The 144179-nt window shown below is 38.1% G+C and overlaps 2 protein-coding genes across 3 annotated transcripts; one reads left to right on the forward strand and one right to left on the reverse strand.

Moving 5' to 3' along the window:
- The first annotated feature begins 67319 nt into the window (after positions 1-67319).
- On the forward strand, positions 67320-94645 carry CLNK (cytokine dependent hematopoietic cell linker). Its single transcript, XM_039728902.1, has 15 exons — positions 67320-67436; positions 69877-70039; positions 71712-71788; positions 72086-72131; positions 74540-74568; positions 74901-74920; positions 76472-76600; positions 79483-79510; positions 82341-82359; positions 83414-83477; positions 84581-84621; positions 87375-87508; positions 87825-87902; positions 88034-88189; positions 93503-94645. Exons 1-15 carry the CDS (start codon positions 67365-67367, stop codon positions 93629-93631), a joined length of 1185 nt encoding a protein of 394 aa, XP_039584836.1. The 5' UTR covers positions 67320-67364; the 3' UTR covers positions 93632-94645.
- A 170-nt stretch (positions 94646-94815) lies between these two features.
- Positions 94816-107964, reverse strand: ZNF518B (zinc finger protein 518B). Of its 2 annotated transcripts, none has more exons than XM_039728901.1 (2): positions 107805-107964; positions 94816-100776 (listed from the first exon to the last, which is right to left on the reverse strand). In XM_039728901.1, the coding sequence occupies exon 2, from the start codon at positions 100572-100574 to the stop codon at positions 97347-97349; it is 3228 nt and encodes a 1075-aa protein (XP_039584835.1). In that variant the 5' UTR covers positions 100575-100776; positions 107805-107964; the 3' UTR covers positions 94816-97346. The 2 variants fall into 2 exon arrangements, with proteins under 2 accessions (XP_039584835.1, XP_039584834.1); XM_039728900.1 differs by having other exon boundaries at positions 107765-107964.
- Between the last annotated feature and the right edge of the window lie 36215 nt (positions 107965-144179).

Below are 144179 nucleotides of genomic sequence, written 5' to 3' on the forward strand. Positions count from 1 at the left end.
AAGGGACATTGCTGGCTACACAGCTCATGTTCCCTTATTCAGATTTACTTTCATCTGAAAAGACAGGATATTGATTACATTGACTATAAAGAGTGACTAGGACAATTAACTCCTGATGTAGACACTAGTTCTCTGATCAGAAGAGCTTAGCATTTAATTTGGAAGTTAGATTCAAGCCTTTGCTGCCAATCCATAGGTTGCCAAAGTAACAGAGTGAGATCCTATAGTGCTGATTCCTGATTCTATAGACATTGTATTTGGAAATTGTGTTTGGAAATATGAAAAAATTACCAGAACAATTTTTTATAAGAACACATTAAGAAATACAGAGCAAGACTAAAGAAGTACCATGAAGAAATAATGTTTTTGCAATGCTGTATTTCCACAATGCCTTTGATTAATGGAAAACTTTAAAGAACAACTAGATTCATCCTTCCATCCACTTCTCTATGAAGAAAAGTGCTCCACGAAGAAAAGCAGTACAGTCAAGGAATAGTAAGAAGTAAAACAGCAGAAGAATAAGCAGCTGAGGGCTCTGCAGCTGATGGCATGTCCTGGCACAATGTTCATCTGCAAAGCACAGTGCCCTATTTGCATTGTTTCTTCCCCTGCCTTCCTTTAACGATAAAATAGAAAGGCAGGACAATTCAAGGCAGTGGGGGGAAAGTACCTGCAAACAGAAATTACACATTTAGAGGAATACAGGGTCTCTATGTAGAATTCAAAATGCTCAGAGTTCAATATATATAGAGATTCAATGTCAAAGAAATGTGCAAAGCAGTCATCATTCACCCTTCCAGAAATGCTATGGAGGATACAGAATGGATACACTGGGAAATATGTGAAACCCTAAAACAATCAGAAGTACAGACAATCATTCATCCATACCATTACTTCATTCACAGCAATATAAAATTACCTGATACAAAAATCAAATATCAGGATATTATTTGAGCATTTGAGAGATTTTTTTATGGAGTCCTATTTCTCTGTTTAAAAAATGTAGTGATAAGCAATATTGAGAAGCAAATTCCTTTAAAGTGGAATATATCTGGACATCAGAGTGTAGTAGCAAATTTGTGCACCTCTCAGAAAGCCAAAAGTGGCAGCCACTGTCCTGTGTACATCTCTGCTTCTGTTTGATGTATCTAGTTCTCAGAAGATACCCATGTAAATTACTGCTACTGTGGTAGCATATCCAAACTCTCTTTACTAAAACAGGTGGACTGAAATAGAGAGGGAAAATTCCCCATCAATACAGCACTGATCCCAAAAAACAAAATTCTGAAGAGTTAACAGAGATAAGTGTACAAGAAGGGAAGGGACCACACATATGATACATTATTTGGTCATTTTAACGTGGAGATGAGAAACCTCTACTGCTAATCGTTTATTTCAGAAAGGACTTGAACAGCCAGCTTAATGCAGGACTCACAAGTAGTTTTGCTAGTACAAATTAATGAGGCCCTTGACTTTGTGGCATTTGTTGTCTACATTTAGAGGATTATAAGGGTTATTAACATCATTTCCCTGAAAAAAAAAGATGTAGATACAAAGATAATATGGAATTGTTCTGGAAAAGTATTCTCATAGAACTCTAAATATGATGTTAAGGAAAGAAGAAAAAAGACTTAGAACATTTCAGGACTACAAGAGAGAAAGATTGCTTGCTAACAAATAATTACAGAATAATGCTGTAATATTAGTTTGATTTTCAAGCAAGTATTACCTAGAAAAAATAGCAAAAAGATCTGCACAAAATCAGATTTGTAGAATAGTTCAGGTTGGAAGGGAACTATTGAGATCATCTAACTCCCCTACTCAAGCAGATCTGGTTACCCAGAACCATACCCACTTGGTCTCCTGGCAATCTGCACCAGTGCTCGGTCACCCTCAGAGTAAAAATTTGCTCTTGTGTTAACATGGAATTTCATATTTTTTCATTGATGCCCTTTGATTCTTGTCCTGTCAGTGAGAACTGATGAAATGATCCTGATTTCCTTCTCTTCATTCACTTCTATGAGAGGGGAATACACACAGATAAGGTCCCTTCTTGAGCCTTCTCTTCTCCAAATTGAGCAGCCACAGCTCTCAGACTCTCTACGTGAAAAAGATGCTTCAATCTCTTAATTGTCATGCAACCCTTTGTCAGACTCACTGTCCTTATCACCATGTATTGGTGATCCCCGTAAATCCAAATAAGCCCAAATATGTTTGTTCTTTGCTTTCTAAAGTGTAGGGGGGAAAAAAGACAAAATCTACTGCAAATAAAAAGAAAATCTACAAGATGATTTTGCAAGTCACAAAAGTTCATTTTTTTTTATACTTGTATTTGATCTCTTTCTGGTCAATGAAAGACTTAGTAGATTCCAAAAGCAGGAGGAAACTTGCTGCAAGATGCAAAAAGAGGGCAAATCAGTGAAGAAAAGAAAACAAAGCAAATCGTATCTTCATGATTTGTTTGTTTCCTATGGATGTAAGGCCACACTGATACCAAAGAATGCAGTAAGGCAGTGCTACAGGAGCAGTAGCTCTCAGCACAGTCAGGGCACTTGTGAAAAAGAGGAAATCGAGCAACTCACAGCAACAACAATCTGTGGACAATCTGTGGGAATATTCATCAAAATATGTTAAATGGATAATCTGGAGTGAGTATGCACAAGGTAAAAATAGGCAACAAAGCTGTTCAAACATTACCTGACTTCTCATTTTACAGTTTTCTCACATAATATTTTCTCATCTTTCTGCTCTGGGTTTCTTCCACGACAGAAATGAGCAGACTTACATATTGAGGCTCACCATATGTGCTCTGGCACTTTTCTGTGTTGGATGACACTCCTCTGAAACAGGGACTTAAGATGCCTGCAAGCCCAGATCTGCTTGCTTTAATTCCTCAGCATAATTCCAGATGTGCCTGCAAGCCATCCTCTGGATCCTCAGAGTACCTATTCTTCATTTTGGCCTTCATACCCCATCACAGTGTGCTGACAGACCCACACAGAGGTTTTACACAAATGTTGTCCTTGGGCCTCCATTCACTGCAGACAACCTACCACTGACCCTGACATTCCACGGATTAGATTTTGTGAGTAGTATTAAAAGAGCATGAGGATCTCAAAATTCATTCTCTTCTGCTGCATACTGCTTGCAGTGTCCATGGAGGTCCAGTAGTCTGGATTGGTTTGTGGATTTCTCAACCCTAAATCTAGGCACAACCCTAATACTAAGCAGAGAAGTAAAAGAAGTCATTTGTCAGCTGAGATTGCCAGCTCCTGTGGTGGTGCCAAGGATAAAGGTGTGAAGAATGTTGTGGCAGTGCCATGCTCTCATTGGCCTTTTGTAATCATAGTGTCCCTGGAGCTGAAGGCTCTCTGGTTTTCTCAACCCTAACCCTGAGTATAACCCTAACACTAAGCAGAGCATTAAAAGCAGACATCTGTGAGGCTGAAGATCCCAGGATGCGAGTGGTGCCAAGGAGAAAGCAGTGGAAGGAATAACAGTGTTGCCATGCTGTGCACCCCTTGGCATGCCTTCTGCAATTGCAGTGTCCCTGGAACTCTGGTCTTTGTGGCTTTTTCAACCCTAACCCTAAGCAGAGCATTAAAGCAGCCATTGTGAGCACGGAACTGTCACAGCATTGCTCCCTCCACACCTTTCTCCTTGGAACCACTGCCTTGCAATGGCTGAGTTACACTTAGGGTTAGGGTTGAGGACACCACAAAGCCTTCAGCTCCAGGGACACTGCAACTACAAAAGGCATGCCAAAGGCAGCATGGCACTGCCACAACATTGCTCCCTCCTCAGCTTTGTCCTTGGCACCACCCATGCCCTGGGAACCTCAGCCTCACAAATGCCTGCTTTTAACTGCTGAGCTCTCAGCACAACGTGTTCTCCACGCTTCTCCTCTACTCCAGGCAAAGTTTAGAAGTTCAAAGGCACTGCCATGGGAAGTCTCACACCTTTTGCAGTGTATGAGGTAAGAGCTATGGAACATATCTTCTCAAGACACATAAAAATCTAAAGTGAACTTCTTTGCTATTTTTAGTTCATTAATTTCTTTTCCTCTCACAATTTATAATTCATATAAGGTCATTCTTTTCATACTGGGGTTGGAGTTTAGGGAGGATAAATACAATGTACTGGTATCAATTAGATAAATCAGTTCACTGATTTTTGAGTTGCTTCATACTTACCGAAGAGCAATGCCAATATTTTGCTTTCTCTCTCCTGTCTACAATAATTTTAAATACTTTCAGTTACAACTTTCAGTTACAAGTTTTCTCATACTTTTCTTTCTTTTCTGTCATACATCCACAACACATTCTTTTACTCCTCTCTGCAAAAATTTGCAAACAGCAAAAATATACTCTCAAGCAGCTCATCCACAAAGCACCTCACTTTGATGTTACTGCAATTTTCCATCTCATATGTTTGTTTATTTTCTCGGTAGCTGGAATTTTGAATTTCTCAACCAGACTCATTGGCACAATTATTTTTACCCTACTTTATGCACCCTGCTGAGTATGTCTACAGGCTCACAGTCAAACGTCTGCTTCCTCAGCAGCTGATAATCTTCTAAGCTCTGTGGGACTTGTTTACTACTCTGTGCCAAAGGGGCACAGTGTTCTTTGAGTGGCTCTCATAGAGAGCTGTTGAATTTTTTACCAAGAGGAAAATCAGCAATGAGCAAAAACAAGGATAAATTTTCTTTCACTTAATTAACTCAGAAAACTACATTTTCAGAAGTGTCCCATTTACTCAAGTCTGCTATAGTAAAGACATAAACTTCATAATTATTTGGGATATTGTTTTAACTAAACTGTAAACATCCAATCAGAATCTAAGAAAATTAAAAGGGTATTTTGGTTCTTTCTTAAAATATCCCAGTTAAAATACTGGCAGATTGTGGCAGATGCACAGCATAGAGGCATAACTAAGTGTGTGCTTAACCATGCCAAGCTTGTAGCCCCTCAATATCTACATTTGAAAAAAAACCTCTCTATATATTTGCTGTTGAATCAGACAATGTTGTCTTTTTTTTTTCTTAAGGAATGATCTACCCTATGGCATAACTAAGATGAAACATATAGGATTTTCCCCTCTGCACTCTTTTGTGCATAGGAGACATCTTGTCCCACAAGGATGTTTTGTTGTTTTTTTTTTTCTTAAGCAATGATCTACCCTATGGCATAATTAAGATTAAACAAATAGGATTTTCCCCTCTGCACTCTTTTGTGCACAGGAGACATCTTGTCCCACAAGATAACCAAGACTAATTTTATTTTATGTATTTACCTGTCCATTTCTGACTCAGCCCCTGAATGCCAGACAAATCACATCACTTCTTCTTTTCCTGGGAAGTAGCAATAATAATGCTGACTTCCACTGCAAATTGCTTTGAGATTTAATGATAGAAACAAAATAGAGAAGACAGGAATAATCACAATAAGATGATAATCTTTCAATTGTTCACCCATCAATAAAACTTAAAAGGTAGTGCAATAACCTTAGAACTGTATGAAAAATTCAGCTTTTTAAGACTGTTCTGCTGTGCATTTGCTAAACAATACACAGTGGTTTCCAACACTCATTTTTCAAGATGAAATTATTACTTGTCACCTGGAGGTATAGCAATTATCAGCAATGTCACTGATAAGCAATAACTTACAATAGATAATTGAAGTCCTTCTTCTGTTAAAATTGAGCATTTGTTTTAATATATTTAATTATTTTCAGCATGCTCAGATTTTTCTTTTCTGACAAGTGTAGTGGAATAGTTTAACTTCTGTTAAACTATCAAGGGATTGAGTATGCTCTATGCAAAATTGGACACAACCAAATTTCAGTGAAAGGTAGAGCTCGAGCAGCATCCCTCTGAGCTGCATTGCCTCATGGGGGCAAATGGAGGAATGACTCATTTCAAATTTATAACCTCGAAGTTCCTGGTGTCACAAGTTTTTTTTAGCCTTGCTGTAAAATTCTTACTAAACATAATCCTTAAAAAATTCTTCTGGTATTGGCATCATCCCTTCAGCAGCTTGCACTAATTGAGACAGAAAGATTAAAAAAATATCTGTGCTAAATCACAGGAGTCAGCATCAGATTTTTCCTAACGCCAAAGCAGTGACACCAGGACACTCATGCCAGATACCAGGGTACCTTTCCCCCACACTCCCCCAAAAATAAACATGCCCCTCCCTGGTATTCACTTATTCAGTCTGGTTCCTTTGGTCAGTACAGTTTCAGGAATAAGGTGTAAATTAGTGGTGAAATGCACTGATTTGGTGGAAATGCATGCATTTTCTGATGAAGAGAAACATTTTCTCTGTAATTTTGAGCGTTGTTAATTGCCTTACTAGTCCAATGCTGAAATATAAAAAGTGGTCTTTGCTCTAACAACCATGTGACATGTAACTGCATGTTTATCTTGACAGTGTCATAACACAGAACAAATTGATACTGGAGTTTGTTTATGTTTATCTGGGGAACAAATAGAAAGGGTTTGTTCTTGTATTTAACCATTATCTTCTATAGTAGCAGGAGTCTGGGAAAATTTTAAAAATATATGTACAAGAGAAATTTTGTGACTGCATTTTTTCCTAGGCCCCTCTCCTGGAGCCCTCACAGTAACAAAGGCAGGGATACCAGGAGGTAAACAGTCAGCCACAATTTGACATGAAAAATACAATACATGCATCAGCTTCAAGAAGGATGAAAGGAATCATGCCTTGAGTACTAGGCCAAATTTGAGGTATCTTGCTGAGTTGATTGTCAAATTTCCTCTGTCAGCTGTTAGAGACTTGCCAGATGAAACAAATTGTTAAATAAGGGTTGAAAAAAACCTTCTCATATTCAATGATTGCTTTTTCTTCTTTACATAATGTACAACTCAAGTATTAGAATGAAGAGTGTAATATAGGAAGCTACAGCAGAAGTGATAGATGCAGTCATTAGATTAGAAATGGGGAAAATTGTCTTCCAGATTGAATACCTAAGAGTTCAAGGAAATAGGCAAAGTAAAACAAGCATCTATAATAGAACAAAGATAAAAGGAGGCAATAAGGATTCGTTAATTAATTTTTTTAAATATTGATGTTGTTCTCCATTTGATATAATCACTGGCTCTTTAAATTATTTTTCCTGTCATTAGATAGTATTAGTAAAAAGCTGCATACTTTGGTTTGATCAGAATATATTGTCATTAAGACTTAGTAGTCTAATGAAATAAGAGTAAATAAATAAAATTTTCAGTGTTAAATTGTATCTCATATGTAGTATTGCTATATCACAATATGTTTGGTAGGCTTTTTATCTACATAAAGTGCTATTCTTATACAGAATGCAGATAGACTCACTTAATAATGAAAATTACTAATTGTTCCATAGATTCATAAGTTGAGTTCAATATGGGAGATATTCAAATGTTTTCCTCTAGGGAACTCATATTTCATAAGGAAAATAGAAATACATTTGGGGGCACATTCTAATCCAGTGTACAGTAGTAGAGATACAGCTATATAATTCAGAAATCCCACATTTTAAGCAGCATATATTAAAAATTTGTTCAGAAAATTTATTTCTATTGGTGATCTTTTAGCATCCCTGGATGACATGAAGATCTATACAGTAAGAAGGAAAATCCTTCACAACAACAACTGAGAGAAATTAATGTTAGAATGATCAGTGGTTTAACATCATTTTTCCTTTCTTTGTTCTTCAAGTCCAGATTAACTTTGGGAAAATAAAATCTCCAATACCAAGATTAAAAATTGCTGGCAAAATACTTCCCTGTGTAGGATTTTCTTTCTCAGTGTGTTTTCTGTAAAATGTTAATATATTTTTCCATTTCTTCTACAAATATCTCAATTACAGTGAGAAAAAAAAATTAAACTAACATTTTGTATCAAGGCAGCACATTCAGGTCTTTAAAAAGCTAAATGAGTTTAAGTAAATTCTTTTCCTCTCCAAAATGGAACCTTTTCCTACTGTGTTTGAATCAAATGCATTAATGCACCAAGGCCCACAGAATCAACTGTGTGTCTGTGTCTGCAAACTTCTGCTACATCCATTTTAATGGATCTTTGAGGGTGGGATGCCAATTACAAGAGCACTTTCTGTGGGGCAAAAGGTGTAACTTAGGAAAAGTTCCCTTCCTGATGTGAGTGGATTTCACATTTGTCTCTGGTGTGCTTGCAAATTAAAAAGATGGGTGAATCTTCTCAACATTGTTAACATTGTCAACAATCTTCTCAGATTTAACTTCTATAGATCCAAACAAAGTTCCACATCCCTTCTTATTTCAGATGCAAGGGTGTGAATTGAAAATAAAGCACATTAGAAATGTTTGTCTCAAGATCAAAAATGTTCAGCACATTATGTTATTAAACCCAAAGATTTCCTTTAACATAAGAAAATAAATGATACAAAATCCCCATATTCTATACTGGATGTTATGACCAACCCCTGATCTTTACAGTATCGGGCATGGAAAAACCTACAGGCAGAATGCCAAGTGTTCCCATTCAAATGAGGATAAGCACAACCCAATCAGCATTTCCTGTCTGATTTTCCAGAGCCGTGGTCTCAAACTCTGACCATGGACCGGGGTCCTTGTTCAGCTTGTAAAACTCTGCAGTGAACTTTCTTTAGATCCTGTAATCAATGCCTATACACCCTGAACCCACATTCACACTTGCATAGTCTTCATCAAAATATCAAGTTGCATTTTCGCAGTTATTGCTTGGCTTTCTAAATTCCTCATTATGTCTTCCTTTAGACAAACAGACTAGAAAACAAGGGAGCACTGACTTAGCCATGCTAAGCCAGGCTTAAGCAAGGAATATACTGCATCCTTGTCTTTTAAAAGCATTGCAGGATTGGGTTGATAATCTGTTCTCCTGTTGAGAAAAGCAGACCTTTCTTTCTTCTGCACAGGCAAGCTGAATGTTTGCAGCAGCTCAAACTACTGCTGAGGAGACAATCCACTGTTGGGAGGCACTGGAGCAGCAGCTCTGAGGCAGTAAAAGATGATGGTCCTTGATTGCTGTGTCATCTTTGCCACTCACAAGCCTTCCAGAGTTTGTCACAAACCTTCTGTGAAATACAGCACAGCAGGTTTGCCTGGTCAAGCTTAGACACACACTGAGAATTTACTACAAATAAAACAAGTGTGCCACAGCCACCTTCCACCATTCCACCTTCAGTTTAGAAGTAAAGCTGAGCTGCTGATCATTAGCAGTCCCTGACATTACCATGATATTTTATCATCTTCAGTATTTTATCACTGGTATCCAAGCCTGATTCTGGACAGGCTACTCCTGTATTTTACTTTCTCATACTCCTTTATATCCTTAAACTGGATTGGATGTTTTCTCTCACATCCCATTCTAAACTGATTATATTTCTAAGCAATTTTCCATCTCCCTCCTTTTAACTAACCAAAGTAATTGCTGCAATTATTTGACCTGCTTGCAATTTTTATACTATAACTGATGAAGTTAATGCTACTGTTATTTCCTATATATTCATTCTGTCTACTAACATCTACAAAAGCTCAAATGAACATATCTCATATTTATCTCTCACACTTGCTATAACTATTTTCTAAAAAATCTGCCCCAAATGAAAATATATTAATTGAGTAATGCAAAGCACATGCATGTGATACCAATTGGATAATGTAATCCTAATCTTACTTATCTCATAACAATCGTGGCATTGATGATTTACAATAGGGGACACAGCATAAGGTATTTTTATAAAACTGTAAAGATTTTAGCTGAATATAAACAAAACAATCCACGAAATTTGAAATAGCTTTAAGACCATCTTATTTTCCATAAATATGTATAAATTTATCAAAGAAAGAAAAGGCTCAGTTATTTTATCTCATTGGCTTCTTATCACTTGTCACAAATGATAACTACTCTACTCTCTCTCAATATATTACCCCTTCGCTCTCAATCTGTGATTTTTCAATGTGAGGAGATTCTGCTTTCAGCAAAACACTCAAACTATGCAGTGGAAGGACGATTCTTTGGGCACTGACTTGGACATTAAAAGCCATCCTCCAAAAATGGAACAGTGACACCTGTCCAAATTCCATAGCCTGCTTTCTCGCCTGATTTTTCCTGAGAAAGGGTTGGTTAGTTCAGAAAATCTGTGGATAAAATAATTCATCTCTATTCCAGACAGATCTGAGACTACTGGATTTTTACCAGAAATAAAGGAATACCAGTGATAGAACTAAAATCATGCCATTTGCATAGCTCTTTATGACCACAGACTTTTATCATAAATAGAAATAAAGCCAACTTTTTTTAATGGCTCCTGGGCCCTCAAGGCTTTGACTCTAAAAATTCTCATTTTCCTTCTACAACTCTGTCTCCTCAAATCCCTGCACTTTCTCCTCAAATCCCTGCACTTTCTCCTTCAAAAGTGTCCATCTTTACAATGTTTTTCTTCTAAGATTACAAGTATTGGGCCTTATATGTCTTTTGATAAGTGGCCACACTCTACAAGGCAACGTCTTTGAGAGATCAAGGAGGATTCACAGTTCCTTTACAACTGTTCTGTTCTGGAGGATTCAGCAAGCTTTAATCCCTTAGTTCATGCTCCAAAAATAAAAATCTGTTGTAAATGTATGACCTACAGAAACTTTCACCAGATCAGCACCCTCCTGATTTAAAACACTGTATCTGGGATTCCTTTCTTAAATTTCATCAAGAGGAAATTAAAATGATGGAGTATCTTTCAGCTACAGCCATATAATCAAAACAAAAATGGTTATCCACTAAATCTATTTGCTGATGTGACTAATGGGAATCATTGATCTAGTAAGTTAATTACATCTTTGATTTAACCATATTTTTGTTCTTTTTGTAATAGATGTAATAGTAAAAACTCAATAATAAATTATACATATAAATAACTTTGATTTCATTAGAAAGTTGAGCAAGCAATGTAAGAAAAAAAATACACAAATGGAAGAGGGAGTGGATCCCCAGTCATCTGCATCATGTCACTGTTAGACAGAATTGCCTTTGCTTCAGTTCACTCCAGCCAGCTCTTTTCAAGACAGCTCCTCAACAGGGGGACAAGTCCTAAGATATTCAGACATGATCCAGTTATTTGCATTTATACTGAGTACTAATGGCCCCTTCTTGGCTCTCCTTTGATGAGTAGCACGAACACAACAGGATGCCCAAAACCTGGCAGCTCCAGAGATTTCAGGAAAGCAGCCTACACACCACAAAAATCTTCTTCCAAATGAAAACCAGCCCATTCATGTAACTGTGTAGGACTGTATCAAATTCTTACAGAATAATATGACAATTAAAAAGCTGTAAATGTAGTCAGCTCAGCATTTTCATAAGTTTTTATAACCAGACTTCTAAATATTTTTGAGAAGAACATGTGCAGTCCTGCAACATTCAAGATTTGACAGCCATGAAAAACCAGTTAGATCTGAGATACTTTCACTTAAAGTGACAATTGAAATTATGAAGAGTAATGATGTAAATTGTATGGAATGTACAGTGCTCAGTAATATAAATAGTGACCTTTTAAAATTGACAGAGTGAATTTGAGAATCCACAGCATTACCATTTCCCTAAATGAAGGAAATGAATTAATATAGTATGCTATCACCTTAACCCAACAGCATTCTTATCATTACCAGTTCCCTAAAAGTGTAAGTTTTACATGAAGGAAATGAATGAATATAATATGCTATCACCTTAACCCAACAGCATTCTTACCCAACAGGTTTCTGACTTCAGTAAACATCAGGTCTCTTCCTGGATTTTACTTTTCTTGTGCTGCAATTAATACTTGTTCAAAGATCCAAGGCTGTCAAGAATAGATAACATTAGTGATAGGAATCAGATTCCTATAATTCAAATACTGATGTCCAGTACTGGAGCTGAAGAGCCATTCAACTCCTATTAGCCTGAGACTTGTAGCAACTGACCAAACTCACTGGTAGATTTATCACAGCTTAAAAAATAAGATTTTCCTTAAAATTTACATTGTTAGTCCTTTTTCTTTTATATTCATATCTCTCTCTCTTATGGATGTCTTTCATGACATCATTTATTCTAATGAGTGAGCCATACCAGCTTTATTTCAGTATATATGGAATCATGTCATTTCTAGTGGCTCAATATCTGTACTGGGTGTGGGAATATGAGACAAATCCCACAAATTCACTGACATTGCACTGACTGTGCAGTGTTATTAGTTACTATTGTGGGTATTAGTTACTGATGTGAGTAACACTGCTGTGAGCTGTGACATGCTTGGTACAGCTACACCAGCTGTATGTCAGCACATACAAGTTCTGAAAATTATCAGGGCTATACACTGTTATTTTACCTAATGAGTGTCCCTGAGAGATAACAGGAGGACTTTAAAAACCATGAGTTCCATTCGTTCATTCTCTTTTTGAGTATCCCAAAACTTTTGTGCTATACTTGTTCAGACAAGGTTGAATAGTTCAGTTTCTATTTCACCTAAAAGTCTTACACATATTGACAATCCTTGCCCTTCTTTCCTCATTTCAAAGTAGTCATTGGTTTCCATTGCTTCTTTTTAATCCATGAGGGGACTGATTATGTACATTCCTCCTATTTCTACTTTTCCTATTGCACAGAACCAAATGTCACTATTATGACTTTTCCCCCTCTGTGCAAGAGAATGCAGCCTTTTAAATACAGATTTTGCTATGTGGGAGGTTTGTTCCAACAGTAGTTTTTCTGACATGGTTCTGAATTTGTAATTTAAATGCTTATATATATTTTACATGTAAACTGTGAATTGCATAGATAGATTAGACAATGTAAAGGCAAACCAAGAAAGGGACATATAAACCAAGAAAATAATACCATAATCAAGTGGTACTGCAACAAACCTGTGATTACTCTGTGCATTTTCCATCTTCATTTTACTGGAGGTCATGAAATGTAAATACTAGAAAATAGGTATTGCACACATTGAAGATTTTTCTGGTTCTGTTTCAGTATTTTATGATAAGGGTTCATTGTCCCCTCCAAGAATATCTGAATAAATTATGCCTTTTGACAAATATTATTTCCCAATTAAAGGCAGAATGTTATGCTGAAAACAGCATAAAACAGATTTGTTTTCACAGTACTCCCTAAAAAATATTTTTTAAATTATTTTAACAGGTGTAATGCAGATCAAAAGCTTTGAAGGAAGAGAAAAAATAAACAACAAATAAAATGGGTAAATGGAATTAACAAAATTGCAAAAATGAACATAAAATAAAACTTATTTATACAATGAGGGGGGAAAAGAAAAAGAAGGAATAAAATGAGCTTTAAAACTAGCTCTTAAAACTCTCAGGTTCTAAGCCGAGAAGAAATTTAAAGCTACTTGAGGTCATACAAATTACCAGTAAAGTAATGAACTTGATTGAAATTCTATTGCAAAAGTGGCTCTTGCAATCCAACCTGGGAACCAACAGCTGCCAAAGAAGCCTGGTTGTCAGGCTAACAAAGACTTTCACTAAAGATTGTAATCTCAAATACAGTGATAAATAAAGAATAGCACCCTGCAGATAAAAAGACAGGGTTTTTATCAGCTGTATAAAATCAGAGTGCCTGGATAATAAACAAAAAAAGAAATTTCATACTTAAAACTTCAAATATTAACTTGAATATCACTAATGAGTCAACATTTCACTGGAAAGGCAGCAAACTTCAGCCTAGAGACACAGTTGCAAAGACCCAGGGGACTGACCTCAATGGAAACTAGCACCTGTTCCTGAACATAAATTTAGTGCAAGGTAAACACCATTTTAAAGCACAGTATCTCTTTATAGTGGTGTCTGCAATACACCACTTTACAAGAATCATTTTCTTACTCTGAATGAGTTAAGTGAATATTATTATATGATTTTCAACCACATAAATACACATATTTTAAGTTTTAATTATTTTATATTATTTCACATTTTAAAAGAAACCTATTGGCATATTTTGAATTAAAATACTTTTCAACGATTGCCTCTGAAAAGCCCTGAATAGTTTTTATTTCTGATTCTCCTTCCTGGCAACAGTTTTCAGTCATCTTATTTCCCATTCATACAACTAAAGTTAAACCAGATCTGTATTATCTGTGACTTCCACTTGTGCTTTGCTAAGCTTTTACTTTTATTTATTAAAGCTTATTTAAGGACTATAAGTGAATTAATGCTTGATGACAGACCTCAGAAATAAGGTCAAGTGACTGGAAATAAGGTCACCTGTGAATGTGTTCAAAACTGCTGCTGTGGAGAAAGAAGAGCTCTTCAGGCTGACAGGAAGCGTAAAGAGCATCCTCAAAGCTGCTTTGTGTATATGTGTTATTTAGCTCAGATTCTCATACAGCAACTCCATAATGAAGGAACCTTCTATCCCAGTCTAGATGAATAAAGAGAAAGCATCACTGGCACAAGATTTCTACACAGCTATCTTTTAAAGACACTTTGTGAATCACAACAACTCAGTACTAATTAGCAGTTAAACTCACTTAGACAAGAAAAATTTCCATTTTAAGCCTGGAAATTTAGCTTTGACAACGAAAATTTTGCTTAATGGTCTCAGACACATTAGTTCTTTGCTTGAGTGCCATATTGAATATATGGTACAGCACAGGTACTAATAGCAGAGGAAGACACAGAGACAATTTCCTGGAAGAATGCAATGCAAAGAAAATCTTTGTTGAAGTCCCAGAGGACAACAGCACGAACTAGCTTTCTTAGTCTGTTGCTATATAATTTTGAAATCATTAAATCTAAATGAGATGCAGGAAATATGAGTCTTGGGCCTGACATCACCTGCTGAGGCAATATTCCTCATGAACATATCAAAATTGTGGAGTTGTAATACTTGTTGAAACCGAACTATAAGTGGGTTTCATAGGAGACGAGAGGGGAAGGGATAATGGAAAGGATGGTTTGTCTCTCATAGATGCATGTGTCTCTGTGAAGAATCATCTAGCATCTTCCTGACAACCCTGTTATGCTTCCTTTTTCATTTGTTACAAAACTGTCACACTCCAAACTCAATTTGTATGTTACTTCTTTTCCTCCTTTCCCCTCTTCCTCCCTACAACATCAATTCTCTCTACTTCAATTTTCAACTTGCACAATCAGCAATCCAAGCAGTCAAAGTAAGAAGTTCCATGCTGGATCAAAAAAAAATATGTGCTGTCTCTGCCAGGCCCCCAGTTGCCAATACTGACAAAACAACTTAAGCCCTGAAGCATAATGTTGGACATCTTTGCAAAATAAGTGCTGTAATACTTTCACAGAGATTGGTATTCCTTCTGCCTACCAATATGTCCCTTCCTTTAAAAAAATTGTTAGTATATTGATGTGTGATACTGAATTTGAGTCTTATGTACATGAAGGAAAAGGATGGGAAGAGGAAGAATTTAATCATTTTACTCAGAAAATCTTTTGATTTGTTTCAGTCTCAGTTTGCTCTTATGTTGCTCTGTTTGCCCTATCAGCACAATATGCCAGATTTAATAAAGTCCATTCGTGCTTCACTGTCATTTTTATTTAAAGACTACTAAAGCACTGATATTTAGAAATTTCAGTTTAACTAAAGGTGAAGGTTTGGGTTTCTTAACTATCATCAGATGCTTAGGCAGAAATGTTAAGGTATTGAAGGGTGGCTAAATCTCAGGTTTTGGATTACTGGTCTTAATCTGAACTTTTGACATCTGGCATTTCACTCAACTCGCTAAAACACATGCTTCAGAAGTGATGTTGCTGTGGAGATCATGACACAAGCTAATTAGCACCAACAGATGAAGTGTTGATTTCTCACCACAAGTGAAACCTGATATAAAAAAAAATAAAATAACTGATAAATGTTAGTGATTAGCATTTTTGTTCTTTGTTTTCATGATACACACAAAAAATATGGAAGGAGGTTTACATCGACAGCCCGTATGAAAATAACTGCACCTGGGAGGGAGGAAACATGAGGTAGCAGATGGAGGAGTCACATGGACTCTTCACTTTATTTGCTTTCCACTAAGTGCTTTCTGTCACCTGTTCCATAGCCCAAATCAGAAGGCATTGCAGGGACAGGCTATACGACAGTCCAGATGAACACATGGATTTGTGATCACAAGGACCCAGTCAGTCTCTGCTGTGGAAGGCATTTGACTGTGTTTTCCTCTGTTGGAACAGAGGCCACAAAGAAGTTACCAGGTAAGCCCAGCTGATGGATGCTGTAGTGATGCTCCAGAGACACCAACCATGAAATCCTCACTGGGTTGCCCCCTAGAGTAAAAAATTTTTAAAAGCCTTGCATTGCTGTAGCCCAATCCTTACTCTAAGCATCTATACTTCAGAGAACAAAGGACTGGAGGAATAAATTGTGTTCTTCGTCTAAATTAACCATCTACACTCCTCTGTGTGCAATGAAGAGAGATGGACAATGAAGAAAAGGTAATTCATCTCATCTATGTTAAGAGAGAATGAATGGCTCTCTGGAGATCACTCTTTCTCTCCACTGACTACTGAGCGAGCCTGGATGACTCCTTTGGATTAGAGCTGTATCTTTTTTGATGGCTGAAATAAAGTAAGATGAATCTAGGCAAAAATTACTAGAACTTCTAGAAGCCCATTTATTTTTCTTTCATCTCAGGTTACCTACAATCACTGTGAACCATAGAGATGAGTACATTTTCTCTGCTCATTAAATTTAATTCAGTAACATTCCTTACAAAGCATAATATAAATTTCTTCCAAAATGCCATATGCTGCTCAACTCTAATAAATTCCTACTAAACCTTCAACTCTGTTTAATTTTTGAAATCGATTATTTTAACCCCACATCATAAATTATGCAGTATTTCAGTTTATTTTAATAGTCTGAACAGTGGTCTGTAGGATCTTAAATTCTGTTCTTTAATTCTCTGTCACTTTTCCATTTTATCTTTTTACTCTTAATAGATATTTAAAGACAATTCTATAGGAGCTATCATATTTTAGTTCTAGTATTAATTAGTTAGTTAAGAAATATTTTTTTAATTCAACAGAAAGACATTAGCAGATTTAGATTTGCTTTTTTGTGTTGGAATAACTTTTAGGTTTAGTTTAGTATATATCATACCTGGGCCTGTTCTTCTTTCTTTTACATAAAATGGTGTAAAAATCTCCAACTTACAGAGGATAATTTGCATTCAAAGACACATGGGTGGCAATCATTCCACATTCTTTCAGCTTAATTATCTTTCTTTCCCTCTCCAGAGCAAATGCAAAGGAGCAGTGTAGAATGAGTTGCACTTTGATTGTGCCTTTTAAAGAGAACTCTGCACTACTGAAATTATGCCAGCCAGGAGATAGCAGACCCTGAAACACATGAAGCTGGACAGAATTTGGGTCAACAGTATTTCAGAACACTTTTGTAGAAGACAACACAGAACAAGTAGTAGTAAGATAAAGAAATTCAGGAATATTCAGGAATATTCTACAGACCTGTTTATTTATGGCAGTATTTGGAAATTCCAAATTCTTAATGATTTTTTTTGCATATCCTTCTCCAGAAAAGAAAAAAAAAAAGAAAAAAATAAGAAAAAATATATTAAAAGGAAAAAAAAATAATGTTCTATTCATCACATCCAGAATTATCAGCAGCATCCTCCTGCTTAGGGGACATACATTGCTACCTAGGTGAGGACACAGTGGAAATAAACAGCATAAAAGCAGAAAAATGGAAATAACTTCTTTCCAGAGAAGGACAACAAAGCCGTGAAGGGCTTCTTCTTATGAGAAGTGGCTGAGGGAGCTGTGGATGTTTAGCCTGAAGAAAAAGAGTTTTAGGAGGGTTTTTTCACTCTCTGTAACTCCCTGAGAGGAATTGGTAGCCTGGTGGAGGTTGATCCTTCTCCCGGGTAACTAGTGACAGAGCAAGAGAAAATGGCCTCAGGTTCTACCAGGGGAGGTTTAGCCTGGATATTAGGAAAAATTTCTATACCAAAAGGGTGTTCAAGCACCAGAGCAGGCTGCCCATGGAAGTGATGGAATCACCATTCCTGGAAGTGTTTGAAAATCATGCAGCTGTGCCACTTGGGGACATGGTTTAGTGGTGAACACTGCAGCTTTGGGCTAAAGGTTGTACTTTATCATATGTACTTTATGATATTAGAGGTTTTTTCTAGCATTAAAAATTCTATGATTCTGTGAACAGTTTGCCACATGCCTTGAAAATAACCTGTTTAAACTTCTCTTTGAGCACAAAGGAAAGGTCAACAAACCACACTTGTGGTTCTCCCAAGCACAGTAAGCAGCAACTGCAGGGCACAGAGGAAGGCTGGGTATTAATTAGTTTGCCTAATTATCTCCATTATCTTCCCACCCCATACTACTTTAGCCAGGAGTAGATTTAGCCAGGACCAGATTTAGTCAGGACTACTTTCATGCCTGCTTTTCCTCATGGATGATGGCTGACCTGCACCCAGAGGGCTGAGGTGGAATCCTCTCTCTGCAGGTGGCCTGAGGTGGGGGGAATTTTTGGCTGTTCCTGAGGGTCATGAAAATAAGGTGACCACAGGCAGGGCAGGGTGTCCAGCTGCTGTTTGTGGTCAGCACACACAGTGTGCAGGACTGACTGGACACGGCTCAGAGCAACCCAGTCACTGCTGGTCCAGCTGAGTGGGGAGCAGGTTAAGATGGCCTTTGGGGGTCCCTTTTCACCCAATTTATGATTCAATGACATTATTGACACTGAATGATGATAAACACTCTGGGACACTGCTCAACAGCAGAGCAGAGAAGGTGGAGCCACAGTGTCAGTGTGGTCCTTGGACACAGCTCAGGCAAAGCTTGTGGCCTGAGCTGATGCAGTGGGACAGTGGGCAATAACTCATACTTGACAGATGTTAGTAGTTAGATGCAAGCCTAAGGAACCTAATTCACATGTTAAGCTGCTTGGAAGATTCTTCTTAGCTGATACCTGAGTGCAGATCACAACAGAGAGCTGAGCAGGCTGGAGTTGCTGCCTTGGCTTGCTGTTCACTGTGCTCATCAGCACTCAGTGACACTACTACATGGGCAGAGAATGGGGCCAAAAAAGTACATGAGAGGCAGTGTGAATGGAAAAGGAAAAGGACCCGTAAAATTAGGTCTTTGATACTTGAAAGCAAAATTCAGTGCTTTATCATTAGTTTTATATTATATTTAAGCAAAAATCTATTATTTATTTGATTATCAGTGGAACTTCTCCAAATATGAATCATTACTTCCAAAGTTAATATTTGAAAGACATTTCATTGAATTGAAATGATTGGGGCTTTTTTTTTTACTGTTGAGAATTTGTCAAAGACATTAGAAAGAAGTGGTGTTTGGCGTAAGGCTCCTGCTGCTTACTGTGTGCAAGGACCTGCCAGGATCTCTCAGAAAGGCATCGTGTGCCTGCTAGGCAGCTCCCACCTTTGGGGAGTTACCCAGGCTGTGCGCAGAAAGCTGCAAGGCCCTTCACATTAAACTTAGTTTTTCTAACTGAGCCCTATAAACAAGGTCAGACCCACCGAGGTGCATACATATAAGGTGCATGAGAGGACAGAGAAGGTTTCTGACTTCCTGTGGGCCACTTCAGCAGTTAAAATGTGTTTATGCTGGTGGTTTGGGTGGTTAACATCTACCCCATTATTCTGGCAAATGCTGAACTAACAGCCTCACTACCTCAAGCCTACTGGTTTCTTTTCCTTTTTGTTCTTCCTGATAGAAACAGAACAATTGCTCATAAGTTTTGTACTATTATGGCTGGTTCTGCAGGAGTCTTTGTCTAGAAATCACCCTATCCAGGGCTCAGCTGACACCAGTGATGAAGCAGGTGCACTACATGAGCAAATATGCTTTGGCAAGATAAAGTGACATTTTGGCTAAAATTGTGATTCTGCAATAAAACCAGTTTCACTGTGGGGGGAGAATCAACAAGGTCTGTAAAGGCAGTGATAATTTCAGCCTTCTTAAAGAGTGTTACACATGAAAAAAATATCTTACTTCTGTCTCTATTCTGGTTTTACTTAACTTGTAGCATGGATTTTAGGACTGAAGAGGCCTTAGCACTCCAGTCTGCATACACTGCTCTACTGTATTACAATTTTATGATTTCTGTGCAATACCTGGCTTCGCCTATTAGTTTGGTAACTTCTCAACAGAAGAAAGAATGAACTTTATAACACCAATTATTTTATGGATAGCTCCTAAGATAATGTATTTTTTCACAAAGAAAATTTGACAATGATAGCTACATAACCTAGTGAATGTATTATTGTTTAATCCTGACTTCAGATTGGACGAGTTTTTTAACTATTCCTTCCATCCTACTTGTCAACAATTGGCACAAATTTCGCAGATTTCCATTTGCACTAACTAGAATTAGTTTGTTTTGTAGAACGTGACAATTTTGTCACTTCTTTAAACTTTTCAGAGTTTTGCAGAGTTGTCAGATTAGAAAACTTGGAAATATGTGACCTCAAAAATTAATAATTATTTTATGCTAGCAAACATCTATTCCAAGTGGCATCTGCTTCCCTTTGATATTAAAAAGGATGTATTTTATTTACATTTCCCATTTCATTTTTGTATATAAGTTTAAAGAAAACCTATTATAACATAGAAGTAAAGCAGATGAAATTTAGATGTAATTTAAATTTACCTGTGCTTTCATAATTACATAAAAATGTCTGAAAATTCCGCATGGTTCCCACTGCTGTATTAACTCAGCTCTATGTCCCTAGAAATGGCTTAAATTAGATCAGATGAATAGGCTTTCCTTTTGATATATTGCAGAGACAAAACACAAAATGATGAGCTTACGGTGATTCCATCAAGGAGGTAGATCCATTCTGATGGATCTGCAATAGCAGATCAGAACTAATTCTGAGTCTCTCAAGGCTCAAACTCCCTACCAGTGGACATAAAGAGTAGAGTGCTTCTGCATGGCTAAAAGGCAATTTTAAATATTTTAAAAATAGATAATATGAATGAACAAATTAACAAAACTTATTCAACAGAAACAACATCCAAAACCCAAATACCATGCTCTGGACATGCATTAATACATGGGTCTTCACATTGGGTCTTCCATTATTTGTTCCCATTAATTTACCTATAAGGAGTTTTAATTAATTTCCAGAGGGATTGCAAATGCTATTACTTTCTCCCTGTAGAAATACCCATCTCTCCTGACTGTTTTGAAATCTAAGAATAAATAGAAATTCCACTAATCCTGCATGAATAGCTGAATCTCAGATACTCTTGTCTGAAGAATGACTCAACACAATAAAATCCTACTAATAATTAAATTTAGGATGCAATTGAAAATAGGAAGAATTTATTATGCATTTTTTTACGTTATGACATGCTCTGCAAGGATCTGTCCATGCAGCTGTTCCAGAAGCTTCTTGTTCACCATTAATAGTACAAAGCACTGCAGATAAGTGAGGCCCCCCTTTGCAAATAAGGAATGGCATGTTGCAATTATTTGGAGCTCCATGACATTTCAGCAATGCAATGGGATGAGTAACGGAGGAAGGAAGAATATGAAATGAGAGATTAAGAGATGCTACATACTAACTAAATCCAGAGCATCAAAGATACCAAGTGGCAAAACTCAAACTTTTTACTGCCCTGCTCTTGACAGAAAACTGCCCTTAGAACTGGACTGTTCATGTGATAGCAACAGATATTTTAATTCAATTTTTCTTATGAAAATGTAGCTTTCAATTTTCCATTTTGTTCCATTGCAACATCTTCAGGAAAAAAAAAATTATTAACACTTCCTTTAGACATTCTAAAACATCTATATGACTATAATATAATCAAAGATTTACTGTTTATTAACACTTCCTTTAGAATGACTATAATATAATCAAAGATTTACTGTGTAACTCCAGAGTACATTGCTTTTTCTTTAGCAAACTATAACAGTTATGAGTGTGTTTCAGTTCATACCATTTCAGAGACCCCCACAAATATATTGCAAGAAGGAAGAAGTGTTCCTTTGTCCCTCACCTCCCACCTCTGGTTGCCTTGACAAGCAGGTTGTTGTAAATTCAGGTCTACTATTGATACACAGACCTTACTAAATATGTTTCTTATTTAACCATTTGGCAGTTTTTTGCCACAAGCTGTGTTGGGAACATGCTGTCACTTACTTGAAGGTCTATAATTCTGTTTTGAAAATGAGCTTGCACTGCTTCATTTTTCAATTCAAATATGACCCACTCTCAGGTCAAGCATTAATAGGATAGAATAATTTAGGAACTACATGGCCAAACATGGCATTGATCACTGGATTGCTACTGACCTTGTTCAAAAAACTGTCAGGGTATTCTTGGAAAAATTCCTTCCTGATGAACCTTTTGAGGTATTTTAGAAGGGGGTATAAGTTAGTGTGTTACATACAAAACTTTCAGTACTTTTAGATGTCTACCAGCCATGAATTTGAGGTATGGATTTTTCAGGGAGAGAGTTAAATCTCTGGCCCCCAAAAAATCAAATGCCATATTATAACCTGACCTTAATCTGTGCATTCCGTTATCCCTCTAACATAGGTCTAGTCTCTACCTGCACCTGGATCCAGACCAGTTTATTTTTATCCATCATTAAAACTGGTATTTCCAGTATTTTTAATAGCTGTTTACTCTGCCAGTGTTTGTTTTCCACTAACACCTGCTCTCTAATGGAAATAATTTAAGCTTTAAGCTTTTTTCCAGTCTGGTTTTTAGCACATGAAAGCACCGTCAGCTGTCAGTTTTCTTAAGATAAGTTGTAAAATAGAAAGTAGCCAATATCAATATTTCTTTTTAAAGAATAAATTTACAGTTTTGTCTGCCTTGCTTCTTCTACAAGTCTAGTACATCTGCTTTGGCAAATATCACTGAAAATGAGGTAACAGGATCAAAGAGTTCTGCACAGGTGGAGTCAGAGATGTGCACTCTAAGAACACAGTCTTCTGCCACTAAAGTCAGTGATTAAGCAGCAGGTAGAGTTTCTGAAAAATTGGAATCAACTTCCACACTAAAAGGTATGTTTTCTGCAAAAAGTGATGGTAGAAAGGAATGTCCTCATGAGAACATTGTGTCACTGGAGTGTAAGAAGCATAAAAGTACTTTTTCTTTCCCAGATATGAAAGCCAAAGTGAAAAAAATGACCTTTAAGAATCTCCTATTTACTCAGATCAAGAGTTTTCCTTCTGGATTTACAATTTCCAGATGTTTCAGGATTATAATGCCAGCCTAAATTCTGATTTGACATCAAAAGGAGAGAAAAAGAATGAATAACGAGTTTCAAAGGGAAGTAAAGGACAAAACATGTTTACTGGAGAGTTATTTATACATTTTTAAAAACAATTATTGCTTTTAAATGTCACACAGATGTCCTTGCATAAGTCACTTCTCCCAAAGCATTGATACTTCACACTCCCAGACTAGATCCTGAGTGAAATCACTCAACTGTTTTATGTCTCCATTTAGGCAGCTACAAGGAAGACAGGAGGTTTTCCAATCTCACATCCCTTCAGTTACAGAATGTGCAATTGTTTAATTGGTTTGCTCACAATTATTGCAAGTTTACATGGTTTAAAAAAGTTATATCAGGACAAGTAGAAAAGTTGCTCCATTATCTTTGGCCCAGCATGAGCACTCTGAGTCTACCTGGAAAAGGGGAAAAGATACTTCTTTCTCAAGGGAAGCTGAGGGGAAACCAGTGGGAAGAAAGAGATACTCAGGGCTTTAGTGTTATCAGATTCCCAAGTGATTTCTTGAAACAAAAACAATTAATCAATATTTACCCAACATATACTAACTTTTAAGGACATATATTAACTTTTAAGACATATATATAGATATATAGATATATGCATAAATTTTAAAATTTGCATAAATAAACAAATTTCTGATAACTTAATTCAGTATTATCTTCTTTTACTTTTATAAGTAGCTTAGATTCTACCTTGGATTTTGACAAAGATAAGAGAATTTGTGGCCTTTAGTACAAACAAGTTTTTTACTAAGCCTATCAGGGACAAAGCAATAATGATGTCTCAGAGCTACCAGGCCCTCTTAGTCAGTACTTTACTACAAATTCTCTCAAGCCTTGTGTTTTTGTAGTCACAGCAAGTTTTGGCATCTTCATTTTTTTCCGTCTGTTCTCTGGCTTGATTTTGCCTCTCTCCAAATAAAAATAAAAAAACATTCCACCTAAATAGTTCCAGCCTTAAGTGATTATACATGTGCCTTTTTTTCTATTTGGAAAATTTTATCTCATAACTTCTGCAATCAGAAGTTCAGGGCAGGGCCACATCCTCACTCAGCTAAGCCTTTTTAAGAGTTATTACCTTTGTAATAATAAGCATTGCATTTATTTCCTGTTTTTTAAAGTAGACTATTCTTTTATTCACTTTTAACTTTCTATAAAGAAACTAGATTTTTAAACACCTTTTCTACCTCAGCACACCAGATGATCTTTAAGGTCCATTCCAAGCCAAACCATCCTGTGATTCTAGGATTCTAAAATAAATAGATAGATGAATAAATAAATAAGTAAATAAATAAATTATACCTGTGTATTTCAAAATTACTTCACATTATGCCAAATATGATCTATAAAATTTTTTAAGTTATTTATCAGAGTTTTTTGTTGGTATGCAGACATATTTATACCAGTGCAAAAAATACCCTCATTTTTCCCTGTGACAAATTCTTTTATTTCTCTGCTTTCAGCAGGTGTCCAGGTAAGCTTAAAAAATAAAAAATGGTAAAGATTGGTGGCCTCCCTCCTATTAAGTCCAATAATGGCTTTGCTTCTTCTGCCTTAGAGGCTGAATTCAGGTCTCCACCATCTGTGTGTCCCCAGCTCCTAAGCACTTCATAGCACTTCTCCCTTTTTTATTCCTCTCAGAAGCAGGTAACTGATTCTTGTGAAATAGGATTTTTTTTTCTGCCAATTTAAAAGACAGCTTCTCCCTCCAGCTGCTTTCTTGTTTGAAACTGTTACACAAATTCTTTTCATTGATTTATATAACCTTCTAACTTTAAACTTTATATAACCTTCTAAATTTAACATTTGACTAAATTTAGTCAAATGTACGTTCTCATACACACTTGTTCCTGTGACAATTTTGTTTAGTTTAAATAATTCTTCTCTCCCTGCTACTTTCACTCCTAGTATGGAGAATCTCCTCCCAGACTTTGTTATACAAGCTGTTCCTGTTTACTTTCATTAAATATACATTTTGTTTACCTTCTCCTTACACTCTGCATTTCAATTTTTTATTTTCAGGTAAGATTCTAGAAAGCATTCTTGCTCCCCACTAACCAGCAACAAAATTTACATAAGGACCTTTGGTGGGAAATTTAATGAAAAAGAAGAAGTTGAGCATTGTAATTATCTTCTTTTGAATTTCTGAAGAAAACCAGACTCGATCATGCAAAAAGCAAGTAGATAATAATGGCAACACAAAAACACCCACATCCACCTTAGGCCATATTTTGGCAAAGAACTGTCAGTGATGGAGAAAAGCTATGAAAAGTTAATCTTGGGAATATTGTGATAAAAAATTCACAGCGAAACTGAGGATTCTCTAGACTGATAAAGTAATAATACTCTGTTTTCCGTAAAAAAGTGCAAACTTTTTTTAAAATTTATAGCCATAATCATGTAATCTGTTGTAAAGAAACCTTCCAGATTTTTCTTCCAAACAATGAAGGCTGTTTTATGCCCAGTTTCCCATCTGCCTTCCTGTTTGAAAAACAACTAGTTATCTGCTTCACATTAGTAGTTAAACAGGTACTTCAGGTACTTGAATTTCCTGCTGAATAAGCAGCTATCAGGAAAAAAAAATGTTATCATATAGCACACAGTTTGGAGGATAATATAACGTGCCTAAAACTTTTCAGTCTTGGTGCAGCATTGCACTCAAAGTCACTGAAACTTCATGCAAAGACAAAGTGTCTGTGTTAAGCGTGATCTGAGACCACGACCACAAACTCCAGGGCTCTGGATCTATTATGAAATAATGTTTTTTAAAAAGTTCATTTTTCCTGTGATATTCAAATAGACTGAAAGTGCAAGTAATTCTTGTTCAGTCTGAGTCCCACTCATGTAAAACTAAGTTTAAAATGATTGTTTCTATATAATATTTCCAGATATTTCTGTCTCGTTCATTTTCCCTGTGATATTCAAATAGACTGAATGTGCAAGTAATTCTTGTTCAGTCTGAGCCCCACTCATGTAAAACTAAGTTTAAAATGATTGTTTCTATATAATATTTCCAGATATTTCTGTCTCTCCTGAGTGGGGAATATAGGTTCCTTCTATCCTTATTATTCATTTCATATAAACTTGAGCCATTTGGCAGCTTTTGGGTGAAGGCATACAATACTATTTAAAGTATTAGCCTTTTTTAATCTACAGCTCTTTGAATTTGTTCTCTATCAAATTTTCAATTAGTTGTCCCCCTTAAGTCAGGTTGCCAACAAGAAATTATTCATTCTAGCACAGAAGCTCCTCAGCCACAGGAATGCATGACTATAAGGCTGGCTCAAAAGATCCTCATTATTTTCTGACAACTCCTTAGGAACAGTTGTTTGAAAACTCTGTGAAATAGGTTGCATTTGAATAATGTAGAGGTGCCTGTAAATGCAGCCTGATTCAAAGCAAAAGCAACAAAATGTCAAGGCTGGCTAATTTTAGTAGGGGTAAAACTGAATAATTTTAAACTCATCTTTTCAAGTTTTCAGTTTCCAGCTCTGCCTAGATCCATCCTTCATCCTTTTTTTCTCTCTCTAAAACTTTATTTCTGCTTATCCCTGCCCTTCCATTTAAAGAACACCAAGAGTAAACCCACTCTAACCCCAGCTCCAGCCCTATGCTCAAGCCCCCAGGCCACCCCTCATTTTCTTGTCCACCACAAAGCCCCAGATGGAAGGATGCAGGAGGGGTCAGTACTTCTGCAGACAGCCTCACTGATCTTCAAATCTGGACATTGAAAGCAACATTGCTAAATAAGGCCGCTCAAGAGCTGAAGCACTTAGAAGTATTTTGGATAGGGTGTAAAAAATACTCTCATTGTTTATCCCAGGAGTGTTTGAATATTTTTTAAAAGTATAGGCTTTATACATTCAAGCTTTTCCTCTGAGGGTTAGAAACATAGTTCCCATGTAAAGGAAAGCTGAATCTCACAAAACCGTGTGATTTGGGGGCTGTGGCCTGTTGGAGACAAATATAATGTATTACAAGACTCACCCATGAGAACTGGCAAGAGTGAGTGAAATGCATTTCAATCATCATAACAGAATGTTTGGAATCAAATCTATAAAATCAGAATAAAATGTGACAAATATTTCTGCCAGTCTCAATTATATAGAAGTTTTTTTATATGCAGTGTACAAGCCAAATCTCAGTTGGCATCGTCCCTGTAAACCAGCATGAGGAAGAAAGCTCTAGACAAATATGAATAACACTTTTTAAAAACAAATGCTTATCTCAATCTCAATAAATCTCTTGAAGACATGATAAACATTATTTCTTATTTTATTTTCCCTATATAATGTATCCTTAGTGATTTTTTAGTGATCTGTTGTAGAAACAGATTTTTAAAGATAGAAGAATTAAGATGTAAAAATGAATTAGAATTGTGAGGTTTTGCTATGCTTCTGTTCATAATAGAAATCATAGTCACACCAGAAATTAATCATCACAAGCAATAACTTCAAAGAAAGTGAGAATCACAGTCTATTTGTCTATAACATGTTGTTTTTCTTGCAGTACTTAACACCATGTCTTATTGTGGCACGCAGCTAAGGAGCTTTCTTTTTTGTGACTATGCTTTGAACTAAGTTCTAGTTGAGAATCACAACAAAATATGTTATGTGAAACAGATGTATCTGTTATTTTAAAAATTCCAGCCACTTGTAAAAATGATGATTTGAGTGCCCAGAACCACTGTTTGGAAAAAAATATACTGAAAAAAATTGGCATTATCCAAATCAGTCCCTTGCATAAACACAGAAGTGGAGCAAAGTATTTACTGGAAGGTAGCTTGTGATCAGCCTTCCTCCAGCCACACTGTTCATTGCTCTAAGTCAGTTCTCACTCTGCAGACTGTTTCAGAGAAATCTTCATGCAAACATCTCTCTTAAAAACCTGCTCTTTTCTAACCCCATTACATTACAGGCACTTTTAGGAATCATTCTATGTGCTACTTGAAGCAGCCATCTGCATTTGAGTTATATATGTACAGGTAAAGTACAGTAATGGTCATTGGTGTGTGCTCCTGACATACATTCATAAACACAATCATTTGACATAATCATTCAATTCAAAGCATCAAAGTCCTAGAAAACATTTTCAATGTATTTGTCTCCTCAGTCACCTTGTAAGGTTCAGAAATTCCTGGTTTTTTGTGGAGGGTTGGCTTTTGGTGGAGGGTACTAATGAGTTACATCCAGCCAGCAGGATGGACCGTGTATACAATGAGAAACATGTGCCGAGATGAAAAAGGATTTAGTAACTGCCCAGAAGTGCCTTGAAGGACTTCATATATAAAAGAAATATGAATAACAAAAGAAAAAGCTGAAACCACACGTGAGACCTCAGCATAAAGAGATACTGACACACTTCCTATTCTGGTTTACTCTGAAGAGCTAGTTCTCATTTGGTTTGCTAAAGGCTTTTGCTCTCATTTAATGTGATGGTAGGTGTTTTTAGCATTTGCACTCCCATGTTAGAAAAATGACCTTTTCTGTACTATACAAGGCACAATTATATACTGGAGATTAAAATATTTTACAGATGCACATTAACAAATCAAATATATAACGCAAATACAGAGAAATAATAAATGTACAAAGTTCACCTGCAGATTTGCTTGCAAAATAATGAGTACATTGCAGGGAACTAGAGCCCTAAAGGAGTATTTCCTCTGCATATTATGGGAATATTATAGAAAAGTTAACATGGAAATGATAGTATGTAGCACTAACAGTTCACAATAGACTCTGCCAACGACAGGCTAATTAGAGGATCTGTCCATGAGCAGCTATGGACCACATCCAGTGTTAGTAAGACCAGTGCAAGCAATGTTGTATCTTCTCTGTTGTCCACAGATGAAAGATGTGAAAATGCAAAGGCAGTTCAAAGGAGGGCCAAAATAATGAATGAAAGTATAGGAAAAATAAACCCTATTATATGAGTCTTAAAGAGCTCAACTTATAAAATAAGTGCTTGATCATGAATACATGAAATAGTGGGAGGCCTTTGAACCTTGCTGACAATGACATAACGAGATCCAATGACTAGAAATGGAAATTAGGCAACTGAACTTCAAAGTAGCTGAAATTTCACAAAAGATGACATTGCAGAGAAATTACATCGATTAAAAAGTTCAACAATTTAGCTTTACTAACACCTTGAACCTGTGAAGTGAGATTAGATACATTTCTCCAGCACAGAATTACTTCATCTTTTGGAAGACATTTTTTGGCTTGTGATCATGGTTTGAAAGGAAGAATAAGACTGGAGAATCTTCCTGGATTTGAACTCCTTGAATTGGATTAATATCAGGCATGTCTTTTATTTCTGAGCCCCAGGGAAACCAGAACCTGCATGCACATCCCCCACAAGTTCTGTAGCTCTGAATTAAGATAAGGATTAAAAATTTCATGCTTTTGGATTTTTCAAAATGACTGTAAAGTATTGAAAATAGGTGTTTTGCCATGACACATTTTTTGGTCCAAAGTGGGGCAAAGGTCCTCACCCTCCAAAAGCAGCAGAGTTTAGCTATGGGGAAGGGAAGACATAGAGAAGTATCACCCTCTGAGAGTCCAAATTAGTATATTTTATAAATTAATTAATTAGTTAATAATGCAAGTTGATGTAGGGAAATAAATTTCCTCTCTAGCGAAGTGAGGATGTCATAAACAGTAATTTTCCACAATTCTATAACTCAGGAAGAGTAATTCTGCTTTCTCCATGTCATTTTCACTGCAGAAAAATCAATTCATTGTTACAGGTAGCAAGCATTTCTTTTCCATGTACTGAAGTCCTTGATCTTGTGTATTATGCCTGATAAGGTGTAATATGAAACAATATCAAATAAGTTCTCATGGACTACTAGAGTTTGACCTGCTTAATTAAATTAAATAAATTTAAAATAATGTAAAAATCTTAAATATTGCATTTAACATTTGGCCAGTCAGTGTAAGCAAAAGGTGATACACAATATCTACCTGCATATATTTGCAAATATGATTAATTGCCTAAATAGAGCAATTTTACTAACAGACTCTTTCTTTTCCTGGTGCTACTAAAATATGATCAGATTTCTGTATGTGCTATTACTCATCTATTTCTCATAATTTTTATATTCCTAATGCACTTAGAAACCCAGAGAAAACCAAGAAAAATATTTTAATTATTTCCTGCCTTGGCCCAAATGACTCAGTTATTTCTAAGGTGGATACTAAGGATTTTTATAATATTTTGCACATGTTCATTTTTAAATACATTTTAACCATGTGAGAATCACTTTCACCATTTCATGTAGAAATCTAGTATTCCAGCACTCAAAGTTTAAAGAAAGTCTGTGACAGAAGAATGGTATTTATATATAGATACTTTTTCTACTGGCAAAAAATAGCTGTATTTCGAAGATTTCTGCAAAGTAAGAAGTCTCACAGATCTGTAGGTGCTTAGATGACTTGAGCTGCAAGATTTTTGAGTGACTTTTAGAAGGATCTAGCCAGCTGTGACTCTAAAAATTCCCCTCCTTGCAGAGTACTCCAGAGTCCTCCAATGTCCTAATTCCCAGCTCTACAGCAAAGGGTCTAGAAACAGGGAGATGTGACTTATACTGAGTGGACTCCAAAAATTAATGGAAGTTTTTACCTGAATCCCTCATCAGTCAAATTTGGATAATAGCATGCCATCACCTCCCAAAGCTGCTATGAGGATTTATTAGTTAATGGTTATCAAGTACTCAGCTACCACAGCAATCATGCCATAGGAAATCTCTCAAGTAAGCACAAGCTCTTCAAAGCAGGTTTCCAACAACATGAAACAAAAAGATGAGGGATAAAGTAAATGGTCAAGAAAGAATGAACTATTTCTGAGCAAATCCCACTCACTAAATGTATCTAGCAAGGCATCTTAATGGTTTTTTTTGTTGTTGTTGTTGTTGATGTACATTTTTTTTAATCTAAACAAGAAATTAAATTGGGGAAAATATAATCTGAATAAATTTTCCCACACAGAAATTACAACATTTCTTAATTATGAGTACAGACAGAGCAACTTCCAGAAAACTCTTCTAAACTTGAATATTTATATAATCTTTCAGAGAAATGCACATTTAGATGTAATTTACCAAATATCTTTAATATCCTTCATGTACCACCATCCAGATGCATTCTACTACTTTTTATGTAAATCTTTTTATGAGAATCTATTTGCTAAGATCTACAGTGAATTTATTTTTATTTTTAATAAGTAGTTTTATTAACCGAAAGCTCAGCTCTAGTAGCCTATTCCAGGAAATATGGCCAACTACAAAAAGATTAAATTTTAAAAAAACACCTTACAAAACAGATAAGTATATGCAGAGGTCTTCAAGTTTTTCAGCCCAGTGTGAGTTTGTTTTAAATTCTCTATTTCTAAAATTGGTCAACTCATATTTGAACTTGTTCAATTCAAAGTAAAATTTTGAAGTACTCAGTCTTGGGTCAGACACAAGTGTGGGATATGTTAATTTTTTTTAAGAAAACATTCTAAAATTAAGGGGTTTTCATCCAAAAGGAAAGCACATGCAACATATCAGACCTGGCACAAGAAGCAAAAAAAACCAAAGAAATCATGACTCTCATCTCTGGAATTTGGGAATTTGGACTCCAGGTTGGGTCCATTTTGTGAAAATTGAAAAGACATAATATGACATGTAAAGTCTGGGGAGTGTGATCATTACTCTGACACTCAGCAGAAAGAAAAGATACAGGAAAGCAACTGCCCCAACAACTCAGCTGCTCCTTCGTGTACCAGCTAGACACAAGACACTAAATCTTATATACTAATGTCACTAAATGTCACCATATCAGCTGAATTAGAAGACACAGAAATAAAGTAGGGTTTGAGTATTTTTGAGGCAGAGGAATCAGGAATGTTTTGCTGATCCTTTTGACAATCCCACATTAACACCAGGCACACCTGTGCTAGGGGCCATTCTGCTCCAAAAGCGTGCTCATGTTGTTGGGGAATTTAGAAATATTTCACAAAGGTATGTTTGGGTTTACTTGAAATGTACCACTGAACTTCTCCCCAACCTCAAACTTTATTAGAAAGATATTGTTGCAATTTACACAAACCAACCTGAAGATTCTTATTCTACAAATGCATTGATGTCAGCAGCTTTTACCCAAACCCCTATTTGATAACTCTGCTATTTAAACCCACAGGCTGAGTACAAAAAGCTACCTAAGTTGAAAGTAGCTAAGCTCATAATGATTTGTGCTGGTTTTAATTAGTATATTCTACAGGAAGCTGAATTGGAATAAAATATTAATAGATATTATTTTCATTGTTCAGCAGGCCTGATAGGTTTTTATTTCTTAAACAGTGCTAAAACTTCCATCTGATTTAAGTCACACTTCTTGACAGCACAGTATGCAGATTTCAAAGCTTGTGTCTCTGGGAAAACAAAACAAAATAAAGCAAAGCCTACACAAATGAGTATAATCAGTAATAAAAACTTGATTTGTTACCAGTCAAAATCTCTATCATTTTTTTCAGTAAATTTTTGTACCTCACAGATAGACATCTTTTTTCAGTATGCAAATATCACATTTCTAATCAACTTGAATAAAAGGGAATGACTGTAATGGAAAGGAAACCAAAAATATTGATAAATTTGATCAAAGTATAATTTCCTGGTGTAAAAATAGCAAAATTTACTTTGGTCAAAAAAAATAATACTGTACTGCAACCTCACCTGATCAGTAATTAAACAAAGGCTCCCATAAGTCTTCCCTGGAATTATAGTCTTTTAATTTACCTCTGAAGAAGAATACATTTGGATTAAAAATATATGTTCTAACCTAATTTACATTGACAGAGTTGATCTATTACTGTAGAGTCTGTGACCTTGATAACACACACATATTTTAGTATGGACATGATCTCCATTCAAAGAATTGCAGAGGCACATTGCACACAGAGCTTCCCCTTCGGATACATCAGCCTTATTTATATGAGCATTTCATACAGGAGGTTCTGGCCTTGTAAGTGACACTGAGGAATGTATAAAAACAAAATTGAGAAGTCAGCAAAATGCCTTGTAAATAGAGGGGCATACTTTGCTTTTCAAAGCAGTATTATGTGCAAGAGTAAGGTGAGAACTGTCTTTAAATGATTGAAAAATAACCTTCCTAGAAAGGTTTAATTACAGTTCTGTAATGCTACAAGCACCTTATTATTGCTTCAAGGAAGAGATGCAGAATAAACATGTTCCACATATACTCAAAATTCCATTATGGATTTACCCATAAAACTATACATAATCAAAACATAACTTGGAAAAAAAAAGGATGGGCAAGGGATGTGGGATTTTTTCACTCACCAAAACACAAGGACAATGTCTGTCAGACAGGATGTCATCTGTAGGGGCAAAGCATAAAAAGTGTATAAATAATAGGTCTTGCCCTGCCATTTACTCATTCCTTTCCTCAGCACAGGGTTTGGATAAACCCAGGTAAGACAGAAGGTTCCTGCTAAGCACTCTTACTTTTAAATATTTTTATAACCTTTCACTGAAATTGGAAAAACAAGTTTTCATTCCATTTATCTCAAAACTGAGTTTATTCATCATCCAAATTTTGTTGTAAAAGCTGTCTTTTTTGTTTACTTTCCCAATATAATTGTATTGTTAGGAAAACAAGTTTGGTGATTCTGGCATCTCATCCTGTGCTGGTGGCTACCTGTAGTATTTAAGAATGTGAGGGATATTTCCATGCTGTCATGACTAACAAGATAATTGACTAAACAGAAAAACAGAAGATGCAGAAATTAATTGAAGTAAATTGGTGATGTGAATGTAGGACATTTAATTCTTCATCCAAGAACAAACAGGGATAAACAGAAAAGAGAATGTCCTACAACACAGAAAAGTCAATGTTCTCCCAACAAGAAAAGGTGAAGTACAACCCATTCTTCTCTCTGCCTCATAGAGAAAAATTATCTTTGCCTTTATAATTCATGAAAGGGCACTTTTATTGGCCCTATCAAGCCTCACCTCTTCAGTATGGGAGGGCTGCAAGAGTGGCTTTACCAGGCACAGGAAGCCTCCTTTCCAGCAGAAGAGAACTCCAGGTCCAAGGCTGCCCAGTGTGCCTGTGTGCACTGAGCCTGTCCCACAGACAGCCTGCAGCTCCAAGGCAGCCATGCAGATGGAAAGCTGGCAGGAGGTGAACCATGCTGTGTTTACATCTGTCCTGGGATGCTGCACTTTCAGAGACACAAAGACACAGCCATTGAGTCCCCCCACTGTAAATGAGACATTTTCCCACAGGGAACAGCTTGGGTATTAAAGCAGTAATGTACCGTTTACTGGGCAAAGTACTACTGATGGTAATCATAAAGCTAAAACAACATTTTCTGAAGAAAAGAGACTTTGAGGGAATTTAAAAGCTAACCATTTCAAGATGCTGAGAAAGTTTTTAGGGAAGTAAGATTTTTCAAATTCCTCTAATTGAAACAGAAGGTCAGTTCTTGCACGTTTTAGCTTTTGTCAATGTCTGTTGCTGGAGTGATGGCTACACAAAGAAGTTGTGAGACGGGGCACTCCACAACAGTAGCATTACCTTATTGTTCAGCCATAAAAAAGGCACATATTTGTCACAAACATTTTGCAAGAAAAGTCATTCAGGAAAGTTTCCTTGTAATCAAATAGTACTTTTATAAATGGTCCATTTATGAACTTTCTGAACTTAGTCTAACAAATGTTTAATTTCAAAAATCTCAAAACAAACTGTTTCAAAATGGCTGGGTTTTTTTCCCCCACTTTTTCTTCAGTTGAACTATTACTAGGTTCCAGTGTTAACAGAGTCTGCAAGTAGATGCAGATAAACTGAAATTATTTTTATCAACAATTAAAGCAAATAAGTCTCAGCAAAAGAATGCCACAGTCATAGAGTCATAAGCACAGCACAAAAACACTGTCCCTCAGAAACTGCCTCACAGCTCCAGAACTTTCTGTTCTGCAAAACATGAGCAAGAACAGACTTCTGGAACAAAACCAAAAGTCACGTTATTACTGCTTCAGTCAAAAAACAGACAAAAACCCCAACCTGAACACAAACCAAGCAGATGTGGAGGCATTTCTGCAATATACACCACAAAGATCCATCCTGCAACAGACAGTACTGCTGTCATCACTCCATCAAAAGTCTTCCTAAGAATTCCTGTAGTTACTCCTCCTCAGCAGGATGATAAAGACTTCCCATAGCACAGCAATAAAAAAAAGAAACTGAATTTGCAGTGGTGTAATTTTACAAAGGAAGCCATAGTGTGCATCTTCATTCTCTAAAGCAACAATTAATGAGAAGAATAGGACTCATGTTGACTCCAGTTTATGCTAAACTGGCACTCTGCAGTTTTACAGAAAATAATTATAAATGTGTTCATTTATCATGATGGTGATTCCATGTAATATTTTAATTATATTTTATTTATGCACAGAGCACTCTCAATGTTACGGCTTCAAATGTTTGCAATAAAAATCCCAAATAAAAATATTGTATGCTTTCCAAACACAGAAAAAGTATCAATTGGTTTGTAGGCTGATTTGATTGAGAATTGGAAATAGCTATTTTTGACTGATTTCTTGAATGAAAAGCATCTTTTCGGATAAAATACACTTCTTTTTCCTGAGAAACATGATAAGCCAGCATAAAAGCTATTGAAAGGGGAATAAGCTTATAACAGAGGTATTTGTTTCATAAATTCTATCAACAAGATTTTTTGGGGCTATACTGTTAGTGCCCCATGCATTCTGGTTTCTGGGCTCTCTCAAATGCTGTCAATGTTCTTGTGCTGGGACACCATTCCTGTGTACTGTGGACTGTTGTTTTCAGGATGTACATTTTTTTTCCCACAGCAACACTGACATTTTTTTACAAAATGTTATTTTTGGTAGGGAAATGTATTTAATGAAGTATATCTTTAGAAACCTCATACATATTTTCTATTTACATATAGGTCTTATGTTTTAAAATACAAGGAAAAAACATTCTTCATGTTCTTCACAGTAGTCCTATACATAGGCATACTTAAATCCCTTGAAACTACAATGTAAGAATAAGGACATTGTTCCCAAAATATTAATTTAGTTTTAAGGAATAGATAATGAAAATAGTTAAACATATCCTGAAATAATATGCAAGCTCTTTGAAAACCTTTGGAAGTTGAGAAAATTTAAAATCAGGAGATATATATTTCCTCATTGAAATGAAGCAGCAACCTATTGAAACAAAATTTTTGTGTGTGTGTTGTCATTTGAAATAGCTATTGCCACACAGACAGAGCTGCTGAATATGGGTTAAGGCAGATGAGAATGAGCGAGCATGTTGTCTGTCAGTTCACTTTGAGGTGGATTCTTAGACAGGAAAGGATGAATATCTAGCACGCTCACAGAACTGATTGGCGCCAGGGCTGTTGTGGCCTTCCACAGGAAACTCACCAAAACCCCACAGAATATCTGCCCACTTGCATGATTTCAACCTACCAGTGCCTCTGATCTTCAGACAGCTTTGTGGAGCATTTAGCAAAGCTGCAAAAATTTGTTTTACAGGGGAAACCACCTGGGCATTGTGCTAGCTCCGAACCCACGCTCCGTGAAGGAAGAGCTCTGTGAGTTGCCTTTGATTCTTCCTCTACTGTTCTGCTTTTAAAAGGTTTCTGCTGAAGAGTTTTATCTGAGGGATTATCTTGTGTTCCATAGTCTGTTTTTGCTCCAGCAGATGCCTACTATATCTTGAAACCTGTGAATTTCATGGGATGAGGGTCCTAGAAACACCCTGACACCATGAGTGGTGGCTTTTGCCTTGAGCTTGCCTTGTTTAACAGTTTTCTTCTCAATTAAAAAAATCTGTAGAGTCCCTATAAAGCAACTGATTTTGTTTGTTTGTTGTTTCGGGGGTTTTTTTTCCTAATTCCACTGCATTTTTTTTCTGCATTACTGATTTATGTTTCTGGGTGAAAGTTAGGTATTAGAACTGCATTACAAAGTTACACTTAGTAAACCAATGCAAATAGTTTCCTTAATAACTGTCTTAACAGAGAGCTTTGGCATCTTCTATTAGAGATATATTTTGTTACTGTGAAGCGTCTGGTTGCATTTCTGGCAAGATCAGGAATCAAATTAATGTGCTATTAAAATAAATTGAGCAGCATGCTAATTATTGCCAGAAACGAAGCCAGATTGTGTTCAATTAAATCAGATAAATAAGTACTTCCTCCTACATGTAACTGTTTGTTGTTGCTGTAAAGACTACCTTTGAAAAAATTTTTGACAATGCCTATTGACAACTGCTTTTCACTTGCTGGTGAAATGACTATTTCAGTTTCTAACAGTGTTTCCTATTGTACCAAACACAATTGGCCTGGTGCTATAAAGGGCTTCAAAATGAGAATGAGCAGCATAAAAATTAAGTTTCATAAGAATTTCCACACCTTAACTGTAGTCTTAAAACTGATTTTCTGAACCAGGAATATGGTAGTGTCTGTGGCAACTTCTACCCATTTCCGTTAATCTTTAATGTAAGAATACAGATGGCCAAATGAGCAAGAATACAGTGAAAAGTTTACACAATTCCTCCATAGTGTCAGTCTCAGCATGAAGATCTGGGCCCTGGCAGACATTTTTACCTATTTATAGGCTGAGTTAATGATATATAGAAGTGAAAACCAAATTCTTTAGTTCTTCCTTCAGAAGTACTAGACAAGGAGTCTGGCTATGCTGTCAGTAGGATTTTCAAATCCAGTTTTCAAATGTATCTAAATGATTTTAGAAGGCTATATCCCATTTTCAGTTTCAGAAGCAAGTTTCTTGTTTGTTAACTCACACTTGATTGTAAGAAAATGTCATTATTTTTCTGCATCAGCTCCATGTAGGTTTGGTTTTGGTTATTTCCTGTTGGGTTTGGGTTTGTTTGGAGTTTTTAAAGAAAATGTAAATGTCCCAAAGAGCCTGTATATTTTTTCTTAGTCAAATAACAATGACAAAAAACCTTAAAGCACTAACAAGGATGTACTGTCTAGCAAGATATTATATTAATAGAACAAACTTGCACTAACTATCCAAATGAACAGAGACCTTCTCAGTTATGAAATGCAACATTTTAAAATGCTCAGCATTTTAATATACTGAGTCACCCCAAGGATAATGCAGGTTCCCGTGATTTGCTCCACTCTGATGTTTGGACAAACAACTCATGAAATTTCCTGCAGGGCCCTGAAATTTGTTTGCACTGCACATCCTTCTTCTGAAAGTAAAAGCCCCAGGAAATCTGCTGCCTTTTGTGCAACAGAGCTAAACCAAAAGCAAAGCTACACATCTTCACTTTTGCCTGACTTTCATTTTGAAATTTCATTTAAGCAAGTATAATTGAAAGGTTTTGATTATTTTTTATTTTTCTTGGCAAATAGTACTTGGCTGAATTTTTAACTGTGCTTCATATGTTGACTAGTCAATTTTTAAGACAGCACATAAAAGCTAATTCTCATTTTCTCATTACTGTCAGTTACGCTTTTTACAAACTCTTGGTGGCTTGGGGCCTTTTATTTTTCTTGCTTCTTTTTAAGTTGCATAAAAGCATCCCTTCTTATGGGAGACTGGATATTTTTTTGTTGTTATTTTGACTAAGATGGTCCTTTAAGGACAGGGGCATGACTGGCATGTGCCCTGCTTCAGTTTGCTTGGCAAGGGGCCTCTGTACCACAGGGTTTTAGCCAAAAGAAAGAGCCAATCTCCTTGAGTCCTGCACAATGTGCTGCATGTCCTTGTGTCCCTGTGTTTGATGGGCAGGGGGAGAGCAGCAGTGCAAAGCTCATCATGAAGTCCCAGCATTTTTCTTGTCTGTAAAAGGCTTTGTGTTGCTGATGAAAAACAGACACACAATTATGATTTGTTGTCACTTCTTTCATCCATGGACGATCTGCATTTATAGCTGGGCCAATCTTGCTAGTCTAAATGGTTGCAAAACCTTTTCTTAATCAATAACAGGCATGGTTGGTAATTTTACTAGTCGTATTTATTCCAAGGATTTTATTTCCAAAGGGCCCCACACCCACAGTAAAGGCAGACACCCAAATTCAGGAGGGGTAAATTGCCAGAAAAGTCACTTATCACAACACCTGTGGAGAGAAACTTAGTATAGTGTTACTTCTGCACTCTGACTGATTTCCAGCTCCATTAAGTTATAAGAAATAAGGAGATATTTCTGTGATTTAACTAAATAGGGTTCTCAGTTGAATCTGTTAATGTATTCGAAGTTTTCTCTTTACTACATTTTTCATCCCCCTTAATGACAACTTCACTCTTAATACTCTCAAAGCAAGCTTTAGAAAAATAAAGGTTTTTTTCATGTGAGTTTTCTCTTTTGTTCCCCCTCTAACTTAGACTTTGTATTTTAAGATCCAGTCTGCATCAAAATGCCTATAAATTTTCCAAAAAAGGGATTATTGAATAACTATGTAATTATTAAATTCATAAAAACACACTCATTTGCAATACTGTTAGTTATTAGAAGTTTACAGTTTGGCTCATGCCGTCTTTGAATACTTTGAAATAGGTTCAACAAGTGCAAAGACACAAAGAAAATGATGGCCAAACTGCTTCAAAAGCGATCACACATTTGATAGCAAATTTTCAGGTAGGTTTTTTCAGAATATAAAGGACTTTTCAGATGTTTGAAGCACAATGTTAATATTTAAGACAGGAAAAGTAGCTTTCATTCTTGTAGTATGTGTCAACAGAGGTCAGCACACTTTGGTGAACTTTTTTAAAAGAAGCTTTTTAGGGAAAAGTGTTGTTTCTTGCACATCTTCCAAAATTTTAATCCTTTCTTAATTTTAAAATGTAATTAAGGACTTCTTTTTATCAGATATCCATCTGCTTTACCAACACTGCCTATCAACACTGTAATTCACATGCCATCATTGGCAATTTCCACTATCACAAACTCATTATTATGATTTCAGAGAAAGAACCACCCCCTCTAGAAATCTACCAAGAATACCAAAACCACAGAATAAATACAATCCATTCAGAACAGCAGGAGAAAATTAACTCTAGAAAAATAAAACAGTTTGGTTCACTGCCAATATGATTCAGCCACAGCTAAAACTGGGTTAAAACATTTTAAAATAAACTGAATGTCCACACTCATGGATAAATAGAAAGCTTAAGAATTTTTGTCTGTAAATGTACGGCCAATTTAAAAAGAAAATGTAAAATAGGGTGAGGATAATAGAAAGCTCAGAAACAGTTGATACACATACAGTTGCAAGTCCCTGCCATTTGATAAGTTGCTACATATTAGGAGAGCAGACAATAACACTATTTTTTATTCTCACTGCAGTTATTAAGCTGAGAGAAAGTAATGGCAGCGGACAGTGATAGAGACAGAGTAAATGGAAAAGTTATAAATTCCATTTTTATGTCTAAATTATGTGACTACTGAGGCTTCCATTAGGAAATATCAGGCAGAGACAAGCAGACAATTGGAAAATTGATTGAGTCATCAGCTTAAACATCTTGGCAATACAAGAGCTGACAATTCTGAAACAGCTTTTAGAATTCTAGATTCCTTCAACAAAATGGTAAAATTAAACTTTTGAAAACTGTATGTGTGTGTATTTGTTTTTGTGTATACATAAGTATTTTAATTCCCTCTTCTGTGACCAAGGAGTATCACAGACCCATAGTGTTTAGATTTGGTTTTCAGAGATACTACATAAAGTTTATGCTTGGTTTTTAAAATTTAAATTTCACTTCATAAATTCCAAAAATAAATGCAGATCTGTATGTACAAATGCCATTGCTCACTGCACAGGCAGTAATGGTAGAACAATTTATGCAATAAATGAAAATTTGTCCATGTACAAAAAGAGATACCATTAAGGCTACTTGTAAAAACATCATCACAGTCATCATCATATCTTCAAACACCTGCAGATTAGCACCTGCCAAAACTGAAGCATTTTCTCCTTAGAATAGCAGATAATTCAAGCTAAGTTCTTTTCTAGTTAAGCAAAATTTTTTCTGAAAAAAAAGATGTAAAAGTACTGCAAATTAATACATACAGACAATTCAAGCTAAGTTCTTTCCTAGTTAAGCAAATTTTTTTCTGAAAAAAAGATGTAAAAGTACTGCAAATTAATACATCTAGATTTTTAAGTCTCTAAATAAATAGTGTGTTTATTTTTTCATCACAGACTATTTTGGATATGTGCATTTCCCTGACTCAAGAATCATGAACACGAAGTAAGTACTGCACCTGAATATTTGCCAGCTTCTCTTTGCCACTCAATACTTAGTTGTTATTGCATTCAACTATTGATTATTGATGTTAATTTTATGCTTCACTCATGCTAAGGGTTACATGGCATCAGTCACAGTCTTTCCATATCTTCTAATCTGTTACTGCCTTCTACTTTTGTCCTTTCTGAAACTGCCATGTCCTACTTTATCTCCTGCTTCTCAAATCACCCCTCCAGAATGATTTCTGAAGGGTGACTTTAATTCCACTACACTTGCCTCGACATAAACTGAGTGTAAACCTCTAAATATTGACTATATAAACCTCATCTGTCTTTTTAGGAGGCCATTTCATGGTTTTTAAAGAAGGCTAAATAGCCATCAGCTCCATGCAAGTCATGCATTGAGGGGGTGCGTGGGAGGAAGTGAAATCACAAACAAATTTCACACATGCAACTGAGGATCTTCCACTACCTGGGAAAAACAGATGTAGGACTCTAGACTCAGCTTGTAGGAACCTCTAGTAGGGCAAAACAGTGAGGCTTGATTTTGAAGCCAGTTAAAATACACTGAATGCATGACCAGACCCAAGCTCACATAGAGACTCAGCAGCACTGAGTCAGTCACTCAGTCCTAGCAAGGACTGCAAGATTTCCAAATCCCACTTGGATGTCCTTCACTGTGAAACACTGCCTCCTGTGTTTCTTTTCAAGTGGAGCCTTTGAACACAAAGTTTTTCAAAGCAGTTCCAGAGTCACATATTAGTGAATAGTTTAAGAATATCTTTTCAATAATCTGGAGCCAATGGATTTTTTCCATGGGTAATAAGTGGACTTTAAAATTATTATTGTGTCAGTTTATCTCTAAAAATAATTCTCATGTGTAAGCATCCAAAATTAGCAACTCATCTGGGAGATGGACTCAATAACTTTTCACTTTCTTCATGTGTTTTTATTTTTTCTCTTGCATACTTCTCCAAATTTATGTCTGCTTCTTGCAAAAATATTAAGACAGAAATGAGAGGCAAAGACTGAAAACGACTTCTGTGTTTTCTGTTGAGATATTTTCCCCGAAGGAAACCTAATTTTCTAACAAGGTGACCCATCTTTCTTCTACTATGAGGCATCTTGTCTTTTACCCATAATGAGTGCCTGAACTTCTGCTCAGGTTACCTTACTTTCACCACTTGCACTGCTGTTGCAACATTGTACCATGGATGCAATTCCTTTATCTTCATTTTAGGGTGGCTTTGCTTCTGGGTAGCATCACAAAATTACTGTCCATTTGCTGCACTTAGCCATCCCCACCCTCTTCTCCTCTGTAGCAAACATCTAAAGCACACTGACTCATACCAGCTGCCTGGGAGTGTATGTGTTGCATCAGGATTCAACAGCACACACAGAAAGGAAATATTCAGCACTGAAATATATTCCCTTTGCTGCAAATCAATTCAGTTATAAGGAACAGAGCAATTCATATGCTGCCGGGAATGTGTGTTTTATTTCAAAACATGTCTCAGGTAATTGAGGGCAATTACTGTAATTGACAAAGGGAAATAACTCCCTAAATCAGTCTTTTGTTTTAGATCCTTGTGTCTCAGACTTTAAAGCTTTACCTTCTTTCTCCTTTATATTTCTCATGCTTTACCCTTTGACTGTCTTTCCACATTGCCTCTTCTCCATGGGTTTTTCCATGTTTCCTTGAGTACTCCCAAATGATGGGAGCCCACCCCCACAGAGCCTTCCTGTAAACACGACCTAATTCCTTTAACAGATCCTCTGATTATTAACACAAAAATGTATTTTTGACAGCTTTTGGGAAGCTTTAGTTTGATGCAATATGTAAGTGAACAAATCATAGCACGGTTGAGGTTGGAAAGTACCTCTGAAGACCACCTCATCCAGCCTCCCTACTCAGCCAGGATCAGCTAGAACAGCTTGTCCAGGGTTGTGTCCAGTTCAATTCTGAATATCTGCATGGATAGAGACTATGAGAAAACTGTGCCAGTGTTTGAGCACGCTCAGAGCAAGGACATTTTTTTCCTTGCATTTAAACAGAATTTCCTGTATTTTAGTCTGTCCATTGCCTCTTGTTCTGCCACTGCACGCTACAGAGAAAAGCTTGGCTTCCTCTTTACTCCTTCCTCTCAGGTATTTATGAACACTGATAAGATCCCCCCCAGGCCTTCTCTTGTCCAGAGGGAACAGTACAAGCTCTATCAGGCTGTCTTTGCATGAAAGATACTCTGGTCCTTTGATCATTGTCATGGTCCTTTACTGGACTGACTCCAGCACGTCCATCTTATTCTTTTACTGGATAGCCCCAAATTCCATACTCAGGGTGGGGCTGCACTGGTGTAGAGTCACCATCCCCAGCCTTGCTGGTGACACTGAGGATGTATCTTGCCTTCTTTACTGCCTCATGCTCAACCTGGTGTCCACCAGGACCCCTGGGTCCTTCTCTTCCAAGGTGTTTTCCAGCCTCAGCATGGATTGGTGAATGGAGTTGGTTCTTACCATGCACAGAAGTTTGCATTTCCTTTCTTGAGCTTTGTGAGTTTCCTCTCTGGCCATTTCTCCATTCTGTCGAGGTCCCTCTGAATGACAGTACAAGTGACTGCTGTATCAACAACTCTTCCCAGTTTTCCATCTCCTGAGAGCTTGCTGAGGCTGCAGTCTGTCACATGGGTCAGAAATTAAGATATTAAACAGTATTGGCCCCATTGTCAACCCCTGGGTACACCACTAGCAACTGGCCTCCAGCTGGAATTTGTGGCACTGATCACAATCCTTCAAGCTTGGATATTCAGACAGTTTTCAATAGAATCATATCTGTATATGCACATTCTATTACACTGTAACAATTTTTTCCTATTCTTTTCCCATTATTCTAACATCATGTTAAACGGGATGTTATCACATCCTGTACTTACTTTAATGTCCCTGACATTCCCAGAGTGAGGCTTGATAGAGCAATGCACCCTGTGATTGGTGTAGGGACTGTGCACTTTGGGAAACAGTAATTTTGCTTTAAGTATTGAATTTTGTTAATTTGTAGTTTTCTTCCAGGGGCACAACTACATTTGACTTTTTTCATCTGCTGGCTTCAGGGAAGAACTCAAATTCACAGGGAACATAAAGGAGGCCATGTAATTTCCTGCTTAAAGGTTTGCAAAGCCCTCAGGTTTTGCATGTCACAGAGGCTACAACAGAAGCTATACTTTAGAAGTTGTTATTTTTGGCAGCAGCAAGAGGTCATAGTTTGGGGAGAGAGTGGGGTTACTGAAATCTTTTAAGGTATGGCACTCTTTCCTTCTGACTTGGATCCATCAGAATCACCTCACATTTCCACAGAGAGAAGGGAACCTGCAGCTTCTGCCTACCCACCCTAACAGGAATTGAAAGGATCTGTGGAAAACTCTTATTTTCTGTAAAAAGCTCAGCCTCTGCTTCATTTTCTCTTATGGTTATTTTTAGGCACCCCTGACACCAAGAAAATGTCACTGCAGAAACATCCTACAGCAACCATGACTTGTAAAGAAACAGCTAATTCAGCTTAAATGAGACAGCTCACTATGGAGAGCAACACACCAACAGCAGCTCACTGCTTGATGAAAGCAATCTTGGAAGATTTACCTCCGTGAGCACAAAAGGCTCTCAGTTCAAAACTAGCTCTAGAAGATTCACCTTGACTGAAGTTCCTCTAGTAACTAAATTAAAGATATGGAGGCAGGTTTTACGCATGAAGTTGAATTTGTCTGTGTGTAGGAGCACTGAAATAAAACCAAGTATAAATTTGTGTTCTGGCAGGTAACAGGGTTACCAGCTGATCAGAGCTGATCAGCTGGTCATCTCCTTACAAAACAAAAGTTTGTGTACAATACCCAACATCAGGTAATTCTGTCTGAAAAATTATACCTATGCTGCACTTGCAGATATTTTTCTTCTTCAGATGGGGAAAGGAACTGCTCAGGGTTTAGCTAAAATGAGGCTTCATTAATACTCATTTTTGAGCTATGACAAATAAAACCACTTAATTTTTAAGGAAGTTAGATTTTCATAGGGCACTGGACTTACAAACAAGAAGAGGCAAACACAGATTAGAAAATTAAGAGGTACTGAGGTACTGACAGGTTTATATATATTTTGTTATAGATTTTATAGATGTAAAATATGTAGCTAGACAGCTCTCTATCCTAGCTTACCCTTGTTTTTTAAACTGTGATCCTTGTGTGTCCCTTCCAACATAGGATATTCTATGATTCCATGACTGATCAGTGGCAAGACTCACCCAGTGAGGGTCTGTAATTTTGTATGCTTAACAAAATCCAAAAGAATGGTCATGTGTTAATTTACACCATGACACACATTCTGTAAATGCAGAAATGTATTAATCACTGAATGAACTACTGTAGCTCCTTCAGCTGGCAGCAAAACACATGGCTGTGGACCTGCCCAGTATAACTTTGGTGGAAAAATCCCTTATGTACAAAGTCACTTAGCATTTATCATATCAGAGTTACTGTCAGTAAAATAATACAAAATAAGTGATGCAAATGTTTTCTCTCCTATCATAAGAAAAATAAAAAGACATTACCAAAACCTCTCAAAACCTTGCTACAGTCAGTCCTCTGGTACAAAAAGTAGACATAACCCATTATTCCTGGTATTTTTAATTAAGACCATGATATTTTTAATTATCTCAAACGGAACTCTCTTTGTACATCATAAAACAACATCAAAGAGCACAAACAACCTTTGTGGTTCACCCTTCCACATACTCTTGCTCTTGCAGTGCAGTACAGAAATGGGGTTAACAAAGAGTTTCTGGAACAGTGCACTCATCCTCATCTCTGTTTTTTCACTTCATTTTCTCACAAAGCTGACCAGAGGGAAGGAACACACAGCTGCGATTACTCTCTTCAAGGTCTAATAACAGCCATGCAATATATCACTTTAAAATACATTTTTTAAATGAACAAGTTGCCCTCGAGCCTGAAGACTGGTGAAATCTCCCATGTGAGATCAAACCACCACTTCTGGTGTCAGCTGCAGCCCCTGCTGCGGCTGCTCCTTTGAAGTGCTCACAGGTAGGGGCAGCTCAGCAGAGAATGCCCTGCTGTGCTAAACCAAGGAGCTTGAACCCAGAGATCTTATTTTCTGCTTGTTCTGGAAAAAAATCCTGCTGAGCTGCAGGCATACAAATTCAAATAGGAGGGCTATAGGTACATTAGAAATATTGCAATTGATTAAATGACATTTTGCATGGGAAAGGAGCTCAGATTTAAGCCAGGGTCTTTGTGTCTAAGTGTTACATAGCTATAAACGGAATTTCAACCTGTGTTTTAAAGCTGGTGGCTTACTTTTGCTGTGGCAGTGGGTTTTAACTACATCTGAGACTGAAGATGTGGCATCACCTGCCTCTAAAGTAGATACAGAGATGTCTCTCTGCATTGAGAAACAACTCTTCAAGTCAAGTTCCAGCTAAGCTACAGCAAATTTAAAGCCAGTCTTTTAAGACAGTGTTTTTCTTTGTCTGCAGAGAGAAGCTTCAACCCCAGCTGTGAGTGCTTCAAAGGCATAGATTCCACAGCTGGTACTAGAGCTAGAATTAAGATGCCAGCTTCAACATATGCTAGATTTTATGATCCAAAGTTTTTCATCATCAGTTTTATCAATGTATACATTTTAATAAATTAGAAGACATCTATAACACTAATTTGCAATTTTAAATACAGCTATGCTCTAAAATATTATTTAAATGAAGGAGACATTTTAGAATTTGTGAATTATTTACATTTTTCAGAGGTTATCTTTTTCAAAGGATCAGACTACCTCCTGTAGTTTGGTAAGGTGCTGAAAGTAAGACTTGCCTTTATTAGCACATCTAGGCAGAACTTTCCTATGATCAGTCAAGGCTTCTGAAATATTTATGCTGTATACTGAGGAATGATTCCATATCTTAGCCAAGTACAATGTTCCAGCTGCAGAAAGGCCAGTGCTACTACATGCAAAGGTGGCATTATTTCCCAGACTTTGTTCTGAAATAACTAAAACACTTCAGGCACACAGCTTGGCACGTGCAGGGAGAGCCAAGAGTGAGAGTGCAGCTTTTGCCACCCTGTAAGTGTGGCAAAGCAGGTGAGAACAGGCTCCTCATCACAGAGACACTGCACACAGGGGAAGCTTGGCTCATGCTGGGTTACAGCACAGACTTCATAATATTGCTTAAAAGAAATCACACTGATACATGTTTCAATAGTATTTCCTAGATTAATCCACAGACACACCCTCACTCCCTTTATCCCTGACCCACAGATAATGTGGTTCTGTCATTCTCCATCTCCTGAGTCTGGACCCTAAAGAAAGGATCTAGAGGTGGGCAAGGGGCACAATAGGAAAATTCCTGCTGTTCCCTTGCCTTCAGGGTGTATTGAGCCAATAGGACTGGAAAAGTCTGTTAAGAACTGGCTTTTGGGAGGCTATCAATTCCATTTTAGTCATGGGGTTTATTTAATCTGAATTGAAGCCTACTTTGAAGGGTTTGCCCTTTTATTTTTAATGAAAAATCTAAGTCAATAATTTACATCCTTGCTGGCAAAAACATCTCTTAAAAAATCCTTAAGATTTTCTTGGTGAAATAGCTTTATTTTGCTTTGTCTGAATTATTTCATAAACAAAGCATTCTTGTGCATTTGGCTTTGTTTATGTGTTTTCTTTCCTTCAAAATGAAATGAAAAGGGACAAAAATTTAGAGAATGAGATGAAATCAGGAACAAAAGTGAAATTAAACTAGAGTCAGCTCGACGCTTCCTGAGAATCCTTTCTGCATAATCATTACACCTCCCATTTCCTCCCTCCCATCTCTAGGCAAGAGGCAACATTCCATTTTATTAGCCCACAATGAGAAGAAACACAATGTTTGCTATCTGGCCAGGCTGGAATTACTGTCAATTCAGCTGCTCTGTGCAAGAGACATTAAAGAGCATCTCTTGTTCCATACTGGGGTTTACATTTTGTCTGCAGCTATGAAGCTTTTTCAGTCTTTTTAACAAGGGCAGCACAATGTCTTTGGAGGGATTATATGGTTGCCCTTTCTTACTGCAACTTAAAGTATAATGGAGAACCATGGAGTAACTATAATGCTGTAATTAACTGGAGTGGCTCTGCTGATGTTATTAACCATGAGCATATAATTCAAGTGACTTCTGAATGGCCATAAAGCCCCAGGAGTGACATACAGCTCCATATCCACTTCATAACCATCTGTTATTATCAAAATATGTTGGTTTTTGGTGAAAGTTTTAAAGTAGTGCCTCTCTGTGAGATGTTGGAAAATGCTTTTCTAGATGGTCTGTGACTGGGGAATTAGGCAAAAATTATAATACATTTGTACTAAATATTAGTTTTTATTTTACTCTATCAGAGCAAATACATGCTTGTAAGTCTTATCATCCTTTTTTTTTCCTCCCAAATGCAATATTTTTTTTCATTCTAATTCTTCATTCTGAGCAATTTATGTTCATCTGACATAACTGTAGCCTGCATTAGGGAGAAGTGGAAAACATACAGTTCAAAGCCATTATGACTCTCCCTGCCCTGTGGTGCAGAGCTCAGCTTGTGAGAGTTGTCGTAGCTCTATTAAGGTCAACATTCCAGCAACTGGTAGAGCATCTGATCCTCCTATGGTTTTGATCTGACCATACTCATTATTTCCTTCCCATCTGCTTTCCTTTACATGCTAAACATTTATATTTCAAAAATTTTGTACCTTTTAATTTACGCAAGCACTTAAAAGTGGGACACAATCAGATGTAGGGCTGAAGTTTGAGCCTAAAGTAACCGGACCTGGTTTATTACAGGTCTCTGAAAGGCATTTGTGGTTAAGTGAATGCTGCTGCTGCTATGGATAAAGAACCTCTGTTGGTTTGAGGCTGTATTATAATCATTACTAGAATCAGAGTTTGTGTAAAATTCTCAGAGAGTAAGCAGTGAGAAGATGGTTGTGTTGATGAATGACAGTGAGACCCATAGGGACACCAAATGCACATTACCAACGGTGACTTTACAAATGGACATGGTTTGTTGAGACACAGTAGTGTCTGGGGCAGAGGTGAGGGAATTAAATGAGCGTGAAGTGCATTAAATATCATGTTAAATTTTATTGGACTGGTAGAAGCTCTGATAAAAACTGTCCCAAGGGCTGCAGAACCAGCAGTCAAGGGAATTGATAGAACTGTCAGAGCAAGGGCTTTGCCAGGCAGTGACAGCCAGCTTCCTCCCAGGGTCCAGACCAGACAAACTCACGGCAGTGAGACAGGAGCAAGGCTAATGTGGCAAGTCAGTTTGCTGGTTAGGATTTTGACCTTATCTTATGGGGTTAGTAAGGGTAAGACATAGCACTGTGGTTGCTGGGCAGGATTGAAATCATGCTGGAAAGTCCTTTGTGGATTGGGGTATCAATCAACAGGGTTCATGGACAGACACTGGCATGGCCTTGGCTGAGCTGGAGCCTGGAATTTCTGTGAATTCATTGTGTAGGGTCTGACAGCCTCCTTGGACTGAAATGGGGATCCTGGGCCAGGGTGATGGGCCAATGGCCCCAGGGCTGGCTGGTCTGGTCAGAGACTTTAAGGACTGTTAGTGTGCTCAGGGTCCTGGCAGCAAATGATGCGAATGGGGATCCTGGGCCAGGGTGATGGGCTGGGCCAATGGCCCCAGGGCTGGCTGGTCAGAGACTTTAAGGACTGTTAGTGTGCTCAGGGTCCTGGCAGCAAATGATGCGCCATGACAGGAGCCTCTGAACTACCTTTTGGGTTCAGAATTGGGGTTGAGGCTAAAAGCATAGATTTATGAGACAGCTTCAAACTGTGTCAGATAAACCCCAAGAATTAGGATGTGGGCTGACAACAGCAGCATAGTGGTTAGGTCTATGAAAGGTTTCACTCAAGTACAGTTAAGGCTAAGTTCCACTCAGGGAATAAATAAATATTGTAAAAAGCACAGTTTATTTCTAGATCAGTATAGACTAGGATAAGAGCTGTGAATTAATTTAGCTGCCTGATGGGTTGCACAGCAATGGCAAAAAAAGAAAAATGAAGACAGATTTCTTGAGTTTCTTACTTCTGGGCATGAACAGGAATAAGCTGCAGATTGATCTAAAGCAAAGACAAAGGGCTTACCTAATCTTCTTCCTTCAGAAAAATAGATGGGGTTTTGTGTATGTGCCCATGGTCAATTTAGCAAGGGCAAATACTGACTGTGGATCCCCCTTCCAAAGAGGTTTTGGTTGTAATTGACATTATTGAGTTTAGATATTACTAATACTCTGTTTCAAGCTGAGACCAAAGTGTTGGCTTTAGAAAATATGTTGCACTAGATGGAAAATTATCCAGTCTTTCACAGGACTTTTCTGAAGCCACCCCTTTGGGCACATGATCATGTAAGGCCAGCTGGGTACAGGACCACAGATCTTGGCCTCAAGAGTAAATCAGCTGGTATCATTTGGAACACCCTCAGGGACAAGCAGCAGAGTCTGCACTTATACTGTGCCAGTGGGTGAGCTGAAAGTAGGACACAGTATGACATTATACAGACAGTGAAGAATCTCTGAGTCTGGCGTAGCAATAGCCAAGGCAGAAGAGGATAAATGGTGCCTTCCTTTTGATTCTCCTGGATGTCTTTCCATAGGTTCAGTCCCATATTGTAGTGGGAGAAAGAATACCAACAATGGTAATTTTGGATGTATATTGAATGAAACTTTCATTTGTTGTAAAAGGATTGACTTAAAAACACAGCATAACTCTTTTCAGCTTTCACCAAAGACACTGGTGAAGTATCTTTTTTCCTGCAGAGGAGCCTATCAGTTCTCATTTTACTGACTTTCCTACCCTAAGTTTCTATTTGCAGATATTTTTCACACACTTTCTTGACATTTAACCTTGGGACTGGAGGTCAGAGCTGGGTATTGCCAGGCACATAACCTGAACAATGGACACTATGGATAGCTTTATTTTAAGAATCTTCTGTTTGCATTGTCAATCTTTAGTTCATTTTGCTGAATTCCTTAATTTGTTTGGAATGTACATCTACACATTAACATGTCCATACTAAAGTATTTTCCAGCATGCTAGAATAAGGGCATGCAGTAATGATACCACCATTGAAAAAGGAAAGATGGAAAAGCAGTTTGTTCACAGTCCTGCTTTTTGACAGTCTTCTATTGCAAAGAAAATAATTATAGGAGTCTGAGCAAACCTTTTGAAAGTCAGTGGGAATTTTCCCATAAACTTATTTGGCATTTATTAGATTATTAATTAAATTGATGGTGGAATGATGTAATATTAATTTTCTGCTGTGAATTGCAGGAGCAGTAGAGATGAAACAGATTTTTTTTGAGAAAGTTATGACAAAAAGTTAACACTATTGGTTTTTACCAAATAGCCTAATCACTGTACTCTCCCCAGATACAAAAGAAGCATGTTTGTCCTCTGCTCCTGTAAGCAATATCTGACAGCAACTAATGATATAAAAATAAATACAAAAAAAAATTAAATTATTACAGTTAACTGGAAGATACTAATTAACCCAGTGTGGAGTCAAGCCCCATTCCCAGTCTAATTTCAAGACTACTTCATGATAAAGGATGGACAGTTTGAGGACTGTTCAAGTTTTATCATCTTCAGATCCTCAGGCAGCACAGACAAACTATTTGTCTTTAACAACTTTGTGCTGATCCTTTATGAAAATCCAGTTATTTACAAAATAGTTTTGTTTCTCTGTTGAATGGCCTTCAAGAAGAGAAGAACTGAGACAAAGGTTAAACATCAGGCTGCAGCTGAAAGATTATTTATAAAATCTTTCCTAAAAGTAACGTCGTGCTGCTTGTGAAACGTGTCTGGTTTTACCTTTGCCTGCTACCAGAGTCAGACACTTATTCACAAAGGCTACTGAAACAGCAAAGCCTATTTCCTGCAGCCCCCTCCTTGAGCAAGTGTTTCGTGCAGACACCCAGCCATTCCCTTAGGCACGCTCCTGCTGCTGCTGTTGTTGGGCAGCCTGGGCTGAAGTCCCAGCAAGGCTGAAGTCCCAGGAAAACACGAGCTGGGGTAGCAGCATGAGCAGGTGTCCAGCCGTGACTGCTGTAGCATTCACACCTCCAGAGTGGGCCACAAACGTGGCCAAAAGTGAGAAGAGGGTTAGTCTGGGATTAGTCAGGAACAGACACCAGCTGCAACGCAGGACAGGTCAAGAACACAAGCTTTTATGCCAAGATGGATAACTGAGAGCGAGGAAGGGAGAATTCTTCTCAAGTGGAGGACTTTTGGTAGGATTTTTATTTTCAGAGGCGCTTAGCTACAGACAGAGAAAAGCTTCTTCTCAAACATGAGTGCTGACACTGAGTCAACAGCAGGTTAATTCAGCCAGGTAATTTATATTTTAAGACCCCAATCTGAGTGATATGAATGTTCAAATAAGTAAATATAGTCTATTCATCAAAGTCTCTTCACTTTCTCTGAAATTAAGCATTTCTTACATTCGATTTTTCAGTGTGAGTTCTACAGATTGCTAAATCAAGACATCAAAACATTATGAAATTTACATATAATTAATAAATACAGTTTTCCAGTCAGAAATCCCCTGCAGAAACCACTGGTTTATGATTTGTTGTTTTCCCCAAAGAAATTTGTGTTTAGGAAATGCCAGTGGATGTTTTCCAAAAAAAATTACAATGAGGTAATTTTAAAAATGAAAAATAATAAAATTAATTCTTTTTGTTTGTGTTTTGCTGATGATTCAAAAAGTCTATCAACATGCTTATAAAAAAAAGAAACCGCTTTGAAGGCACTTTCTTGCTTTCATTTTTACTTGGAAGAATTACCACTATACTTACCTCTAATACATCATGGAAGCCATTCCTGTGATAACACTTGGAGCAATAATTTTTATCCTCCCTTAAACTGGATTTCATTGGCAACCTGTAAACACAGTATGACACTGTTGGATTCACAGAAACTAAGCATGTGGATATAGGTTTAGAGGACAGTAGCTGTGGAGTGCTTCAGTGTACCCTGCTCTTTTCACTAGTTACATATTTCTCTCCAACCTTGGGCAGGGTAATTTTATTCTCCTTGGATACTAAGAGTCATATTTTAGGCTGTGTTCTGTGTCTATGAGGGGGGATCAAGGACTTACATTATTACATTTATATGCAGATTAGTCCACCTTGACTCAGATGGAGTGAAATTAAATTAAAGGCTGCTTACCTGCTAGCTCATTCCTGACAGCGGGTAGCAAGGAACAGCAGAAATGGCATTTTCTTCAAGTTCTGCCTTGTTACCTCTCTGTCATATGCAGTAGGTAGGCTCAGGCTGTTTTATGATTTGCTGTGGTAGAGAAGCAGCAAATCATAAACATAATGGGAATAAGGAGGGAGTTTTGATCCAGGCACTTAACTCTAAGTCAAAAGTCTGCTGAAACAGTAGGTTTACCTGGGGCTGTAGGGCAGATTACCAGACTCTGGCCTCTGGCACGTGCTAGAAAGATCTGTACATGTAATGACAGCACCCCGGGCAGTGCAGAGTCCCACAGCACCCTGAGGTTCTCCGGCACCCATTCCCTGAGACACGGTATCATCTGTTTGCTCCCAGGATGTTGCTCATCCATGGAAAAGGGAGATAATAAACTCCTTTGACTATTGAGGCTGGAATTCCTGAGTATTCCCTAGGTGAGTGGAAACAGTGGAAAACTAGAAGGCTTTAGCTTCCATTTTCACATGAAGCAATCCCCAAAATGTCTTGCAGGTGGTGACTCCAAGATTTCAAGGACTAGTGAGAGATTTAAGTTAAATATTTTTCCTCTGACTTCCCCAGGTCATTTGGGGATTTGCACCCTTCATTACAAGATGCAGGGACCGAGATCAGTGATATATTCTGCTGTACAAACTTAAAGAGTAAAAATAACTTGGTAGGTACAAACACAGAAAAAGTCTAAAAACTGTACTGCTTATGACAAGAACAAAACAGAAAATAATTTTAAATATATATATGAACATTCAGAAAGACACACACTGTAGGTATACTTATCTTTAGATGGGATGTTTTCAAATTTTGTGTCTTCTGAGACTGCTTTTGTTACAAGGATCTTCATGAAAATTAAAACACATTTGTTGCCCATTCACACCTTTGCTCTGCATTCCAGAAGAAATCCTCTAGGATTTAGATGTGAAATATCTCAATGGTTTGCACAGAAGCCACAGAATGCAAAAATGCGTGTAGTCATAGTGATGCAACCCTAAACACCTACAAAGTGTTAATATCATCCGAGAAACAAATTCAGATGAAGCATTTTAGTTCAGTGACTTCCATTTCTATGATCACAAACCACCAGTTCTTTAAAAGCACCTTTTCTTTACTATTATTATGTTACTATAAACCACTTTATATGCATAAAGAATTCCCTCAGTCATGTCCACTCAGTTTAGTATTTACCTGCTTGGACTGGAAAATGTGAAAACACTGTCCACATGATAGATTTGGTTCCTTTGTAGTCTTACTCATCTTATCATAAAATACATGATTTCCAGTGAGTTTAGCAAAACTTACTGAGACAATTTTTATCCATTCTTAATAAGCATTTCTATTTCAATCCACTGTTTGCCTAATCTCTCTGCTCTATACTGTGCCATGGCAGAGCTGTTATTTTAGATAAGAAAGTGCTTGGCATAAGCAAGCAGAGTAGTATGAACAGTAATTACAGGTACCCAGGCGTCCCAGCAACATTCAGCCAAGTGCCAAATATCTGTGGTTACCTTTCAGGTACCCACAGCTCCTGTCTTCCCTGACAACATCACTTCAGCCTGCCAGTCACTGCCTGACAATTTACCAGTAGTTCATACTGGTGCAATTATGCAGATGAAACTCAGTTTCTTCTTGCAGAAAAATCCCCTTTATTCACAAAGCTCCTTTTAATAGGAAATATCAGAAGGCACTGTGTTAGACCTAACTGGCTAACAATACACTGACACTCAGTTCATTGTTTGGTAAATGGCCAGGGTTTATGTCTGTCAAATCTCTCTATATTTGGTTAGTTTACATACTTTGTTCACTGATTCCCATGGGACAGATTTCTTGTTTATTAGAAGTGCAAACAGTTTTCTTAGTTTGTTGTTGTGTTAACTGCTTTCATTCTTATGATTTTTCACATGGGAAGTTAGCTAGCTGCACTTAGAAGTAACAGGCCAGCTGGTAATTTAGCAGAGCAAGGCCTGATTTTATAAGACCTTTCTTTTATAATATCTCTATTTGTATGCAACATCAGACTATAGGAACCTGACTAAATTTGGGTTGTCCTGTGGTCCAGGAGTTTAACTGATTCATTCTTGAAGTCCCTTCCAAAATGCTGTGGAATCTTTAAAAGTAGGTTAGTCTCAAATGTATGGACTTGAGGTGAGAGATGCTATGGTTAAGCAAGTACATATTATTAATTAAGCAATGATACTGCCTTGTGCAATGCATATCACTAAGGAAACATGTAGGAAGGGTAATGCAAGGAGGGGCAGGCTCATTGTTCTTGCCACTTTATTCAGAGGCAAAGTTTTGCCTTGGGAGGACACACCTCCCCAAGAAATCTTTGCCATATGGTTCAGATTATATTGCAGCATTTGACCCATCTACTCCATTGCTGTGTGAATATGTTTTATCTGATTCAGTACAAAAGTTGTGGGAAGAAAATCATGCCAAATACTGAATCTTTTCCTGGCATTTCTTTGCAAGGCGTGGTGTCATGTGCAACAAGAAAGACCAAATATCAGTATCAGAACAGCAATGGCTTAAAAGGAGAAGCCTCTGTCAGTATCTGAAATTTTTCTCCTCCTGGAAGATTACAAGCTTTTTGCTTGAAACATACCTTAGTAGAGTGTCAATCTTTACTTCAGCCACAGTGGCTTAGCATTTGTTCTCTTTTTCTCTCATCCAGTGCAAAGTCGCCTGGCTAGAGTTCATTACAACATTTCCACATGAGTAATGCTATATTACAAAAAAAAGTGTATCCTAGTTGTCAGCCTGAATACCTGTACAAACCAGTATTAGAGAAGTGGCATTCATAACATTCACCAGGGACTTGATTCCCTGATAAAACCAGTTTCAATGTCTTGTACAATTTTGTATGTGGAACTAGAGTACTGCACCCAGTTCTGGAGTCCCCAGCACAGGAGGGACACGGACCTGCTGGAGTGAGCCCAGGGGAGGCCACCGAGATGATCAGAGGGGTGGAGAAGCTCTCCCATATGGAAAGGCTGAGAGGATTGGGATTGCTCAGCCTGGAGAAGAGAAGGCTTTGGGGTGGTCTAATTGCAGCCAGTACCTGATGGGAGCCTACAAGGAAAATGGAGAGAGACTCTACAGGGGCGTGTAGGAACAGGATGAGGGGAAATGGCTTCAAACTGAAGACAGCAGATTTAGATTTGATATTTTAGGAAGAAATTTTTTAGTGTGAGTGTAGTGAGGCACTGAACCACATCAGGTATTTGTGGATGCCCAATCCTGAAAGTGTTCAAGGTCAGGTTGGATGGGGTCCTGGGCATCCTGGTCTAGGGAAGCTGTCCCTGCCCACAGCAGGTTGGCTGGAACTAGATAATCTTTAAGGTCCCATCCAGTCCAAGTGATTCTATGTTTATATGATTCTTGCAAGGAGTTGCCACTTTGCAGCTTGTTACTGCAGTTTGGTACTACCGTGTCTTGTTTCTATTTGACATTTCTAAAATCTGAATTTAAGCAGTACAATAATTAATTGCTGTTCAAAATGCTTGTGTTTCTGTGGGGTTATCTGAACTGATGACATGAGGAATGGTTTCTGTATTTACACATAGCATTTTAAAGGTTGCCAGGGAAACCTAGAGCGCTCTTTTAGGAAGAAGAGAATCGAAATTAATTGTGCCAATCATAAATTCTAATTAGTTTTGCAAGCGGTCAGTTACATAATTTTGCTAACATAATAGAACTTTTAATATTTATTATTATGTTCCTAGCATTTACTTTAGGTAAAAAGAACAGAACAAGTGTCCTCCAACATGGCACACTTGGAGGACTATAGTAGTTTAAGTGTGGTAATCAGAAGAGCACCTGTTTTATGGAGTATTTATTGTAAGTCACAATAGTAAGTACAATGTTGCCATGGATGATCTTATTACTGATTCATAAAACTGACCTTTAAAAATTAAAAGAACAAAAAGGCTCCATTTTAGGGCAGTAGTTGGGATTATATAAAAGTGGATAAAAGTGGTCAGGCCTTTGCCTTGGACCTGGATGATATTTATATGCCAGTGTCAAAACTGTGATCCTGAACCCCCTGTGATCAGCTGAAATGTCAAATGGCTCTTCCCTCCTGCTGCTGTGCCTGCAGCAGTCTGCCCCTGGCTGGGGAAAGATGGAAAGCAAATATGGAAACTTGTGGGTTGAGACAGACATGGTTTAGTAAGTGAAGAAAAAAAAAAGAAAAAAATAAAAATAAAAATAAAAAGCCTGAAACAAAACAAGTGGGGTAAAGACAATCACTGAGCAGTGGCTGTCTTCCAAAGAGAAAAAAAAAAAACCAAACTTTTTTTTTTGCTGAGTACATGCTGTGCAGTGTGGGCTATCCCTGGGTTTAGCTGGGGTCAGCTGTTTCAGCTTTGTCCACTTCCAGCCTCTGACCACCCCCAGCCTACTCACAGATCCTGGTCACAGATCCACAGCACCCAACAGACTGCTCTCAGCACAATTAACTCCATCCCAGCCAGAGGCTGTACAGCAAAAACATCAGACATACCTAGGGAGGGAACTGTGCCTCTCCAAAACTCTAATATTGTCCTTTGGCATGTAGTTACAGTGTTCAGGAACAGGCATATTTGGACGCAACTTTTGGGAGATCCAAGCCCTCCTTGTGGATAGCATCCACAGGATGAGGACTGCAGGGTATTCTGGTGAGAAGCCTTCATCACCTGCCCAGGCACCATGCGGAAAACCTCCCCTCCTTCATCAGCACATAAGCAAACTGTGAGGGAAGAACCAAGGGGTGCAGGTGCCTAGCTGGGGCACAGGAGCCCACACTGTGTTCCTGCACCTCTTTTCTTTTCAGTGGAGACCACTTATCTCAGCAAGACACAGTAACAGTCACAGTACAAAGCTAAATACCTTCTCTGACTACTAGATGATTTAATGCAAAAGGTGGTGGATAGCTACTCCTCATTCTTCCTCAGAGGACAGTGTCTTCCCAATGCTCCCAGCTGTGTACTGCAAGCACTGGCTGCACCTCCTCTGCAGCCTGAGCAGCCACCAAGACTCATTTCAGGCAGCTGCTCTCTGCTAGCCTGAGTCAGCTCCCTGTTTATAGGAGACGAGCAACCCCAAGCCGGGAAATAAGGTGCTCTGACCCCAGTGATTCCAGAAGGCTGAACAGTTGCTTTATTATATTACACTAATGCTATACTATATTAAAGAGTCCACAGAAAAACCTGTGACTGTCTCCAGACAGTCACGACACAGCTTTGACCCAACTGGTCAATCAATCCAAACCATCACCAGTGTCCAATTAACAAATCACTCTCGGTAAACAGTCTCCATAACACACTCCACATGTGCCAAACAACAGGAGCAGCAAGTAGAGAAAAGAATTGTTTTCTCTTCTCTTTCTGTTCTTCTCAGTGCCTTCCCCAGGAAAAATCCTGAGAGAGAGAATTATGTCTCTCTCTGTTCAGAGAATGTGAATACCACAGCTGTTCAGCAAGCTTGAGAACTCAGACCCTGCTTTGAGGTGTCTAAACTGACAGGCACCAGCCAAAGAAGTTAAATCCAAGATCTGAAAGAGACCTACAGCCCTCTTGAGCAGCATCTCAGGCTAGGCAGGATATACCAGGCACCAAAAACAGAAAGGCACACCTGTGTTCAGCCAACTTTGAAATCCAAGTTTATCTTCAAGAGTGACCTAGCCCAATCAAGCTAGGTTCATAATCTCTCTTACCAGCAGGTATCATTTTTAAAAATGAACTCTCTTCTATGTACTTCCTTAGAAGTTCTTGATTATGTTAACTGTTGTTAGATTTAAACTATTTCAAAGTTACTTCCTTCCTCCTGACTGCAGTTTTGCTTAATCTGGTCCACAGCAGAGATGGCTAAACCTAAAACTTGATAGCAACCCCAAACCCTGCTATTAAGTAGATGCAACCAGAAGGCAAAATGAACAGTACAATGCACTTTCAAACCACCACTTTTAAACTGAAGGACCTTGTGATTGCCAAGTGCCCCAAAGTCCAATCACACTGACATGTGTGGGGCACATACCACCTTCAGCAGCTGCTTCAGGAAACAGGATGGTTTCTGGATGAGAGCATCCCTTAATAGCCTCCCTGACAACAATTTATTTAGAAAACAGCTTTTAAGCCATAGATTGATATAATGAGAGTGCTAAATAGTATGATCCTTTTGTTGTATTAAGTAGCCCATAAAATACAGTATTGACCTCTTTCAATAGTAGTAATTAAAATGCAAATATGAAATACAAATGTGGTTTCCTCTCCACAGACCTGAGAGGTGCCTGTTTTTAAAACTGGGGACTGACCCTCTTTAGATGTCTACAGTCAGCATAGATATGCATGCTCCTTGTTTTATTCCTTTCTTTCTAGAAAAACTCCTTTCACCTTCAGATTGTTGTTTTGTCTCCATTTTTCAGTTGCATCCACCTATTTTCTCTTGGGTTTTGCATCTTTTGGACAGGGACTAATTTTACAATTGTGACTCATCTGTCACAGGAGGACTGTTCTATATAAAAGCTCTCAAATATATCTGCAAAACCAAATAAATATGCAAATAACTGTAAAAATAAGTAACAATAAAACCAAATAACCAAAATGATGTTTAAGCAATTCTGGATATTTTGGGCCAGATTAGGCAATTTACAGTCTGTCATGAAGAAGGATTTGACATGAATACAGCAGAACCTTTGCAATGTAGCAACTGACTGAACAAAACATCAGGCAATATTTCAGTGTTACATGCAAAGTTTTGCAGTCAGAGGAGAGCTAGTAAATATGATCACTATTTTTCTTCTTGTTGCTTCACTGTTGAAACAAGAAAAGAGAGACAAACAAAATAAGAGGAAATGGACTTTTGGCTCTTTTAATCACCTGTACTTAGCCAACTTTTATTCCTAGCAAGTAAAATTTACTCTGGTAACAATCCCCTTAAATGCTGTGAAATAAATAAACTTTCAAATGGTGTGTCTTAAAATTTACATAATGATTTCATGGTTCTTGGAAATTATAAGATCTTTGAAACAGACACTTTTATACAATCAATTAATCATAAATTAATCATAACATTGCAACAGAACAATCAAGGTGAATTCAGTTGACTTTAATTTAAATGTAATTTCTATTTCTATAGGTGCTCCATTACAATTGGTCTGCATTTAAATATGAGTGAATCATAAAATGAAGTCTATCCTTACTTTTTCACCCTAAAATATCTTCTGGCCATACATAATATAACTTGATTCTTGAGAGGAATGGGTGTTGCTGTTCTGTCTGTGCCACTAGTCTGCACTATCATAAAGACGCAATTTAGGATTTTGTGTCTGGTCAGTCTGCTATGAGTACCATAAATGGAAAAACTTATAGAACATATCCAGCTAAATGAAATTCTACATTTTGTTTAAGTAAAAAGAGGTGGAATTGTTCTAAATTGCATTAAAGAAAGGAGGAGGAAACATTGTTGTTGTAGTGTTGACCAGAGAATGAGGAAAATTCTGTGAAGGAAAGATGCTTTGGCCCTATAGTTAAACATGGGGATTTAAAAAGTAGCATACCAATATTTTAAAGAAAAAATGGTGAAAATACTTCTTATTAAGCAAGGTCGGGGTTTTATTGACATAGAACATTCAGAAGGTCCTAAATGTCCTCAAGGCCTCAACCATGACAAGTTTCTGATAAATCCTGAGCTATTTATGCTACTAGCCACCAGTAACGTGTATGTAGTTCTGATGGACTTAGAGATACCAGTAAAGCCTCAGTGCTGCCTCTCACACAAAGACAAAAACCACCAAACAGACTAAAGTAGTTGCCTGCTGCAGGCAAAGGAGAACCTGCAGAAGGTCACTCTGCAGGTGCATGTTGGGAAATTTGCCACAGGAAGAGGCAGGGAGGAATGAAGAAAATTCAAACACACAAAAATTATGTTCACTGTATGTATAATACTCATGCAACAGCCTTTTGCATTTGTAATACAGACTGCCTTGGGGGAGCTGGAGGAAGAGTTTTGCAAGAAATTAAACTATTCTTTTAAAAGACAAAAAATTATACATGAATGATAAAGAGCATTGAGATGACAGAAATCAGTTACCTGTTCATATTCCACATGCTCCAGAGACATATCACTGCAGTACAGATTTAACCACTTATCCAAAATTCTCTATAGCTATAGCAACTGCTCAAGCATACTTCTCCCGCTAAATCCACACCTGCAAATAAACATATCTTGTCTTTCTTCTAAAATTTGTCTTTGCATTTATGCCCTTTAGTATTTCCATAATAAACTGTCTAACATGACAGTTAGAAAAATTCATTAGCAATGTCTGCATTTAAATATTGATTAAAATGTGCGTGTGTGGGTGGTTTTTGCTTGGTTGGTTGTTGGATTGTTTGTTTCAAATAGGTTTTGGAGCATGTTTGTAAAGAAAAACTGAAACCTGATTTGACAACACTGATTATAGGATCTATGAATTTAAAAGAGCTTGGGTAGGTCCAAAAGGACACGACTGACTTTTCATTTGTAGGAGTTATTTGTGAGGTAATCCTAACTCATTCTGCTGAAAACACTGAAATGTCCAGTAGTCAAAAGGTAAAAACAGAAGTCATCTCAGTTTTTGTTTCAAGGATTTATAATTCAGTATTATTTCACCTGAGTAAAATAAGGAGTTCTGTTTCTAAGAGAGGCTCAAGGGCAATCAGAAGCAGAGAGGCCAAGAGAACTGAGCTCTGTTGTTTTGGTATCTACACCACTGGTGTTTAGCAACTATTTCACCAGCAACAGAGATCTTGGATAGGTGCCCCTGGGTTTTAATTCCTATTCAGCTGAATTCAATAAGTACCCTATTCTAATGTAACCAAAACAGTGGACGCAGGAATTCAGTTTCCAGCTTTTCATTCCCTCGGCAGGAAATCATTGCTCTTTTTTCCAAATAGCTGAAAACAAAACAAAAAAAATATCAGGAAAATATTCAGAGAATGAAAATGCTTGAGATAGAGAAGGTAATAATTTACATTTGTGCATTGAAAAGTTTTGAAAATTAGTTTTGGAGCTCTGCTTGCACTTGCACTTCTCGCCCACTTACTATTGCTCTCTAACAGTAAACTTTGTTCAATTCTGTCAGAGCCAACAGCAAAACAGCAGAATATCACCCAGCAGATTCAAACAGCAGGAAAACAGCTTTGCCAAAAAATAAGTGAGTAAATAAATTATTTTTTAAATCACTGATAAGTAATATAAATAAAGGTTTTGTTATTGATGTGTCCATGCTATTATCACACACTCTAGTACACTCTTGTGTGGTTTACAGCTTGCTCACTGAACAGGAAATCATTCAGCTTCACCCTGTGCTCAAAAGCTGCAGCCAATCTAAGTTATTTTGTAATTGTAAGAGTGGGCTAGTTGAAACTCTGAGATTTGTGGTGGTATTTCCCAAACTTTAGGCAATTCCAAGGGTGGATGTGTAGATATAGATGAAATGAGTGTACATTAATGCAGCCTTAATGTGATCCAAATCTTCATTGCAAAATAGCTTTTGATGTTGCTTCTGAATAATAAGTACTGCTACTGCAATGATCCACAAATGTTGCTGGGCAGGCTGATACAGAGCTGCAGTCTGGGTGAAGCCTAGGGACAGTCTAGCTACAGTCCAGGGGGTAAAGAGAGTCATGGTGGGAGAGCCAACACCAGAGTAAGGCTTATGTGGTTCTTGCACACCCAGTGTATCTCATATATTCTTCATAGCAGAGGAATAGCAGGGTGGAAGGATTCCACAGCAGGTCTAGAGAAAGTGTTTACTTATTTGGCAGAATGGGAAGGGAGCCATGTGGAGTGGCACAGCTGCATGTGGAAAGAGAGTTTTGGCTCCTATCTCCCTAAGGAAATTCATCCCTCCAATAATACACTGAATATGTAAAGCATCAATAAGGCTGTTGCAATATTTATGTCTAAAATTAATGTTTGCAAAATTAGTAGAGCTCTCTGCACACAATCTTGGAGCTGTAAGTGAACAAAAATGTAAGGTTGACCCAAGATTGTTGAATTTCCAAATCTGCAAAGTCATTTCTCAAATGCACTTATTATCCTTGCAACTTTCACTCATTAATTTAAACTGGATTCGATGAGAAGTTTCATAGAACAATGGAAATTTCTACTATTTAATTAAGTGGGTTTTTTTTTTCTTTTTTTTCTGTATTTAGATCTTGCCCAAACATACATGAAGTAATGAATCTGAATATACATCCAAAAGGTAAAATTCCCTCACTGCTGAAAAAGAAAGTACTGTAGCATGTCTGTGTAGCCTACTTCTTACTCAGAGCCAGCAAAAGTCTGTGATAGATCTATATATTTTAATATAATGAAAATTAAAATGAATTAGTAGAAAAAATTGAAAATAATGGATATCCACTAAGGAGATACCCAGTAATGCAGACAACAAAAAGGTGTTTCCTTCCACTGTGCACCAAAAAATGTTTGGCTTCGTGATGGTATACACTGCAAAAAGCCAGGAATAAGTTACTCTCTTGATGCAGACTGAAAATGTTAGCTTGGCTGATGGCTTCTAGAAAGAAACTGAGGGAACCTTCATTTTCCCTCTGCTGCCACCTTTGAAGGTCTCTCCTACTCTTGCTGTTTGCTGTTCCAAAACAACAAGACAATGACATAGGATCTCTAAATGTGTTTCCATGACAGATTATGGTCAGTAGCAAGCATGTGTTTGAAGTACACTAATTTCAAAAGTAAATCACTGCATTTACTTAAATTCCTTGTAAATGACACTGCAGTTCACAACTGTAGCTGAGCTGAGCCATTTAATGCAAAGCATATAAAATTATCTAACTAAAAAGTGGCACAACTAGCCAGATGAATTTATTTGATGTACCATATGTTTATAGTGTTATGTGAAATTTGTTTAAATGCATTCAATATCCATATAATATAGAAGACTAGATTAGATTAGATTAGATTAGATTAGATTAGATTAGATTTAGGGCTGGAAAGAGCAGTCCTGGGAAAAATAAAACCCAGCAATCTATCATCTAATTGCAAATCTTTTTTTTGTTGTGGAAGCTGGTCTTAGCCCAAATGCCCACCATAACTTGTATTTATTCACATGCCTTTTTCATGTCTCTGAAGTGAAACCTGCCTAACCTTTTACTTGGTATTCTAATTAAACCTGTATTATTCAGGAAGCTTTTTTGTCTAGCCCCTCTATATGCTTAAGGAAGATACCTGTATACCTGAACAGGATAAGGTTTTGCATCATCATTTTGGGCAAAACAGTAAAAGGTGACTCTGAAAATGTCTACACAGTTCTTCCTTGCAGCATTTCCAGATTCAGGGTTTTTCCTACTCAAGTGGTTAGGACACACCCTGTCAGGATCACAGGGTTTATTAAATCACAACCCACAATTCTTTATCACTTTCTGTCACTGGCTGAAATACCACAGTGACTAAAAAAACCACTGTGCATTCATAGATTCAGAGAAGCCCAGTGGGAACAGATTTACCTTCTGCTTTCCCACTTAAAGGGTTATGTTTTTGATGTACAAATTCCTAACCTGTCACCCTTTTAAACAAAACTTTTTTAGGTCACCATGAAAAGTCAAGGTTGCACAAAATGTATGCAATGTTTTATTCCATTGCAAATTAAAGAGAAGATAACTTTTTCCATTTTGTCCTTTGACATCAGCATTCTCTGTCAGCTGGCAGAAACACACCCACATGTATCCCGCAGAAATATAACATCTTACTATTATTATAAGTGATAGTCTCTATTTATCAGTTTCACAGATTTCACAGCAAAGCAACGAAAACTTTCCAGACTGAATAAAACATGATGAGTCCCTATAGCTTGAGGAGACTCTAGCCTATGCCAGCTTTAAATCTTTAGCTTGCAATGAAAAAAATTATGCCAGAAGTTCCAGCTGATTGCAACTACCATCTTCATTATGAAAATGATATTCTGAAATAACAGGAAGAGTGGTTTCTCACTGGTTTGCACTCCTCAGCTAGCACAGAGCAAATATTTGGGCAGTTACCTTATGCAGTGCAGACCCATGGAAAAGCAGCACCCGTGCTGCTCCCTTCACTGGCCCACTGCAAAGGAGGCCTAAGAACAAAGAAGGCAGATGGAGTTCATCCCAACTCCAGAGATGATAAAATGACCTGGACATCAAATTGTAAACTGATATTGGATAGCAATACATCACCCCAAAGGCTTGTGTCACACAGTCCCTTTTTACCATTAAGACATTAAATGCATGGGCAATAGCATTGATGTTCACCCCTGCTACTCATTTTTTATTGTTGAGGATAAATCAACCACACTTTTTTTATGAACAGAAATACAAAGGCTACAAATTAAGACACAGCCTTTTTTATTATTATCCTGGTGCCACCTTTATCTGGGCTTACTTCTGATTAGCACCAGTATAACTAAACAGAAAATCAGACAAGTAGCTTGCATGAATAAGTCTCCTTCCCTGTCACCCAGGAGTGATCCTCCGAGCAGAGATCAAAGTACCACATACATTGAATAAATGAACATTCAATGCCATCTGCTGGGGTATACGAAAATATGCAATACCAGGCTCACAGGACCAGAGCAATAAATACAAAGAGGGTGTTTAGGCAGAAACTTGATTCTTCCAAAACACAGATGTAAGGGAGGGTTGTGGGATGCTGGCTGTCCTTAAGACCCTTCAGCCATGGGGTACAACCCCTGGACAAGAAGTAGTTCTGGTTTTAACTCTCTCCTTGGCATAAAATCAGTTCAGTGCACAATCATCCCTTTTTTTCTAAGCATTACAACATGCAGGTATTATTTGTTATTGGTTGGTCTTGATAGAAAGACTTTCATGCTCTACGTCTGAAGTCAGGCCATTATGTAGACAGAGATTCAAGATTTTTGGGGTTACAGGCAGCCTAAGAAAGACTGAAACAGTCCAGAATGAGAGCATATACTGGGCAAGGTCATACCATGGCTGTTTTGTATTAAAGAGTCACTGGGTCAAATGTGTAAATCAGGTTAAGGGCAGAAGTTGGGAGTCTCTGTTCACCAGCTCTTTGGTCCTGTAGCTCACGCTCTCCTGGCTCTACCACGAGACAGCTTCACCAGCAAACACCACTGAGAACAGTTTATAGCCTGATAGCTGGAGTGCTCTCAGATTTGGGATTTTCTTCTGCTATGAAGGGAACAAAACACATTTCTATTCACAGAGGGATTTCCAGACCAGGAGTCCCACAGATCTCAAAGTTCTGTACCAAGAAGCAAAACTCAGGAGAGACAGAGGAGCGGAAGCACATCCTTTTTTGGGTGTTTTTGGTGGGCGAGGTCATGATTGTGAATCCCATTTCCACACAGCTACTTCCTCAATGCATTCTATAGGTTCACAGACTCCTGGGTGGACCTGCTTAATGTCTTTTTTTCTGTATCTCTAAAATACTGTAAATAAATACTCTAAAATCTGCAGTTGGCAGACTTTTATTCCTTTATATAAGTTGCTAGCTATTGTATAATTTACTGCAGAATGGGACCTGCTGACAGCTTTTCTCCATTTCATACAGAAAAGAGAACTATTCCTGCTAACACCTTTCATTCTGTAAGTACCACATGTTCTTCCTAAAATTTTACCTTTTTTTCACTTTCTGGTGTATGTTAATATCGTCTTGGCTATAATACTAACAAAAAATGCAATCATCACTGGGTTTTAATGCAAAATAAGGCATAAGAATTGTGAATTATAGATGAGAACTTTTACTTTTTTTTAGTGGGATCTAGACTGGAGAAGTGACTCACTTGCCAATTCTCCATTAATGGGCTGAACCTAAAATATACCTCTGTCATAAGATCAGGTAAAAATAACAGGAGTCAAGCTGAACAAGGATGTAAGTCATAAATCTCAATATTAAATATGTAAGTAATACAAATGAAAGCTGAAACGCAAACAGAGAACATTTCAATGTCTTTCCATTTTTATTTGAAATCTCAGTTTGTGTTTCAGTTCAGGTGTATAAGAAAAGATCACAAATACCTTTTAAATCACAAAAAGATGAAAGTAAAGCACAAGTCTATGTTTTAATAAGCAAGTTGGACAAACAAAGGATGACTAAAGAAGTTTGATGCAATCAATACTTTGACTGCTTCAGATTTCACAGAATGATTAATAACAATCAGATGCTATATGGGATTAATACCAAGTAAAAGGCAAAAACAGCACAGAGCAGAATGGGGAAAGAATGGTCAGGAAATTATTTACTTATGTAAGACACTTAAATAATTATTTAAGACATTTCTTAGATACCAATTTATTCTTTTTGGGAATTCTCCAGAGTCCTGAGTTTCTAAAATTATGGAAAAGAACAGTGGTAATCGCAATTTCATCCAAGAAAGAAATCAGATCCTGAGGACTTATTTGGTACCTGGAGAGATTATTAAACAAAGTCAATCTGAAAGCATCTTTTGAAAATAAAAAGTCTGATTATGTAAAGAATTGTTAATGTGACATGAAGAACATCTCATCAGTTCCTGAAACTAAAAGTAATTTCCTTTTCAGCAGAAATAAGACTACAATGATGAGAAAGAAAACAGTAAATGTGATATATATTGCTTTTTATGAGGCCTCTGGTATTTCCCAGAAGACAGTCTCACAAGTACACGCCTGGTCTAGATGAAAATTATTTCATCTAGATGAAAGTGCTTGCACAGCTGATTGAAAAAATAGCCACTCAGCCTAGCTGACAGTATTGCTATTGAACTGGAAAAAGTGGTGCAGAGAAGAGCCTGAAAACCCAGGTACCCTGCAGGGCCTGTCTAAGGTGTGGTGACATTTTTATGTACTGCCATAAAGACAAACCTCACCCTGCAATGCACAGTAAAGAACACTTCTTGGAGGTCTGCCTCATGTTGTAACAAAGATGCGTGCAACCTGGAGTGTGGTCACGGAAAGTAACACTGGGGATTTGAGATTCAAAGTATTTTGAGTTAGTTGACAATCCAGGAAAGATTTAAAGAAGTATATTTGCTTAGTGAGAAGAATAAAAGAATACATAATTATAAGCATTAACATAATAAAGTTTGAAATAAAGTGGATAGTAATCAATTTATTTAGTGTTCTTGGAGAGTAAAACAAATTGGCTTCAATTCTAGCACTCAAGAAAAAGCATGAAATGAAGGGCAGTTAACTGGTAGAGGATATGTCAGGAAGCTATTGATGCCCCATTAGTAATGAGAACAAAACAAACATCAGGGAATAAATTTGAGAGTAAAATAAATTTGCGAATAGAAGAAACATCAAAGAGGACCAAGTGCATGGATGCACCTACACTGTTGGTGACAAAATATGAGTTCTAGAGGCATGGGGTACCCTCAGCTGAGTTTCCTCAGCAGCAATATTGGCTCTGTACTGAAGGAAGCCAGAGGTTATGTTTCAGTGAGCAGACAGTGAAGATGAAGGGTGGATCAGCACTCCAGAACACAACCTTGAACAAATCTCTACAAGTGTAAAAACACATCCAGAGACATCCTGAGCCACTCTAAGCACCCTATTTCCAAGGACTCCACTGTTCAATACATACTCACTATCACAATCCCTTGGACTGCACATTTGTTAGCACAGATTCCCCAAAACACCGCACATTTTTATTTTGAAGTGTGACATTTGTGGTGGGCTAGTTAATATATTCTTGCAAGTAACATATGTAAACAGTCAGTACAACACAAATACCACATGGAAAATATTATAATAAAAGATATAGTTTCAAATGTCTGCAATGATCATAAATTAAACACTCTCATTATATTTTCAAGCGGCAAAATTCAGAGAGAATTTAAACTGTTTCCCATACGGCTATTTCATGATTCTAAATTAAAAATTTAGGTACTCAAACCACTTCCTCAACTACTTTCTAACCCTTCAGTTTCCATCAGAAAATTTCCCATGCACCAAAATGTCTGGTTATGGCAATCATATATTTCCACAATGAAATCAATCTTGAACTTAAATTTATTTGTATTATCTGTACATCTCTTCTTCTATCCAGAGTGAATACTTGACAATGAAGGGCAGGAGTGACTTACAGCTTTCCTCTGAGCTATCCGAGGAGGAAGACAATATGTACGAGACTGTAAATTCTTCAGTGCTGGAGGCCATTCATTCTTTGAGAATCCTTCCTGCCAAACCTCTACAAGAATCTGAATATGCAGGTAACATTTTCTGTCTGTGAAAACTGAGCAAAACCTAGAGTTATAGAGCATCAGTACAGACTTGGAGTTTTCTGTCCAGATTTTTTTTTAATTAAATGGTTCAACTGGAAAATAATACCGGTAGGCAGAAACATGGGAAGAGCTTTGTCTGCTCCTTCATATTTAACAGTTACCCTTACTTTCATTAGATTATGCTAAATTAATAATTACACACTTTTTTTTTAATTTTAATATTACCTTCATGGATAAATTCTATTATCCCATTCCACATGGAATGTACAAAAACCTGGCTGATCAAACCCACAGCCATTTCAGAAAATCTCACTGCTATTTAAGCCTAGAAATCTTTAAGACAGAAAACATATTAAAGAACACACTAAACTTTCCTCCAGATGTAGTGTCCTTTCTAAAGGAGTTCTCTGATGCTTTAAATAGCAGTAATAAGCAATTACTATGAGCATATTTCTCAAGCATTCTTAACTTTGTAAGTTAGCTGCATTAGTCACCTTTTGGTTTACTAAAGGTATTCTAAGTCACATTTAATGCCTAAACATACAAAGCCAATTAATATCCCATTTATGGAAGTGAAATGCCATCCTAGCTGTGCATTGCTCCAATCCAATATAAACACTCTAGAGGTCTTAAACAGCTTAAAGAAATGGGGGAGTCCTAGGTGAGAAAGACTGGGAACCATAAACCAGATAGCTCGCTCCAGTTCACATCAAAGTCAACAAAGACATTTTCCACTCATTTTTGTGGGAGTTTGTTTGATGTCTAAACAAATAGATGGCTTTTAAAGTGAGTAAATTCATCAGTGTGTGAAAGGACCACAATCAGTCTGAACAGCCAGATATTCTACATTATGTTCCAAGACTAATTTGTCCATTTTATTTGGAAACCTGAAGTGAATTCCAAATAGAGTTTTTATCTTGGTTAAACCTTCATTGAGCAGTCAGCATCTTTTGTTGTTTACGTAAGATTGTCCTAAACTAGCCAAAAGACATAGTTTCTGTTTTGTGATTTAAGGTAAAACACATTAAACAAAAATCTGATTTTTGCCTGTGTATTATGCCCAGTATAATGTGGCAAGATACAAGAGGGAAGAAAGGACTGAAAAGATATTTTAAAAGGGTAAAATTCAATGCTAAAATTTGTGCCATCTTTCTAGATAAATGCTAGTGTCCTTGAGATGTAAAATTAATGACTGAAAAAGACATGTTAGCATACAGCCTGAGCATTTCTTTTTGATGGCCAGTGATACAGTTTTTTATTAAAAGCTATAGCAAAAATTAAAATAGTACCTAGGGAATAAAACCTCTACAACCCTCACAAAACCAGAACAGCATCACGGCATTGCCAAGAGCAAAGGTTCAAATGGAAAACAAATTCAGCAATCTAACCTCAGTTAAGGTCACATGTCTGCCTTAACTGTTTACCAGCTTTTGAAGGCTTTTATTTGTAACCATGTTAACCATAAAGCTATTACCAGGGTCATCCTTACGTTCTCAATACAGCTGCTAAAATGGTTGTTAAGTTCTGGAGAAAAAAAAAATTAAAATGCTATATAAATGGGGAGACCTGACCTGAAAAACACATTTTGAACATTAAAACCCCTCATTTTCCAAACATTTTACTGAATTACTCAGGCTTGATTGTTCTTCCTCTTTTGCAGACACACGCTGCTTAAGGCCTTCAGGTACCACTTCCCCAACAAGTGAGAACCCATCTCATCCCCCTCAACACTCAGCCGTAAGTAAAGATACTAAACCTTATTCACAAACAGATTTCCCCTTTTCTGTAATATCCCCCAAAGTGCAGTCTATTTCAAATCTTAGCCACATCACGTTCATCTGCAGCAGGCAGCCCAAGTTCCTGTGAGCTGTTCCTGTTTCATTTTGCACGGATGCCCTCGTCTCCTGCTTTCACTCCTTGGCTCTGGGCTTCTGCTAAGAGTTAGAGCATCCCAGCCAGGAGCAGCACCCTTTCTACTGCCATAGCTTCAGGAATGATAGCTAACATCACATCTTTCTTTTGGTTTATTCACAGATTCACCCATTTGATCCGGAGGGAAGAACAGTGCCAAATGTAAGAGGTATAATAAAAAAAATAAAAAAAAAACCTACCCATTTCTGCAAACAGAAATAGTAATTTCTACTTCCATATTTACCTTTTGTACATGGGCAGAGATCACACGTGATAGAATAGACACGGTTTTCAGAACAGCAGCTGCTTTCCAAAACAATCATCCTGCAAATTTTGCAATACCCTTTCAACTATCTAACACTGAAGTAATTATTTACAGAAGGAGATATATTTTATCTCAGGAGTTTCCTGATCCTACAAGGGGAGGAAAAAAAGCCCTTCAGTTTAAAAATCAGATTTTCCTTTTCACTATGTTGTAAGGACTTAAGGGGCAGGGAGAAGCCAAAGTCTCCTGAACTTTTTCATCAAAAGCCTGCAAGATCCCCACTGTGCATCATTTCTAATTATATAATTCTTTTTCACTCCCTATCCTTCTCAGGGTTTTTCCATGAATATATTGTAAAACATAATCTAATAACTATTTTTAACTAGTAATACCAACTTCAGCAATTCCCACTAGGGATTTACATCCTAGGGTGACTATTTACAAAGGCTTTCTGACAATGTTCTGACCTACTCAGAATATGCTAATGGTGTGGTACATCACTTAGCATTTATTTTTTCTCTGCTGCTTTACCTTTAACCCTAAATTTGCTTAAAAATCTTTTAATTTTGAGTCGAATTTGAGTATCTGTTATTTTTGCTCTGTTTCTTGTGGTGAAATCATAGACATGCAATCTTATTCTTCAAGAACCTAATGAAGTGTCCAAATATAAAGTCCTCTGATTGACAGTTTCACTCAATTGTAGGATTGTTTTAAAAGTAGGTTTCTATACACTTTTTTGCATTTCATTTACTTTGGATGCAGCAGTACCTCATTAAGTCAACTACTGAAGGATTAAATATCTGATTATCTTTGAAAAGAAATGGTATTTTTTATCTTACCATTTTCAAATCTTAGAACCACAAGGCAACATGGTCAAAAAATCTGCAATTGCCAAGCCAAGAAAATATGACCCTTTTATGTTTGCTGTAATGGCTGATTTTTAGAGTATTATAATGTGATCAGCCAGAAAAATAACTCAAAGAATTCCATGTAAAACAGCATTTGCTTTTTTCCCCCTCTTATTTCACAATGTAATGCAAAATGTAGAGAGAAATAATTCCTACAGATGATGAGAAAGTAAGCACCATATATGTTGAAAATGAAAGGTTAGATGGATTCTTGTAAGCAAACCCCATGCAAAATCCCCATGTAAAATCCCCAGCCTGGAAAAAATCTGACTTGAGATAAATTGGAGTAAGCCAGCTTCAAAATCTGCAGAAATCAGTGGGCAAGGACAGTTTGCCAGTTTATCTAAAGCTTTGAATTCCACCAGGGTTTCGTAGGTTGGATTTACATGTCTCCATGTGATGTGTGCTGGTGTTAAGATGAACCAAAGCCAGGAAGATAAATTAAACTCTGGTATTTGAGAATGCAACTGATACATATTTTTAGTACTTCTTGAGTGAATAGTGCTTATAGAGAACACTATTATTTTTACATAACAGCTACACTGTTTTTCAATGTATCCTAACATTTTTTCTCATGCCCAGTGCTATTAAGTGGCCTTGCCATGTTAAGATGAACCAAAGCCAGTACAGGAAGATAAATTAAACTCTGGTATTTGAGAATGCAATTGATACATATTTTTAGTACTTCTTGAGTGAATAGTGCTTATAGAGAACACTATTATTTTTACATAACAGCTACACTGTTTTTCAATATATCCTAACATTTTTTTCTCATGCCCAGTGCTATTAAGTGGCCTTGCCACAAGATGGCATAAATAGCACAGAAGACTTTTTTCAGCAATATTTTCTAGAAATGTTAAACATTTAAGGTATCATTATTTTATTCAAAGCAATTTTTTAAGGTTTATTTGAAGGACAGCTTGAGATCTGTTACATGTCCTTTGCATTATTTAGTATTTCAGCACGTAGAACTTACAAAAATAATTTCAATATAGCAAAAATAAAGTATGATGTTTTTTAGTAATAATATTTAATTTAAATAATAAGTCATACTTTGGTATATTTGTAAAAAACAGAACTGATTTCATTCGTTTTCAGTATTTTTATAAATTTCTATACAAAAATAAAAACAGACAAAAAATGCATCCCTAACTCAATAAGCATATATATATATATATGCATATAAAGTCTCTGAAAATTATTTAAATTTACAATACCTGAATAACTACCATCCTCAAATGTTTCATTCTGAAAGCAAGAGCAGAGTTCTAGAGTAGAGCCAAGGGAAGGTAAGGAATGGGGTTGGACTGCCCAGAATAATAACAATACCAGAATGAAGCTGTAACTGCATTTGTGAATTATATGGGTAGCACTCTACTAAGAATTGTTTGTAATTATTCTTAGGAGGAAGAATGAAAATACATGGATACCAGGTAAGCAGAATCTCTCATCAATTAATTTTTTTTACTGGTTATTTTGCCATTTAATAGATTTTTAAAGCAGGCTGCCATTTTGCTAGCACTAGCTAAAGGAAAAGAAGACTCCTATCTACATTGCCTCACTTGCATTCACGTGAGGATGTCTTTTATTCCTCAGTGATTTTAAAATGCCATGTTACAGAATGATGTTTGGTGCTGTAGAGCACATAAACCCTTTGACTCGTGACACAGGCATGTCTACTTAATCTGAATTCTTCATATTTCTCTCTAGTAAACTAAGGAGGGGAAAAAAGCTTACGGGGATTTTTGTTTCCTGTCTTTTCCAGGAGCCTACACCTCCCCCACGGTAAGATCACATCAGAGATCACTTACCTGTGCTCCCCGGGGAACTCAGTGCTAATGAATGCTCACATCCATCTGTGCTGCTCATGGTAATGAGGTGACTGGAAGTGAGCCAGCATCCTTTTACTGCTGGCTGTCTTTGGACTTAACAGGTTCTGATATGGAATTAGGGAGAACAAAACACGAGCTCTAAGCATTCATAGCAGGAGCTCAGGCCTGCATCTTCAAAACCAGCTTGGCTGTGCCTGCAGACAAGTCAAAAGCCTAGAAATATTGAATCTAGTCCAACCCAGATATAAATTGCTGAGGAAAAAAAAAATACTCCACCAATTCTATTGGTGCCTTAGGCTCTGTCCACTGTGATAATATTGACTTCATTCTCACTTAAATCAATTTGCCAGTGCTTTTTGCTACACATCTAAATCGTGTGGAAATCAACTGGAATATTTCCATTTACTCCCAAAGAAGATACACCAAATTCTATTCTACAAATATATTTTTCTATGATATGCCCATGTGTGGAAATCAACTGGGATATTTCCATTTACTCCCAAAGAAGACACACCAAACTCTATTCTACAAATATATTTTTCTATGATATGCCCACAAATTAAAACTTAATTGCTTCTTGATTTGGTCAAACTCAAATAATAACTGTTACAGTTAAAAAATCCTTTCAAAAGGTCATCTAGGAATGGCAAGTTTATTCCTCCATGCCTACAATGACTGCTCTAAAAGATAAAAAGAATTTTAAAATATGATTAGCATTACATGTTTGGATTTGACTTTAAAAAATATGAAATAGCATAAAAGGGCAGTAAGACTTCACAAATTCAAAACCGTAACAATGCAGGAATAAGAACATTCTCAATCCATTATTCTACAAAATTTCAAAAATTTGTTTCTGTTTGTATTATAGTGGCCAGAATGGTTCTTAATTCTCTCACCTGACTTAATTTGGGTATGTACTGTGCAAACACACAAGGCTCCCTCCCTGGAGCCCACCACTGAAGGCAGCTCTGCCAGGCACCTTGGATGCACCTCCAGCTTTGCCCAGCCAAGCTCTCCATGCTTACAGCTTCCAGCTGGAGCTGGGCTGGGACTGCCTGGTCTCAGAGCACAGACAGGGCATGCCCACATCCCTCAGTAAACACCAGGCTCATGGTGCCTGTGAGTCTTCTGGGATGAAGAACATTTTTTCCTCCGTCTGAAACTGGATTGTGTTCGCTGGACCATATACACAGCCATATCCACCTGGAAATATCCACACTGCAGAGCTGTGCTTGGCACACACTGGTGAAACACACCAAAGCAGTATTTAGTGGCACAAAACACAGTGCAGTAATGTCTTGCAAATGTAGAATATTATCCAACATTACTATTGCTGTTAAAGGGCCCAGAAGAGCTCCTGGATCTGAGCTTGGCTCAGAACAAATACATTGAAATACTCTCAGAAAATTCCAGTCTCTTACTTCCAGAACTTGTGCTTAAAACATGGTCCATGCACCTCCTTTATTCCCTAATAGCTCTTTAAGGTCTCTTTTGACTTCTCTAGGCCTCTGAAGATGCTGCCAAAGCAGTATCAGCCCCTTCCTCCAGAGCCAAGAATAAGCAGCCAGGTCTTGCACAAGAGGAACACGCTCAGCCGAGATCCCACCTTTCCAATATCAGCAAATATCACAAGGTACAGTGCATTCCTCATCTTCGTTCCCTGAGAATCAAAACACTCTCCCTGCTCAAACCACAAAATTTTACTTCTGTCACACCTCTGCTTTTGCTTAAGGAAGTTATTCTTTAGACAGCTGTGAATAATTGAGAGAAGTGGTATTTAGTGTAATGTGAAGCTGGCTTTTTTTAAAAAAAAGAAATTACAAAATAATGGTAAAGGAGTAGAAAAGCAGACAGAACTTTCATGAACACTTTGTTTAAGATTTCTTTTCCTTAATAATATTTAGAGATCTTGCAGCCACTTCTAAGTACAAAAATGCTATTTACTTTGCACAGTTAGTAAATCAAGTGATGAGGAAAGACACTGACTGCACCAGAGATACAGAAACTCACTCCACATCCCAAAGATATTACATGCAGCAAAAGAAATGACTCATCTGTAGGCAGAAGTCTGGCTTCAGCCCATGAGACCAATGAATCCAAGCTACAAATCACTTCGTGCCCTTTCCATTTTGCACTCCTCAGCCACACAACAGCCGTGGTCATTCAGCACCCTGACGTGGCAGTGAGGATGAGCCACCTGAAGCACAAACACTCGTGCCCAGCTATGACCCAGCACATGCTTATGCCAGGTTAGGAGTCCAGCTGCTTTTTCCACGCATGTACCTGGCCAGATGAGCCCGAACACACTCTGCTCACTGCCACACACAAACAGGCATGCATGTGTGCCTGCTGTGTGGCCAAAATTCACAGTGTTGGACACATCTTGGGAACAGGAATGACACAAATCCAGGGGCCACAGGGTATGGTGCTCAAATGACTCCTACAGCAGCCAGAAGTTGTGTCAATCTTGTCCATCCTCCCTTAAATTATTTCAATTCCAGCTCATCAGGATGGAATTTCGCTTCATTTTACAGAGGTCACTTCAAATCCTTTGGGGGGAAAATAAGCTTACAAATCAAGAAAATAATCTTTGGCTTAAAGTATGTATTTAATGAGTGTGCTCTAATTATGGGTTATTTGGGTTGTGGTTTTTTTCCTCAATGGTGCTTAAATTTTTTCATGGCTTAGGTTCCAAAATATGTTGTTTGCTAAGACATTTTATTAATATGAAGTAGCTTCATATTCAGATGCAAGACATAGAGCTGAATAGTTGCAAATCCCACAACTGATTCCCTTCCTTGGTAGGGCAGCATAGATTGAAAGCTTTTTAGAAATGTTATAATCCATGTTGCTGGTAGATATCAGTATGCAGAGCACGTTGATTTAAAAGGTCTTATTATAAAGCCAAATTCTGTAATATAAATACATATCATGCCTATTGTACTAGGGATTTTTATTACATTAGTAAAACAGAAGTGGAACAGAATAAGACAACACAATATCTGGGGAAGGCACTTGACAAATTTCCCACAAGCACTTCACTCAAAATATTTCTCTCATCCTCAATCCAGTCACAGCTTTGTAAGGAGAAAACATAGCCATGAGCTGCAGAGGGAAGGAGTATGGCACCACAGCTCACAGTCCTTTGACAGACTGTAAGCAAAGCTGTCCAACCATGGATGTGATTTAGGAGTGCAAATCTTGTTTTCCAACAAAATTTGGAAGACTTATAAAATTTAACACCTCATTATTTATACACTCTAAAAATAGCTTCATAAAAAAAATAGGCAAGTGCAGGGTCCTGGAATGTATATTAGAAGCTCTGGTGTGATTGAAACTTTTATATGCCTGTGGTAAGCAGGCCATGCAAGGGCCATGTCCCTTGGAGGTGGAGGCCAGCCCTGCAAGCACATCTTTAAAATCATGGAAGTTTACCACACACACAGTGTCCTGAATATGGGCTTTCACACACTAAGTAATGGCCCTGGAGACCAAGCTAACAAATTGAAGAAACAACTAACACAAAAACAACTATCCAAACCAAAACAGTTCCTCTCCTTCCTCCTAACCTTCTTGAATAATACAGATAATTTCCAAATTTCTTGCCTCAAGCCTCCATGCTGACCAAAGTTTTCAACACAGACCTGAGGAAGAGAGCCCTTGTTGCTGTTGAAAAATAGCTCCCAGGGTTTCCTATACCAGATCTTTATCTTCTGACTGTTTTAGCAAAATATCTCACTGTCATATTTTTTCAGTCCAGGAGATAGGCTAAACAGGGACTAAATCTCAGAGCCTTCCAAAAACTACTAGATGCTTATTCACACCTTATGTTGCTAAATAGCTTGTAAAATCTGGTCCCCTGTCTCTTTTATTAGGAGATACACACTGCTAAAAAGCATAAGCTTTCATCACAATCAAAACATCTAACAAAAGATGCCAGACTCAATACCTCGTCCATTTTTTTTGGAAGAAGAATATTTCCTTCCCAGGAAAGGATGATACTCCTGTTGATCAGTTGTATCAGGAGAAGGCAGAAAAATACTTTAACGCCTACTTAATGAGGGCCATGAGGAACATTCTCCACTCATCTTTCCCTGTTTTGCACCTTCTTTCCTCTACACTTTGCATTTCAGCTCTGTTTCATTATTTAAATTATTCAGTCTTCAAGGAACTTGCTTCCATTTATAGCTAATTCTAAAATGTGTAATGAGACCTTTTGGCATGAGATGAAAAGTGCTGAAGTTGATACTCCTTTTTTTCCCCCTTCTCCCAGTATAAATCCTTAACAAAGTTGTCTTTTACCATAACGAATTCAGTGTATGCTATTCTTTTTTTAAGGAGGTCCAAGATACTTCTCCTGAAAATAATTCATGCAAAAAATAACCAGCCTCTCAACTTCTCTAGCAGTAGCAAAATCCTTCCCTTGTCAAGATGTAATCATCAGTGATGATGTACTCAAAGTGATTTTTATTTTATCATAACTAAATGTTTTGCATACTATTCTTTCTTTTCCAGACATTCATCTGTTAAGGAATCAAATAAAGTAAGTATTCATCTTTGTATGTATTAGGACCATCAAAGCCAAACACATTCCATGGCTACAGTATGTAATAGTATTTTAGCCTATTAGGTTAAAAAAAAACCAAAAAAACTGTAAGTCATATTACCTTTGTGTCATAAAAGTGTCCATCTTTAATGTGTGTTGCCATTTCAATACTGGTACTTCCTGAATGGGGTCAGTTTCTGAATTTGTTTGCAGAAATAAGAACAGGTACAGTGCAAAGCTCCCTGTCTGACTATCCACATAAATAATTTCTCATGACTGCCTGATGTGGATGCCTGTGCAGAGGGAGCTTCAGGAAACACTCTTCCTCAGACAAACAGAGATTCCACACATATTTTTACAAGCAGAAAACTGACAGGTCAATAGAGGAGTGTAATTGCATTAATGTAATATAAATACTTCAAATATAAGATGACCCATTTCAATACGAAACAAGAATGGACAAATTTTAAATCCAGTTTTAGCAGTGCCTTCTATCCCCCAGCTCCCTTTTGCCTCTCCTTCCCCACTCACTTTCTACTCAGACCAATGAAGTAAAGCAGAGGAAATGGTTTTAGCAATAAGGGAGTTTAGTTATGACAAGTGGTTTGCTATAAAACTTACTAAGAAATACAATCCCTACAATCATGCAGTGTTGAAGGATGTTTGTAAAATTTGGAAAGAGGTTATCATTTATAGCATTTTGTGCTTCTTACTGAATGTTTTAGTTCCTGCACTAACGTGTTCCTACTGAATTGGTTTGGGGTTTTTTTCTCATTAAAGGGAACAGAAGAAAGGAATCTCTAGTAGTTAATCCCAAATGTTTCCTTCCACAGCAGGTTGAAGCACAAATCCACAGAGTTGTCTAACTTTTAAATCCATTGAGTTTTCCTTCCCCACAGCCCTGACTGGGAGGCTGCCCCAAACCTCACTCCTCTTGCTTAGAAGCTTTAGTTTGAAAAATGGTGACAAAAACATGGTTTGATAGCAATGTTGTAATCAACACTTACTGCTTAAAAAAATGATATATTGGCAAGAAAGATAATTTTTTTTAAAAAACCTTTTTCTTGTACTGGATACTGACTCATTACAAACTAAATATGAAAACACTTCCAAGAAAAATAAATATCTTACAGCTGTAATTAATATTTCTGGCTGGACACTGTACAGCTGCACAAATACTTCAGCTCTTAACAGACTCTTAATTTGGTTACATCTTAAGGGGAAATATTCTATGTCTCATGACATGGAAAAGGTAAAATTTAATTTTGATCACTTCCCATTCCTATAGATATGACGGTCTAAACAGTTTCAGTGTGACCTGGAGAAGACAGAGTGTGCCCTTGTCAGGGTTTCAAACACCAAAGAGCAGGTTGGAGAGGACTGCCCTCCACCACAGCCCAGTCAGGCTGCAGGAAGGGATACTGAGGAGCCTCTTGAAATTGGAAAGAACAAAGGCAAAATGCTACCTAAGAATGAACTGAACCCTCTGCTCTGCTCAGAAGGACCTGGGGACCAAAGGCTGAACATGAGCCACTGGTGTACCCTTGAGAGCCATAAAGGCCAAGAGCATACCAAGCTGTGTCAACAGAAGCACTGCCAGGAGAACAAGGGGAGGAACTATTCCCTTTTACTCATCACTCAATAGACAACACCTGGATTGCTGCTCAGGGATGAGGCTGACAGAGCAGAGAGGGTCAGCACAGGCTCACCAGGACATGCAGCACCTGCCCTGTGAAATGGGTCTGGTGGGACTGACTCCCTTTGCCTGGAGAGGGGACAGCCCTGGAGGAGCCCAAGAGCTGCCAGTCAGTGTGGTGTCTGATTTTTGTCAAAAAGGCAGAGCATGATGTTCACAGACTGCACAGTGGAAGTACAAGAGGCAACAATCCTGAAATGATGAAGGGTTCCATCAGAAATAGGGAAGAAAAATTAATTATGAGGGTATTGAAAGAGGTTTCCCAGAGAGGCTGTGAGATCTGCATTCTGGGAGGTTTGTAAGACCTGGTTAAAGCTCTGAGACCCCAGGTCTCATCTCACAGTTCTCCCTGCTTTAAGCAGGAGCTTGGGCAAGGACCTGCCCAGGTCTTGTCCAGCCTGAATAAGACTTGAAATTACTAAGTAATAGGTAAACATTATTGGGGAAGTAACTTATAAGGAAGGCTCAACATATCCACCAGAAAAACCCCTATTTTTCTCTTTAATATCTGTGTGTGTATTATAGTCTTAGATGCATCAAATTAACAAACAAGATAATTGCTATTCCCATCATTTTGATCTGTGAATCAAAATAATAGGGAAATACAGTGAAAGTTTAGGAGCCAAACTCCAATCTTTAGAAACCTATTAGTCTTAATTTTAACATAATATGCTGAATTAAGACTCTCCACACAGTGATTTTAAATGAAATATCTGCCATGACAGTAAAATAATTGTACTGTCAGTTAAGGAGCCTGAAAAGAAGTGACTGATTTTAAACTTTGTGTCTCTCCAGTCAACCATAATCCATCTCAATTTAATACAAGATCAAGGAAGGAAAACCATATTGTAAGTTAAATTGATACACAACAGCCATCATGAAATGGTGATCTTTGCAGTAAACCACATGTTCACTTACACCCCTAAAAAGTTCAACTCTCATTGTTGCTAGCAGACTGAGATCAGTATTCAGCCCAGGTTTTTGACAAAGTGATCAGGTATTAATGATTGAATGTCTATAAATTATTTTAAACTGGTGGATAGTTGGGTCTGTTGGGGTAAATTTTGTTGGGTCTATTAGGTAAGTTACAAATCCAAAGAAAAATATTTACTATGTTATCATTTTATATAGGCACCTGGAAGAGAGCAAGGTCAGTATTCAATAATATGATCATAATTTATTGTCTTTTCTTTATATTCCAAAATTAAAATATTCTATCATTTAAATTCTAACTGAAACAAGATACACCCCCCAGGTATATATCTGCTGAGAATGGAGAGATTTAGAGAGACCTTAACAGTTGCTGATGAGCAGCAGAAAAAAGGAAACTTAAGTTGGTTTTAGCTACAGCTGTTTGGGGAATCAGGTTATCATATTTGTCCTAAGCAAATGTCTTAAGGTTTTGTGGAAAATAAGAGTGTTGGTGCCTAAAAAACCCAAAAGGATATCCAAAAGATATCTGCACAGAGCACATCACCCTTCTGTCAATCTTACTCTTCTACCATTATTTGAGGGTGAAAATTTTGAAAAAAAAGTTTTTTAAAAGCTTTAGGCTTTTAAAGCTAAAAGAAAAAAATTTAAAAATTTGAAACCTCCAATGTTTTAAAAACATGTCAATTCTTTAGATGTACATACAGATTTGAAAAAACAGCTCAAACCTCTCACCATGTCCATGTGCAGAAAGGTCCATGATGAACAACATCATTCCAAAATACTTTGAAGATAGATACAGGTTACATGGCTTTCATGGTGTTTACATTTTATATTAATAACTTGTGTTAATAAGTTCATCATTTCCTCTGGCTTTTCCTTTTGTGGATTAAGGCACCATTTCCTGATTTTCAGCAAGAAATAGAATCGACTGCATTAATACATTAAATGCCTATCCTGTCCTATAAAAAGGATTTATGAACTCTCCACATACTTCTTGTTCAACATTCTACATTATTTACTATTATGTGAAGCCATATTTGGCACCAGCAAACCCTGTAATGTCCCCCATGTAACATTCAGTACTAGTCCAAATGTTCCCCACTGAAATCATTAACTGACTCATTCAAGCCAGACTGATTACAGCCCTTTAAGGTTTTCTATTGAACTGCCTCACCCTCATGTATGAATTTACTTATTTATTTCACAGTAGTTTCTAGATGCTGTCAGTTAGAAAAGAGGAAATACTAAGTTCTTATCCTTTTTACTAACAGTTGCAAGTTTGGGGAAAAAGCCTGAAGTACCTTTTCAAGCACATAAGCATCATCCTGAAGCCAGGTAGGAATGGAAGAATTTCATGAGTTTGTACTGGATGCTTCAAGGACTAAACATTTTGCCCTAGAAAATTGTACTTCACTATGCAATAAGAGCAAAATGATACCACTTTCTGATGCCATGCAGTGATATGTTTTGCCCTGATGTATGACAAGAACCATCTTTGGGAATTGCTTTCAAGCTATTGTAATTGCACAGCCAATTTTTATCTTTAATAGCATGCTGCTGTATTACATTTCTGCTGCTATTTCTGTAATAGGGTGTTAAATATATTGCATAAAGAACTTCTGCTATCTCCAGCCTCAGCATTTCCTCTCCCTCTCATTTTCTATTTTTATTTACAAAGGATACACACCTGGCTTTCCAAAGGCTGATTATTCTCCCACAGAAGTCTTCCACAGTTAGACCTACTTTGTTTCTCTAATCTATACAAATCTTTCCTTTCTAAACATCTGTAATCTTTTTTCTACTGAAATATGCAACAAACCCCAAAAATATAGGAGACAGCATAGGAAGTATATGAATGATTTAACATCCTTCCTAGACAAATACAGAATCTCTCATGCATGTTGTTTACAATAATGGCATTTGTCCGGGATAACATTATTGTATGGAGTAAATATGACCATATTTGTGACCCCTAGTATTCTCTTTCTTCTTATGCTTCTGTTATGAGAAGTTATTTGGTCAATATTCCTCCCAGTGTAACACAAAAAAATACTAACTGGCCAGCCACTCAGGAGTGGTCTAGAAAAACAGGCAGGGAAAAACTGCTCCCTGAGTCTCCCTATAGAGGCACTGGGAACATCAGCTGAAATTAGCAGTGAAGAAAAGCAAACTGTGCTTTACTGCACATGCAGTTAAAATATAGAACTCTTACGGAGACTAAAATACCCTAAGCTCTATGCATCTTGAAAAAGTGGCTCGTGAAAATAAGGGAAATCAAAATTACCATCCAAAACCTGGGAAGGCCCAAAGCTGCCATCAGGAAGAGAAAGGGGTATTCTGGGGAAGCACAGCTATGCATTGCTCTCTAATTTAGCTCTTACACTGCCACTATAAGAAATATTTTTCTGACATTACTTTTATTCATTGCTTTTTCCTAGCCCTCAATGTACACGGAACTCTAAAAATATTTCCAGATCAGGTAAGAACCAGAGATTGCTTTGAAAGCCAAACTAAACATGGAAAAATAAGAGGAAGAAACAGATTCAGGTTGCTATGTTTTTATGTTTGCACTGAGGATTTCCAATGCACTTCCTACCATCCTTGACTACACAGCATACTTTTACTCTCCAGTAACTGCCTCCGCAAATGCCCTTTTTTATCAAAAAACAAACCCCTAAGCTGTGCCAAGAACCTATGAGTGCATAACAAGAACTTACGGTAAAAGCAAATACCACCAGGAAGAACATATGGACTGCATTATTTGTTCAGATCAAGTAGGATTCAAATTCACTTTGGTCGCTGCCAGGCTAACCAAGCCTACCTCCCCCAGCTTTGCTTCACAGGCCCCAGCTCCCAGATTCTGGTGGGCTCCCTCCACTGAGCTAATTCCTTCTTGTGCTGGGGTGCAACTCCACACATTATCCCCTGGACACCTACTAAAAACCTTCTTTACATAATCCATAAAGCTCATCTAGGTCTCTGTTTGCTGCTGCCACTTCAGACACTTCCTACCATCCTTACCAGGGCTTTTGCTCCTTTAGGCTGTCTGGGACAGCAGAGTATCCTTTTTCCTCTGTCAATTCCTCCTGAAGCAACAGGGAGAGAACATCTCCTGCTACCCTATAATTGCCTTTGAAACCTATATTTGGCTTAAAAAATGTTGTAAGAACAAATATTAATTTTATTAAATCTTATTTGTTGACAAGGTGTTGTTAGCTCCATCTCAGCCAGACTTGGTACATAAGCATTGCAAGAGAATTTTAATTTTTCTCTTCTTGTCCCACACCTCAAGACACACCCAAAAAAAAAAAATCTGTGACAAATACACAGCATAAGTTCACAAAGCAGCTGTGGTCCTAGCAGTGGGGTCTCTTTAAAAAAAAATTCTGGGGATGCCAGCCACTAAAAATGCAACGCAAACAAAAATGCTAAAATCATGATCCAATAAGCTGAACAGTAAGAATATGTCTGCAAACAAAAATGCTAAAATCATATAATATGATATAATCATATGATATGATATAATCATATCATATATCATATAAATCCAATAAGCTGAACAGTAAGAATATGTCACATTTTGACAAGTCAAAGTGATTGCAAAAACAAAAGGTTGATGTCTGGTGCCAGGCCTTTTGAACAGTGGTTTCATTACTGAACACACTGACTGCCTGCTCAAGATCATGGCTCTTTGTCTACTGCTATCAGTGGATCTTGTTTTAAAAACAAAAGTAATGCAGTTATAAATCAGAACATGGCACAAATATGAATGGAACAGTGAAAGGCAGTGAAAACCGCTTCCCCTCTGTAAAAGAAAGTCTTCCTAGTAAATTTAATATTGTCATATGCTATACACCAGCATAACAATAAAAAACTGATAAAGCATGAACAGATAAAGCACAATGAAACACCACCCTGACAAACAGCACTGTCCCTGGTGACAGTAACCAGAAGGAAAAGATGGAAGCCATTGATAAACACATTTTTCTCATTTACTTTTAAAATGGACACTGGATCATTTCTCCTACCAGCACTGTGTGAAAAACACAAAACTGTTGTCTGTTATACAACAGAATATGGCGGGTTTTATCTTCAATTAACAATTTTTCCCCATGTCACATAGCTGCAAATTACATTTGATCTTTACATTGAAAGGAAGCCCTTGCTTTTCTGAGGCTGTTTCTGCACCCTCAGAGTCAGCCCAAGCCTCCTGTATTACACGACTTCTTGTGCTCCTGACCCAGCCCCTGCACTTCCTTAGCTCCACAGAGACCTGGGTAGCTGGGTCTAGCTTGTAAAGACAGAGAATCACATTTGCTTTGGGAGAAGGATCTCAGCTACTCCTGGCTCCTGTGCCAGCACCACTGCATGGGCACTGCATGGAACAGGCACACACAGCCAAGGACCAACAGCTTCTCCTCAACGTGAGAGCAACCTCACCCCTTGGTCCTGAATTTGTTAACTCAAACAAGTCACAGAGAAATCTGAAATCCATCAGCATGGCAGAACTTCTGAATCATTTGAGGTTTCAACAGCTTGGGAGAAACAATGCTAGCTGGCAGTGGAATAATGAGAGGCTTTAATGTGATCCAACGTAACAGCAACTGGGATCCAACACAAATAAAAGGGACTCAAAAGGTGAAAGTTGAACAGAATGAACCATTATCCTTGTGCCATATTTAATATTTCATTTAGCATTTTCTTTTTTATTAACAGTTTATTATTTTGCTATGTCCACAATAGCCTGTCAGATCGAAGTCAATTAAAAACCATCAGGAATCTTATGTGTTAAATCTCTGGGGGCATTAATCTGAAATCACTGATGCTGCATTAGCATAAGACCACTCTTAACAGACAACTCTAAATTTTAAAGATTAATATCACAAAGTAAATAAATTAAAAGTTCTATGCTCAAAATTACTAAGTAAAACATAGTGTAAAATTAAATTATAGCTTTTAAGAATGCAACCTTTTTCCTTCTGAATTTACTTTTACAGGTTCCACATTAAGCGTAGATAATTTGACAGTGAAGAAGCCGCCACCTCCTACATCATATGCAGCATGCAAAAATAAATCAAAACGCTTAACAGACAACTCTAAATTTTAAAGCTTAATATCACAATACTCTAAATTAAAAGTACTGTTCTCAAAATTACTAAGTAAAACATAGTGTAAAATTAAATTATAGCTTTTAAGAATGCAACCTTTTTCCTTCTGAATTTACTTTTACAGGTTCCACATTAAGCGTAGATAATTTGACAGTGAAGAAGCCACCACCTCCTACATCATATGCAGCGTGCAAAAATAAATCAAAACATTTGCTTGTAGAACAGGAAATGCAATCTCTTACCAAACCCACTGAAAAGGTAAAGACCAGCTTTGCTACATAAAAATACAAGTTTTTAGGAAACAGGATTAACACTGTATGGCACCACCCCTGACCCCCCAGGAAAGCTATGGGTGTTCAGCACTATTGAGAAAGTCCAATGTGAGCTCCTGAAACCATGGATAAGAATGTAAATGTCTAATTTGATTAACAATTCCTAACTGGACTTCTCAATATAGATGCATTACCATTATGTACTGTGCTGCATGTGCTTTAAAAGCAGATTAGATACAACCTGTTTTTTCTTCTGCTTGCTGTTAATTTCTATGCACTGATTATCCTGTCTTAAAATTAAGGATTTAAACAAATGTGAGTGGTACGTTGGAGAATATGATCGCCATAAAGCAGAGAAGATCCTGTTACAGAAAAACACTGTAAGTACCGTTTATCTCAAAACATGGGGTGTAAACTCCTGGGGGAAAACTTCTGTAAACTGTCCACAATGGCTTACAAGTTTTGTTGTGAACTAACCATAGAATCCATAATTTACATCTGTATCATTCAGGATGAGACATTCTTGGTTAGAGATTGTTCAAAGAAATCAAAGGCTGAACCATACGTTTTGGTTGTTTATTATGGAAGAAGAGTATACAACATTAAAGTACGATTTCTGGAAGAAAGCCAACAATATGCCTTGGGAACAGGGCTCAGAGGAGAGTGTGTAAGTAAAATCCCATCTGCTGTTATGGCTTATGGCTTTTATGTTAGACTTCACAAGTTCTTAATACTAAATATTAATTACAAACATCCCAACAAAACAAACTTGCTGTTTCATTAAAGTTTCTTTTACAATACCCTCATTTTAAGTATGTCTCAAATGTCAAGCAGCTTCAACACAATTTAACAGCAAATTTTGCATACCATGCTCAAATTCAGATTTTAATCAATTTAAAAATCTCCTAAGTACTTACAATCCTTCTATCTACTGTAAGTAACACCTGCAAAGTAAAAAGGAAAGAGAAGTTCTGCCTTTTCTGGTATACATATTATTTTAGCATATTTTTTTAACTTGTGATAATTTAAGCAGGCATTTTCAAATATATACAGCTCCACATATCTGACAGCAGGACCTGGTGCCATGAAGCAATAGGATAACAGTTGTCATGGATATTCAGAAGCAATTAAATCATGTGGGTCCCTAGCAATCAGTCTTTCAGATATGGTAAATTTCAATTAGAAAATCCCTTTAGACGAGCAATGCTTCTTTACATAATTAAATTCAATTATAGTCATGATAAAAGTCTAATTCTTATTCTACATACATGGTTAAATGATAAACACTGTATCTGCAAGTCGTTCACACAAGGAAAAAAAAAACATTAAAACTGAAAGTCATCTCTATAAAAATGTGATACTTGCAAAACAAAACAAACAAACAAAAAAAAAACCCAACCAAAACAAAAGAACCAAACATTAAAAAATTTTAAAAGACAAACACAGTGTAAAATTTAAAGAATGCTCAGCTGCAGAGCAAAAAAGCAAAGCAACCTATGGGTTATTAGCTATGTAAATCACTGACACAAATCCAACTCAGGTGAAGCAGCAAAAATTCTGTAGATGAATCTTCAATTATATCCTTTTCATGCATGTCAATACTTTTCAGAGCTTACCTTTGTATAGAGAGACTTCAAAAAGCCTGAAATCACAAATCACCCAAGCTGATTTAAGGCATTTGATGGGTCCAAAATTTATATTTGTATTTTTATTAGAGAACATGGGATAGGATTCATAAGCTTTCACAAGAGGAACAAGGTTTACTGGCAAGTCGTTCTTCAGGGGCATCTGTTTAATGACAAAGAGGGGGAAAAGATCCTTTATTATACAAGCACAGTGAAACAGTTTGGAAGCTGAATGGTTGCAGAAATCAAGAACTGTACAGCATCATCCTTGTGTTTCTGTAGTGACCATCAGTATTCTGTAAAGCAATGGCTGCATTTTTGAACTGAAACTCCCAGACAATTTCCTGGAATTTTAGGACTTAGGAGAAAGCAAGTTTAGTTTTCCATGGTCCTGACATTATTTAGTCTTCCTGTAATGGCTCTAATACAAACAGGCTCAGAACAGAAACAATGACAGAAATAAGGCACACTACAGCATCATGTAATATATGTGTATTCTCACTAGAAAATAGACACAGAACTAAATTTTCATTAGGTTAACAGCTTTAACAATTAAGGTAACTGGAAAATTACTTGAACAGTATAACAATTTTTACTGAACTAAAAGGAAGGAGAACACAATCCCTCCCATCTCAGGAAATACCAAAATATATGACTTTGTTGTTTGTTCCAACTTCTGCACAGACAATACATATCTTAAACAGTGGGTCTGGACTGACTAGTCAAATTGCAAAGTACAACTCCAAAATAAAGATTCCAAGTATCTAGTTAACAATACACAGAACATCCAAGACATGGCTCTACCAGGCCAAATCTGTAATCATGACTGCCTACCTTACGCCTTCTTCTTTGAGGATTTTTTCTCTTTAACTCAAATCTTGCCCTGGATCAAGCACAACAGAAAATATCAGAATTGCTTTGCTGGTCAACCAGAAGTTGTGCCAGAGAATCACAGACATGGCAATTTCCACTCCTATGCATTATTCTCAGCAGTAGACACGAAAATAGAACAGGGCACAAAGCACATGCACAGTAATGAACAGTCAGTGGCACCAGCATTGCTCAGGAGCTTCTTCCATCTCAGGCAGTCTCATAGGGTCCCCCAAAAAAGCTCTTTCTTGAAAACTCTCACCTCCATTTTTGCAGGTCATCTAAGGCTTTTTTTTTCCAAAGAAAGTGAAAACAGTTTGTAAGGCTGTGAATTATAGAAAATTGCTGCCTGTAATTTTTTAGTACCCGTTAAAAAGCTTTCTAGAGCACTCTGCTTTGCCCCTCTGCAGAGATACCCTTTGTTACACCACATTTTGCAGTGCAGCCCGACCTAGCTGCTCTATCTAGATTAGCTGAATATTCCCTCTTCACCAGCCAATGAGAAAGAAAACTAAACACCAAAGAACACGTGCAGACCGATTACATTTTTCCACAGTTGGTGATCTTATTCAGAGGCTTGCTCTTAACAGATTTTCTGCAGTGTCTTTTCACTTTTGAATTAGTCTATTTTCATCCATTAAAAACACATTTTTCCTCACACATAAATACAATTATTCAACGTTTTCCATATCTTATTTCAACTTCCGAATTTTACTATACAGCCTACAAGTTGTTAATGTATTGTATCACCAAATGAGATTTTAAATCAACAGTTATTTTTAAAATGTATTTCATTTAACTGTCACGAGTGCTTTTATCATTAGTTCCCATGTAGCCCTATAAGATCATAAGGAGGGAAAAAAGGGATTTATCATCGGATTTTTATCGTAAAAATAACTCAAGTTCCATGCAGCTAAATTAGTATCAAACTCTAGTATAATAAATAGAAGGGTAAAAAAAGAAAATCACCCTCTTAGTGGGGATACATCTTTTGCTACCTATTTAGCCACAGATGTTCACACCTACGTACATATTTAATATGCTATACTGAGCTTTCTAAAGGCCAAATTACATAAAGCTATAAAGATCAGATCCCCAAATGACGCATACATGGAATTTAGGAATTTACATTCAAAACTGAGCACCCTTTACTTGGCTAGTGCCTTCCTCTACTCCAGACTATTTCACTATTTAAGATCCAGAGATCCCTGTAACATTGGCTTTTTTCAGCTGCATAGTTCTTTTGAAAATGATGAAATACAAACCTTGCTCATATTTAAAGCTGATCGTGACATGAAATTTACATATTTTTCTTATCTCATTTTTTTAAACTAGACCTGCCACACACAAAATACATGGTTTTAGCATGTCTGTAGCATCAGTCTCAACTCCCAGTGCAGTGAAAAATGTGTAAAAATGAAAGGCAGAAGTAGGCATCTCTTCAGCTTGGTGCCTGCTTTACACAGAAGTTTAGAGCAGAGCCTGATGTGTATCTCTGCATCTCCCTGTTCCAGCCACAGATAGTTTCTCCAACCTCACCACTGCATTTTTTAATAAAAAATACCTTTCAGATACCTGAATCTTCAAGCTGCAAGTCATAGCAGTCACACCATTTCACTCCATTCATTCCCATGTGAGCCAAAAGGATTAGCTGCACCCACCTTCAGCAGCCACCCAACTGGCCTGGCCCATCCAAGCAGATTAGGGAGCACTTCCACAATGCCTCCCAGTGACAGTGTTATGTCAAGTTACTGCCAGGAGAAGTGGCACAGCAAACAGCCAGTACCTTCAACTGAGAGAGGTGACAAGATAAGCATCTTGTCCACAGCTTAAATGGCAGCTCAGGGATGAAAGGTGTCATTCAGGATGTGCAACACAGCCCAGTTATACCATCTTCCCAACACAATTCAGAGCTACACCTTTCACAAGCAACCCTTGAGACCCTATTCCCATCTCCCCAGAACAGTCTGGAGACCTGCAGAGATAGGCTGACTCTCTTCACACAGTGAAGGGAAACAAATCAAATACTGATTTTTCTTCATCTTTATGTCTTTAGGTGCCTTTACACCAAAAAAAATGTGGAGTTCCATTGAAAGAGCTGAGAACATAAAATTCTGACATATTTTTCACCCATTACCAAAGAGCTCCAAAAATGAACAATGTGGCATTAACCTAGTGAAGCCTAATTAAGTTTCCAAAGCAGATGAACAATTATAGTAGAGCTTTTGACTTCCCAACCAGCAGAAAACATTCAAAAACAGGAAAACAACTGGTCCTGGAAGAATTAATTTAGAAAAAAAAAGGATTACTTGCAAAAGGCATGAAATACAAACCACAGTATTGGTTTTGTCCAGTTTTGCCTCAGTTTTCAGTAGCAGTAGTGACTTTGAACATAAGCAAAGACAAAACAGCAAAGTAAAACAAATGCATATGAGTAAAAATTATCAAAACAAAACTTGAAAAAATTTCCATACTGGCTTTGAGATCAAACAATTTTCATCTTAATACAGGAACAGTTTCACCAAATCATATCCTTAATCAGATTCTGTTGTTATAAACTAGGTGTGAATCAAGTGGGGGTGAGAGACACTACTATGAGACACCACCAAGTGTACAATGAAGAGCCACACTTACAGTAAATGTTATATAAATAGGTGATAAGTATTAATGTCAAAGTAAGCTTTCATTACTTACATTGTGTGCAGTTCTGGTGGTTTAATACCAATGAGTACAAAGACTGGCTCAAGAGGAAAATAGACAGGACAAGAGCTTTGTGGTGTGATGAGAGCTTAGAAGGTACACACAAGGAAGTGTGTGAGAACCACTTAAACTGAAGGACTGCTAATCATTGGAATGGGATTCTTCCACTAGGGCAGATGAGAATAAACACCTTGTGTAGCTTTCTCTTGCTGTTTGATCAGGTCAACAACCTTGAACCAGACCTTTATCACTTTGGGAGTTGCCTGGAGACTGTTATTTTTTGGGTGTGAGAGAACAAGATGCTTCTTGTTCCATACTTCAACAGGAAGCAACTGTCTCAATAAACTGAATGAGAAAACAAAGCATACATTTAACAAGGTACATTGGAACCTGCAGTGTAAAATACCATGTACTGCTAATTAGGTGTAACTTGTGGCAGGAAAAAAACTAGTAACAATTTATAGTTGCTTCATCATTTCAAAGATTATCATCACATCTGGCATCCCAACTTTTTATAGGTGATACTGCATTATCAGGGCTTAGACATGCTCCCTTTTTGCCCTAAGGAGCTAGTTGCTTTGTCCTGCACATGACAGAGACACAAAAAAGAAATATGAGGATCAAAATATGGTGCTTTTCCTTTTAGAATTGCTTTCATCTAATCATAATTCCATGCAAAATGTTACCTTTTTTTAATATTGTCATTTGCAAGTCTTTTAATGTTATAGATTAAACCATCTAGCAATTTTCACTTTCAGTCACTGATTACTATTTTCTCCCCCCAGAAATTTAATTCCGTGGAAGAGATCATTGACTTCTACAAATCCGTTCCCATAACGCTCATTGACGGAAAGGATCAGTCAGGAAACCACAGAGAACAATGCTACCTCACACATCCATTCAAGTCATGCTGACCCTTTCTGCCTCACTGTCGCTGATTCATCCCTACAGATATAAATAGAACACTTCTTGAAACGTCCCAAAAATCAGATTCGCCTCTTGAACAAGGAGCTCCCCAAAACATAATGAAGAATTACAGATCTACTCCATTTTTTGACTGTTGCATTTTCATTTTGAGGATACAAGTAAAGAATATGTCAACATATTCATTCACAGGAAGGTGTTGAGACTGACTCCTGATACTTTGACAATGACTGACCAGTTTGCTTATCTTGCACTCTCTCTTCTAACTTCAAATGAAAATGAAATTTGCCCTTGCTTACCTAAATGTCACTTAAACTCTGCTAAGTAGCAAAACCTAAGAAAGTATACCACAGTCATTAAATAAATATTCTTGCTTTTAAAAATACACATGAAACACTGTGTATCAGAATTCTGATAGTGTGAATGAAATGAAACAGTGTGTCAGAATTCTCACTGTCTAACAATTTCATGTGGTGTGCATATGTTTGCTCAACAACAAGCTGTGCTCTGCTGCCACTGAAGTTAGTGTCAGTTGATGCTTATAGGCACTGGAGATTTTAAAGCTAGCTGTAATTATGTAAATTCTATTATTCAATGAGTACTTACTCTTCAGCTTAAGTAGAAGATACTTGTATGCCATACCTGAGCCTTCAAAAACTTACACAGTAGGACCATTATGCAAACAGTCATTTTGAATTCATACCATATGCAAATGTAGAGATAAAAATCTGAAGTAGAAAAAGTAGATGTACTTCAAAACCAGCAAGAAAACATGCTCTAGTGTATATGTGCAAAGAACGTGACAATGTGATTATTTTTCCAGAAAAAAATACAGAAATATTTGTTCATAAAATTTGAGTTTTGGAAGCCTAGCTAAATTCTGTATGTATATGAAGGCAAACTACAATTCCATATGTATATGAAGGGATTTTTCTGCACGGCATCGATAACCTTCCTAACCACACTCAGAAGTTTGACTAGGTTATTACAATATACCAAAAAAGGTATATTACAATAACCTAGTTACTTTAGAACCTCAGTTACTTTATCCTTATAGAATAGCAACAAGAACAAAACCACTCAAGCCCAAAACCACAACATTCCAACCCAATTTATGACGTACTATGTAGCAGTACAAACTAGCTCTAAAAAAATTCAGCAGTTGAATGTTACTTTCTTTCAACCTTTTTATTTCTCAATGCTGAGTCAAAAGGGAAGAAAACATCCACTGTAAACTATTTCTCTCAAACTGATGACACTGTTAAACTTGAAGGAAATTATTCTGACTTAATTTTATCTAATAAAAGTAACAAAACAGAAGTTGCTAAAATAGAGTTTAGCAGAGTTCATAACAAAAAGCATGACATAATCTGCTTTAAAAATGTCATAACCACAATACAATTTAACTTACAAAAGGTTTTCATGTTGAAACAAAAAAAAAATCTAAATTAAAAACCCCAAGGCTTAACAATTTAGATAACAGATTATGGCAGTGACGTACAGAGCTTGGCAGATGTTTACTAAAAGTAAACAGTAAACTTGCTTACAGAAGACAAGCATTACTAGTATACTTAAACCACCTAGAATCCACAAAGCTGAGCAGCAACACTTTCTCCATTTCCCTCAGTACAGCTTTCATGAGCAACGTTCTGATTTTGCCAGTGACAACTCTTACAAAGCAAATTCAAAACTGTTTATTTGGTAGCTTCTACAGAAACAAAATTAATTCAGCCAGTAACCTGGATTGAAGGAATTAAAACAAATGAGAAATGCTAACCATGGGGTTTTTTGTGTTAACCATTTCAGTATTCATTTTATATGTTATGCTATAATTTTAAAATGGAAACAATTTTCACCATTGAAAATGCAAATAGCACTGTTAGGTTTGGCATCAAAGCATATGAAGTGGGGAAAAAAAACCCTCTAGTGTACCCATCTAAAAAAATATAATTCCATTTGAATACAAAATGAGAACTGTCATTTCCTTATTATTGACAAAACAGGAAAAACAAAGTTTGTTCTGTGGAGTAGTTTAGTCTGATACAAATGATACAAAAATTTTCCATGTGTACAGGACGAAAAGATCTGACTTAAAGCACCAGCTATCGGAAGGATTTTAACACTGTATTGCAAAATTATGGGAAAGCAATAAGTGGTTTTAAAAGTAAACCTCAGTCAGATGGAGTTTTAAAATATTTACACTCTAATGTAGATATGATAAATATTTTATCAAAACAATGTATAATCTGCTGGAGTATATAAAAAAATATTCCCAGCCAAACTGTTTACAAAAATGCACCATCAGTGAAAAGAGTTAGGGACTACCAGTTTACCAGAGAAGTCCCAGTTGAAACACAGAACACACATCCAGCATTAGAGTCAGTATTGATTTTCATATTTCTAAAACTGTAACACATTATTTTAATTGTAAGTATGTGCTTCAATATACTTCATTCTATATGATTCTAAAATGATTTAAAATTGACACGATGAAGAGAAACATCCACAGCTTACATACAGAAACAGTAACTTCAGTGTCATCCATCCCTCTTTTTTACTAAAAAGCTCTAATTTGGCCCTGATTTAGAGAAGTGTTTAAGCAACTGAGCAATGTTTACACTGCACTGAAGTCAGTACGCATCAGACATAATCAGTAACTAGGCACATGCTTGTATGAATTTGAGGCCTACAAAAAATAAATTGTAACAACATCTAAATTCTTAAATATGATGAAAGATTGCACTGAAAATCTGGTTCAACACTGTCAATGTAAAAGCTGTGCAACGTGGCTTTTCAGTTTGAAAAGTCTTCAACAAGCTTCCAAGTAAATAAGCTCACCAACTAGAGTTCTAACCAAATACTGAGTCTGTAAATGCTTCTATCACACACAAGGTGGTACAGACTTTATGCTTGGCTAATACTATTTTAGAACAGCCTTGAGGCCATAGAGAAGCACTTTCCACTATCAGCCCAAGCCTGAAAGTATCTCTGGCTTGACAGCACAGAATCCTGACAGTGTTCTGCTCCCTCGCATCTACGCAATACAGTCTAGGTAAAGACTCAGTACTAAACAAAATTAATTTTTTTTTGTGCTATCTGACCTACCAGGAGTAACTGATTCCCTAGATTTTTCATTTACACCCTTGTACCTCCTCTGAAGTCAGCAGAAGTGTTTTTATTTCACTGACACACAGCACTTGCATTGAAATTTTACTTTTTACGTGTAGTGCTTAATTTGCTGCTAAAACCTATGACTTCCACTTGCTGTCCACAGAGGACCAAAGGTGCATTTCCATACAGATGTGCTCGATCTCTGAAACACCATGCTGTAATAAAGCAAACTAAATCCTGTTAAATTTACAAAGATCTCATCATCTAAGGTTTTAGTCCATACAGACCTAGCACAAACCACGTACAGCACAGTATCCTAAGGTAACTAGAAAGATGTTTGCATAGCAAATCTTCAAATTTCTCCTATGGAACAGATGAAGCTGATCTCCAACACAAATTTCAATCACAAGAGTGCAAAGTGGTGCTTAATCCTCACTGTCAGCTTCTCTGCCTCTCTGTACCTCTACTCTCTTCTTCACTTTGCTAACAGCAGAGGACTTTTGGCAAAAGAAAACAGTTATTTCCATCCTCCATTTCAAGCAAGTTAGTGTCACTCATTAAAAGCAAGAGGGGAAACCTCCCCTGGGCTTTCACCTAATGTTTTTTTGCTTGAAGAGAAAGAACATCCCAACCCTTGGTTGCCTCTATTAAGTGTCTCTGTCCATGACTTATCCATTCTTCTTGGTCCATATATACTCTCCCACAAAACCAACACTTAAAGAGACACTGAAGTGCTTCAGCTGGTGAAGTTTCCACCACTTGGTAGTTGTTTTTGTGGGTCTTCTTTAGCTTCATTTTTAGCATACTCCGCTTTTTTGCTTGGTTTCCTGTCTCAGCATTCTGAAGAGTAAGACGCTTCCGATAACGTTTGACACCAAGACAACTACTTGTCCTTTCTGACAGAACTACTTTCAGGACTTGACCTTTATACTTGTTGATAGTCTTCATGACATTAATTATCTCTGGTGAATCAACATCAGGATGGTTTAGTACCACAACTGGCTGATTACGACGAGGGCATTTTATCAACTGATTCGTTTTCAGAGGAAGAAGTCGAAGACGTCTTGCTGTCAACAGGTATGACATATCAGAACTTGAAGTGGTTTCCGACTGAGCTCTTGTTTTCCTCTTAGGAAGTTCTCTGAAGCTTGTTTGTCTTGCCTTATTTTTGGGACTTTTTGAATAGGGCTTGCTTTGCTTGCTCACATCACTGCTTTTCTGAAATGCTACACCAGTTTGCTTGCTGTTATTTTTAGCACTTGCCTCTCGCTTTGGTCTTCGCCTGAGTGATATAGTTTGAGACTCAGTACTTGGTTTGCTCTGATTAGGCAAACATGGGAAATTGCTGCTGAGTGTCTCAGAAACACTGACGGGGACCGGGCGAGGCAGAAACATTTCATTGCGATGCACAGGAGCTGATGTTTCACTCCTGTTTTCTATGCCACACGAGCTTTGACTGCCTGTAGCATTCAGCACTCTCAGCATCGTCCCTTTGGGGATAAACACTGGGGTAGCAACATGGGAATTTTTAGTTACCCTATTTTTAGAAGTTCTTGCAAATGTAAAGAGCTGATCTTCACTGTGTTCTTCACTACTAATCTCACTTCTTCCACCATGTGCTTCAGACAAAGTCGCAGGTTGTTCCACTTCAGTGGCACAAACAGCTCCCTCACAGCTTGCTGAACTTTCTGGAGGCAAAAGCAACTTCTTACTAGAAGCCTGACATCTCAAGGGCACAGATTTCATGTTAGGTTCAGCAGCAGACATGAGTTGAGCAATCTTTCTACACAGCAATGTTGCTGATTTCTTCCTACGTGTTGTGTCATCCCATCTGACATCCTCTGGAACATTTTCAGTCCCAGAGCTAAGAGAAAATACAGATGAAATAACAGGTCCTTCAAAAGGACTGCCTTTATTTTCCATCTTCTGTAGTTCAAGTGATTCCAGAAGATGACTACTCTTTTGGCTTATGGTTTCAGTTCTCTTTACTTTGCTCAAACCAGATGGTATATCCTCAAAAGCTGGGGTTTTAATAACATGTAAGTTTTTTCCTACTTCAGAAGACGTAATAGATTTTTTATCAAAACCCTTTCCAGCTAAATGTGCTTCTGTAGAGCTGACTGGTAAACTCCAACGTTCTTTGTCATCTCTCTTCACAGACAATGTATCCTTTTCTTTATGGACAGCAGAAAAATTCCTGCCCTCCTGAGCAGCTTCTACTGAAGCATTCTTGGAACTTTTCCCTTCGGAAACAGAAGCGTATTTTGGATGGTATGTATCTTCACCTTCTTCATAACAATACAGATCACTATGCAAACTATTTTTTCCATCTACTTTCCCCCTTGAGGATTTAAGATCACATTTTTTTCCAGTACTGTTCATCACCAGAGATGGAGAACAAAGTTCTATAACACCTGAATGGACATCACTACCTTTCACCAAATGAAAGCATAATTTTGATGTATCTTCCCTCTGTATAGATACAGAGCTATAGCCTGAGACCTGAGAATCAGAAGAACAAAAACATTCAGAATTCTTGTCATACGTACTATCCAAATTAAGCTGGTTACTAACACTGGATAATTTGTTTACATTCACTTCCATAGTTAGTAACTCATCTGGACACACAGAAGATGTTTTCTTTACTTCTGCAGATCGTTCTGTAGCTTGATTCTCAAGTTCCTCTTCTGCACAGTTCACAGGTTTATAAGTTGCTTCTTTCATAGGAATTAGTTTAAGAACCAGCTGCTGTGCTCCATTCACTATTTTTAACTCTACTATCTGAGCTAAACAGTTGGAAGGGACTACAAGTTCAGATGGTGCAATTACTGTTAAAGGCATCCCAGGTTGTAAAGGCTCTGTTTTTGGAGAATAAACCTCAACCTCCACACTTTGATTCTCACAGACACTCATTTCAGATGGCTCCAATATTGTCTTATCCTGGACCGATGATGTGTTTATGCTACATTCTACATTTTGAGATGAGCAGACTGTTTTAGTTGCTTTACTTGGAATCTCACAAACCATATTTGAAGACAAATTTGAAAGTTCATTTTGGAAAGGAATTTTATTGTATTTCTGCTTTTTATATAAAGTGCTTTGACTCTGCTTCTTTTGCTTGTGGTTCATGAGAGTATTTGACAGTCGTTTTCTGGGTGTTTCATGTACTCTTCTCGTATGTTTAACAATATAGTCATGTCTAACAGCACCATATTCACAGTACTCACACTGATATGGAAAGGTTCCAGTGTGCTTCACCAAATGTCTCTGGAATTCTCCTTTGGTGTAGGATACATAATTACAGTGGGAACAAAGAAATTTAATTTCTTCATGCTGCCCTACATGCTTTTTATACTGTAAAGGATCTTTTGTTGAAAATCTGCATTTATCACAGTAGTATTTGCCTGGCAGAAAATTTTTTACTTTAAACGTTTTCTGGGTTTTACTTGGGGTTTTTCTTTCACGTTCTTCATAGTCTGCAGCATTGGCACCCTCAGGAACAAAATCAAAAGCTGGTGGTTTAAAATGACTGCACTTCTTGCAGATGAAATTTCTGTCTTCAGTCCACTCAAGCTTCTTATGTTTCTCTATATCCTGCATTGAAATTTTCTGAACATTTCTGCACTTTATACAGCTTATCAGTGACAACTTATTGTTCTCAGCCTCAGTTCCTTGGTAAAAGCAGTTTTGATCATCTGCCCCTTTTGACAGATTTGTTTTATCATCAGATTGCTTTGGGGATGTAGTTAAAGAATTATTTTTATCATTAATTTGGCCAGAGTACAATCTTGGTAAAATTTCCCTCATTTTTTTCAACTGCATTTCAAATGAAGCAACTCTGCACCATCTTCATTAAACACAAGAGCAACAGACAGAATGTTTTCTTGGTATTAGTCCTGTGTATATTTCTTATCAATCAATCATTCAGGCAACCAATCTGCAGAATATAAGCTTTGGAAGAAATGATGTTCAAGCAACTGCATCCATATTATATTCCATGTTCTTAGTCGATCAGCTTGCAACACTAAAGAATAAAAAGCAGAACATTAAGTCAATTAAGATTCAATGATCACTGAAATACAATGAACTAAAAATTGAACTATTAGTGGACTACAGCTGAATTACAGAGTGCAAGTCTACTGTCAATATACCACTGATTGTATTCTGCATATACAACCAATAACTCTAAAACATACCAAATTAAATAATCCTTCAACATTTGCTCTCATTCAAAACATTCCCAAATTTGTATAATTACCTGCTATGCATCAAAACCTGAAATACCTTATGGTATTTCTCCCATGTCATGAAAAATTTTACACTTAAGAAGCGTATTTATAAGCCAAACAAGATACTTGATAACAGAACTGAGCAGCAGAGTATGATTTCAGTTCATACATAGCCCTCAACAAGATATCATGAAACATGCAACTTCCATTCATATGTGAATAGCAGGGAAAGAGAATTTGACTATGATGGTTATTAGAAACACAGAACTATCAGTTTGTTTTTAAATAAATTAATTTTTAAGCTAGCATGGAAATTTCTGACATACAGAAGGAAGTTCTTTTTTAATCCGTGCCAATGTTTCAGATACAAACAGTCTTGAACACTAATTCATAACAAGATGTGATTTATGCTTCACATGTTCTGAAAGCAGTGAAGTCAAAACAATCTGTGGCTGCAAAATTAATTACTTTTTCTTCTATTAATATTACAGTGTAATCACTTCTATATATGTGGACAAGCATATAAATAATTCACTTCATCCTAATAAAACAGGATGTCAATCAAGCAAAATAAACAATGCAACATAAGGCAGAGGGAGATCAGTAATATCACTGTAAAACACCAAATTAACACATGCAATATGTTTGGCCCACAGGTTCCAGCACTCTGTCTCTCTACTATATTTAACAGGAAGATGATCTCAGCCTTTAAGCTTTTGGCAAGACTATGAAACCACTATTATTTGGAAAATAAACAATTCAATTAGGCTTTTGAGACATACATGAAGTCCAATCAACACCCTTCTTATTCTAACATCATTAGTTATAGACATACTGTTGCACACACTTGCAATCACAAACAGACTCAATTGCATGAGGTTACTTCTGTTTTCCCATACACCCCACAAAAGGCTTCTGCAGTCCAGATCCTCACCAAGTGTACCTACAGAGATTAGGGCCTGATTTGGACTCCAAAAGCACACTGCTGAGTTCACTTAAGCAGCTTCCCATCACAATAATCATATGGTAATCAAGAAATTAAACTACAACACTGGAAAGACATTGAGGTGCCTGAGCGAGTCCAGAGAAGGGCAACAGAGCTGGTGAAAGGGCTAGAGAGTACATCTTACAAGGACTGGCTGAGGGAGCTGGAGGAGTCAAAAAGGGGGCTCAGGGGAGACCTTATTGCTCTCTGTAACTACCTGAAAGAAGGCTGTAGTCAGGTGGGAGTCAGCCTCTTCTCTCAGATAACAAGTGACAGGAAAAGAGGAAATTGCCTCAAGTTGCACCAGAGCATGTTTAGATTGAGTATTAAGAAATAATTTTCATTGAAAGGGTTGTCAATAATTGGAACAGGTTATCTGTGGAAGTGGTGCAGTTACCTCCTGGGGATGGAGTTAACATCCCTGGGGATATTAAAGACATGTAAACTGGGCACTCAAGGATATGGTTTAGTGGTTAGCTTGGCAGTGCTGGGTTACAGGTCGGACTTGATGATCTTGTAGGTCTTTTCCAGACTAAATAATTCTGTGATCTTCCCAGTGGCTTGACAGGACTAAATATCTGATCCAAGTAGGTCTTCCAGCATCTTATGTGCTCACAACCCAGAAAGCAACCCTGCATTCTGATGCACTCTGCACTACATCAAAAGCAGCATAGCCAGCACATTGAGGCAGGCAATTCTCCCACTCTGCTCTCATGAGACCTCACCTGCACTGCAGCTGCATCCAGCTTTGGGGCCCCCAACACAAGGAAGATGTTCAGTGGACCCTCCTCTGGACCCATTCAAAGCTTATCACAGGGCTGAAGCACTCCTCCCATGAGGACAGGCTGAGAGAGTTGAGGTTGTTCAGCCTGAAGACATACACTTTCAAGTAACGAAAGAAGACTTTGAAGAATGATAGAAAGGGACTTTTCACAACAGCATGCAGTGATAGGACAAGGGGGAATGGCTTACAGCTGAAGAAAGCTAGATTTAAATTAGATATTAGGAAGAAATTTATTACTGTGAGGGTGGTGAGGCACTGGAACAGGCTGTGTAGAGAAGCTGTGGATGCCCCATTCCTGGCAGTGTTGAAGGCCAGGCTGGATGGAGCCCTGAGCAATCTGGTCCAGTGGAAAGCATTCTTTCTCATGGCAGGAGGTTGAACTAGGTCGCTTCCAACACAAACCACTCAGTGATTCCATGATCTTCCTTGTACTCCATCAGTATTGGCAACTTCTATATCAATGCTGCCCTAACCATAGGGCTCTTCAAAGTATTCTTATGTGACCACAAACAACAGTAAAAGTAAGTCAGAAAACTGGTTAGGGACAACATAACAAGCTTTTCACTCTTAAGCAGATGATGGGTGTACACTAAAACTCCTTAGTGGGTAGTTCTAGAACTGTAGCAATCTCATCTCATTGCAATGCAGACAGTTGTGAAAATACACACAATTTGAAAAACAAATCAATGGCAGCCTTGCAGGAAGGAGGAAAGCATACACGACTGCTGTATCATGATCTGGAGAATTTTCTTCAACCATCTAATGTGGATGACATCATGCGCTCTATTACCCTGATTCTAAAGAAGACTGAAAAGCAAAATGATTGTGGTACTTGAGATGGAACATCCTTCCCTGGCTACTACCACTTTCTAGACTTAAGACTAACCCGCAGAAGTGTGGTGGTAGGCCTATGTTCAGGACATCCACTGTTTTATTTCAGGAGAAGATAGTAAGAGATCCTGATAAGCTCAAGATCCAGACCAAAGATGCTTCATGCATTTCTATAGAGCTTTAAGAAAGAAGTAACATGGCATTTGAAAGGAAATGGGGAAGCTGTATCAGTATTTGCCTTTTTCTGCTGTTAACACTTTTCCATTAATACTGAAACTGCCCTCCATGTGAACTGAAAGCTAAGTGTGGGGAATTGATGCCATCAACATCCTTGACCACAAGAAAAGGTATAAACCTGAGAATTTTCTTGTATTTTTTAAACTCAGTAGATTTCACTTTATGGGAGAACACGGAAAAGAATCCTCAACCTTTAAGGGGCAAGAAAGTACAAGAAAGAGTCCAATATTTTCAGAACACTTCAAATTAACAGTTCTGGGCTTCTCAGTCCAAGACTATGCCAGAAAAATTTAACAGAGGTAATTCAAAGAACAGGCTAGTAATACTTCCAAATTTTTCTAATTCAAGCAGGTATATGTGGGAAAGTCTGGCGTGGTTTAAGCCCAAAACCACGTTTCCACTGTTACAAATACTGTGTTGCTAGAATGCAGGTTTCAAGCATTGGTGTGCCTGCATTCCCTGTGTGCCCAGGTTGTTCCCAGGCAGCAGCCAAGCAGCCACAGAGCCGCTTCCCGCTGTCCCACCCTCCCCTCCCTCAGCAACAAGGAAAGTAGAGGAGAGAAGAAGCACAGGAAAGTTTCTGGGTCAGGACAAAGGCAGTTAAACTAAGGAAAGAAGCAGGGAGGTGACATAAGGGAAATCACTCACCACCTTCCACAAGCAAACCAATGCCCAGCCAGTCTCTGAGCAGCAGGCACCCCGGAAGGCAACCCCCCTTCCACCCTTCTCCCTCTGCTTCCAGTTTTCATGGCTGAGCACAACATTGTATGATGTGGACTATCTATCCCCAGACCAATTCTGGGCAGCTGTCCCAGCTCTGTGCCCTCCCAATCTCTTGCCCACCCCATGCCTACTCAATAGAGTTGGGGGGGAAGAAAACCTTGAAGCTGTGCAAGCATTGTTCAGCAACACCCAAAACACCAGTGTGTTATCAAGACTGTTTTAGCCACAGCACTGTACAGGCTGCTTTCAAGAAATTTAACTCCATCCCAGCCAGGCCCAGCAAAAGGTAAAAAAAGGAACTGAATAACCAGCTGATGTCAAAGTAACATCTCTGCTGTCTTCCTCACTAGTTTTTTGCCATGTACCCTGAATACTGACCAGTTAATAACAAAGGTTTTGATACAAACAGCTCCAATTTATACTTATTTTGGCTAAAACAAGCCCAAAATTATATTGTAATTTCATGCCTATATTAAAATATTTTTTTCTGGTTATTTCAGAAAGCCAAGATCATCAATGTAGACAGGGAGCTGAACATTACATACATTCACTCCATACCACTGGGGAAGGTGGGGAGGGGGAGTAATTCCCCTAAAGATTTGTTTTGGTATTGGAAGGATTGGCAGAAACACACTTCAGAAGATTTAATTAAAAGATAGACAGTTGATTTTCAATTATAATCATATGCAGTGCACACAGACCAACCCAGAGATATCATTAAAGAAAGAACTCGAAGTCTACAAAGAGTCTCAATGGCAAACACAGGAATGGGATGGATGAAAAATGAAATAAGAGACACTAAGAGTGTCAAAGTCAATTCCAGTTACTGTCTTCACAGGAATTAATTCAGAAAAAATATAAAAATATTACGAAACACAACAAAGTACCCAAATTAGGAAACATTAAAAAAAATAGAGACGCCAGTTTGGCGAGGGCGAAAAAAAAGCACATGGAAAAATGACATCACAAGAAAGATAAACCAAATTTTCCCATTCACTCCTACCAAACATCTGCAATTCAGTGACATTAAAAGGTCATTCAACAAAACAAACATTTCCACCTTTCACACAAACGTATCATATCTTGAACATTGCTGCTCAAGACACAAGAGACTAACAGATGCACAGAAATTAAAGACATTCCAAACTCTGGACATCCCAGGTACATAAAGGTTAAAAAACAAAGATGCATTAAAACAAAGGAAAATAGGACAAAACATACTCTGCAGCCTGACTATGCCAAATTCAACCAGTACAAAGGTTTTTGCACTGCAGTAGGTTACAAACCACTGATGTGGCCACTGTCAGACTGGAAATTTCTATTTATTTCAAATACATCAAAAATTTGTTCATCATTTCAAAGAAGAATATGTACATTCTAGGGCTTTAGGTTCCTTTAGTTCAAACAACATGCTGCTACCAATGAAAAGGGTGTGATGAGCAGGATGCATTTAGCCTATGTGAACAAATAAATGAGCCCTTACTTCAGCAAAGCACAAATCACTCATGCACAAAGATCAAAGACTGCAGCCAATAATCAGGGCTGAATTTTGGTACTGAAAAGCCCATAGAAGTCATCCCTAAGAAAAGCAAGTTTAAACAGAAATGGAGGACACTGTGCATCACTGCATCAGGAGGATGCAGTGTATAAAATTTGAGCCACTGTGAAAAATTTCAATTTCTATGCATGCTTAAAACTACCCTGCCTGTATTTTGAATATATACATATACACATATATATACACACACACATATACATACTGACTGTTTAACATCAACCATCTCTGTTCAACAGAGTTAACTGTTCTACTGACCCAACTACACAGCTGCCAATTACCAGTCACTAATTTTAGGCCTAATGACTGGGAGAGAGCCAAAGTGCTTCACTCAAGTATTACATGTTGCATTAATTAAAATAATTAATTTTGTATTAAAAAACAATTCAAATACACCAAAGAAATTTTTTCTACAAGTATTTCTTCTTAAAAAGCCATTTTGTCTCACAATAACAGCTAATCACACAGTCGTAACAGTTCTTGGTTTTTAGCTGAAATTCACATGAGGTTTTTCAAAGCAAAATGAATGAAGAATGACAATGCAGACAATTAAGAAGAGCAAGAACCATGCACCAAGTTTTTAGAGCTCATTTTTATTAAAAAAATATACAGTTCTTTCACTCTACAGAAAAAAATCAATTACACTTAAAATGTTTATTACTTACAAAGTCATGCAAAACACAGACTGAAAGGAAATCATTATTTTTTGAATGCCTAAGTGAAAAACTGTCCAATATGCTAACGTTTTTTGGCATTGTATGGACGCAGGTACATGTATGTGCCATGCAGCATTCTACTGAAATGGAGGTCTGCTTCCCTGCGGCTCTAGGAACAAGGCCTAGCCTTATTTGTGTCTGAAAGAAACACATTTCTGTCATATCATTCAACTGCTTGGTGGTCTTCCTGCAAAAAGCTAAACAAGGCATTACCAAATAACTACTGGATCAGAAGCAGCATTCTAGAGGGCTCAGAGACATTTATACAGTTGTTTATCATTACATGTATGATCAATTTTTTAAAATCTGTGCTGTTCATTTAATCATTTCACACAATTTTCAACGATTTTCAAAGTCTTTCTGCATATCCAGAGCATAGTGACTAGTACAAAGCATCACCCTACTCTTGAGCTCTAAGGCCTGTAGGAAATAACAGCAAGGAAGTATGGCACTGAAGAAAATGGGAGAAGAGGGGGAAGAGTCCCATTAAAAGCACATATCCCTCAATCTCAAAGCAATCATGTGGATGTTAAAATTGATTTCCAGATTTCATTCCTGATACACTTATCCACATACTGTTTGTACGTGCAAGAAAAGAGCCTTGACTGCAACCACCTACTGCAGTAACAATGCACAACAGACTGCTAGAAAAATCCTGTAAAACACCACTAGTCTTCTTAACTGCAGAGCAGACTTTCTAAATTAAATGTACATTGCAGGACATTCTGGCTACATGTACGATAACACCAGATTATATATTTAGAAGAAAATCGGTTTATACGTCTAAATTACTTTAAGTGTCCAATGTAAGACTTTTCAATGATAGACTGTCTTGCAACAAAATTCAATATGGTATTCAATCAAGCCAATCTTATGCCCAAACACTCAAAAGGACCTTATTCGCACACAAAACACAGGATGTTCTATTTTTCTCATGAATGCATTTACTAACCCGAGAGCTCCTTTTCTTCAGGATGACCAAGACGACAAACCTGGACAACAGCTTCAGTCCAGACGGGTCCAAAGCGGCCTGATGGCGTCCACGAGACAGCAAGCACCACAAGCCTCCTTTTCCTGGGCACCCAGCCCACCCAGGCACCAGCGCCGCCGCCCCTCCTCCCCCGGCCGCTGCCGGCCGTGCCGGGCCCGAGCGCGGCGCCGCGGGGGCTGCGGAGCGGGAACTGACCTCACCGCGCCCCGCCCGCCGCGCGTAGAGCTCTACCGAGCCCGGCACCTGCCCGCGCCGCCGAGCGCCCGTGAGGAGCTGCCCGGTCGGGCTGTGCCCGGTCGGGCCGTGCCCGCTGGCCGTCCCGCCACGCTGACACTGCAGGCCGAAGGATGCGCTGCTGTTCCCGATAACCTCTCTACGCGCCTTCCCATTCCCTTGTGTCTCGCTAGGGTATGGTGTGGGGACACTGACTTGACACTCAGTCAAGTACTGCAATGGCGTGGTTGTGTGTTTTCAAATCCTTTCTATGAAATCCAGATGTCTTTTGACATTAAAGTGTTCTTAGCAAAATTTGGAGGGTGAAAAAGAGGATTTAACTGACTGCGTACTGCCCTGTAAAGTACCTTTAATGTCACTGCAATATCAAATCCCTCCACTTTAAAAACAAACCACATCTAACACAGTCTTGCCAGAAGAGGTCTTTGGAATGAAGCCTTTTCGTACGTGTCTTCAAAGTTGAGCTCTGTTGCTGTGACACATTTTCCAATCTGTTCTCTACTGGAATGATTTGATAGTGCTTGATCTTGTCTAGGCATGGACATACATCCTCGGGGGTCTTGGATTTTTGGGACAGGCTCTTCAGGTCTCAAAAAAACGGAAAGGGAAAGCTATATACAGGGAAGTGTGTGGAGAAAGAATCTTCTCAATTAGAATTGCGTTAGTTCCAAAGTGAGATCTTGCCTTCAAGAGTCTTTTGATTAGCAGTGTAAGAAAGCATTCTCAATGCCAGTTTGGAACACTGTAGTTTACTGAATATATTTAAACTTGCGAAGAAAGTTTTCTGGCTGATGGAGCCTGTTGGGATTTCTAGAAGGTTTTTGACAACGACTGTCAAAGGAACAGAACTGTAATGGTGTAAGGCCAAGTGTCTTGGCACGAATAGCTGGTTAAAGGTGGAGCGAGTGTGTGGTCCTTGTAGCATAGTGCACTGCTGGATCAATCTCTACTTGGACCTGCTCAACATGCAAGTGACTTGAAAAGGGAACTGGGCACTCAGGTGACAGCCTTCTGATCATACCAAGCTATTGAGGGACCCGAGGACAAAAACCCACTCAAGATCTGGGAAGGACATTGTGCAGCTGAATAACTAGACAGTAAAATGGCAGATTCGATTTTGGATAGATTAAGGTGACGCACAGTGAAGAAAAACATCCTGACTTCAAATAAAAAATCAACTCTAAGCTGACTACAGGAGCAAAATCTTGGCCTTAGAAAAGGTTTTTGTGAAAACCTCACTTCAGTGCTTAATCGAGTTGATAAAAATAAGCCTTATGCTGAGATTTGAAAAAAAGCAGAGAACAAAGCAGTTTAATGTTGCTGTGTAAATTCATGGTTAAACAGATTTTAAAAGCTCTTTGAGTTTTTAAGTTCCCTCAGCTCAGGAAAGACAGAATAGTTGTGGAAAAGGTTCAGTGAGAGGTAAAAAGCATGATCAAAGGTACTTTACTCTCAGCTTCATGAAAGGAGAAACTAAGAAAGTTTCTATCTGGAAAAAAAAGAAAAAAGAAAAAACCAAAGATGACTTGTTAAAACAAAGGGCTAAAAATCATGAGTGATCATTGAAATTTTGAGCAGTTACAGAGTTACAGTTGGAAGTTGTGTCTGTGGATCCCATGAAAGCCACCAGGGACAATTTGCAATTACTGACTGGTGTCAGCTATTCTGCAAAGGTGATTATGTAGTGTTATGAAACTTTACCCCCCTAACTGTTAAATCAATCAGTCTTTGTAATATGAACATGTATTCACTTTGTTACCATGTGTTAATTCACATAATACAGTGAAATGGAACGAGATAGTGGAATTTTACTGGAGACTTTGAGTTTGTTCATACCCAAGTAAAACAAACTAAAGGGCAGCCCAGCCCTGGAAATAGGGATTTTGCTTCTTGGTAGCATAGAACTGTCCATGAAAGATAAAGGACACCCATGGACCACCCAGATAAAGCCAGAATTCTAGTCACTCTAATATGTCTTTGAAACCCTTCCAGTGTTATCTGGCAAAACTGACCCCAGGGACATCTGGATCAATAGACAAACAGCAAGAATGGTGCAGAAATACAGTTGCCTGGCAAAAATTTACAGTTATTAGAAATCGGTAGTGTGGGTTTCAGTTATTAGTCAAATCATGCTCTACTGGAGTGATTGAAGGGTATAAGAACCCTGTGTAAAACCACATTCAGGGTGACCCAGTTTGGCTGCGAAACTTCATGCACATGAATAAATATTTACTCTTGTAATTCTATACTTTGTTTCCTGGCCTCTCTTGGTCAGCATCAATTGTTGCAAATTTTCGTAAAAGTGAACTACACTTAGCAGATCGGTTTTTTCAAAAACAGAAAACCTAGGAACATTCCTAAAATACAAGATTATAATATTTTGCACAATAACTCAAGAAATAGTTTGCTAACCAACAGATTTTCTCACCTTATCTGTCTGTATCTGAGAAAGTCCAGACTGCAATAAATGTACTTCATATCAGTAAAATGGAATCAGTTATCTGATACTCAACATTAATTAAGTACTTTTCCCTCTCTTTCTTAGATTCGTGTAGCTAGCCAGCTCTGAGGTTAGAATGACAATTTCCTCTAACAAATGCAAACAGAGTATTCAGTATTTAAATAAGGTCAAACAATGTCATCCAGAAAAAAGCCTTGTTATGGAACTCTTGAGAGACAATTTGCATCTTCCTCAGTGTTTTACAGCTACATAAATTCAGTCCCTCCCTTGCATTTTCTAACCTCGAGTTCAAAGCAGCTCGATTTCCCGTCCCTGTCGCATGAACGCTCTCTTCTTTACAGACATGAGTCTGTTATAGATGGATAATGAGATGATTGACTCTCACAGTTAAGGGATAACTATTGTGTAAATACTAAGAAAACCTTTAGTGATGTACAGTTATGTTATTGTAGTTTAGATGTCCTCTGTTCTCCCCATAGTTCCGTTTTCCACCCCATATTGTGACCATCAGACAGCCAGGGTTGTCTTGGACAGGTAAAAAAGATGTTCACATGTGTCCCTTACCTGGGCCAGTGGGGAATGGAAAAGCTTGTTGCTTAGGGGGTGTGGCATGGCAACATCTGATCTCCAATCAAGTTACAAGAAAGAAATCTCCACCGATAAATGGCAAAGAGCTGACTGACAGACTTTGGGAGGAGCCAGGCCTGGCTGATGCAACCCCGAGGGGTATAAAAGACTGATATATAAAGAGCATCCATCTTGAAGAGGAACCAGCCACGTGGTATGCACGAGAGGCAGTTCCCAGTGCTGCAACTTTTTCCTTATATAGTCCTTTGTTGTGTTTTTGTTAAGGTTTAATAAACCTTTTTAAATTTTCAAAGTGATCAGTTGTTTCTCACAAGTCGGATCCGATCAGATCAGATCCAATCATAGCACCTCTTTCTCACTCAGGCTCCAGCCCTGGACCAACTTAGAACACCAAACAGGGAGTAATTCCCTGCAGTTTCCACCTTATCTGTCCCCTTTGGTTTGCCATATCCATGCCATCTTTGGTGAGCTCTGAATTCCCAGCTCTTGCCTCCTCTCTTGTTCCTTCTCAATTTGTCCTGTGATTGAGCCACCCGCAGTGCTGGTTAGGCATTCCTGAGCTTTCCTGCTGAGGCTCCTAAAGGGAGGGCTGGCACTTGGTAATGCCAAGGCTTGTTACCCATGTAGGGAACGCTGACAGCAGTGCTGCCAATTGGCAAACAGAAGCAGCATCCAAGCAAGAAGCCTCTTTAACTTCCTGCATCCTTTGCAGCATTGCTGTCCATGAAATTGGTCCTGTCACCAGGAATTCACCACAGCTCCTCAGTTGCCTCTGCTTGTCCTGTTGCTGTCCTGCATTCCTTTCCATCCCCTAACAAAATTATCTGGTATGAAATGCTGATTGTTGCTTGTGGATCCATGAGAACCACAGGCAGAATCACAGAATCACAGGATGGGTGAGACTGGGAGGGACCCCACTGGGTCATCTGGTCCAACCTCCGTGCTCAGGCAGGGCCATCCCAGAGCACATGGCACAGGGTCATGTCCAGATGGTCCTTGAAGATCTCCAATGTGGGAGACTCCACAACCTCTCTGTTCCAGAATCTGTTTTGCTCAGTCATCTGCACAGTAAAGAAGTTCTTCCTCAATATTCAGGTGCAATTTCCTGTGCATTAATTTCTCTCTATTGCCTCTTGTCCTGCTGCTTGGCACCACTGGGAGGAGCCTGGTTCCATCCTCTTAATGAAGCCTCCCTTCAGATACTTACAGATATTGGTGAGTCTCTTGTCAGTTGTCTCTTCTTGAGACTGAACAAGCCCAGCTCCTTCAGCGTTGAAGCTCAACTACAAAACTATAAAGCAGCTGTGTTTAGAGAAGGTTCACAAGAAAGTAAAGAAGATGAGTAAAAGAGCTACAAGATGAATCAGGTCCTCTAGGTGCTTCTCTTGGAAGAGTTTTGCTTTGTGTGTTACTAAATTCACAAGCCCTTCTGTCACTGAAAATGTTGGCATAAATCAAACTCTCTAACACTATTATTAGTACTAGATTGCAGGCATTATTTTATCACAGCACTGGATGCTTGCCAGTGCTTTCCCTGAACATGCATAAGCACTTTCAAGACTTTTCACTATTTGTACATTTTAGCAAATAAAGAAATTAATGTTCATTGGCTGTAATTTATATAGTTCTCTTCATTAATTATTATTCTATCTTCTGTTGGTTGTTGATTTATTTGTTTATTTTCATGCTACTTACCCCATATTTTCAGGTTTTTTTATTATCTTTTTTGCATGTAAAGAGGGTTTCAATACAATTGCTGAATTGTCTTTGTTAGTTTCGTCTTTCTGTCAGGGTTCTGCAAAATGTCCTTGTGGTTCATCAATTCTGCATTCCTAGTGTCCAGTTTCAGCAATATATCTCTTGCCCAGGTCTGAAATCACTGAAGCATATCTAGGTTGATTACAGCTGTTATAGTGAAACTTAAGGTTTCAGTAATTTTCCCCAACCGTGTTCCCACTACAGCAGCTAGTGGCAAACTTTGTTGTGTGAATTAATGCACAGAGGTAACTAGGGTGATCACTGAGCCCCAAGCTGAAGTGCAAAGAGTGGATTTATTTCATTATTTCCCTAACAACACTGGGTGGCAGAGACACAGGCTCAGTTCATCCTAGGAAATGGAGGCACATGAGGACACAGGCTGTGTCAGCCTCAGTTCAGGCCATGAGGATGGGCAGGGGGTCACTGCCTGCCCTGTATATCAAAGGCTTCACACATGCACAGTTTATCCCGAGGCTGTGCTTCCATGATCTCCCTCTCCCAGCAGGAGGCTCAAGTATGTGTGTGAGTGTGTTATCCCTACACAGCACCCCTGCTTCCTCAAAACAGGTAGAGGATCAACAACACTAGGCGTAATAAATGGAGTTTTCCCACACTGACATCCTGAGCAGAACTATTCCCTCCTCACCAAATCTTCCAGTTTTAACCCCTTGCTCTCAGCACTTGCTAAGTGCTGGCTACAGTGGCATATGAAAGAGTGGAAAATGAGACTTCTTATGATGCATTGAAACAATTAATTATAAAAATGAGTTAAAACTATTGGAATTGTTATTAGGAAAGTTATATAATTTCCAACACTTCTCCCCAAGAAAGTAAAAAAAAAAAAAAGTGCTGGAAAACCAGTGGTGATAACTGAAGCTGAAGAAGGGCACTTTTTTGAGACAAACAGAATTTCTCTGAGCCATTGCAATACTTTCACATAACAGCTTCTCCTGTCCCCTTTCAGGACACTGATAAAACTATAGCCAAGTGGATATGGTTTTTTTCACTCTATAGGCTGCAATAATGCAATAGTACAGTCTACTAAACTCAGGGAATGCACTTTGTAAGCTAAACTTCGTTGAGTGGAACATTTTGGCTTCCAGGGTAAAAATATACCACTTTGTAACCATTCAGAGCATTTAAAAAAGATAAATACCACAATGACAGTAGCCAGGATTTCAAACAGCAAGAGCAGAAGTTTCAGTTCCTGAGCTCCCCAGCCCCGCATATTGCAGTCTGAGACTTTGAAGGAGCCAGCTGAGTTGTTTCTGTGGCTGTTCTTGGTGCTGCTCACGCTCTTCCAGCGGCTGAGCAAAGCGCGTGCAGCACCCGGCGCATTCCCGGTGTTTCCGCAGGCACAGGGAGGAGCTGCCGAGCGGATCCGCTCCCGGTGCCGGGGCAGGCCCGCGGCGGGGCCGCAGCGGCTCCGCTCGGCTCGCGGGGCTCTGCTGCCCTCCAGCGGCCGCCGCCGCGCCCCGCACCCAGCCCGCTGAGGGCCCGAGGGAATCCCGCCTGGAGCGGGAAACGCGCCTCCCTCGCGTTTTCCGGTCCTCGCGTGCCGCGACGTTTCTGGTATTTCCACTCCGTCCCCGTTCGTCGGTGACCTCACCACAGCACGGATCCCCTCTGCCCCGAGCGCGGAGCAGGCACAGCCGCGGCCCCGTCCCGGGCTCCGTGGCAGCGCCGCCGCTGCTCGGGCTGGGTTAGCGGCCGCCCCAGCGAGCAGCCCGGTTTTACGGCTTACAGGAAGCACTGTCATGTAGACCTCAGCTCATTTATCAAATCCTTTCATTCGGGAAGTAGATTTCAGCGTAGGGGTGAAGGCTGTGGGCTGTGCAATCACACAAGCCTGGATCCTTTGGGAACTCAGCAGATGCAAGTCAGGCTGAAGAGGAGAAGAGCCAGCTGAGAGTGTGGTCAGGGCAGAAACTTGGAACGAGGTTTGAACCACTGGAGCCGCTGCAATGGCTTTTCAGCAACAGCCTGTGAGCAGGCATTAATTTGGGCGTAGCTTGGACGCTTTTTTGAAGTAAGCAATGATTACCTGCAAGAAGGAGACCCAGGGCGAGCTAGAGACCCTCCTGGCAGCATGTTCCCTGCCGGTGGCTGAGCTAAGAAAAGCCTGGGGTAAGGGCCTGGGGACTGCAGCCATCAGCCAGCACATCTCCAGTGGCAGCCCCCAGGAAGGAAGACAGTGGTGAGCATCCCAGGGTACCTTAAAAAAGAGAATGGGGAGGAAGTATGGACTGAACAAAAGCAAATATTAATATTCGATCACTTAGATTGAAAACACACCCGATTACAAGTCAGCAGTTCTCCCTCATCATTTATTTTTGTGGTTCACAACTATTCCTTAAAAAATATTTGAAACTACCTATGGATAGAATAACAGTCTTCAGCAGGCAGTAAAATGAGTTCATGGTATGATGTGTCCTGTAAACCAATGCAGCAGGAGAAATCTGAAATAGAGTCTTGCATTTTATGCAGAAATTAGAAAATTAGTGCTTAGCCAAATACCATTAAAAAGTCATAATACTCTTTTCAGGCCTTTCAGATTTCAAATTCCATTGCCTTAGATTTCTCTAGGTATTGCAACTATTATGAGTTTTTTCAGATAACTACCCATTCTGTGAAATTTTGTTTTGCTATCTGTGACGAAATTAGAGACAGGCAGAAGATTTTTCCTCTTAAATCTATACATAGTTAAACCCTGTTAAAGCTATAGAGGTCTTAAATAGCATTCCTTTATTTAAAAGAACTTTATTATGTGACTTTTTCGAAAAGAATCTTAGTTTGATATTAAAAAAAACAGTAATAATGCAAATTCAGACTGCTCAATGAGTGCCTTTTTCTTTGGAATAATGAGGAAGAGCAAAATATGAGTTGGGGGCCATTTTTGGTTTTGTTTTTCTCCAGTAACTCAGAAATCCAGGACATCATTAGCACTTGTGTTTTACTTTTGTATCTATGGATTTTAATTCCTGAAGAAGTAAAGGTGAAGAATTAGTAAAAGGAGTTTTTTTTATTGTTGTCAAGATTCTAAAATTAGTAAATATATGTTTCAGTCAAGCCTGAGAACAGCATTTTATTTTTTTGGCTGTTCGGCATCCCAAAGCACTGGAGCTGCTCTGTCAGCACAAAGTACCATGAATAGCATGAAACGTGCTTTATGAAATATGGCTCTTCAGTACAACCCTATGTCATGATGTGGTATCAAAACTGCTTCATTTTGGGGGCATCTTTTAAGGGGCATCTTTTAATTTTTTAATTCATTTTCTTCAACTCATCTTAAATAGATATGAAAACATTAACCATTTTTTATAGCTTCTGGCTTACATTTTTTCTTGCACCTGCAGATGCTGTGAAGTGTTGCTGACATCTGATAGTTAAGGGTGCCAATGCTGTACCTGTGCAAGCCTATTACTATAGAAGTTATTTCCCAGTTTATCATTTGAAACAAAAAGATCCTGAATTTTAGAAAATGCTGCAGAGTCACAATTTTTTAGTAATTAAGATACCTGGGTTTTAAGTTTCCTGCTGCTATGCCAGCTTTAGCGATAAATGAATTTTAAATATCCCTTTGATGAGTGACAGGTGTCTGTTGAGCTCTCGTTGTGGTGAACTACCATTTCATCTCCATTCAAAAAGTCCCATTGCTTTTTTACATCAATTGTTCTCTCTCCAATCTAATATTAAGGAAGAAAGGTGTAATGTTTCATATTTGTACAATCACAAAAGAAATCTTACCAAATTCCTTGATCTTCTGACACAGTCATAAGCATAGTGAGAGGAAAAGTTGTATCATATTACCAAGCAGCTCAAAAACAGACCCTCAAAAACCTTGGTGCTCACATCTCTGAAAAACAACTTTGTAAGCATCAGGTACAGCACACTGAATACTATAAACTCATGATTATCATCTCTGCTGTTTATCAGAAATAAGATCTAATAAAAAGTCACACTTGCTCCCTATACACTACACCTGCAGATATTTCTATTTTATATGTACCCAGAAGTGAAGGATGATAATAAATTACTTGAGGAGAAGAACTCTGTTGGGAGAAAAACTCTGCTGGCAGAATATCAGATACCTGGGGGCTTCTCTTTGAGGACTGGTACACCTCATTTCTGCAGCTTTTACATACACCTCAGGAAGGAAGTAGATACAAACAGCTTATGGTGGGGAAAAACTTACATGTATATGTATCCTGATTTTTTTTTTCCTATACATGTGTTCAGTCTTGTAATCACCACTGAAAAAATGTGCACTGTTGTAGAAAGGATTTCTGTTTTTAAATAAAAGCCAGTTAATTTACTTTGAACAGATAATGGATGCAGGTAGTCTTTTGAATACACCTAATGAGCGTATTTGGCTTTTTTAAGTCAATTTTCTGTCTCAAAAGGCATCCTTAGTAATATTTTTAGTTGCAGTAAATAATTTCATAAAATAATGAGGTTTTCAACAGAGAATTTGGTCAAGTTAGAATTCCAAGACTAGAATACATTTCCTAGCAACTGCAGATTGGCATTTTTTTCAAGAGAATACAGTCTTCATCTCCATTTCTGGAAACTATTCCATGCAAAGAGAACCAGCACAGTAAAATTCTAATGGAGACACTCCTTATGCTGTTACTTTACACTACACTACTTTTGTAGTGCATTTTAATCTGCTTTTTTATTGCTAAAACATGGCCTGGAGTTAAAATTGATTAAATTTACTAAGTCCTTAAAATGAACTATTTTTCTGCATAAGATCTTGAGTTTAGACTTGTAGCTTTAAACAGCCTTTTTATTCTAGAAGCAAATTAATAATCTGTTTTCATGTTACTAATGAGAGTTTCTGAGAGTTTTGCTTAAATAAATGGCCCCAAGACCCCATTTACCTCTTCAAAAGAACTTTAAAGCACTTGCCCAAGTCACATCACTGACCTATTTAGGAACACAGAATGCTGCATGGATTGCTAGTGCATTTAACTATATTTTGGCAGAACTAAAATTAAGAAGTGCAAATGGCTCCACTTTCCACTGCAATGCAATTTTACCAATATTAAATTTATTTAATTCATATTCCTAATTTTTTGTAACAAATGTTTATCAAGACAATTCATAACACAGTTAGAAACATCATGAGGTATGTGTTCAATATTGTGCTTAAAAGTCAGTCATCAACTGACCAAGACAAAATATGGATGTATGATCCATTCTTTTTATGCTCAGAAGTGTATTTGTTTCTCACTGTCATCCTTATTCCAAGTTTCAAAGGTGGGCTTCAAAATCCACTACAGCTGATGGAGGTATTTCCATTGATTTTCACTAGGCTTTGGTCAAGCCCCAGATGTCAATGAACAAGCTGAAACTCACTGAATCTCCTTGTTTACAGAAGTGATGAAGCAGGTCAAAATCCTCATTTAATCTCACTGTGGGGGATAGGCCACTGATGAAAGAGCACACTGGCAAAAAGGCGGATTTTGAAGAGACAGACCTGAAACAACCTGCTGTGCAAGTGCCATTTAATTACCTTGGCTCTCTGATCTTAATTCCTCTTGATACAACCTGCTACAGACTGAACATGTCAGAATAAACATAAGGCTTTTTCTGTTCCCTGTCTTTGTTTTCAATTACCTTTGATGTTGGCATAATGGATGAATGTACACGATGTTGTAGAGTGCAGTGGGAAGACCTGTAAGTTTGAGGGGAGTTTTACCCCATGGGTGAGGCTGTGTGGCCCTGTCAGACCTCCCAGGGAAATCCTTGACTCCGGCTGTTTCCCTCCACCCAAAAGCCCAATGACTTTGTGTTGCCCTTTCCACTCATGGACATCCTTCTAGGTTTGAGGTCAGAAAAAATTGAACTGTCTCCACTTTTTCTTACTACCCCAACATGTACACATCTTTCTTAAAAGTGCATAGTCAGGTGGATTAGTACATAGGTTGTGTAAAACTAGGTGACTTTTAAAAGACACCACCAGCATTGACTCTGCCAGTGACCAAGTCAATCATCATTTGATGAATCTGTTCAGAAGGTGAGTCTGAGCTTCCATGTGCAGAGGAGGAGACGCCAAACTGCAGGATAAGCACAGCTGATAATATGAAGCAGGAATTGCATGGCAGGCACACTGGTTCTGAAATGTGGAATAACAAAGGATGAAAAGTCAAGTTATTACCTTTGCAGACCATTTCTAAGAGAATCCATAATTCTCACAAGTTCACAAACCTAGATGAGACTTCAGGTGAGCGACCTCCCCTGAGAAACCAACACAGCTTTGTTGTCTTCAAATCAGTGATCATTTACATCAGCTGTCAGTCCAGGAAGGTAAACTCCCAAAACTTGGGATGGTAAACTCCTCTGAGGAATTTACTTCTGTACTATGGGTCAGTATAGAAGCCTCATGTGGTTCTCGTTGATGTTCATCTCCAGGAATGTTAGCATAACATTTGCAAGTAGAAAGTATGTTTGATGGTATATTCATAATCCCAGTATGATCTTCAATTAACACTCTCTTTCATGATGAAAAGACCAAAAGCTCCCAAGACCTCTTGTTGCTCCTAGCAGCACACACACACAAATTCTTCTATTGCAAATATATCTGTCAGCACAAAAGAAGAAACTATTCCTGTCAGTGTCAGTTACCAAATGTGTTTCTGTGTTTAGAATTCATGATAATTTATTCTAATGATTTTCTTAAGAATCTCTACAAACTGTTTAAATTTCTATTTGTTCTCATATCAGCTGTTATACCAGATAGGGTCTAGATGTATACAAGATAGGGTCTGCTGATTTTAGCTACTGAGTCCTTGGATGCAAAATGAGCAGACTCACTGAAGCAGATGAATAAGCCTCTACAGAACACCCACAACATTACAATATTTTTCTCCATGCTACTGCAAGAACACAAAGAGGAAAAACAAACTCAAATAGAAAACAAAATTAATTATCCTGGGTTTGTCTGAATCAGAATTCTGAGTGACCTGAAAGCCTGAAAACAGTTAAATGGAAAAATATACTCATTTAATAGTGCTGTGCACCTCCACTGGACTACTGCAAGTAGAGAAATTATATATGGTCATAAAAAAATTAATTCAAAAGTCTTTTTGCTAGCTCTTTGGCATATAATTGCACAGACAATCTGAATCAGGTATAATTTTGTTTCAACCTCAGGACAGGAAATATCTGCCTTTTTCTTCTCTTCTATTTTTCCTGTTGAAATACCATGTGTTGTGCCTTCAAAATTGTTTATAGCCTTTTCTCAGAGCAGTTTCTTTAATGAATGTTTAGTATTGTCACCAAGCAGTTAATCCTGAATTTTTGGTCAGAACAGAAGGTGCTCTTCATGGAGAAAGACAGGACAAAAAGGGAAAAAGCCTTTGTTGGAATTTCCAGCTCTGTGTCACTGACAGAAGAGAGTCTTTTGCACATCCGTATGCTTAAGGCGTAAATGCCAAGATAGGCAATGACAGGAGAATTAGTGTCAGTATAGCATGTTATACAGGTCTGTGAACCCTGCATTGCCTCAGATCCCTGAATCTAAAAAAAATACTGCATCATGACCAAGTGCAGGTTGTCAGATGACAACATAAGTTTTGTAAAAAGCAAGAATCTAGAAAATAGGGAAATTTCATACCTAGTAGGTTCCACATGGAATATGCATGCTACTGAAGGAAAAGTAGATAGTTATGAAGCATTTTCAATGATGAAAGCAAAGTGGAAACAGAATAAAAGTTTATAGATCTAACTTTACAAAAAAAAAAAAAGATACTGATGGAAATCTCTTTGATAAAAAAAAGTATAAGGACATTTTGTTTTAAAAAAACTGCATATTGTCTAAGGTAGAAATCTTAGGATTGTCTTGTGTGATGAAAACTTGGTTGAATTAAAATATGGCTCTGCATAAAAAGAGGGGATATTAACCTTTCCTATTCAAATTAGGCATGCCTTTGAAGAAGAATTTAAATTGAGTAGTAGCCTGGAAGCTTTGATTTACATCAAATAATTGGATATGAACTTCCCGCATGTAAGGCAGACAGCAACTGAAAATTATCTGAACCAAAACAAGATTTTCAAAATCATCACTGAATTATTTGGAACAAAGGCCATGAGTATTGGGGACAAAACCAAGAGTGAGAAAAATATTAAAACACAGATTATTCACACAGGAAAATCTTCTATGTAAAACAATAACCTCTCTGATTGCCACTGGAATTGAAAATTTTATTGCAATAACAACTAGATGGTCAAGTGCTCAGGTCAGAAAAACAAAACAAATGCTAGAAAAGACAAAGAAAAGAATAGAGGATACAACAGGAAACACTTTTTTTCCCCCCCATGTGAACCCCATGTGCCTGCACCTTGGGTATTCTGGGATGTAATCTGGGAACTAGAATGGGTTCAGAGAAGGGCAGCAGGGATGATAAAAGTCTGGACCAGCTCTGTGAGGAGCAAGTGCCAGCATGAGAAAGAAACTGCTGAGAAGGGAATACAGTGCAACACAGAGAGTAAAGGGAGACCAATTGTGTTTTAGTTCAAGAGACAGCAGTATTATTCTCAAATAAAACAAGCAGGCAGCAGATGCAGAAAACATAATAGGAGGTGGTCTTCCACGCAATAAGTGAATAAGATATAAAAACTATCAAGTAGTGTTGTTCAATGCAAAGTGTATATGGATTCAATAAGTAGTTGGGCAAATGCAAGAAGATATATCCACAGGGAGCTAAGTTAAGGGAGATCACTCTATGAAAATACCACTGCATGATCACTGGTTTTGTACTGTACACCAAACATCTGCTGTTGTTTGCTACAGATTGGTGGGTTAGAAGGACCATTGGCTTAATGTGTTGTTTTTATACTCTTAGGCTGCTGTAGTTTTCTGCTTCTGTCTTAACAAATTTAATTTGTATTGTGCATTAAGTTGATGCACAAAACAAATTATGTTCCACCTGTCAAAAAGGACAGGAACATTAGAGAGCTGTTGCTAGGGTTTTGTAAACTAGAATTAAATAATAAGTTAATGATAGTGATTTTACTATCAAAAACAGCAATAGGCATTTCTTGCATAAAGGCAGGTTTGTTACCACATAAGCAGAAGGAATATTAAAAAGTGATATAACGAGATTGCAACTTAGAAATCCAAAGGTATTTGTGGTACTTTAGCATATGGGAATTTAAGTTACCCATTGATACTTGGCTCAGATTTCAGAAAACAGCATAACTACTAACTTTATAAATGTTACATAATATGAATATTTAGCTTATCTTGTTCATATTATCCCTTTTAAAACCAGTTTATAATCCATGAGTGATCAAAAGCTTGGGACACTTTTGATGTTAGATAAGGCAGAAGCTTAGAGACAAGAAGTTCATTAACTAAGCACAGAAATGAGCAGCAGTGTAAGTACTCTAGGAAAGTAAGCTAAGAAAGTGAGAAAAACTCAGTGAGAAGGTCTGTCCAAAACTGTCTTTCAGAAGTAGCAGCAGATTGACCAATGACTGAAAACAGTTAATCCAAACCTCTCTGTCCTTTACAGGTGCTTCAAGAACACATACAAAGACTGTAGTGATACTGCAACACGACCAGCACAGAAAACTCACTCCTTTGATTTTACGGGGATTAAAGTGTGTCCTCCAAGTATCTATCTTCAATAATTGTATTCAGTTTCTTGGCTGAACTAGTTTAGGGGAGAATTCACTGCTCGTAGGACCTGTCAGTGCTGCTCAGCAATCCTGCAGTGATTGCTCCTCAGGACAATTGCACTGCCTTTGCAAGGCTGTGGAGGCAGTAGGTGGGGGATGATGGATGTGGGCTGTATATTCAAAGGCTGATATAACCTACTGAGACTCAACATCTTGGGCTGCTTCTAGTATTAACAGGCAGAGCTGGGATCCTTCAGAAAGAGGTTTGGGAGTGAAATTCTAATTTCATTGTAGGGGATAGAATGTAAGAGAATGGAGATGGTGCAGGGGGCAATCTGAGCAGTTGCAGCTGTGCTAATTAACAGAGATTGGGAACAGGCCTGCCCTGAATAGGCCACAGCTGTGTCCAGTAAGGATGAGTGCTATAAAAGAGTGGGTTAGCTGGTTGAGAGGAGAGTTGGAGGTTGTTGCTTGTGCTGCAAGGGGCTGCTCATGAGAAATGGCCAAGAAGTTATGGAGCTTTTTGCAATAAGATGACAACATTTCACCACTTTGAATTTCTCTCTGGAGTGCTTATCTCTCTGCACTGACTGTGCAGGGAGCTAAGGCACTGGGCTTGCTATGCTAATATTGAGCTTTGGGACACTCTTGCCCTTTGAAGAGCTGTCACTATATGCCAGAAGTCTGTTGGATTTTGCAGTAACATCACAAAGCCCCTGAGAGTTTGTGATGGGGAGGCCAAGAGCAGAGGCTCCAGCTTGGGTGGAAACAAACCACAGAAGGTCAATGACTCATGGGTGCAGGAATGCAGCCTTGGGAGCTGGGAAGAGCTGGTTTGGGGAGCTGGGCAGGGCTGGCTGGGGGAGCAGGGAATTGCAAAGAGAGCAGAGATGTAATTTATGTACGTAAGCCATCCTGTACATAGTGAAAACACAAGATAACAGGGAAGTGTAGATAACAGACACAGTCCCTGCTAGGGGACAAAGGAAGAGCAGAAATTGGTCCAGCACCTTCTCTTCCAGTTAGAGAGGAGTAATGTTACTGCTCCATCATTGCTACCACCTCCCTCACCTTTTGTAATGAAGTAACACTTTTTGCTTTGCCATCCTCTTCCTTTTGCTCCCATGATCCAGCAGTTCAATATAATGATTTTTCCTTTTTCAAATCCTCAGGTTAAGTAAATAAGTACATTGAAGAGCAGTTTGAATTCTGTTTTCTGCTTCTACTTTCCCACAGGACAGTGTGATTTATTACCCCAGTGATTTATTATCAGATCAATGTGAAATTGGGTGCAAGAGTTATGATGATGTGCATCCACTGGAAATGTTTAACAGTTGAGAAGTGAAATTAAAATTATGAGATGGCAAAGTGAACTGTGAAAATACCTGTTGTTATATGAGAGAGAATATGGAGAACCAATGGTTCAATGAATGTCACTAGTTTTTGCACGGTGTTTAAAAAATGGCACTTGTACACACACAAAAAACTATTTCCAGAGTAGATACCTGAATTCTACCTATTTAATGTACAATACTTAGCAGTGACTGCTGACCTGCAGAACTGTCTCTTTATTCCTTCCTAGATGGAATAGGACATCCCATTGCTAAGTGGAGTAGATTTTGTTTGTCTCCCTAAAAGGCGTCATATGTTTCAGGAAAAGTTCCAGATAAAGTAAAATAAATCTTGTTTCCTCCCGTACGACTATTCTGACATTAGAGAAAAATATTCTCATTTTGAACCATGGCACACTTCAAGAGCTTTAGTAGCTAAAGTCTCAGAAATTCAGTGTACAGCCTCCTTTGCAGCTGCCATCATGATTTCCCTAGTTACCTTCTTCATCATGCACTCTGCCTGATTTACACCTTGGAGCTTGCTGCATTTGAAATTATGTTGTTATTGCCACACCTTTGAAAGATAGAATCTGGAGTTCAGTCATCATAATGCAAATATCACCCCAAAGCAGGTGCCTCCCACACTGTTCTCAGCCAGGTGCCAGTGATGCACTGCACGTGTGAATCTCATTTGCATGTTTGTATTAAGGATGCCTGTCAAATACACAAACTTCATAGCTCACCAGGTACAGCCTGGGGAATGTTTACTTTTTTATTAATAACCAACATAATAGAACAATAAAGTGCAGGATGTATTTGAAAACAATGAGCTCTGTTGAAAGGGGTGAGAAGGCCCTTAGTTTAGGGGAGAAGTGTCACACCAATCTCCAAGGATGTCAGAGATGGAGAACTTCCAGAAAGGGACCAATAAAGATTTTTTTCTGATAAATGTAACCTCTGACATAAAACCTGGATGAAGAGAGTAGTTTCTGATTGTGTGGACCAGCATAGAAACTTAATTTTTTTTTTTTTAATTTTTGATATGAGAATATAAAAGCACAATTTTCTTTATATTTTTCACTAAAGTAATTTATAAGAATACTCATAACTGTGTAGCTGTCCTGGCTGTTTGAGAAGTTGTAAACAAATACTTTCCACACGAGTTATCTAAATCAAGTGAAACAGGATATCAGCCTTTGGATAATATTACACAACTTTTGCCCTTAAAAGTAGGAAACTGAAATTTTCAATGAGGACATTTTGTTCCAGCAAGCTGTTTTGGGATATTCAGCTGGCAATGTTTTTCCACAAAAATGCTCAAATCAGTTTGAGATCTAGAATCATATGAGTCAAGACAGATGTAACACACTGAGGACTGTGCCTGACACCCAGCAGTCCCCAGGGTATATCTAGCACTTGTCACTTCTTCATACAGCTTATCACACTTTTTTCATTAATTGTTAGAAAGCATTAGGAATTCCTCTCATGCCTTTTATCCAGTAATCATTATTACAGTCATTACCAAGTTAATTGCAATAAGCAGTCATGATTTTAATACTTTTCCTGTCACCTGTTTAAAAGAAGTGCATATAAGCATTAAATAACACAGCTACTTAGTAACAGCATTGGAAATGGAATTCAGATATCTAATGGAATTGTACTACTCTCTAAGCTCACAATGTTAAAATGGAACAAAAAGCAAAGTAGGAAATTGGAATGAAGGCAAAAAACGTGTTCTGTTTTAATTAAGGAACAGTTCTTAACAGCTCAAGTTAGACTAAAGGCATACAAAAATATAAACTAAGATAAAACTTCCCATTGCATATTATTTTAGCTGGAACCACAAAGTGCACTAAGCATATAAATAAAAGAACAGAGCATGTGCCTCAAATAGGGATATATAAAAGAAAGATAATGGATAAAAGTAAAGAGAAAAGAACTGTGTTAAATTGAAATGACATTGTCTCACATTTCTTAATGCTGAGTGAACTACCTCAGAACAAAAACAAAATCTAAGAAACATTACTGTTCAGGTGCTTTCATCATGCTTAACCTTTTTTGCATCAGATGAGAGAGTTTACTTCTTGAAAAGAGACAGTTTAATAGAACAAAATCCATCATATGCTTTATATTGAAGAAAAAAAAAAGCACCAAAGTTCCAGTAGTTCATAAGAAGAATACAGTAATACATTATAAACTGCATGCTAATCATAGGAAAAAATATTTGAGAGGATGATGGTCATACCCAGTCAATACACAGCCAAATCCTTCTGGGTTTTACCTTGTATTTTGAATAGTGTAAATACAATTATACAAATATTAGCATTTGAAAAACAGCAGGAGAAAAGGTGCAGGGTGGTAGTGGGCCAGGAGGATGCTCCATGCCTGCACCTCTGCCTGTGTCCTGCTTCCACTCCGGGCTGTTTGGAGGACAGTGGCAGTCTGAACCCACACTTTTTGTTCCCTGTCCTCGCCTGTTTTCCTGCTGCTCTGATGATGCTGCCCAGCCCTACTCCATCAGTTCCCAGTGCAGGGCTGAACATCCTGGGGTGAGATGCAGCACTGAGAGTTAACAGAATCACTGTTAATCATCATTTTGCTATGGCTCCAGCTACGCTCCTTGCTAAAAAGTTTCCTGCCAATGATACACTGCAATAGTGAAGGCTACAAATGTACTGCAGCTGTCAGCCAGCTGTAAACAACAACCAGTTGCATTCAACGTGTCACACCAGTGCAAGAATAGAGCCTGAGGAATCTATTTTGTTTGAAATAGAACCAAACTTTAGCCATAGTTCTGTCCAAATGATTAAACTGAAGTTGCAGTGGACTTGGAAAAGAATGCAGGCTTGCTATTAAATAAAGATTGAGTATTGAAAATCTTCTTGATGATGATGATAAAATGTCAAATTAATGTACATTTGCAGTCAGGACACAGCTGTGGAAAGTTACCTCAATTTAAATCACTGATTGATGTGTGGGAAGTACAACTGTGATTTGAGTTACTTCCTCAAAGAGGAAACTGGACTAAGAAGTCAGTATAACAAGTCATTTATTTACTCCCCAACTCCACTGACCATGGCTCAAGCATGAGGCAAACTTTGCAGTTAATTACGGATGATTGAAACAGTGGAAAACAAATCTAAAAGTAATTCTAAATGAAGCAGAAACAGAACACAGATTTTGGGGAGGTGGTCAAGAAGATCCAGTTAAGCATCACAACTCAAGTGGCAGCTGTGGCAGCAATCAGCAGGTCTGTGGAGGCTACAGATGTAACACTGAAGGGAGGTTGTTCCTTTGCCAGAGATTTGCAAATACTTCATATTGGTAAGAGTTCCTGACAAAGCAACACGACTTCTAAGAGACACTGAATGGTGTTTATAGTGACTGTAAAAGGTAAATTGTAGAGGCTGATATTATATTATTCTAACTTTTATCGGATTTATATCATGCCTGAGCTACTTCTTTGTTACTTCTGGCAGAAAATGGCTTTGTCCTGGCAGCAGCAGGATGCAATGCATTAACAGCTGTGCTGGAGCCTGCTAAAATAACAGCAGACTTTCAGATGCAATAGCTGTCCTTCAGTTTCTCTTATAATGCTTTATTAAAATGCCAGCTGGAAACATCAACCATCTCCTTTGTTGCCAAATAATTACCAGCTTTAATAAAGACAGCACTTTAAAACAAAAACTTGAGTGGGCATTTCTGGCTAATGTCTATACCTAAATATCAGTTTCTTCTATCAAAAGAGGACAAAGTCAAGGTAGAAGTTAGAGTAACATGGCCTTCATGTTTTATAGATGTAGTCCTCCATGAATGTCTCTACACTGTAGTTTAATTTTTCATTTGATAAATACTGAATTCCTCCCTTGTTGGCACATTTGAACTTTGATGAAATTGAGATTTTGTGTAGAAATATTTAACTAGCTTAGCAGAGGTGCCATTTTAACCTTAGCGGAAAACAGAAAGTTAAATGTGTCCATTTTGTTCTGAGCTTTGACAAGAATTAAAATAAGTGTCCTTCCTTTCTGTGCAACTTGCTTGGAGAAATGCCATCAAATCTTTCTACATTCTTTAGCAATAAATAAACATTTTCAGCATTTGATGCAGTTGACAAATAAGACCAGTTCCTCCAAACTGGGATTCTTTCAAGATGTGTTTTATTTTCCCACACCACCTACCCCCAGCCCATGTGGAACCCATTCTGGTTCTGTCTTCTGGAAGTTAATACAGCTATTGATTACCCATTTCTTAAAGCAGCACCATTTACAAGCCAGTAATAAGCATCCTTTCACATAAGGTTAAACATTTACATGAACTGATTTTGGAGAGTTATCCAGGAAAAAATTGTCCTTATTTTCTTGGGTATGGCTGTTAGCTTAATTTTTTTTTATAATGTTGATTCCAATCCTTTTGGAATCAACAACACTCAGAGGACTTGTTACATTCCAACACTCAGCAAAAATGCTGTAAAATTGTCCAGAATTTCAATTTATTCAAGGACAGTATTTTAGTTCACAGTTATATCTATGTATAACTATGTGAATCTGACATTCACAAAACACAAATAGTGAGATTAACATGCTTCTGAACCGTGAAAGATAATCTCTGTCTGACCTAAATCACTTTGGAATAGCAGAAGTTATTACTACAATGTGTTTTTCCTTTTACATGACTTACATCCTGTTTTCAAGTCCAGACTAGTCAGGATGTCTCTATAGCCTTTGAAATCTAATCCCTGTCTTTTCATAGGACTTTGGGTGGATTTGGCTAGAGAACTTTCAATGATAAGATATTATTGTAGTGCAATTTTATTCTGAAAACACACCAAAATTTTCGGCCTAGTATTCGTCCTCTTGTGGATCCCTCTTTGACAGCCAAAATTTATAAATTATGATGATCCTTGACAATATTGTGTTTTATTCAAATATTTCATCATTTAAGGGGAATTTTGTTCAGATAATGTGAGGGATGTGAGAGCTAGATCCCTTGTTAGACTGCCTTTTAAACTATTTTCTTGCAAGTCTTGAGGCAATGAACCGATGCCTCCTGGATGTCATTTTACTATCTATTTTCAGCACAGGAATGAAACCTGAGTTGCTTATATTAGTATCAGGAAGAACATAAATGTTGAAGCTGTGGGAAACAAAAATACCAAATCTGAGATCCACCAGCTGGGTTTTCTACAGACAACGATGCAGCCTAGTTCAGAGCTATTTTCTGAAAGCTCAGCCTGCTATTCCTGTAAATGAAAATAATTTACACACTGAACTTTATTGCAGATTTCTTGTAAATTGTCTGAATAATAATCACTCTTGGGACAATATTTCTGCTTTTATTATCCTTGTGTGCTCATGGGTGGATTTCTCAGCATTGCAGTTCTCATATTTCTGTGGTTGTTTACTTACCTTCCCTTTAGCAGAAAGGGAATGATCATATGCTGTGGCCTCAATACGACACAGACAGAACACGTTTCAAAAACCACATGCATAATCTTTGTGGAGAACTCACACATCCTGCTACAAGGCACAGAAAGCTGGTTTCTTGCTAAATGTAATTTTCTTCTTCCACAGGACAGAAATAGAGTGGCAGAGGAACAGAAAAGAGTCACAAGCAGCTGCAGCCCTCTCCTACATCCTTGTGCATGATTTTGCCATGTCAGAGGCAGGTAGCTGACCCACCTGAGTACTCTGGGAGACTGTTTGGCAGGATGACTTTCACAGACCTTGACTGTGCAGGTGTTGTAATCAACTAGAAGGACATCTGAAATACTTGAACATTTGAGTGCAGATAAGATATTGTTGTAGTGCAACGATCAATCTTAAGTCCATCTTAGTTGACTGCCCTGTGAGGTGTTCTCCTCTTTCCAGTGCATCTCCTGAGGTGAAACCAATTTCATGCAGGACAGCACCTCTTGCCAAGGCTTGCAGTGCTGCCCTCCTGGTCAGCATTTGCACCCCTTGGCTGCCACTGCCTCTGGATCAAGAGTGAGCTGCCCTGAATGTCCTTGCCTTGTATGTGTGACTGTGGTTTGGGTGATAAAGACTGATCAGAGGGGATTGCTGACTGCTGAAGGCATGCAAATAACTGCTGAAATGTCATCTTAGTGCATCTTGTGCCTGTGTTCAAAATGGCAACTGTTTTACTGTCAGTATTGCATAAAGAATGTGGCTTAGAGCAGAGTGCAAAGCTCCCCAAAATGTGGGGTGAAAAAGCACAAGAGGAAACAATGCTCTGTCTAGTTACTCTAGCTTTTTCAGATAATAAATAATTTTTTTCATTGACCCTGTGTCCTTGTGATAACCCTGAACACTGACCACAATTTCTTAAAATTATGTACTGTCTTTTTGCAGCCTTTTTAAACTTCACAAGTATCCATCGGTCCTTCCATGAGCCTCAGAGTGTCAGGACTTGCCATTTAAGAAGTGCTGCTGGGCAAATCCCCTTTTGGTTCTGTGCCCAGAGAACACAGAGGAAAATGTCCCCCAGGTGTGCTCAACACTGCAGTGAGCAGCTCAGAGCAGTGCAGGGGGCTCACACACATGGGTGGCAGCGCTGGGCAAGCAGTGTCTGAAAAATGAGCTCCCCTCTCTGCAGCAGGGCATTGTCAGCCCAGTGCCAGGGGGGCTGGGCACCGTGGTTGGTGATGCTTGGTACCAGAGTGAAACCCTGAAACAGAGCTCATGTGTGTATGAGGTGATTATTCTCTTTCTCTCCTAGAACACTTAGGGCTCAGGCAGCATCAGACTTTTAGTATAGACAGCTGTGAGCCTGCATCTTAGTGTGCTATACAAAATTATAAGTTAAGTTTCTTTTGCCATTTCTCTGGCAACCTCTTCAATTATGCAGGGAAAACTGCCTTGGCATCTTGAGTGTGAGAGTTTTTAATTTTACAGAACAATCCCTTAAATGGCAGAAACTCAAATATAAATGCATAATGCTGGACCTACTGCACCTACCTGAGAGTGTACACGAACATCCATGGCAATTATTCTTGAAAAAAGAATTGGATGGTTTCAGGGTTTAAAATATTTATAGTAACACATGCAAATTTAAAGCAGGCTGTGCAATCCAGTCATTAGGACTCTATGCATAGGCGTCCTGGCAACAGTTTACCTCTCTTATGGACTTCCTGATGCACTTGAGCAAATCACTCCATTTCTGGTCCTATGTCACCCCAAGAATGTCTGAACTGTTGTTAGGTACCACCAGAAAAAGGAGCAATGTGTAAGAAGGTGGCAAGTATCTTAATGCAGAAAACACCACATCAAGAAACCATATATCCTTCTAGGAATTACTGATTAGAGTGCCTCAGAGACAACTAATCCTCTGCACCAAAACATATCTCCAAACCTCAAGTTGAAAGTCTCAAAAATAACTCATGCAGGTAGTAATTATTCTGCATATGGTGGAGATTTGACCAACTAAAACAATACAGTGAAAAAAAAATCCCATCAAAATACAGAAAATGATAGAAATAGAAAAGCTTCTTTTGTATAATTTCTATTCTCTTCATGGCAGAAACATTTTGTACTATCAAGTGTCAAATGGGGATAAAAAGAATGAAGTGCTCCAAATTGCTTTAGTGTATCTTTCAAAAATTAAACATGCATGGAGTTTTGTAAATTCTGATCACACTGGAATACACAGGGAAGTACAGACATGAATTAATCTACCCATGAAATTCAATAACACGTTTACATGATCAAGAATGAGACTCATGGAAACAAACAGTAAATATATGCTTAGAAAATAATTAGAGCTACTGTTGTTTTGACTGACAATGAAATCAGTCTTGCAGTCATCTACTGTTCTTACTCAAGCAGGAAAAACTAAAATTGCAGATAAACTGCCTTAAACAGAGTAGTGTTAGAAACAATAGTAAATAAGCAAATGTGAGAAAATACATAGAGATGGAAACCCTCAACAAATATTACAGAGAGAGATATAAATGCACAGTTACATCATTATATAGAGAGATATTGATAACCAAATATATCACTATATGAGTATGGAGAAATACATATGTACTTAAACGAGCCACCCTCCCCAGTTGGTTACTGTTTAAAATAAATGCATAAAATTCTTAAGAAATCAGTGTTCTTAGAAAACTGAAAGTACTGAGAATATGAGACAGGGAAAATTAAGATAAGCGAGAAAATATTTCTAGGGCTGTATGAAGAAAGCTTATAGAATGAGTTTAAAAGTTTAACATAATAACTGTGGGTGGGATTTTTATATCTCCTTGAGAAATTATACTACTGTGATACTACTTCCACCAAATTCAAGTGCAAGACTGATAGCTATAATGCTAATCATTAAAAAAATTAAGCTTCTGGTTTGTGCATTTAAAGCATTTTAGATATCATGACCAATAAAGACATGAAAGAGGATTTTTATTTAAAGGCTGAGATTCAGAAAAATAAAATAATCTGAAAAAAAAATTGAATCAAATCAAACCTCTTTAGCAAATAGAGAATTCATACATAATCACATCTACACTCTCAGATATAAACCATAGAAAAGGGATTTGCTTATGAAGAGTATCACATTTTGCAACTTATTCATAGTTTGAACAGAGGATGCATAAAATGGAGAGTGACATAATGCCAGAATGTGTCACAATAATGACAAACCTACAGTTAGACCATCAGGCCTGCTTGAGACATGCATGTGTGAGCCAACGCTAACCTTGGAGTTCTGTGGTTCTCTAATCTAACAGCTCCCCATAACAAAAAGGACATGACATAACTCTGATACTTTGGCACCTCAGTAATTCAACTTGCTCCTAAAGTTAGATTTTTAATGTTGAACAATATTTTTTGACACTTCTGGTCCCTAAAATACCATAAGTGTTTTGCTGAACTAACAAAGCAGGGGCTACCCAATAAATCAGAGCAGTGACATGCAGTATTGCTCTATAAATCAGCAGTTTTGTTCCTGGATTATCCTGTAGGCATCTGCAAAGACACTAAAGAGAAAATAAACACATTTTCAGGCTTAAATCACCTTCAAATAATTCTCAGGTGCTGGAAGAAAATATTTATCGGCTTGTTAATTGAAAATGGCTCTGATGTTAGAAGGAGATTTCACTGTAAGACTTATCTCTGAAAGACTGAATGAAAACTGGAATTTATTTCTATCAAACAATTGCAGACCACTATTTTTTCAAGCAAATACTGTGACTATTGAACTAGAGCAGTTGCAATTATGTTTGAGAAAAGTTCTATTACCTGACAATTTTGTGGACAGTTTGTTCTACCTCTTCACTATTTGTCTCCACCCATAAGCATGATACAAATTATAGTTTCAAAGTTACAAAAACAGACAGTCTTTAATTTCACATTGTGTACCAGTTTATATAATCTGGCAAATCTCCTGTCTCTATAAATAAAAATGCTCTAAAGAGATAAGGAAGAGAAGGCCGTGTGTTTCTCCCTTGCACCATTCTGGGAAGGTTTGGCACTGGAGACCTTTTGTCTGTCCTTTTCTCAAAGAAAATATTTTTTTCTTTTTCCAAAGAGTCAATGACTGTTTACATGGTTCAGAGAATTTGTAATTATCGTGGCAGAAAAAGGCAATAATCTGGTACAAGAATGAGGGTCTGTGTGATGGTGTGTTAGCATGCAATTCAGGCATTTCATTCCATTCATTCTTGCATAACTAGCCAAAAACCTATTCTTTTAAAGCCATTGTACATCTTAAAGGAGAAAAATAATTACAACTATATGTCCAATATTAAAAAATACCAGTCATATCTCTAAAAGAAATTATACTATTGTGATCAGAAATCTATATTTAATACAAAGAGATATTTTTCTTTTCTATCCAGCTGTTATTGCATTTTCAAAAATCAGGATTATTTTAAGATGCTTCAAAAGCGTAATGGTTAAATCTTCTTACCCACCCTAACAGATTAATGTCAGCTAAAGGTACTAGCATGATACAAGCATGGCTTCAAAAGCCACTCTTTTCCTTGGGTAGACTCTCCTGGCTGAAGCATCCTGACAAACAGCCAAGAACCTGCTTCCTTAGGGCTCCTTTCAGGCAAGACATAGAGGGTCCCAGCACAGAAACTAAAGAGAGTCTTTCTAAAGTATCTTCATGACAAGGACATGTGCCTCTGCTTTTGTGCCACCTTCCTTCTTATTTTAAATACCTTCTCTCTTCACCTGGAAAGTTTTTACAAGAGTTCACAGGCAGAAAACAGATCTCCTTTTAACCTCCCCGTCCCCAGCTCTCTCAGTAGCCTCTCTCTTTTTCTGGTCCTTTTGGAACATCAGCTGTCCTGCCAAAACAGTCTTTGGGGAATCTCTCCAGGCCCTCGCACTGCTGGAAATGCTTGTCCTGGTATGTTCTGGAGTTACGTTCACTTTTTCCATGGCAACTTAAAATGATATCCAGCTTCTTCTTCTTCTTCTTCTCCTTCTCCTTCTCCTTCTCAGGTCCTTCTTTGTGTTTGCTTTGTAATGGAACACTGACCTTCCAGGAAGACTTGTATCTGCCAGACCCTGAGTGTAAGCCCTTACCCTTTCATTCTCTGAATTTCATGCCAGCCCTAGCTGTACAGTGGTCAAGGTTTAGTTCTTCCTTTATGTAATTCTGGCCCTCTTCTGTTTTGACAAAGCATCCAAGTTCAATGCAGTCAGGAATTTTAATTTCTAAGCTCTTACTGAGTCTGAGTCATGAGAGAAGATTTCAAACATGAGCAGTCCTAGGAATGACGCTCAAGATCAGGAATTTTAATTTTTAACTCTTACTGAGTCAGTCATGAGAGAAGATTTCAAACATGAGCAGTCCTAGGAATGACGCTCAAGGAGCTCCCTTGGCCATTGCTGCATGTCCTGATACATTCCTGTGCAACACAGCCCCTGTTCCCTCCTTTCTCACCAGTTCCCCATCCATTCTCACACCAGTTCCCGTCTGTGATCACCCACCCACAAGGGGAAGGAAGCTCCTGATCCACCCTGTGACTGAAAGCCAACTTCTCTGGGTCTCTACACCATCTTTTATGCCTTACTTAGACACTTCTCCATGCAGTGTCTTTGGGCTACATTAAGACTACTATGAGAGTTCTTGATTAGTAAAACCTGACAGCATCAATTAAACTAAAATTTAAGGACTTCTACAGAAATGCCAAGCACATTTCACAAAATAAATTAGTTGATAATGCAGGGATTGCAGAAAGCCATATGAGATTCATATCCTTGCCTTTCTCTAGAAAACTGGGAAGAGCTATCAGGACAGCCTGGTGCCATCTATTTTGGTATATCTATATGGCATTTTACCCTAATTTCCAGGTAGTTTCATGTCTTCATAATTATTCTTAAAATATGCACAAATTATTTATGTACTCTATGTGCTTCAAAATTTATGCACTTACTCCTGTTGCAGTAATTGTCCTAATTTGTTTATTTTGTCAGGCTTCAAACCAAGTATGGTTTTCTGAATTAGCAGAATTTTTAGTGCTTCAAGAAATCTCCGCAACACAAGCACAGCAGAACAGGCAAACAAAAATTATCAGCTGCATTTTAGTTTATTTGTTTTAGCATCCGTCAGGTCAATTAAGGAATAAAACTGATTAGACTTGAAAGAATTTCTTTTGATCCACATTCACCATGGCTGGTGCACACCACCACCAGGCTGAGGGGAAGCAATATCAAATGTGACATACAAAAGCAAAAGCAAACATTAAGCTTCATTGTACAGATAGATAACAGGAAATAAAGCAGACATTTGAGTTTCTTTGCTCCTTTGAGTATACCAAAACCTGCCATTTTGCTCCCCAACATGGAATAAGGACCCAAGAGATTCAAGGAGGGATTCCAGGCTGCAGGGCACTGAGTTGATGCTCTGTTCTTCTCTGCAAGATCTGGTCAGGGCTGTATGAATCTCAGGAAGGGCTCTAACATTTTCTCTTGACATCATCAAAGACCCTACTCATTGTGTGGCCAAGAGGAAATCCAAATTTAAACCTCTAAGGCTCCACAAGCACAGATTTATGGTGTGTGGGCTCTGGCTGAGAGGAATTGCCTGTACAGCACAAGGCCTCCTCTTTTTCACTCCTCCCAGCAAGGAGGTTGGGGTGGGCAAGGGTTTGGGATGGGATACAGCCAGGACATCTGACCCCAGCTCACCCCAGCTGATCCCAGGAACATTCCATAACATCCAGTGCCATGCTCAGCAATATAAGGTGGTGAGTTTTCTGTCTGAGAGGGTGTTGCTGATCAGCAGCAGACAGCTGGTGGAAAGTGATTGCTTTTGCATCCCTTTGGGTTATTTGGTTTGGGTTTGGGTTTTTGTGGGTTTTTTAATCCTTTTTTTTAACTCTTCACTTCTTATACTGTATTTTTTCTCAAAGCATGACTTTTCTCATTTCTGCCATGTCAGTTCTTTCTTCTTTTCCCCTAGGAGCTGTGAGCAAGCAGCTCTGTGAGGCTGAGCTGACACCCAGGGTGAGCCCATCACAGTCCTTCCTGGCACCCAACACAGGGCGCTAAGTGTTCAGAAGAACAATCTATTCAATCAGAGCATGGTAAAGGAAACTAATTCTTTATCTATTTAGCAGTTGCTGGCTGCAATATTGAGTTACTTGTTCTTGACACTGACTTGTTTGATCCCTTCCTGCTCCATGCCACATTCCATGTCTTGCTGTACATCAAATTAGAACATGTGTGGAAGGCTGGTTTTGGTTTTTGAAGTTTGCTATGCTGTGTATCATTTGTTCACTGGTTTTGAGAGTAATCTGCTATTTGGGCCTAGCCCTGCAGTCACCCCTGTACCTTGGGCATTGTCATAAAAACAATAAGCAACTAAACCTTTTCCCTTATTTAATTTGAGAGTTAATTAATGGTCAAGATTAAGAATAGCACCTTCCCCTTCTGCAGTGAGATGCTTTCTGCCTTGTTACAATGGCTCCTCAGTCGCTCCAGCATCCATGGGTAAACAGAATGCACATACTGGTGTGTCTCAAGAACCTGTTCTGACTTTTCCAAGATACACCTACTTAGGAATTTCACACAGAAACATGTTCTGAAGCAGTATGGTTATGGGTAGCAAAGTGCATGGAAGAATGTAGATAAGTGCCTGGAACAGTTTTCACCTCTGAGAATGTGGCATTTCTCCCCAATGTGGAAGGATGGAGATATCTGATGTGCACACCAGGGAGAATTAATCTTGGGTGAGATAAGCCATGATTTGAATTACATGGTGGCATTGCTGAATGATGCCCCTGCTGTATGAGACTGCATGTCACCATTAACAGCAAAATATCTTCATATTAAAAAGGCTGATTTGGTCTAAAATGAGCAGCAAGCAAGCAGTGCATCAAAGAGTGGAGTCTACCGACAGGATCTGGCTTTTGAGCACTCTTTAAGCCAAACTGACTCCATGTCTGAGCCATAGAGCAGTGTTGTGTTCAGGGTGTCTCACCTGTGCCACAGTAAGAGCTCAGTGCAGCGGAGGGAACAAGCTGGCATGGGTGTGGAGCGAGGCAGGGCTGCTGGGGCTCATCAGTCACTGTGTGCACACTCCTCTAAGAACAGACAGCCAAACCCAGACAAATGAAAGAACACAGTTACAAGCCTAATTCTCATATTTTCAAAAACCAGATCAGCCTGATGACCTCATATGTCCAAAAGGAAGGCCACACCACCACCTGTCCATAAGGAAAATCCATCTGGATCAAGACAAGATGCTTGTTTATATAATAAATGAGTTTACATTGATTACACAGCGCTGTCCTTCTGTCCCTCTGCCCCAGTTTTGCTCACAAGCCCATGCCATAATCCCACACAGAAGACTGTCTGTCTGATCAGACCAAACTAATGGCATTCTGGACTGGTAGGAGAAGCACAATACATGCATATTCTCGCATACACACAGAGTTTAACTCTGTGTTTACAGATGATTTGGTTTTTCACAGCAGTAAGAGCATACACTAAGTACCTTATGTTTTCTGCATTTATATGAGAAAAATTTGTTTAAAAAATAATTCTGGAATGGAGAAAAGTGAAGATGTTAAATACATCCCAGTTCACACAATTGTTCTGAATTGAAGCTGCATACCCCTAACTGAGAGTAAGCTCCCTATTTAACACACTATAAAGTCAGACATTGTTCACAATTACTGTCATCTAGAAAACAGCACACACTGCTCTGGGAATGCCACTCACCAGGCTGGGAAAGCTAGGATTTTATAATTATGATACAACAATTAGCAAAGAAAATATTTCAGTGCATATTTACTTCTTCAATAGACATAACACTAATAATATAATATTATAAACTATTTATAATCAATTTATTATATATATATATTGGATTTGGGCTCTTCTACATTCATAGCTGTACAATGTTGACTTTCACTTTATCTGTTGATAAAATTCCTACTTGTTTCTAAATAAAACATATAAATAAAATAGTTTTCATCCAATTTAATTTTCATTAAGTGCTGATTTATGAGGCACATTGCAGGTACAAGCATGGTAACGTGGGAATGCTGCAGCTAAATCAGAGTGTATTATTTCAATTTGTGATGGCAAAGTAAGAACCACGTGCAAGTCTGTTTGAACACGATAAGAACAGGAACAAACATTCAGTCTGTGTTTTGCTGGGGATTATCAGCATTTTAATATTATGTGGTAGGCAAACCATTACAATGGGAGTGAGAACAGATGGGGAGAACACTAATGTTTTCCTAGACTGCAGAACACAAGTGGATATTGTACTTTAGTTGTCACCAGACTCCACCATCCATGTGCAATCTCACATTCAGCTGATAGGAAAAGTGATGAAAGATAATATTTTAATAAATCAAAATGGCATCATTCATGCTGCAATTGAGGACCATCATCCCCCTTAATAAGTCCCTGTCATCAGCTATGAGATTCAGGTACAATGGAATCAATGGACAGCAAATAACAAACTCAGAGGTATTTTAGATACAGGGGAGAGAAAGATCTCTCAGCTCTTTTTCTGGAACACTAAGAGAAAAAAAAATCAAACCTGTGATTAAAAAATAATATCAAAGCAACAGCTGTGCTGTAGGATATTTATTCTGAAATTTATTCTTAACATCTGCACTTGCATTTCCAACTGCTATCTCAACAGATCAAGATATGTCGTCCTATATATAAAAAGAGTTGCTTGGGTATAGAGTGTAATAAAATATATATATATATATATATCTTGTATCTTAGAAACTATAGCAATATGTAACCAGATTTCCCAGAAAGTATCTTGCAAAGGCTCATAAAAGGCTCACAAAAGAGACCAGAGCCAGAGCCAACCCTGACAATCTTGCAGTCCTACAGGTGGACATAGGTCAAGACAGGGAGATGCCAGTGAGAGATTCAAGCCTTTACCCCAGCCCCTTGTTAAAAAAAGTGGTAGTGTGTGAAGTTTATACAGCATCTGACAGCTTCCCAGAAATATGTTGTAAAAGTATGATACCCTTTTTGAAAGCTTTGAACCTCTGATGGCAGGTCTGGCTTTAAAAATACAATGTGCAGAAAGTCCTGCAGCAAGGAATAAAGGAAGAAAACAATCTGAAGAAAAGACTGGAGCAAGGGGAGCATGAGGTAAGAGGAGATCAGACTGCTGAACGAGATGGAGCTACAAAGACCTTCAAGACAAAGATGAGGCTTTTGAAGTGGTTGAGGAAACAAGGGAAAAGGAGAAACAGTGGCAGATGTTGGAGGGTGTTGTGTTTTGAGTGAGGGGGAGTGGAGAGAGACAGTTCCCAGTGAGACTGCAAGGAAAGAAGTTATATCAAGGCAGGAAAGATGCCCAAAGGACTGTGGGTATGGTTAAACTGTATTTACCTGAGAGGGGGGAAGGAACGGAAAGACTTTCACAGCCAAGTCAGCATGTAGAGGAGGGAGGAGCTTCCCTCCTTCAGGAGTCTGAGTGACAGCACGGAGCAGTTGTCAACAGGAACAGATTAAAGGCAGCAGAGAGGATTAAGGGCAAGAAATAAGAAGCTTGGTGGCACTAGTGTGCTACAGCTGAGCTGCCAGGGAGCCATTCACTGCCATGCCAGGGATGTTCTGCATCACAGCACAGGACACACAGCACAAGGACAGGAGTGGATTCATGATTCCCCAGTGAAAAACTAATAACTGGAATAGCTGGAGCAGTTCCCCAGGATTAACACATAAAGAAGGGAGTTGAGCTCTATACCACAAACTCCTTCCTTCAGAACTTTTGCTGTCTTTGTCCCATGCTGTGAACCAGCTCTGTGGACTGCCTGGATCCTTTCCAGGCACCTTCAGTTTTCTATCACCTCTGGCAAGCATCCTTTTCTAGAGGGTAAAACAGTTTCTGCACACAGTAAAAATTGTCTGTATTGCCTGTATGTTCTGTAAGGAAAAACAGTTAGCAGTTATTGAGAAATTGTTTCAGAGGACATCTCTTCTGCTTCTTGCCTCCTGGAAACCAGGTGTTCACTCCTGGGGATACCAGGAGCACCGCTGGGAACAGTGTCACAGACATAAAAACTCACCAGTTTTGCTTGGTAAGAAGGGCAAAAAATCCTAAAACTCAGACTAGGATCCCAGGAGACAACACAAGCAGGGATGAGATTGGCAAGTGAATGAGCATCAGTTTAAAAAAATCAAATCTACTGGAATGTCTCCATGTCTCAGTACAAAGGGATACAGAAAAAGACTATAAATATTTTATATGTAATTTGCTCTACATTTTAACAGTGACTGGAGTGATTGCTGAATCTTGTCATTCTGAACAAGGACTGTCCCTGCAGACAGGCACTGATTAATGATACCATCCTCTGAAATTTGAGCCACAGAGACCTTCAGACTTCAAGAACAATTTAAACTGAATTTATGTGTCCTTCCTTGTTCACTGAGCCCACTGTTTCATTGTGTCACGTTTGCTCACAAGAGAAGACTTGAGACCATAACTGGCTGATATTTTTCCTGTTTTCTTGTGGCACATTGACATAACATTTGGAAAAAAATTGTGATTTTGAGCAAGAAATTTTATTAGGTAGAAGTGGTCACTGATCATACATGAAGAAAAATCTATGCCCCCTGGAGAACTGCATGTCTTTGCCATTGCCATTTATGCTTCTATTTACAGTCCCCATTTTTTACCTGATCTCATTATCAGTGTATCACAGTGGCACTCTATTAATGAGACTAAAATATATCTTCATCAAGAGGCTGAGTCAGACTTTAATGTGCTTTAGAGAGAGATCCCCACAGCTGGACAATTTCCATTGTCTAGGAATATTTATAAATGATTGAAAAATTCCTTCCATGTCTTCACTGACTTAATGTGGTCCAAAGCACAGATGATGGTAAGTTCTGAAATCCTGATCATAACAAAAAGCCTTCAAGGTCACTGTTAGGGATGAGCATTGGAAATTAGGGTCTCTGTCAAAGGGTGGCAGTAACATGACTCAAGCAGATATCCAAGCTTATACTTCATTTAAATTTGTGTCAAGTAGATATAAGCAGAAGTATAATATGTTGTTCAACTGCTCTTTTCACTTCTTTAAAGTTTTCATTTTTACTATTTTAGGCATAATCCCTAAAGTAAAACTCCCAAGAAATTCATATACTTTTTTTACCAGCTTGAGTCTGTCTGTCTGGACTCTGCCCATCTCCAGGAGCAAAGGAAGTAAAGTTATGATACTTCAAGCAGAAACTCTTGTTCTGGAGACATTTCTTCCCTTGGCAAGCAAGATAAGCATAGAATCCCACAGGAAGTATCAGGTTTCTGCTGAGCATACAGCAAAAAGGCTCTACTGCTTAGACATTTGAAGGTAGATATATCAGGTTACAGAGGCTATGAGTTCCCAGCACTCTCTTGTTTTTTGTGGTAGTTCTGCCACTGGAAAATCCCTTTCTCCAGCTCTAGAGACAAAGCTCTCCCTCCTCATCCTGCATGTGGTCAACCCTGACACTAATGCTGGGAAGCATGAGTCTTGTCTCCCTAGCTTGTGACAGATTAAGTAGACAAGAAAAACAATTAAATAGGTGGCAGAGACCAGCAAGGTTGTCAGCTGGTCATCATTTCTATAACCAAGAATTAAAAAAAGAGAGACTATGGTTACTGAACAAGGCTGCCTCTTCTCCTTGTACCTTCAGCTGGGCATGTGCTGTGTGTCCCATCTCTGTCCCAGGCACTCCCAGGCAGGTGATTAATGAATAGAGCTGAACCACAAGTTAAGAGCCTTGCCATTGCAACCACAAATCCAATATCCAATAGAAATGAGTTTCAAAAAGATTATGACAGGGAGGAGGGGGGAGCTGAGCAAAGGCGGCAGGGGGACTGAAGTGTGATACTATCTAAAGAACAAGGCTAAATACAATAAATTTCGTGCAGAAAGCCGAGCAGAGCAGCTCCTGCTCTGGAGGCTCTATCCAGGCTCCCGACACTAGGTGTCATTGGCACTGCACCTCCTGGGCACCGGGGCAGCTCCAGCAGCACGGCTGCCCTTCTGCCTTGACGCAGGGGCCTCTCACTCCCAGTGCTTAGGAACACAAACCTTTTGTTCTTCTTGTTGGAAATGCTTTTGCTCTTTTCTTCAGCCTGTTTTTAGTACTATTGTTTCAGATGCACACTGATGCCTAAAGAGAGAGGGTTGGTCGTGGAGGAAGGCTCAATTCCTTGAGCCAGAAGGGATAACATGCTGCAATGCTGCCCCTGCATTGTGCTGAGATACATATATAGAGATATATATATATATGTGTGTGTATATTTATATATGTACACGTATATATGTATGTATATACAATATATGCAATTCTGCCCTTCCATTATGTATATATATATATATACATAATGCAAGGGCAGAATTGCATATATTGTATATACATACATATATACGTATACATATATAAATATACACACACATATAAATAGGTAGATAGATAGATAGATAGATAGATAGATAGATAGATAGATTGATCAACTGAATGCAAGGGCAGAATTGTATATATTGTATATACATACATATATACTATATAAATATACACACAGATAGGTAGATAGATAGATAGATAGATAGATAGATAGATAGATAGATAGATAGATATACAAGGTGCATGTGGGCAGGTCTCTGCCTGTTCCCATCGTGGGCAGGAAGGCTGGAAGGGCCTCCCATTGTTCCAGTTCCACTTGTGCTGCTGCTGGAGTAGGGCAGCGTGGCATCCCACTCACACTCAGCATGCCTTGCATTTTTCTCTGAGAGTGATGAAAGTCTTCCCTCAGCCACAGCAGCATTTTGGTCACATGCAGGGTTGCACCTTTATCGTCCTCCAGCAAGGTGCAAAGGAAATTCTCCTGTCTTCTCTCATACTGACCCAGATGTAGCCAGGAGGATTGGAAATATTGTATTAAGGTGACATCATCAAAAACACTGGTGAATTAAAAATAAATTTTAAAAAAAGTCCTACACAGCTGGCAGATGGATGAATGTTAAAGAGAGGGAAAAAAAATAAATTAATGAGTATCCAATTTACCCAGTACCTTCTCAATAATGTTTTTCTAAGAAGGTAGAAAAAAATGATGTGTAGATGAATAGAGAACTACTATCTCCAGGAAATATTTGCATTGAATCCTCAAGAACCAGAGGTTGTAATCTACTCCAATACAGAGAAATATATTTAGAAACTCTGGTCTTACAAACCATAGAAATCTCTTAAAGTATTTAATGATTTTTAAAAGCAAGTAACTCCAAGATTTGATTAACTAGAGTTTTTTGCCCTACAAACACTGAAGGTCACAGTTTCATACTGCAGTTCTCACCCACCAAGAATACTTCAGAAGAAATTTTTTTTTTTTTTAACTGAGTGGTGCATTTTCTGAATCCAAAGAGTCTGAAGGATATGCTACTGCGTCCAATTTTGGGTCACCTACTACCAGAAAGATAGATGAGGCATCCCAAGGGAGGATCACCAAGGACATCTGAAGCTGAGGCACCTTCCCTAAGAGCAGAGGGAGCAAGGGATGGCTTCAAGGCTTCTGGAGGGGAGGGGAAGGGAGTGGGAGGGGAGGGGAGGGGGATGCTGAGAGCAACTTTCAGATTCACGAGATGCTCTGAGATCCAGCTCCACACTTGTGTATCAGCCTTAGTTTCTGAACAGCCTGGCACACATTTCTGCTATCACAAGAATAGAGTGCCACAAGTCTTTAGTTCCTCTGTGCCTTTATCCCTCTCTGTGAATCGGGAAGAACACAACTCCCTTTTTCACCTTTGTCTCTGTCTCCATCTGGTGAGCCTCTCACTGTCGGTGTGTGGTATCTCAGGCTGCTGATCAGGGTTTCTCCTCACAGCGATGACACAGATAGATAGTCAAAATCATTAGAGTGCTCAGTTAAATCTCCATGAGTGGTTTCAGAGGTTCAGGGC

This window comes from Passer montanus, unplaced genomic scaffold (assembly GCF_014805655.1).
Source record: "Passer montanus isolate IOZ18808 unplaced genomic scaffold, ASM1480565v1 scaffold67, whole genome shotgun sequence".
In the NCBI taxonomy this organism is placed as follows: domain Eukaryota; kingdom Metazoa; phylum Chordata; class Aves; order Passeriformes; family Passeridae; genus Passer; species Passer montanus.

Excerpts from the sequence above, each read along its gene's own strand:
- CLNK (XM_039728902.1), top strand. The coding sequence starts at position 67,365 with ATGGGACCTGCTGACAGCTTTTCTCCATTTCATACAGAAAAGAGAACT. Across the intron at positions 74,569-74,900 it reads TGAAAATACATGGATACCAG|GAGCCTACACCTCCCCCACG; the intron begins GTAAGCAGAATC and ends TGTCTTTTCCAG. Across the intron at positions 87,903-88,033 it reads TCCTGTTACAGAAAAACACT|GATGAGACATTCTTGGTTAG; the intron begins GTAAGTACCGTT and ends TGTATCATTCAG.
- ZNF518B (XM_039728901.1), bottom strand. The coding sequence starts at position 100,574 with ATGCAGTTGAAAAAAATGAGGGAAATTTTACCAAGATTGTACTCTGGC.